Source organism: Rhinoraja longicauda, chromosome 2, assembly GCF_053455715.1.
Source record: "Rhinoraja longicauda isolate Sanriku21f chromosome 2, sRhiLon1.1, whole genome shotgun sequence".
In the NCBI taxonomy this organism is placed as follows: Eukaryota; Metazoa; Chordata; class Chondrichthyes; order Rajiformes; family Arhynchobatidae; genus Rhinoraja; species Rhinoraja longicauda.
The window spans coordinates 70,989,439-71,105,838 of record NC_135954.1 but is presented as its reverse complement, the minus strand read 5'-3'; the positions used below and the strand labels follow the sequence as shown (position 1 = coordinate 71,105,838).

Here is a 116,400-nt window from a genome sequence, read left to right as displayed (position 1 = left end):
CAACGTCCCAGTGATTGTACTAAAGACCTGCACTCGAAAACTATCTATGCCTTTGCCAGGTTATTCCAATGCAGATACATCATTGGTAAATCCACAACAGTCCAGATACATCTTGTTCACAAATAGCAGTGCAAATCCAATCCAGCTATCAATCAGTCTTCTCTCAATAATCAGCAAATGATGCCAAGTATCATCAACAATGCTATCAAGAGGTACTTGCTCACTAAAACCTGCTCTCTTGTGCTTTGGGTTTTGTAGAGACTACACTGCTCCAAACTTTACAGTCTTGGTTCAAATATAGTTCTGAGGACACCAAATGAGGTCCTCCTGACATCAAGGTAGCATTTGACTGTGTGTGGTATCAAGAAGCTGTGGTTAAATCGAAGTCAAAGGAAAAAGTACGGCAGTTATACCTGATACAAAGGAAGATGGTTGTGGTTCTTGGAGATTTATCATCCAAGCCCCAGAACATCAATTAAAGCAACAGTGAACTAGGCTCATCCTTGCCTCAATGACCATGAAACATAAGAGCAGGATTAAGCCTTTTGACCCATTGAGTCTGCTCCACCATTTGATCATGACAGATCTAATTTTACCTCTCAGCCTCATTCTTCTGCCTTCTCCCAATAACCTTTGCCACCCTCACTAAAATACCCAATGACTTGGCCTCCACTGCTATCTGGCAATGAATTCCACAGATTCACCACCTTTTAGCTAAAGAAATTCCTCCTCATCTCCATTCTAAAGAATCGTCATTTTATTCGGAGGCTGTAACTTCTGATCCTAGTCTCACCCGCTTCCAGAAATATCCTCTCTCCATCCACTCTATTTAAGCCTTTCATTATTCGGTAGATTTCAATGAGATTCCCTCACGTCCTGCTAAACTCCAGCGAGTACAGGCCCAGAGCTGTGAAATGCTCCTCAAATGTTAACCCAATCATCCTTGGGATCATTCTCGTAAATCTCGTCAGGATGTTCTCTAATGCCAGCACATCCTCAGATATGGGGCCCAAAATTGCTTACAATATTCCAAATGTGGCCTGACCAGAGCCTTTTCAAGCTTCGGTATTTTATTCTAGTCTTCTTAAAATAAATGCTAACATTACATTTGCCTTCCTTACCCACTCAGTGTGCACATATTTTGCCATCTGATGGTACTAAATCCCATGCTGAATTAAATGGCCACCTTCCATCATAAAGTCAGAAATTGGATATTTGGCATTGATGGCACAATGTTGAAATACATTCACAACTTCTCAGCTAGTGAAGCAGTTTGCCCTACAAGATAATGTTCATGCCACAAAAGTGCCAAGCAATGGCTCTCTCCCACAATAAAAAGCCTACGTGTCATCACTTAATAGACCATCACCAAAGCCCCCACAATCAACACACAATAATTATTAGCCAGAAACTCAAGAGGAGAAACCACATGAATATAGTAGCAACAAAGAGCAGCCCCATAGTTAGGCTTGTGGTGAGTGAGTCTCACACTGATGGCTCAAAGCCTTTCCATCACCGACAAGTCAGGATCATGATGGAATACTCTCCATTTGAGTTCAATATCATCTATGAGAAAGCAGCCTTCTTGAATAGTGCTCCATTTACCGCACTAAACATTTATTCCCACTACCATTGAGACACAGTGGCTGCAGTGTCCTATATTCAATAGGCACCATTTTTCCTTAGCAACTGCCTCCTAAACCATCAAATGTAGGAAGGAACTACAGCTGGAGTAACTCAGCGGAACAGGCAGCATCTCTGGAGGGAAAAAAATGGGTGATGTTTTGGGACAAGACCCTTCAATGTGAAGAAGGGTCTTGACCCAAAACGTCACCCATTCCTTCTTTCCAGAGATGCTGCCTGTTGCGCTGAGTTACTCCACTTTTTGTGTCTATCCTAAACCATCAACCTTTTCCCACCAAGAAGGACAAGGTGTGAGGTACATGGGGATAATCACCGCTTCCAAAATGTGTCCAGCCCTGATGGCGTACCTGGCCGCATTCTTAAACCTATGCTTACCAACTGGCTGGAGTTTTTTTGCAGACAACTTCAACCCCCTCAGCACGAAGGCCCAAGGTTCCCACCTGCTTTAAAGATATCCATTATACCTGTGTCCAAGAGAAGCAAGGTGATATGCCTCAATGATTACCGTGTGCTGGCACTATCATCAGTGGTAATAAAGTACTTTGAGAAATTGATTACAGTGCATATTAACTCCTGCCTTTAACAGATCAATAGAGGAAGTAATCTACTCTCTACAGTGAACCCATTTTGACAAAACGAAAATCTCAGACTGTTGTTCATCAACCACAGCTTGGCTTTCCACACCATCATCCTCTTTAAACATTATCAAACCCCAAAAAATGGCCTCACTGCTCATCCCATGAAAATGGATCTTCAACTTCCTCAACAGCAGATCCCAATCAGTATGATTTAGCACTTCCTCCTCAATAATCATCAACACCTCAGTCACACCTCAAAGCTGCATGCTCTACCCTCTCTATCCCAAGACTGTGTCAAGACACATCTCCAATGCTACCTTTAAATTCAGGGGTGATATCACCTTTGTTGAGTAATAATGAGTCAGTGCACAGGAGGGAGATTTACAATCTGATTGAATGGTGCCAGAACAACCACCTTGCTCTCAAAGTTAGCAAGATCAAGGAGCTGATTTTTCCTGGGCAAGCTAGATGCAGGAAAAATGTTCCCAATGTTGGGGGAGTCCAGAACCAGGGGCCACAGTCTAAGAAGAAAGGGGAATCCATTTAAAACTGAGAAAAAAAACACTTTTTCACCCAGAGAGTTGTGAATTTGTGGAATTCTCTGCCACAGAAGGCAGTAGAGGCCAATTCACTGGATGAATTTAAAAGAGAGTTAGATAGAGCTCTAGGGGCTAGCAGAATCAAGGGACATGGGGAGAAGGCAGGCATGGGTAACTGATTGTTGATGATCAGGCATGATCACAATGAATGGCGGTGCTGGCTCGAAGGGCCAAATGGCCTCCTCCTGCACCTATTTTCTATGTTTCTATGATTATTAACTTCAGGAAGGGAAAGCCAGGGATCTTTGAACCCGTCTTCATTGACAGGACTGTGGTAGAGAGAGCTAATGGTTTCAAATTCCTAGGTGTTCATATATCTGAAGATTTGTCCTGGGCCCGGCACATTGATGCAATCACAGAGGAAGCTCATCAATACCTCTACTACTATAGAAGATTAAGGATGTTCAGTACGTCATAAGGTCATAATTATGCCATTCAGCCCATCAAGTCTACTCTGCCATTCAATCATGATTGATCTATCTCTCCCTCCTAACCCCATTCTCCTGCCTTCTCCCCATAACTCCTGACACCTGTACTAATCATGTCGATGAATACTCTATCAAACCTCTACAGGTTGTGGCATCGGGAATGACACCGGGTTCGGCAGTGACCACACCGATACTCGCAGTAGGGTGAACTTACACGATTTATTTTATTTACAGTGGTAAAAAAGTCCAGGATCACATAGGGCCGCTGTCCCTCACCATCAAAGTGCATGTGCAATGCCACTGGCGATCTCATGTTATCCCAGCAGCTCAGTCCTGGTCTTCGAAAGAGGAGGCATGATGATCTCCGGCTTCACCCTGCCGTTCACCCTTGTCTCAAGAGGCGCTGGTGGACTCAGGTTTATCCTGCCGATTTCAGGTTTATTCTGTCAGCTGACTTTGGGCTTGAAGAGGCAGCACTGGCAGTCTCACTCTGGGTTATCCTGGTGGCTCTGTCTTTGTCTCTGTGTGTGGGCAAAGTCCCTTGTTGTCTGTGGGCAGGAAGAGACACTGGCATCTCAGACTTGCCCCAGCCACTCAGTTTTAGTCCCAGTAGTTCAGTCTTGACCACTGGGCGGCGCTGGTGATCTCAGGTTTGTCCCAGTGGCTCAGTCTTCTTCGAACCTGCAATAGGGGAACTCAGCTAGCAGGGAGTTTTCTCCCTTGCTCTCTCTCTTTCTTCTTCCTTCTTTGTCTCTTTCTTCCTTCTTCTTTCTTCGTCTCTTCTGATTCTTCTGTCACCTTCCCCCCTCCAGCTAGAATGCATGGGTTTTGTAGGGATTAGACTGACAAGGATGAGGTGGTCAAACCAGTCTCAGCTAATTGGACACGGCTGTTACCCGTGATGCTGGGGATTGGCCTCACCTGGCCTGTCAGCCAGTGATAGGGATCAGAGTGGTATCCGAGGGAGAGGCCGCTATCACAAGATGTACAGTAGAGAGTATACTCACTGATTGCATCACAGCCTAGTTTGGTAACTCGAATGTCAGAGAACAAAGGAGGCTGCAGAAAGTGGTAAACATAGCCTAGCCCATCATGAGTACTAACCTACCCACCATTGAAGGGACCTACCGGAGGTGCTGCTCTAAAAGACAGCTAATATCCTTAGAGGCCCACACCACCCTGTTCTCACTCTCATCTCACAGGAACCTGAGAACTGTGACCTTCAGATTCAAGAACAACTTCTTCCCAACAACCAGGCTCGAGAGTTGAGAGAGTTAAGAGTCAAGCGTATTTTATTGTCGTTTGTCCCAGACAGAACAATGAAATTCTTACTTGCAGCAGCACAACAGATTATGTAAACATAGTATTCCTGGTACTCTGTAAACAATATAATAAACAAAACAAAAAAAGTCCAGTGTATATATATTTAATATATGTGTAATATACGCGTATGATATTCATATATAATATATGTGTGCATACATGTATTGTATATAAATATGTGTGTATTTATATATATATACAGTATATATATAGACATACACATAAAACAAAGCAAACAAACAATAATAGAGACAACACCAATGCCCCGATGTCTTGCAGTTCAGAGTTTGTTTGGAGACTGTAGTGTTTAATAGCCTGATGGTCGTAGGGAGGAAGCAGTTCCTGCACCTGGATGTTATTTTTTTTTGAGGCTCCTACATCTTTTTCTCAAAGGCAGGAGCAAAATGAGTGTGCGGCCAGGGTAGTAGACAACCCAACATGAACCACAACCCTACCGCAAGAACCATGATCTACTATGGACTTTGTTTTTTGGTTGCACCACGGACATTGGTTTTGTACTATTATGATCTGGTTGCTTGGTATTACTGATTATTAATTTATTGTATGACTTTTGATATATTTATTTGTGTATTAGTGCCTTCATGAGGCTATAAATCTGCAGCAAGTAAAAATGTCACTGTTCTCTTAGCAGTGCATATGACAGATCACCACTCTTGACTTTGCTAGTTGCACACCATCCTGATATGGATATAAATTACCAGTCCTTCATCATTGCTGGATCTTAATCCTGGAACTCCCGACCCAACAGCATTGTGGAAATCCTGTCGCCATAAGGGTTGAAACAGATGAAGGCAGCATCACTTGAGCGATTGGCAATAAACACTGGGCCTGCCAGCAACACCCTGATCAGAAAAATGAACAAATCTTTGAACAGTCCAGTGAAAAATCTCCACTTCTCCGGTCTGGTAATTTGTTCCAGTCTGTTCATCATGGATAGCAGAGCTTTCAGTCACCAAGGCATAAAGTACGGCACTTCTTCACTAAACTTTGCTGATGTTCTATCTCCCTTTGCTCCTTTAAAATATTCCTTAAAATCTATCCTTTGACAAAGCTTCTAATCACATAACCTATTATCTTCCCCTGTGTGTTGTAATCAATCTTGTTAATGTTCTTCTGAAATTCCTTCAACCATTGTTTTATATTAAACAATGAAGGTGGTTATCAAAAATGACAACAGGCGATCAGCCGTGCAAGTAGGCTGAGGAATGGCGAATGGAGTTTAATGCAAGTAGGTGTAAGGTGTTGTATTTTGGGAAGTCAAAGCAGGGCAGGACTTCACAATGAATGATAGGGCCCGAAGGAGTGTTGTAGAGAAGAGGGATCTAGGAGTACAGGCACACAGTTTCCCATAAGTGGCATCACAGTCAGATAGATCAGTAAAGAAGGCTTTCGGTACACTTGGCTTCATCAGTCAGGCTATTGATTATAGAAGTAGAAACAAAGAATTGCAGATGCTGGTTTATACCAAAGGTAGACAAAAAATGCGGAGTAACTCAGCAGGTCAGGCAGCATCTTTGGAGAAGAAGGATGGGTGACGTTTTGGGTCGGGATCCTTCTTCAGACTGAAAGCAGGGTGATTGGGGGGTTGAAGAGCTGGAAGAGGTGAGAAAAGACCAGGACCAATCAGGGCCGGCCACAAATGACCTCAGACAGGGCCGTGCCTGTAAGTTCATTGGTGGCAAGGAAAGGTGTGATCACACGAGGGGCACATTGTGGAGAACTGGAACTGGTTGAACGACTAGGATGGATGAAAATGGCAAGGGGAGAGGCAAGGGAGTGTAGGAAGGTTATTAAAAATTAGAGAATTGTTGTTCATACCGCTGGGTTGTAAGCTACCCATGCAATATTTGAGGTGCTGTTCCTCCAATTTGCGTGTGGCAATCCTGTAGGCTTAGATGGACCAAGTATAAGTGCTCAGCGAAAAGGTTGCCGAGTCTACGCCTGGTCTCGCCGATGTACAGGAGCCTACATCGGGAACACAGGATCCACTAGATGAGGTTAGAGGAGGTACATGTGAGGGTGGTAGGTATACGGAATTAGCTGCCAGAGGAGGTAGTTGAGGCAGGTACAATAACAACATTTAAAAGTGACTTTGACAGGTAGATGGATAGGAAAGGCTTAGAGGGATACTAGACCAAGTGGACCTGTTGGGCCCAAACCTTTCTTGCATTGGTGCAGCACCTTCTCCTCCCCCCCCCTCCCCTCTCTCTCCCCTCCCCCCACCCTCTACACCCCCCTCCACTCCCCCCTCCCCTCCCTCCCTCCACCCCCTCCCACTCCCCTTCCCCTCCCCCCTCAACCCCCCTTATCCTCCTTCCTCCCTCCAACCCCCTCCCTCCCTAGGAGATAGATTTAAACTTTAAAATGTGAATCATTAAAAAAATATAACACCAATTTCAATGAAACTTCTTCCATTTGCACCAAAGGGACGACGGTGAGTAAGGTGGGCCTAAAATTGTCATGCTATCGTGTACCGTTTTGGCTGTAGTTCAAGAACAAACAAACAAACAAACGAGTTTTAGTATATAGATGGGCCAAATGCGGGCAAATGAGACTGGTGTAGATGGGGCATCTTGGTCAGCATGGACATGTCGGGCTGAAGGACTTATTTCCGTACTATATCACTCTATGACGCTACCACAATTTAATGCATGGCACACTGCAGTATTTTGTGCTTTGTTACTGAAATAATGAAAATCATGAAATGAGCACTTATTTGTTGTGATTTTCTTTGACTGTGGTAGTGTGATGTGACAAAGCCCTGTTGAGCAAATCAGATGCACAATAATATTCTGGTAAGGCGAATAGATACACGCTTGGCAACTCACTGGATAATGTTACACAGATGCTGCAGCACCCTGAAGAACGTAATACTGTTGGAGCTAAAACTTTTGGCATTTTGCCTGTCACAAAGCCACTGGAGATGTGAAACATCTTTAACCTTCTTAAAGAAGCTGTCAGAGACACCCAAGGCATTCTTGGTAGGCACAGTCAGCGATGGAAAAGTGCTCTAATCGTCATGACCTATGTGTACATTGGGAGTCTTGTACCTGATTCTCCACTGCCTGATTCTCCAGACCCTCACCCCTTGTTGCAGAACTTTCTTCTTTATGAGAACTTAGAAGGGGTTGATCATGGCAAAGGTTTCTCCTCATCCAGTGTTGAACAGTGTGTGTGTTGGAGCGGGTCAAATTACAAGACAATTGATTTTATTGCTAAAGTCAAGGTATTCAAAACAAAGTTTAATCAAGTGAAATTGCCTCAAACTAAACCCTATATGTCCGGTAAGTGTAAGTCACTCAACTGCATTTGTCTACTTATCTGAAAGTGCTTGGGGGTGACATAGAAACCCAACATTAATCCTGCAATCTATGGCAGATGCATGGAGTGTTCAGTCTGTTCTGAGTGATAAATTTACACTTAAGTAACACCTCCGTGTGAAATCTAAGCTTTCACACTAACACTCGTGATAACATTTCCAAAAGTAATCACAGGTGAAATTTGATGTTTTTTTTAAATGCAAATTTTATTTTTAATAATTTAAGCTCCAGGTTGACTCAGTGGCACAAATATTCTAAAAATAGTGAATTATTTTGAAGTATTTGCATTTGCTCTGGTCATTAATACTGACAATTTGATGATTAATTGACATGCAAGCTGCTTTATTTTGTTTTCTCAAGTTAGGCTTCTAACTTTAATATGTACAGCTATGCCACTGCATACTAAGTGTGAGAAAGCACCAGTATGGCTTGCGCTGTCCTGGCAAATTGCACATTAAAACTGTAAAAAATCAGATCTGCAAAACAACCTTTTAACATGCAGTAGCTTTCTGCAAAATGTAAAAGGGGTAAGCAATGACACTGTAAATGTTTTCAAAATGACCACTACTTTAATTACAGAATATAAACATGCAGAATTCTATATTTTTTAAATTAGATCCTGGCAGAAAATGATTCAATTCAGTTTGCTTACTTTTGCATACTGAGTCACTGCTCTTCAGTAATTCATTTTATGCAAATCACTGAGACATTTCTGAAAATGTGATGAGCAATATTATTAATGGAAGGCTGCTTCTTGCAAAATTTTGGGAAAGACTTTCCTCTCCACTGTGTGTAACAATGCAGTCGAGCGTGTTAACTGTCTGATTTAGGAGTGCCTCATTTTCACCGCATTCAATTGCAAGGGATGAAAAACAAGTAAGCGATCTTTAAGTTCTGATGAGCGACCTCAGATCTGAAACAATATCTCTGCAGGTTCTGCCTGACCTGAGTATTTCCACCATTTTCTGTTTTAATTACAGATTTGTAGCATCTGTAGAGTTTTTTTTTCAAACAATATTATCTATCAGATTATCACTTTGAAAACAGTAATCTGTCTTGGTGTTGATCTGCTGCACCCATCACATTAAAATACTTTATGGACAGGCTTGACCAAGAGACCAACACTATGTATTTGGCCAAATATGGTTTCATTTCATTTCAGTTACAATTCAGTAAAAATAATGCTTTTAATTTTGCTGTTTTCCGTAGAGTTGTTAATTTTTCTTTGGATGATGAAGATGAATGACATTGTGCAGACAGAATTGGTCAGTTGAAAGGAAAGCTGTACAATATTTTCCACACATAGACAATCACGTCAAATGGACAGATTTAAAATTAGTTAATATTTTGGGTAAAAATAATACCTCAGTAAAATAATCGAAATTTAATTCTGCAATCCCATGCCAATCACAGACATGATACGAAGGACTGGACCCCACACAGGAGCTGGCAACTAGAAACATAGAAAAATAGGTGCAGGAGTAGGCTATTTGGCCCTTCGAGCGAGCACCGCCATTTAATATGATCATGGCTGATCATCTAAAATTATTACCCTGTTCCTGCTTATTCCCCATATCCCTTGATTCCTTTAGCCCTAAGAGCTAAATCTATCTCTCTCTTGAAAACATCCAGTGAATTGGCCCCCACTGCCTTCTGTGGCAGAGAATTCCACAGATTCACAACTCTCTGGGTGAAAAAGTTTTTCCTCATCTCAGCCCTAAATGGCCTACCCCTTATTCTTAAACTGTGACCTTTGGTTCTGGACTCCCCCAACATGGGGAACATTTTTTCTGCATCTAGCCTGTCCAATCCCTGAAGAATTTTATATGTATCTATAAGGTCCCCTCCCATCCTTCTAAATTCCAGTGAATACAAGCCCAGTCGACCCATTCTTTCATCATATGTCAGTCCAGCTATCCTGGGAATTAACCTGGCGAACCTACGCTGCACTCCCTCAACAGCAATAATGTCCTTCCTCAAATTAGGAGACCAAAATTGCACACAATACTCCAGGTGCGGTCTCACCAGGGCCCTGTACAACTGCAGTTGTACACCAGTTGTACAGGGCCCTCACCAATGAAAACCAACATGCAAAAAGCTTACCTGCTTGCTTACTTTCAGTGATTGATGTACAAGCACACCCCAGGTCTCGTTGCACCTCCCCTTTTCCTAATCTGACACCATTCAGAAAATAATCTGCGTTCATGTTCTTGCCACCAAAGTGGATAATTTCACATTTATCCTCATTATACTGCATCTGTCATGCATCTGCCCACTCACCCAACCTATCCAAGTCACCCTGCAGTAGGGTTGCCAAATTTCTCACTCCCAAATAAGGGACAAACGGTGATGTCAATGCCCCGCACCCCAAGTGACCTCACCTAGCCAGCAGCCACATGCTCCCGCTCCACCAATGGCGGCCCCCCGGGCCAGGAGGGGGGTTACGCAACCTTCATTAGGCGGCGCCCGGGCCTTCGGGCCTACACTGTCCGGTTCTACAGCGACCCTCGGGCCTACACTGTCCGGGCCTACAGCGGCCCCCGGGCCTACAGTGTCCGGGTCTACAGTGCCCCCGGGCCTAATACGGGACAAGGGCAGTCCCATATGGGACAAACCAATTTAGCCCAATATACGGGATGTCGTGGCTAATACGGGACAGTTGGCAACCCTACCCTGCAGCCTCATAGCATCCTCCTCGCAGCACACCCTGCCACCCAGCTTTGTGTCATTCGCAAACTTGGAGATGGTACATTTAATTCCCTCGACTAAATTGTTAATATACTTTGTAAATAACTGGGGTCCACGCACTGAGCCCTGCGGCACCCCACTAGTCACTGCCTGCTATTCTGAAAAGGACGCGTTAATTCCTACTCTTTGCTTCCTGTCTGCCAACCAGTTCTCTATCCATGTTCATAGAGGGAAAGCAAGGGCTATTTGAAGTTAGAGAAGTCAACATTCAAACCGCTGGGGTGTAATTACCCAAGCGAATTATGTGGCGCTGTTCCTCCAATTTGCGCTGGGCCTCACTCTGACAATGGAGGTGCCCCAGGATAGAAAGGTAGGTTTGGGAATGGGAGGGGAAGTTAAAGTGCTGAGCAACCGGGGCATCAGGTAGGTTAAGGTGGACTGAGCAGAGGTGTTCAGCGAAATGATCGCTGAACCTGCGCTTGATCTCGTGGCTATACAGGATATGCAAGATATATATTCCTCCTTCCCTCCGACAAACTAACTTCAAATAGCCCTTGTTTTCCCTCTCTCTCCATCCCCTCCCACGTCCCAGTTCTCCCACCAGTCTTACTGTCTCTGACTACATTCTATCTCTGTCCAGCAATGCCACCCCACCTCCTCTTCCTTTCTGTCTATCCATCCTGAATACTGAATACCCCTGCATGTTTAGCTCCCAGCCTTGGTCACCCTGGAGCCATGTCTCTGTAATTCCAACTATATCACATTACTTAACTACTGAAGAACTACTGGCAGGTAACATTAAGGATAAATCCAAGAGATTTTATAAATACATAAAGTGAAAAAGGGTGACCAGGGAGAGAATAGGACCCCTAAAAAATCAAAGCGGTCAACTGTGTATAGAGCCGCAGGAGAAGGGCCTGGTCCTCAATGAGTAATCTTCAATCATTCTTGAAAGATCACCACCAATGCCTCCACAATCTGTAAAGCCACCTTTTTCAGAACCCTGGGTTCCGGTCCATCTGGTTCAGGTGACTTATCCACCTACAAACCTTTCAGCTTCCCAAGCACCTTCTCCTTAGTAATAGCAACTCTACTAACTTCTGTCCCCTGAATTTCAGGCACGTTGCTGGTGTCTTCCGCTATGAAAACTGACGCAAAAACCTATTCAATTCTTCCGCCATTTCTTTATTCCCCATTATCACTTCTCCAGTGTCACTTTCCAACAGTTCAATGTCTGCTGTTGCCTCTCTCTTACTCCTTATATATTCTTTCTGTTTTGGCTGATATCATCCAAGACTTCACCCACCTGGAATTTAATTGGTGGCTCAGGTTTATACCAATGATACAATATGACCGTAGGCACAGGAGCAGAATTAAGCCATTTGGCCCATCGAGTCTGCTCCGACATTCGATCATGACTGATCTATTTTTCCCTCTCATCCCCAGTCTTCTACCCTCTCCTCATGACCTTTGTTCCTCTTACTAATCAAGAACCTATCAATCACCGTTTTAAAAATACCCAATGATGGCTTCCACAGCTGTCTGTGGCAATTAATTCTACACGTTCACCCCCCTCTGGCTAAAGAAATTCCTTCTCATCTCCATTCTAAATGTATGTAATTTTATTCTTTATCAAAGTAAAGAAATGTTGATTTAATGTGGAAACATTTATTATTGATGCAGCTCATTTGCCATTGCTGTTTGTGTGGAAAATACACTTACTCATTCCTTCAATTTTTCAGAAATGCCTTAAATTAACACTTCATATTTCAGAACCAATACATTGAATATAAAGATTGATGAATAATACATGTAGTTTCAAAATGAAAATTAGATTGAGTCAGGTTATATGTTTTTTGCTGTGTGGGAGGGCTCTTTTTTCACACCAATACATTGTTTAATCAAAATAATCAGTTGAAGTTTTAAGTATTGAAAGTTCTTGAAGGACTAGAAATTAGACAATTCCCCTGATTTTCCCCCTTCTCATTCATTCACTTGTAAAGTACCTTGAGATGTTTCATTAGATGAAAGGACCCTTTTCTGTGTAGGGTGCTGATATACTGAGATGAATAACAGAGCGTATGTTATGGAAGCTACGCTACCTAAATTCCAATTACTAATTGTTCAGTACATGAATACTATGCAGAAATTGCCCAACATGGCGATCAACATATTTTATTTAATCATCTGATCTGTAACATTCTAAAACTAAGCTTATCACATATTAGAAAAATAATAATAGATAAGAAACTGTGGTTATGAGACTAAGATCTCATCTGCTAATTTAGAACACCATTTGTGCATTCTAATAGTTTACCGGTATGAACTGAGACCAACAATAAGCTCTGCTTTGCATTTGCTAAGGAAATCAAAATAATTCATTTTCTGAAGTGTGTGAGGACACTTCTGTGATATTTCCAGTTTAGCTTATTTTTGCTGCTAGCAAATATACTGACATCAATCAAACAGCCAATACACAATTACATCCATATTGTGATAAACAATAATCACTGTGCTGTTTGGTACACAGAACCAAACATCCTCGTGAATGGTCAGTGGCTTTCAATAGTGGAGAAGTTCTCATACCGTAGCACCATTCTCTCAGACCAGCATCGCAAAAGCCAGCTCTGCTTTTGGAAGACTGGGAAGTGTGGGAACAAAGTGGAATCAGCCGAAAGACCACGTTGAAGGGGTGTCATACTGTTGTTATACCTACTTACTCTCGAGACATGGACAATGGTAGAACATTGCAAGGCAGCTTAGCTGCTCCCATGTGACATGTTTGTGGAAAATTAAATTCACATTAAGTGGAAAGACAGGATTCCAAACACACAGATTCTGTTCCAGATAAAATTCCCAGCATTTACACATTGTAGAAATAATTGTAGATCACATGGGAGCAGAACATGTCAAAAGAATGTCTGATGAAAGAATGCCAAAGCTGCTACTTCATGGAGACCTGACTGAGAGCACACAAGCACACAGGGGGCATATAACGGGATTCACAGACCTCTCAGAACATCTCTGAAGAGGTTCAACATTGACACAAGCTATTGGGAACACAAGCACGGGGTCGTCCTGTTTGATGTACCCACATAAAACGTGGTGCATTTTCATACGAGGAAGCTGGAATGGGGAATGCAGAGAGGAAAGGAGAATTATGAAAAACGAGAACACTGATGTTACTGCAATCCTACACCTCTTTCACACGTGTGAAAGGAGCTTTGGAGGCCAGATTGGTCTAATCAGTCACCTCCATTACATCACAACTCTATAAACAAAATTTCATGATCTTACTCGGGAACCAAACGACAAACAACAATATGTTGGCTAAAAATTAACAGGAACATGGTTACATGTTTTACATCATTAAAGTTGAAAGTATTTAAAGTAAACACCCTGACAAATTTTGTCATCACGATCATTAAATATTTTCTTGTTGATACCTCCTATGTCTCCTTTCCTTTATCTAAGCAGGCCAATATTGGCAATGAATATAATTTAAATAATCAGAAACAGAGTTTTACTAAATGCTGATCTACAGATCAGATCAGCATCTAATTAATTATAATGTGTTAAGCAAATATAAGAGAACACATCAACCTATAAATATTAAAATCAGTTTTATAAAATAAATGAGCACATTGTAACTTTTTTGGCCATGAGCATGTTTTCAGGATAAATGTGTTCAGCAGCACACTCCCTGTTTGTACACACCAGAGAGTAGTGAAAGGAAGTGTGTAGCATGGGCAAAATGGTTGAAGAGATTTCATCAGGAGAGTGAACAATGGCCCCCATATTTCTCGCAGTTCTCACCAAGCAGAATGTGGCAGGAGTCCAGATCTAAACCATTCATTCAACCACAAGCTTTTTGTCACCGGCCTCAGAATCCTCCACAATCTCCACCAGATATTGGGCTCTCTCTCATCTGCCATCACATAACTCCAATTTCCAGAGTCTACAGGGCGATGAACCAAAACGTCACCTATCCATGTTCTCCAGAGTAGCTGCCTGATCTGCTAAGTTACTCCAGAACTTTGTGTCCTTTTTTGTAAAACAGCATCTGTAGTTCCTTGTGTCCGAAGTCCAGGCTTTAATTTAACCTACTTGGGTCCAAAATTATTTTAGTGAAGCAATAGTCTTCAGTGATATTTGAAGCATACACCGATCAGCCAAAACATTATGACCACCTGCCTAATATGCTGTTGGTCCTCTGTGTGCCGCCAAAACAGTACCGACCCGCCGAGGAATGGATCCTACAAGACCCCTGAAGGTGTCCTGTGGTATCTGGCACCAAAACATTGGCAGCAAATCCTTCAAGTCCTGTAAGTTGCGCGGTGGAGCTGCCTTGGATCGGACTTGTCGATCCAGCACATCCCACAGATGCTCAATTGGATTGCCAGGGCAACACCGTGAACACTTCATCATGTTCCTCAAACCATTCCCAAACAATGTGTGCAGTGTGGCAGGGCGCATTATCCTGCTGAAAGAGGCCACTGCCATCAGGGAATACCATTGCCATGAAGGGGTGTACCTGGTTTGCAACGATGTTTAGGTAGGTGATACATGTCAAATTGACATCCACATGAATGGCCAGACCCAGGGTTTCCCAGCAGAACATTGCCCAGAGCATCACACTCCCTCGACCGGCTTGTCGTCTTCCCACAGTCGGTTCAGACCTTCATTGCCCTCGCGCATCTATGAGCCTTGGGTGCCCAACGCCTTGTCGCCGGTTTGTGGTTTGTCCCTCCTTGGACTGCTGTCGGTAGGTACTCACCACTGCTGACCGGGAGCACCCCACAAACCTTGCTGTTTCAGAGATGCTCTGACCCAGCCATCTGGCCATAACAATTTGGCCCTTGTCAAAGTCGCTGAGGTCTTTATTCCTGCCCCTTTCTCCTGCATCCGACACATCAAATTCAAGAACTGACTGTTCACTTGCTGCCTAATATATCCCACCCCTTGACAGGTGCCATTGTAACAAGATAACCAATGTTATTCACTTCACCTGTCAGTGGTCATAATGTTTTGGCTGATCGGTGTATATTCTCAAACATGAACTACCCAGGCTTTGTAGAAACTGTCAGTTAGATCTTTATATCCCTTCCATGATTATTCTACCTGCCTTCTTGGATTTTTGGCATTCTGCTACTCTAAATCCCTCTCCCTTTCTCCGTTCATCTATTTCCTCGGGTCTTATGAATCACATATAGTTTATCACTTTTTTGATTCCTGCATTTTCAAATAGTTTTTCCCTGTGCTGCTTATCATAGTTCCCATTGATAGTTCTCTCAGTACAACAGTGCTCGCTCAGTACAGCCTCATTCTGGTATAATGCAGAACGTCAACACCATTTGCTGCAACAAACCAGATTTTGTTATTTTTTCCTTTGTTCACGTCCCTTTTAATTGTCCACTTCTGGAGTTTAATCATTAACCTTTCGCGTGTATTTCAAAGTGCCTGTCTCTTTTAAAGCAAGGCTCCTGTTTTCCTTGAATAACCCCAATGAGTACCTATCCTGAGCCTTTCTGAAACTTGTCTGTCAGCTAGGTCACTCTTACTTTCCCCTCAAAATTATCCTGGCTGTCTTTTCATTTCAGTGCCATTATTAGTAGTGGTCTGGTGCTCAATAGTAGTCACGTTATCCTGTTCATTAATGCCTCTATAATCTTCATGATTAATCAGAGTATTTCTTGTTTACTATCCAGCAACTTAGAAGCTGAAGTACCACCTATTGTGTCTTTAACATGCTTTTGTACTGAACAACTTACTATCAATTGTTCAGTGCAAAAGCTTGTTCAGTACAAAAGCGTCTACCTTCAATTTAAACTAGTATCTGCAGTTATTTTCCTACACAACTTACTATCAATGGTCATTTCAGCTTTTGATGAAAGCTACTGAATCTCTTTTCAGTTTTGTCTTCATTTACATTTTAAAATTATTTCATTTCTCACAAAACAAACTTGCATATGCCTTCATTCAAAAAGACAGATTACATAAAAAGTTGGAGCTTATAAGTGGCAATTGTTATTCATTATTTGCACTTATGAGTTCCAGCCTTTATATTATCCAGGCACCAGTTCACAAACATCTCCAACTAATCAGACTCTGACCATCTCCTCTTGATGATCAATAGTATCGCCATCAGTGAGTCCCCTCCATCATAAAGCACCTTAACCAGAAACTTAACAGGGCCAATCTTGTGAATTACTGGCTACAACACCATAGCAAGGAATTGAACAATGATTGTCCTCCTGCATTCCCAAAGCTCCTGTTACCCATGAATAACTCCAATGGTTACCTATCTTGAGACTTTCTGAAATTTGTCTGTCAGATAGGTCACTCTTTGTTCCCTTTCCAACAAAAGTCAAGACAGCTGTAGCTCCAACTTCATTCATAAAGCTCTATAGTCCAGCACTAGGTGATTGGTTTGATTAGTGGTTTAGTTCACCATTGCAAACATTGACTGCAGGCTCTGTATATTATCCACAAGGTACACTGCGCACACTAAGGCTTAATCAAACCAAAAGCTTTAGCTGCTTTCAATAACAAGGCAGCATGTGCATTGGAATGTTACCACCTTTAAGTTCCTGCCATGTGACAAATCTTGATTTGACAACACATTACAACTCCTTTGCTGCTTGGTAAGTCAGATCTTAGAATTTCCTGCCTGATGGGATTGTTGGGTTTAATTCATTGACAAGATAGATTGCAGCAGTTCAAAGTGGGTGGACAAAGGGATGGACAACATAGTCTATCCCGCAAATAAATTAATGTAAAAGTTTAAGTTGATAATACACAATCCATTGTACAATTTTATGGATAAGTTAAGCAAACAGAAGCAAACAGTATCATAGATGCAGCTGTTTGCAGAGGCTTTGAAACTGCTCCACCTTAAATGTTGAAATTTAAAACCGAACAACCCAGGACAAAAAAGAATGAAGTAGTTTCCTCACCTTTTCCATTATGGAAGTGGCTTGTACTTGACAAATCAGAAAGTAGCACAGTCTGTACTTTAACAGTTTTGTGCCTGAATAATTTGTTGATCAGCAATTATTAAACATTATTATGTTTAATAATTCTACCAGTTCAACATTCCACCCATCATTTCAACCCACTGCTTCTGTGCTTCTTGAATTTTTTATGCAGATATTGATAACAGCTGTCATCTTTAGTTTGAACCTTCCATGGCTCTCGTCCTAGTGTTACTAATTGATTGAAAATAATTTGTGAATTATGGTTCACAATTTTATAAATCTCTATGCAAGATTGAAAAGTTGGTATTTTCTGTTTTTTCTTGTAATAATTTTTTTGTTGCTCAGGACAGGGTTTAGGATTCCCCTGTGTGTTTTCCAACATGTGAATGTCGTTCTGTGTCTTAATGATTTTAACAGTACTCGAGATGCAGCTTGCCTGAAAAGAACTATATGATCATAACTTTCTCGCAGTTTCATTCTAGGGCTGTGGCTACATTTATTTCTGCATTTCAAACTAGTCTCTTTGGAATTCATTGTAAGAATTTTAACACAATCAGCAGAGTATGTGAGTTACTTACATTTCGTTCCATTAGCCAATGCAACCTGACATGATTTAATAAATACACCAACAGATCTCCATTCATTTAGTCTGAGTCCTTTTCCTTGAGGCTGATGAAGGGGCTTGACCCAAAACATCACCTATTCCTTTTCTAACAAGATGCTGCTGAATTACTCCAGCATTTTGTGTCCATCTCTATTCCTTTAGTCCTGCTATCTTTCTCTCTCTAAAAATTGTACGTTGGATGTTTCTTTTGGAAGTTTGCACAATTCTGATTTTAATCACACCACTGACGAATGCAGAGGCCTTAAGGAATTCTTTGTCCAAACCTTTCTCTCTCTCCTTCAAAATGTTTTCTCAAACACACCTTTCATCTGTCGTAACATCTAATAATATGGGAGTCAAATTTTGTTTGATAATGTTCTGAAGCAATTTCAAATGTTTTATTGTATTAGAGGTACTATATTAATTCCTGTTGTTGTGAGAATTTACCCTTTCTCTAGAAAGTTCAGTTTACTTTTGGATTGGTAAAAAAGATGAGATGGTGCTCAAGAAAATGTTCTTTCCCTCTGGGTCCACACATAAAAAATGTAGCTCAGCGCAGGAATAAGGGAAAGTGCATGGTAATTATGCATCACAAGTTCCTGCTGGATTGGAGGCCTGAATTGGAAACTCACTCCATTTGATTTAATCCACAGAAGAATAGGTATCTGTTCTAATCTGTAGTACTGTCAATATTATTTTACATGCAAGAATAATTTTAGATTTTCACATCAAATAACTATGTGAGTAGGAAAATTATTATCCATGAATTATGATGGATGCTTGGTCTTTAGGGAAATGTGATGGTCTTTCTGAATGTGTATTTATGAAAGAGGGTTACTGTGTAAATGTTTTCAAAAGATTTTCCAGAAAAATGCTGGCTTGTTAACTATTGAGTTCTCAATGATAGAGACAATTTACAAAACAAATTCATTTCTTTATAATCTAATGTTCAAGGTAGTGAACAGTCTACAATCTATTTGATCTATTTTTTTAGTGTGAAAATGGGTCAGGGTAGAATGGGGGCCTGATGATCATCATGGACTCAGAAAGGGATTGTTTCAAAGGTTCAAAGGTCAGTTTATTGTCACATGTACCAATCAAGCTGCCCTAGCAGCTGCGGCTTACCTGCGGTCTGTTTGTCTTTGCGTTTTGTTGGGGGTTTTTTGTCTTAAGTGTAAATGTGATGTCGTGTTTATGTGTTTGTGTACTATGTGTGGGTGTGGGGGGGAGGGGGGGAACTGTAAAATTGTAAATTTGTCCCTTCCGAACGGAGACCCGACCTTTGTGTTCTGGGTCGGGTCTCCGTTCCTGCTGCGGCCTACCATCGGCCCAACTCCTGGAGCTGGCGGCCTCCAGGGCTCCGGTTCACAGAGCCCGCGGACCAGACTCACCATCAGCGGAGCCGGCCGTCCTCGGAGGCTGCGGGAGCGGCTGCGACTCGCCTTAGGCTCGGGCCGCGTGGATGCCGACATCGGGAGCTCCGGCAGCGGCAGCGTGTTCGCCCGCCCCGGATCGCGGGGCCTGGGTCGGCCCGTCGCAGACATTCAACCGTCTGGCGCGGCCTGAAATAGGCCGCGGGATTTTTCTCTGCTGGGCGGGGGCTTCAATGTCGGGAGCCACGACCGCCCCGACGTGCAGCAACAACGGCAGCGACAGCGTGTTCGCCCGCCCCGGATCTCGGGGCTTGGGTCGGCCCGCTGCGGACCTTCCACCGTCCGGCGCGGCCTGCAACCACAACAACCTGACCGTGGGAGAAGACGGCAGGGGAAGGGAAAAGACATTGTGGCCTTCCATCACAGTGAGGAGGGGACTGGAGGAGACTCACTGTGATGGATGTTTCTTTTTTTTTTTTTTTTGTGTGTGTTGGTTGGGGTTGTGTAATTTGCCTATTTTCATGCTTTTATTGTGTAATTTGCCTATTTTAATGCTTTTATTGTTGGACTGTGGGTGACTGAATTTCGTCCAAAAAACTTGTTTTTTGGATGACAAATAAAGATATCTTGAATCTTGAATCTTAAGGTACAGTGAAACTCGAATTACCGTACAGCTATACTAAAAAAAGCAACAAGACACACGACATAAAAGTCAACATAAAAACCCACCACTGCAGATTCCCCACTGTGATGGAAGGCAATAAAGTCTAACTTCTTCATCTTTATTCTCCCCCAGTCGGGGCAGTCGAACCATCCACAGTTGGGGCGATTGAAGATCCCGCAGCCGGCAATCGAAGCTCCAGCATCGGAGTGGTCGTATCCCCCACATCGGGGCGATTGGAGCTCCCGCGTCGGGGTGGTCGAAGCTCCTGTGGCTTGGAGCTCCCGAAGTCGATCTCGAAAGGACCGTGAGCTCCATGATGTTAAAGTTCACACGCTCCCGCGGTTAGAGCTCCGAGGTCGATCCCTGGCAAAGGGATAGCGAGCTCCCCGATGTTAAAGTCCGTAGGCTCCCGTGGTTGAAGCTCCTCAAAGTTGGTCCCCAGCAGAGGCCGCCAACTCTTCGATGTTAGGCCGCAGTGCGGACAGAGATACGATACGGAATAAAATCGCATCTCCGTCGAGGTAAGAGATTTTTAAAGAGTTTCCCCCAACCCCTCCCTCCCCCCACATAAAACAACCTAAAGAACACTAAAGTGTACATTTAACACATACTAAAAATACAACAAAGAAGGAAGGAACGAGACACTGTTGGCGACGCAGCCATTGCTAGCGCCACCCAGTGGAATCCGTGCTCTATCTCTCCATGACTCTATAGTAATCAAAGTGCACAATTTTAAGTAGAATATTTATTCAGAGAAAGGGTGTCTGTCAATATTTCGGGTCTAGTTATGTGAGGGAAGAGGATTGTTAGTATAAAGCAGCATAAAGGGGGATGTGGATAGGGGGTGGGGAGTGGTTTGGTAATGGGATAGAGAAGCTGCTAGGTGATAGATGGAACCATTTCCCTATTTCATAGGGAAATGAAAAGGTATAGAGACAGAAGAAAACCAAGTGGATAGGTGAGTGTGTTTGGAAGGAGAGCACCAGTCCTGATATAGGGTCTCGATCCAAAATGTTGAGTTGCACCTCTTGCCTCCATAGATGCTGCTTGACCCACTGAGTTCTTCCAAAATTGTTTACTGTTCCAGATTCCAGCATTTACAGTCTCATTAGTCTTCATACCATTGCTCTATGTTGAATTTTTATGTTTCTGAAATACATTTGGTTCGAGTACAGAGCCTAATGAGATTCTGAATCAGATGTATTCAATTAGTTAGAAGAGCAAAGTAGGTGGGAGTAAGGAAGCTTGGAATATGAGAGAAATTGAGACTTTGGTCAGGAAAAAAAGGAGGCATAGTAAAGGTATAGTAAACTGGGATCAAGTATCCCTGGAGGCGTTTCGGAACTGGATGGACAGGGGATGATTAGGGATAGTCAGCACATTTTTTTGTACGTGGGAGGTCGTGTCTCATGAATCTGATTGTTTTTTGAAAATGTGACCAAAAAGACTGATGAGGGCAGAGCTGTACACGGATACATGGATTTCAGCAAGGCATTTGACAAGGTTCTGCATAGTAGGCTGCTCTAGAAGGTTAGATCGCATGGGATCCAAGGAGAAATAGCTGAATGGATAGAAAATTGGCTTCATGAAAGGAAGCAGAGGGTGATGGTGGATGGTTGTTTTTCAGACTGGAGGCCTGTGACTAATGATGTACCTAAGGGTTCAGTGCTGGTCATCTATACACATGATTTGGACGAGAACGCAGAGGACATGATTAGGAAGTTTGCAAATGACCCAAAAGTAGATGACATCATAGATAGTGAAGAAGGCTGTCAATAATTGCAGCAGGATCTTGATCGGTTGGGCAGGTGGGCTGAGGAATGGTTGATGGAGTTTAATAGAGAAGTGCGAGAGGTATTACATTTGGGGAATCAGGGCAGGACCGTCATAGTGAATGGCAGGGTACTTGGGAATGTTGCAGAGGGATCTGGGAGTGCAGGTACACAGTTCCTAGAAAGTAGTTTCACAGGTAGATAGGGTGGTAAGAAATCTTTCAGCACATTGGGCTTCATCAGTCACAGAACTGAGTATAGAAATTGGGAGGTTATGTTACAGTTATACAATACATTGGTGAGGCCACATTTGGAGCCTTGTGTTCAGTTTTGGTCACCCAGTTACAGGAAAGATGTTGTTAAATTGGAAAGAGTTCAGAGACTTACGAGGATGTTACCAGGACTCGAGGGCTTGAGCTGTGGGGAGAGGTTTAGCAGGCTAGGACTTTATTCCTTGGAGCGCAGGAGGATGAGGGGGTCATCTTATAGAGGTATAGAAAATTATGAGGGGATTCGATTGGATAAAAGACTGTACATTTACCCTGAGTAGGGGAATTGAAAACCAGAAAACATAGGTGTAAGGTGAGAGCAGGATGATTTAATAGGAACATGAGGGACACCTTTTTTACATAAAGGGTGATGTGTGTGTGGAACAAGTTGCCAGAGGAGGTAGTTGAAGCAAGTACCATCACAACTAAGATATTTGGTCAGGCACATGGATAGGATAGGTTGAGAGGGATATGGGCCAAATGCAGGCAGGTAGGACTCGTGTTAATGAGGCCTGTTGGTCGGCGTGGGCAAGTTGGGCTGAAGGGCCTATTTCCACACTGTATGTCTCCATCACTCTAAATGTTGTGATAGGTTCCAGGGAACAACACAAAATAACTATCACAAAGCCTGTCAAAAATGTGTTCAATGAGGAGCAAGATTCCATTTGAGATTATTATTTATTGTTAGTAAATCACAGAACAACCAATAACGTAAAGTCAAAGAAATGCATTTCAGACAACCATGCAACATTATATTGAACCAACTTCCTGACTTGTACTTGTTCACACCAATAGAATGGAATAAAATGTGACTTTTTTGAATGCTGTATTTACTTCTGTATTTAATGGCAAGGACCATAAAACAAGTATTTGTTTACGGTCCCACAAAGGACCATAAAACAAGTATTTGATTACATGACAACAACTACTCCTGGTGACTGGATAACGTAAGTAATATCCCTCTAACTCTGATGGTCTATATTTCAAATAAAATAATTAAACTATAGCAGTACGTTGGAACAGCTGTTTCATCAACCTGATAGATCCCTGTGATGAAAACAAGATAACAACAATTGTTCTACTAACTTGTTTCGGTAGTATTGAATTTTGGACGATCAGCAAAACTCATATGTGGCTAATTCCTTACAGAATGTTTTATATACTCATCCCTACAAAGGCAGGAATGGATGAAATGGGAATAAGATCTTCAAAGGAGAATGCTTTCGAATATTACTTCTTTCCCTCAACATAACTCTGGACCATCTCAAAAGTTTCCTTCCAGTCCTAGTCTGAAGAAGAGCCTCGGTCCAAAACATCACCTATCCCTTTACCCCGGAGATGATGTCGGTTCCACGAGTTACTCCAGCTTTTTGTGTCTGTTTTCCTTCTAGTCATCTTGATTAAGATATTTATGGATTTTAATCTGTTTCATTAATTTCTACTGAATTGCAGCAAGTAATTAGCAGAATTTTTGCATTACTACTAATTCATTTGACTGATTTAAAATACTTTCTGCTCCTCATCTAGCAAACCAGCTATTAACTTTGTATAAATATGCACTAAAACAGTAACTTCCTATTTGAGTGAGCGTTCAGTGTCACTGATGTTGGCTGATATTTGTATATTTTAATGCTTACCCTTTCGGAACCACTGCAATATATTTAGAACTAGATGGTTTTCCCAGCAGGTGTTGCTGTAGATGGCAGTTACACTGCAGGCACTGTGCGAGTGTGGTTTCTCTCCTAATACACACCAAGTCTGCTAAGGTCGCACATTTCCACAATACTTAATAAATATGTAAGGACCTGAAAACCTTTCCAGGTCACATTTGTACAAGATCCAAATGTTACAATACATGACACCCAAGTGCAATGTTATAGCATTGGTTTTACATAAGTTATAACAATCAAAGGCCTTCCTTTCTTTGCAGACTAACTCATTGCACAGTTAGCTGAAGAAGGCAGAGGATCCAGAAGCAGTGGGAAAGGAAAATGGTTTGCACCTGCAGTCATGATATGGAATTATGCGTTAAGGATAAGAGGAATATTTGTAAATGGGAACAGGAACTTGGACAAACTCTGAGGTTTCCAAGATTTTGATGGACTGGCAAGCTGGGATCCTAAAGTAATGGAGGTGATGGAACACACTAAGGGCAGACCTGCCAGCACTGACATTGGGCTAAATAGGTTTTTCCCTTTTAACTAATGCTGATGTCTCAGTTAATCCTTGGGATCCTTCCCTGATGCTGGGCATGGTTATATTCCTGTCTAATTGAGGTCAAGTGTATGTGGTGGTGGTGGAAAGTGTAAAACACATGTGTGATCTGGACACCACATCGTCCCATTATTACCTGTGTAATAAGCCATTACACAGACCCCCATTGTCTCAGAACCAGCTTTATTGAACAGTCCTAAGGTAAGAAGAAGGTAACCATGATTTCAAAACAGCATGATACTGAAACACCACACTTGATCTCACTCCAAGGCCTGAATCTATCACTATCCCCTGCTTCTTTGGAAGTTTTTGGTCTTCACTCAGCTTGGCCCTGACATTATCAGACGATAAATCCCATGCCAACTTGGGAATAAATAAACTTCCTCTTTGCAGCTCAAACTTCATTTGAGCTTCATTTGTGCTTACCAATAAATATTTATACAAAGTTTATATACAATAGTATTGATGAAAGTGACATTTGCCTAGCAGTTACAAAATCATGGTCATTAAATCTCACTAGAAAGTACAGCCCAGTTTGGATCCCTCCCAGGTTACAAGAGTTCCAGTCCTGAGAACTGCTTGTAACCCACGCAGTTTGCAACTCAGAAACGGCATTTAGACACCATATTTAAATAAAACCATGGGTCAAACAAGTGCAAAGTGCAGTTAAACCAGGGTACTTAATTCATCCATTCAGATATTGCTGTGAACCGAGTTCCCACAAGGCAGAAGATGCTTGCAACCCTGTAATAGCCGGTAAATCTAACCCTTCGATCTTCCATATGCTTGTTTGTACATTCGGGATCTACATAATTGGTGCTCATAACCTGGGGAAGAGGAGTATTGAACAACATCATGGTCAAGACTGGGAAAAAAAGTAGATTTTTTCTTTGACAAGGACAGCCTATTTAGAACTAAGGATGACACAAACTACATTTTTGTTTATAAAGTGTATTATGGGATATATGGTTTTTGATTCCGATTTGCTAAAAGCTTAAGTCATCATGTCTGAAATAGAAGCTGAACATCTACATTGCATGGTTTATGATCCAATTCAGTGCAACTCCCATACAAAATTGTCTTGAACCAAAATGAAAAAATATTACGAATGGTGTGCCCTTGGATTTCTTTTTCTCCCTCCAAAAACATAAATGATTTGTAATTATATGGAAAGAATGAAAGGTGAAATAAAGATTTCACAACTGGCTGGGGAAAATTGAATATCTGGGGTGTTTTATTATCAACAATTTTAAGAGGCATAAATGGCACGAAATCAAAAGAACAAACATTGAAACATTGCTGGTACTAGTAAATACAGCCCATTCCTCTTCTTTTCTGCATTGTCAAATTAATTTAAAAATAAAATAATGGCTCAAGGAAAGATTTAATCAGATAACTATATTTACAGGCAAAACCAATGTCAATTACACAAAATATATAAGGAAGCAAAATGGGAGTAATTCCTCCCCAGTGAATAACATCATGCATTAAAAATATTGAATCATTTATTTAACCAATATATAACAATACATATACAACTGTGTCTCACAATAAAACACAAATGTCAAGTTATGTTCTAATAGTGATCTGAAGGGGTTATCCATTGCATTTGACAGTTAAATAAATATTTTGGATCATAATTGAAATTTAATTTTATTTCAGTTTCATTTTATATTCTACTAATGATTGAAAATGGAAATAATCATTATTTAATAATAGCAAGTTGATGCTTCGTACTGCAAATCATTGCAATACAGCAACTTAAATAAGCAAAAATGGTGACTGCAATATATACCAAGTTACCATTAAAATTCTCACCAAATTGAACTGGAAGAGCATTTTAATATTAAACTTAGAACACTTTTCATTGATAGTTTACAATCATACTTTAATTAATGGTATGTGGAAATTCAGCCTGGTCAGAGATGTCTACAATTTGAATGCAAGTCCATTACTCTGTTTTCTTAAATAGGGATTTTCACAACTGCAGAAACAGAATGATCTTTAAATGCTTTAATTTTAGTTCATTGTATTTCAATTGGTCTGCCTTGTTAACCTTACATAAAATTCAATTGGATTCAGGTTGGCATCTGCAATGTTTTCTCTTCAATGAGATACTAAATGCAACTGAAGACAGATTCATGGGAAAATCCCTTTTCCAAATGGGTATTTATCCTCACTTTGATGTGTCTGGTAGGTTAGACAGGCTAGTTAATTCAGAGAAAGTTCAAGGTATCATAATCAACTAATACTAGAATGCTCTTTCATTCCCACTCCACTAAACAAAGAACAGGTAAAACAAAACAAAAAACCCCATTAATCAACTCATTTTGGGGTTTTCTTATCACACAAAGAATATCAGCAGGAAACAGAAACAAATTGCAGTTTTAAGATGGTTGTGAATCAATTCAATTTATGCCTTTCATCAGGCTCTGCAGATCAAACAACATAAAATTAGAGGAGGAAATTACTAGGTGACAGATGAAAAGATTCAAGGATATTCTCGAGACTTATTGGAAAAAAAAAGCAACATCCCAAGTGACTCTTGAGAATCCATGACCATTTAGTGGTGAATAAACACTTGGAGGTACTGTTACACTCTGTTGATGTATTAGTAGCACAAAGAAGCACGGCATAGATCATGGAAGAAATCTACCACCTCCCAATCCACCCACCTATACACCTGACCTCCTCCCCCCACCTCCACTGCAACAGCCACAGGTCCAACATTGTGACTCTTCAGTATCTCAGAATCCAAAGAACTGCCCTGGAAACAAATCATTCTCTTCTCAAGGGATATCATTTAGAGAGAAGGAATTATTCTGGTTAATCTAACAGATTACACAACAGTTTTTCAATGTTTATGTATAAAACAAAAATAGACTAATATACAACCTTCAGAGAAAACTAAATGTTTAATTTTATTTCCAAAGCAACTATTGGTAATGTTTTTGGCGAGATTGGCACCGAGGTTAGGAGAGGCTTCTTCTAAAAATAGTATTTACAAAAAATATGGAGGCACTTTAAGAAGAATTCAAAAATAAACAGGAGTGAAATTAGTGCAAAAATGTCGAGTAAAATGTGTTTCATCGTGGAATAAAATCTACTTTTCTAAAGAGTATGCAGGTTTCATTTAAATGCCTTCCAACAGAGTTTAGCAAATAAGATCTGCAGATTTGAATTTATCACATAATATACATTTTCCTTTGAACTTTATTAAAGCCAAGTTGGAGAATGTCAGCAGCATTTCCCATACTCACAGATGTGTCTTAATGAAATTAAAGGTTCAGGATATAAACACTTATTTCTATACCATTTTTGTTCAATATACAGATGGATTATTAGCTGAAAAAAGAAAAATCACTGTATAGTATTTCTGAAGCTTGGTGCATTCTGAAAAGATTATCAGCTACTGTCAAATTGTTTACTTTCTGAATTCAGAAATAAAATTTAAAAAGCATCAGCAAAATCTGTCACCATCTAATCCAATTATTTTAAGTCAGTATTTTAAAAATACTTTACAAATAGAATTTCCTATTGCTCACAAATTATATAGCTCAGCTTCGGAACAAAAATGGATCACGAATATTCACAACAGATATTTTCATAGCTGAAGAGCCAGGCGTATTTCCAGTTTTCCAGAATGCTGCATTACTGGGATTGCCCAATGGTGGGTGAGGAAAAACCCATGAGTTATCATCAATTGAGCCCTTTCTACAAAAAACTTTTTCTTCCAAAGCAGCACTGCCAACAGGAGTGGGCCTTGAGTTCGCCCATGGTACAAGGAACTCTTCTTGGTCACAAAAAGGTGCTGTATCCTGATGAAAATGGTGAGTTGTGGCAAATTTTGAATTTTTCGCATCGGCCTTCTTTGATGACGGATGCAGTGCCTGATACATTGCCCCCGAAGAATTCAGCTCCAGTTTTCCATAGTCAAGTGACAAATCATCTAGGTTTTGAACTGAGTAGATAGAAAACAGAAACACATTAATTACAAAGCAATTTTAATCAGTCGATTTTGATTTAATTCCCACCCACAAGCCTTTTGAAAATTTTAATTTGACGGAAGAGATAAGCAAATTTTCTGCGTGCAGCTGTATGAAAGAAAACATATTATTAAATATCAGACATATACATCAGACATATACAATGTATAATTGAAATAAACTTCAGCTTAGTGGGATATAGTAATGTCCCTTTAAATCAAATTCCATATATAACTGTGACAAAAATGTTCAAACAAGTTAAATATTGTCAAAGATGGTTTTTTTTGAGAATTTGATGGTGAAAAAAACACCTAAATCAAGTCTTTTTCATTCCTCTTGCATAAAAGGACCCCTGCCGTGCTCATCTTCAGCAGCATAGATGAGTTGGGCCAAAAAGCCAGTTTCCATGCTGTGTGACTATATGAAAGCAGATACAGTGCCCTCCATAATATTTGGGACAAAGACCCATCATTTTCTTTCCCCCTCTGTACTCCACAATTTGAGATTTGTAATAGAAAAAAAATCACATGTGGTTAAAGTGCACATTGTCAGCTTTAATAAAGGCCATTTTTATACATTTTGGTTTCACCATGTAGAAATTACAGCAGTGTTTATACATAGTCTCCCCATTTCAGGGCACCATAATGTTTGGGACACAGCAATGTCATGTAAATGAAAGTAGTCATGTTTAGTATTTTGTTGCATATCCTTTGTTGCAGACTGCTTGAAGTCTGCGAATCATGGACATTACCAGTTGCTGGGTGTCTTCTCTGACTCTGCCAGGCCTGTATTGCAGCCATCTTTAGCTTATGCTTGTTTTGGGGGCTAGTCCCCTTCAGTTTTCTCTTCAGCATATAAAAGGCATGCTCAATTGGGTTCAGATCGGGTGATTGACTCGGCCACTCAAGAATTGACCATTTTTTAGCTTTGAAAAACCCCTTTGTTGCTTTAGCAGTATGTTTGGGATAATTGTATTGCTGTAGAATGAACTGCCGGCCAATGAATTTTGAGGCATTTGTTTGAACTTGAGCAGATAGGACACTTCAGAATTCATTATGCTACTACCATCAGCAGTTGTATGATCAATGAAGATAAGTAAGCCAGGACCTTCAGCAGCCTTACATGCCCAAGCCATAACATCCTCCACCGTTTTTCACAGATGAGGTGGTATGCTTTGGATCTTGGGCAGTTCCTCCTCTCCTCCATACTTTGCTCTTGCCATCACTCTGATATGTTCATCTTCGTCTCATCTGTCCACAAGACCTTTTTCCAGAACTGTGGTTGCTCTTTTAAGTACTTCTTGGCAAACTGTAACCTGGCCATCCTATTTTTGCGGCTAACCAGTGGTTTGCATCTTGCAATGTAGCCTCTGTACTTCTGTTCATGAAATCTTTTGCGGACAGTGGTCATTAACAAATCTACACCTGACTCCTGAAGAGTGTTTCTGATCTGTCAGACAGGTGTTTGGGGATTTTTCTTTATTATAGAGAGAATTCTTCTGTCATCAGCTGTGGAGGTCTTCATTGGCCTGCCAGTCCCTTTGCTATTAGTAAGCTCACCAATGCTCTCTTTGTTCTCAATGATGTTCCAAACAGTTGATTATGGTAAGCCTTAGATTTGGCTGAGGTCTCTAACAATTTTATTCTTGTTTCTCAGTCTCATAATGGGTTCTTTGACTTTCATTGGCACAACTTTGGTCCTCATGTTGATGAACAGCAATAAAAGTTTCCAAAGGTGATGGAAAGACTGGAGGAAAGACTAGGTGCTGAGAGCTCTCTTATATCTGCATTAAGGAGGCATTTAAACACACCTGAGCCATTACAAACACCTGTGAAGCCATGTGTCCCAAACATTATGGTGCCCAGAAATGGGGGGCTATGTATAAACACAGCTGTAATTTCTACATGGTGAAACCAAAATGTGTAAAAATACCCTTTAATAAAATCTGACAATGTGCACTTTAACAGCATGTGATTTTTTTCCTATTACAAATCTCACATTGTGGAGTACAGAGGCAAAAAAAAAATGATGGGTCTTTGTCCCAAACATTATGGAGGGCACCGTATCTCAGAGGGTTGTAGGATTTTTAAAACAGTGACATTGACAGAGGTGCCAGAGGGCAAAAAGGAAGTTGTTTGGGAAAGGACAGTATAGTTTTGGATAAACCGAAACTTATGTAGGATGGAAGCTGGAGAACTGGCCAGTGGAATTTTAGAATGTTAAATGCTTAAGTACAAAAGCATACACGGAGGCAGGGTTTATTTCAGAGGTGGAAGCAGATGATGCAATGGGTAGCCAATAATGATATTTTGCCAAAACAAAATGAAGACTACAGATGTCCAAACTACCAAGCAAGAAGATTGATTTTTGTTAACCAGGCCGAAAGATGTAAGTCAGGATTAACAGAATAAAGATAATGGTTATATTGGTCAGAATGAGTCTTGTATAAGCAGTAGCAATAGACAAGGTGCCCGATGAAAGGCTCGATGAGTTTTGCTGAAGGCTTATCCAGCCAAAATACTAAATCTGTTTCTCTTTCCATAGATGCTCCCTGACCTGTTGAATATTTAGTGTTTCCTTTTTAATGGTTTAATTCTAACTGGAAAAAATGGGGTTTCACAATCCGAGGATAGGGGACGGTAAAAACAGGATAAAACTTCCCAATGAATGAAGCAGTATGTGAAAGGCAAGCAGTGCACTGTTCTAACAAGCACTTTAAACTTCATGGCACATAATCATCGTAAGTTGTACAAAGCAGCTATGAAACACCTCTTCGCCTAGGATTTTGCATCCTCCATCATGGAGCCACAAGGTGCCAACAGAGGATCTTTACATCTTTACCATCAGTCCAAGTCAAAAGGGACTCAAGTTGTGCAGTGAAGATGATCCAAAAGAGCAGGGTGCCTTGAGGGATTGGAATGGAATTTTAAGTCCATCTCCTCTTACTTTCAAAAGGCAGAAAAGCTGAAACTGAATCAATGAAATGCAAATAAAATTTACAGTGAAATCGTGTGCCGTGGTGATGAGGATAGCGCTCTCCTGCAGTCCTGAACTTTGTCACTGTAAATAAAACATATCACGAGTGTTCACCCCACTGCACGTGTTGGTGTGGTTTCACTGCCGAACATGATGGGATCCTTGACGACATATCCTCTAAACCTATCCTATCCATGAACCTGTTGTGATGGTACCTGCCTCTACTACCTCCTCCGGTCTCATTCCATATACCTACCACCCTTTGCATTAAAAAAAAGTTATCCCTCAGGTTCATATTAAATCTTTCTGTCCTCACCTTAAACCTGTGTCCTCTGGTTCTTGATCCCCCTACTCTGGGTAAGACTGTGCATTTACCCTAACTATTCCACTTATGATCTTGTACACTTCTTTAAAATCACCCCTCATCCTCTTGCGCTCCAAGAAATAAAGTCTTAGTCTGCTCAACCTCTCCCTGTAGCTCAGGCCCTGGAGTCCTGACAACACCCTTGTAAATTTTCTCTGCATCCTTTCCAGCTTAACAATATCTTTCCAATAACAGGGTGTCAAAAACTGAACACAATACTAAAAATGTGGCCTCACCAATGTCATATACAACTGTAACATGACCTTCCAACTTCAATGCTCAATACTCTGTCTGATAAAGGCCAATGTGCCAAAAGCTTTCTTGTCCACCCAATCTACCTGTGACACTACTTTGAAAGTGCTATTTACTTGCACCCTGACATCACTCTGCTCTACTGCACTGGCCTGTTCCCTGCCATTCACTTGTTAGACTTCCAAAATGCAATACGTCACGTCTCTGAATTAAACTCCATCAACCATTCCTCAGCCTACCTGCCCAATTGTTCAAGATCTGCTGCAATTTTTGACGACCATCTTCACTAACTACAATACCACCTACATCTGTGTCATCAGCAAAGTTACTAATCATGCCTTGTACGTTCTCATCCATATAATTTATATAGATGACAACCAGCAATGGGTCCAGCACTGAACTCTGAGGCACACCACTGGTCACCGTTCCCTTTTGAAAACCCTGATTAATGCTGTTTCCAACTCTTTTAAAAGTATTATTCCAGATTAAAACGATTTTTTGTGTAAAACTGTTTTACCTAACATCTGCTCTGTGCCTTCGCCCAACATTTTAACTGTCCCATTTTTGAATCATTCACAAGGGAGAAGAACTTTGATAAAACTGATGCTCATTGACATCAGTTTTATCAGGCTACTGCACTCCATACTTGGTTAATGTTTCTGTAATTTCAAGGGGCAATCACTCTCATTTATCCGCTGAAGTCAGTTGTTTAATGCGGGACTGTCATATGTTGAAAGACTGGAGCGACTAGGTTTGTATACACTGGAATTTATAGACAATAGACAATAGACAATAGGTGCAGGAGTAGGCCATTCAGCCCTTCGAGCCAGCACCGCCATTCAATGCGATCATGGCTGATCACTCTCAATCAGTACCCCGTTCCTGCCTTCTCCCCATACCCCCTCACTCCGCTATCCTTAAGAGCTCTATCCAGCTCACTCTTGAAAGCATCCAACGAACTGGCCTCCACTGCCTTCTGAGGCAGAGAATTCCACACCTTCACCACTCTCTGACTGAAAAAGTTCTTCCTCATCTCTGTTCTAAATGGCCTACCCCTTATTCTTAAACTGTGGCCCCTTGTTCTGGACTCCCCCAACATTGGGAACATGTTTTCTGCCTCTAATGTGTCCAATCCCCTAATTATCTTATATGTTTCAATAAGATCCCCCCTCATCCTTCTAAATTCCAGTGTATACAAGCCCAATCGCTCCAGCCTTTCAACATACGACAGTCCCGCCATTCCGGGAATTAACCTAGTGAACCTACGCTGCACGCCCTCCATAGCAAGAATATCCTTCCTCAAATTTGGAGACCAAAACTGCACACAGTACTCCAGGTGCGGTCTCACCAGGGCCCGGTACAACTGTAGAAGGACCTCTTTGCTCCTATACTCAACTCCTCTTGTTACGAAGGCCAACATTCCATTGGCTTTCTTCACTGCCTGCTGTACCTGCATGCTTCCTTTCATTGACTGATGCACTAGGACACCCAGATCTCGTTGAACTCCCCCTCCTCCTAACTTGACACCATTCAGATAATAATCTGCCTTTCTATTCTTACTTCCAAAGTGAATAACCTCACACTTATCTACATTAAACTGCATCTGCCATGTATTCGCCCACTCACACAACCTGTCCAAGTCACCCTGCAGCCTTATTGCATCTTCCTCACAATTCACACTACCCCCCAACTTAGTATCATCTGCAAATTTGCTAATGGTACTTTTAATCCCTTCGTCTAAGTCATTAATGTATATCGTAAATAGCTGGGGTCCCAGCACCGAACCTTGCGGTACCCCACTGGTCACTGCCTGCCATTCCGAAAGGGACCCATTTATCCCCACTCTTTGCTTTCTGTCTGTCAACCAATTTTCTATCCATGTCAGTACCCTACCCCAATACCATGTGCCCTAATTTTGCCCACTAATCTCCTATGTGGGACCTTGTCGAAGGCTTTCTGAAAGTCGAGGTACACCACATCCACTGACTCTCCCTTGTCAATTTTCCTAGTTACATCCTCAAAAAATTCCAGTAGATTTGTCAAGCATGATTTCCCCTTCGTAAATCCATGCTGACTCGGAATGATCCCGTTACTGCTATCCAAATGCTCAGCAATTTCGTCTTTTATAATTGACTCCAGCATCTTCCCCACCACTGATGTCAGACTAACTGGTCTATAATTACCCGTTTTCTCTCTCCCTCCTTTCTTAAAAAGTGGGATAACATTTGCTATCCTCCAATCCACAGGAACTGATCCTGAATCTATAGAACATTGAAAAATGATCTCCAATGCTTCCACTATTTCTAGCCCTGGGGATTTATCAGCCTTCAGTCCCATCAGTCTACCCAAAACCATTTCCTGCCTAATGTGGATTTCCTTCAGTTCCTCCATCACCCTAGGTTCTCTGGCCCCTAGAACATTTGGGAGATTGTGTGTATCTTCCTCAGTGAAGACAGATCCAAAGTAACGGTTTAACTCGTCTGCCATTTCTTTGTTCCCCATAATAAATTCCCCTGCTTCTGTCTTCAAGGGACCCACATTTGCCTTGACTATTTTTTTCCTCTTCACGTACCTAAAAAAACTTTTGCTATCCTCCTTTATATTATTGGCTAGTTTACCCTCGTACCTCATCTTTCCTCCCCGTATTGCCTTTTTAGTTAACTTTTGTTGCTCTTTAAAAGAGTCCCAATCCTCTGTCTTCCCACTCTTCTTTGCTATGTTATACTTCCTCTCCTTAATTTTTATGCTGTCCCTGACTTCCCTTGTCAGCCACAGGTGTCTCTTACTCCCCTTAGAGTCTTTCCACCTCTTTGGAATAAATTGATCCTGCAACCTCTGCATTATTCCCAGGAATACCTGCCATTGCTGTTCTACCGTCTTCCCTGCTAGGGCCTCCTTCCAGTCAATTTTGGCCAGCTCCTGCCTCTGTAATCCCCTTTGCTATAGAAGGATGAGAGGGGATCTTGTCGAAACGTACAAGATTATTAAGGGGTTGGATACGTTAGAGACAGGAAACATGTTCCCAATGTTGGGGGAGTCCAGAACCAGGGGCCACAGTTTAAGAATGAGGGGTAGGCCATTTAGAACAGAGATGAGGAAAAACTTTTTTTAGTCAGAGAGTTATGAATCTGTGGAATTCTCTGCCTCAGAGGGCAGTGGAGGCCAATTCTCTGAATACATTCAAGAGAGAGCTAGATAGAGCTCTTAAGGATAGCGGAGTCAGGGGGTATGGGGAGAAAGCAGGAACGGGGTACTGATTGAGAATGATCAGCCATGATCACATTGAATGGCGGTGCTGGCTCGAAGGGCCGAATGGCCTACTCCTGCACCTATTGTCGATGTCTTGGCTGAAAATGGGAAAACTGTTTTAAGACATTGTTCCAGGTATGTTGGGTATGTAGTGTGTAAGCTAGCAAATCTGAACCATTATTGATTAAAACAGGCATGAATGTGACAGATTTCTTAACTTTATTTCAAATGGCAAATGATTAGTCTCATGCCAAGTATCCCATGGGAGGGCTGTGTCTCTTCTGTTCGACAAGAAACTGCAGATGTTGATTTAAAAATTGGGAGACTCAACAATAACTGCTCAATATAGTCATATTCCTTCTCAACTCTTCAAAAATCAAAGTAGACAATGCCTGTGTGCAGCAAGAGCAAGACAACATTCAAGCATGAATGGAGAAGTGGCACAAATGTTACTTGTTACTTAATTGCTAGGCACACTAGACTCTTCAATAAGGGAGAGTCTAACCACCTACTCTTACTAATCAATGATACTGAGTTTCCCTCTACTTTCCCTCTACTAACAATCTTGACTTTACCATTGGCCAGAATCATAACTGGATAAGCCACATAGATTCTGTAGCAGCACGAATAGGCAATAAACTTGATATCCTGATGCCAGTAACTGAGTTTAGTTTATTGTCACATGTACCAAGGTACAGTGAAAAGTTTTTGTTCCGTGCTAACCAGTAAGCGGAAAGACAATACATGATTACAATCGAGTCATCCACAGTGTACAGATTACATTATAAAAGGAATAACAGGAATAACATTTAGTGCAATATAAAGCTAGTAAAGTCTGATCAAAAATAGTCTGAGGGTCTCCAATGAGGTATAGTAGTTCAGGTCTGCTCTCTACCTGTTGGTAGGATGAGTCAATTGCTTGATAACAGCTGGGAACAAACTGTCTCTGAATCGAGAGGTGTGTGTTTTCACACTTCTCTATCTTTTGCCCGATGGGAGAGGAGAGAAGAGGGAGTGGCCAGGGCCCAACTCGTCCTAGGATTCTGCTGCTGGCCTAGCCGAGGCAGCGCGAGGTGTAAATGGAGTCAAGGAAAGGGAGGTTTGTTTGTGTGATGGTCTGGACCGCGTCCACGATTCTCTGCAATTATTTTGGTCTTGGATGGAGCTGTTCCCAACCAAGCTGTGATGTATCCTGATAAAATGCTTTCTATGGCGCATCTGCACAGGTAGGTGAGAGTTGTTGGGGACATGCCGAACTTCCTAAGCCTTCCAAGGAAGAAGAGTCATTGGTATGCTTTCCTGGCCATCGCTTCAATGTGGGTGGTTCAGGAGAAGTCGTTGGTGATATTTACTCCTAGGAATTTGAAGCTCTCTACCATCTCTACTTCGGCACAGTTAATGCAAACCGGGGTATGTGTACCGATTCGCTTTCTGAAGTCGTGTTAGGGAAATAGCTGCAGATGCTGGTACAAATCGAAGGTATCGCAAAATGCTGGAGTAACTCAGCGGGTCAGGCAGCATCTCTGGAGAGAAGGAATGGGTAACGTTTCGGGTCGAGACCCTTCCTCAGACTGATGTCGGGGGGGGGGGGGGGGGGGACAAAGAAAGGATATAGCTGGAGACAGGAAGACAGTGGGAGAACTGTGAAGGGGAAGGGGAAGAGAGGGACAGAGGAGCTATCCAAAGTTAGAGAAGTCAATGTTCATACCGCTGGGCTGTAAGATTTTAGATTTAGATTTAGAGATACAGCGTGGAAACAGGCCCTTCGGCCCACCGAGTCCGCGCCGCCCAGCGATCCCCGCACATTAACACTATCCTACACACACTAGGGACAAATTTTACATTTCACCCAGTCAATTAACCTACATACTTGTACGTCTTTGGAGTGTGGGAGGAAACCGAAGATCTCGGAGAAAACCCACGCAGGTCACGGGGAGAACGTACAAACTCTGTACAGACGGCGCCCGTAGTCGGAATCGAACCTGAGTCTCAGGCACTGCATTCGCTGTAAGGCAGCAGCTCTACCACTGCGCCACCGTGGCGCCCAAGCGAAATATGAGGTGCTGTTCCTCCAATTTGCAGTGGGCCTCACTATGACACTGGAGGAGGCCCATGACAAAGGTCAGGCTGGGAGTGGGATGGGGAGTTGAAGTGCTCAGCCACTGGGAGATCAGGTTGGTTAAGGCCGACTGAGTGAAGGTGTTGAGAGAAACGATCGCCGAGCCTGCGTTTGGTCTCACCGATGTAGAGAAATTGACATCTGGAACAGCGGATACAATAGATGAGGTTGGAGGAGGTGCAGGTGAACCTCTGCCTCACCTGGAAAGACTGTTTGGGTCCTTGGATGGAGTTGAGAGGGGAGGTAAAGGGACAGGTGTTGCATCTCCTGCGGTTGCAGGGGAAAGTGCCTGGGGAGGGGGTGGTTTGGGTAGGAAGGGACGAGTGGACCAGGGAGTTACGGAGGGAACGGTCTCTGCGGAAAGCAGAAAGGGGAGGAGATGGGAAGATGTGGCCAGTAGTGGGATCCCGCTGGAGGTGACGGAAATGTTGGAGGATAATTTGTTGTATACGGTGGCTGATGGGGTGGAATCAGAATTCAGATCTGTTGTTCTGGAAGTTGAGTATCCAGTTGCAGAGACGAGCACTGACTCCGGGTCCCGCAAATTTGGTAATGAGCTTGGATGGAATAATGGTGTTAAAGGCAGAGCTGTAGTCTTTGAATAGGAGTCTGACTTGGGTGTCTTTCTTATCCAGCTATCCAAGGTGAAAGTGTAGAACCTATCATCATCCGTTGTGGCGCTAGGCGAACTGCAGTCGGTAAGGCTGCTTGGTAGAATGGATACGAGTTCCATTACTAGCTTCTCAAAGCCTCCTGATAATCAATGGCTACCTCCACAGCATCTCCTAATCATGACCTCACTTTTACCAAGGAAAAGAGCTGTAGGTCCACCTCAAAATCATACACCATCCTGACATCTCTAATATTTGTAAATACTTATTTTCCAACGTTTTAGTGGGAGTAACTTTATGAGAAGAGCAATTAAGGATAGGCTGTAAATGTAGACCTCTGTATTAGCAATAATGCACTGACCAATCAAGAGGAGATGCTATTAAATGCCCTATTTAACCTTGTTGTTTGCTTCCTTCCCATTTCCAAAACATTCACACTGCATTTAGGGCCTCTGCCTCCTCCACATACCAGAATGATGATGTTAAAATAAGTAGTTTCACCTTCTCATAATGAGCAAATCGCGTCAGAGCACCATGTCCGTTGTAAGCAGTGGGATGGTTACACCTTTATTGTTTTCCACAAGAACATTGTGCATTTGATCAAGAATGATCATTCTACACAGATTCATCACAATGAAATTAAAGTTTAAGGTTAAACTGATAGTAAATATATAAACATGGCTGGTATTCCTTTCAGTTGAAGGTTGTGAAACCAAGGACAACATTTATTGCCCATCTCTAATGTAAAGATAATGGTAAACCACTGCAGTTTACGATGCAAAAGGCACTTCCATTATTTTGATCCATCAATGTGTAGGAATAGTAATATATTTCTATGCAGAGAATAATACGGAGAACTTGCTAACATTTATTTGCTGCTCTTATACATCTAACTGTTTGTTTGCTTGGGAGGTGCTGAAGAGATAGCCCAATCTCTATTAAGGGTTAGAGTGCAGCAGGAACTTGAGAAGCGATCTTTTTGAGATGTTTAAATGATTTCAGGATTCAATTGAATAAATACAGAGAAATTGCTTTCTCCAGTGGGCAGCACAATGGCAGAGTTGCTGCTTTACAGCACCAGAGACCTGGGCTCAACCCTGACTGTGCGTGCTGTCTGTACAGAATTTGTACGTTCTCCCTGTGACCATGTGTGTTTTCTCTGGATTTTCCACATTCCAAAGACGTGCAGGTTCATAGGCTTCTGTAAAATGTCCCTATTGTGTAGGATAGAACTAGTGCGTGGGTGACTGCAGGTTGGCACAGACTTGGTGGACTATAATGCCAGTTTCTACACTGTGTCTCTAAATAGAAATAAATTAAATTAAAAACAAGGGGATATTTCCTTAAAATTAGAACCAGTTCATTTTGGAATGAAAGCAGCCCATTTTGCACAAAAACTGCATAGGAAATCTGGAATTCACTTTCGTACAAGGCTGTGGATTTTCAGCAAATTAAACACTTTGAAATCAAGTTCCTCGTTGGTCAAGAGCATCAAGGAATATGAAGCACAAGCAAGCTGGAATGAGATATTAACAGCAATAACCTAATAGAATGATAAAGAAATCTTGCAAGACTGAATTGCCATACATTTGTTCCAAGATAATACAAAACTAAAAAAGCAGAGTCTTGAAGAAATACATCATATAAATATTAAATCCATTTTGATATCTTAAGTAATATTGTTCAAATATTTTACATTTAAAATTATTTCTCATGCAAGAAAAAGTATAACAATAAACATTTTAATTAAATGAATTGTTCCTTTGTGAAGACAAAAGAATCTTGAAGTAAAATGTAAAAAATTAACAAATGACTCCAGGAGAATATATTTTCTCAAAAATTAACTGATTTAAATAAAAGCACAATGGTTCTCACCTATTTTACGACTAAAGATAAAATGCATTAATGTTCATATGACCAATTCTGCTGTGGCAAGAAGCCTATGTTAGTAAATTTGCAGAAATAAAATTAAAATTATGATTCAGCTCCAATGTAAAGCAATTTCTGGCTTTCTTTAGGATCAATTTTTAAACATTAAAGCAATTAGTTTTGCATTCACTTTCAATTTGAGGATTTATTTTATTTTCCTTTAAATTAAAAGATTGAACATCAAAGATGCTACAAAATGGTTTAGGTTGCACATCAGCTTTGTTTGCCACAAGTAGTTTGTTGTGTAGTGCAGTAGCTATGGAGGATGAGGCAGAAGGGGAACAAAACAAAGAGAACATTTGTTGTGCATGAGCAACACCTTTATGTGTGAAGCTTATCAGTAAAAGACAGCTAGACCAAATCTATTTGAAGGGCAGACAGTAACTTACATATTCAGACTTAACAGCTTATCATGAGATGTTGACGGGAAAGTATTTGATAGCAGCTCTTTTATTGGCATGGATAAAGTCAGTGGTTAAAGGTAGACCATTTCCCCTCCACGCACACTACTTACCATTGTTTGTTGAGCCGTGTGTGGCTAACAGTTTTCGCAGAAGCTCAGTTTGCGTTTTTGTCACCAAATGTAAATTAGACATTTCTCTCTTCAGATCCTGGTATGGCTTTTGCAAATCAACTTCTCTAAAATGTTAAAAAAAACATACATTGGTAAAACTAAACAACAAAACCATACATCATAACTATAAAATGAAATTGTTGTTATGATAAGCATCTGGAAAAAAGTCTCAGGAACAGTACTTCCTAATTTTTTTGAGAAATAACTGAACTAGAAGAATTTTTGAAAAGAAATTATTGCTTGTCAAAAGTATAGTCTAGTTTTTAATCCTGATAAAAGAAAAGGTTTTGCAGATATGCTCTTCACGGCTCAAATGTTTACATCATAATACACTCAACAATAGAGAAACAACGAATACATATTTAAGTCCTGCGACTCTTTCTCTTGCTCAAGGCAATAAAACCCAATATTTAACAATGATTTACAGTGACCATCCATTTTCTGTTACAATGCAAATTTAAGTACCTTGGAATCAATTGTGAAACATGAATAAATATGTAAAGTGAAGATAGAAAATTAAAGGTAGTCAGTTACTGAATCAAATCATAGCAGTAATTAGATACAGCTTTGAGAATAGTTTGAATTCCAGTTTTTAATGAATATGGATAATTCTACATTTATATTGTGCCTGTTTCAATGTAGTCACAAACCACCATCAACTTCTCATTGTTTATCATCATATAACTATGCAGACTCAGAAAAATTACTAAATTACATTGGGGGTCCTTTTGCATTTTTCCAATGCCTTAAATCCAGATCCCCCCTAGATTACAAAAGTTCAATCTATGGACATCCATAGCATCTGGGGGCTAGGTCAAGCCAAGCAGATTTGCTTCCTGCACTGGTTCACTCACTGGTCAGTTACTTGTTGTGATCCATTCCCACACTGGTTTTTTTATTTTAAAAAAAGGTTATGAATAGTTCTCTGCAACAGAACAGTTTCGTAAGATGGGGATTGCCTGTCACATGAATTGATCATGGCACGACACATAAATTAGCTTCTTAAATTACAATTTGTTTTTCTCTAACAGATTTAAATGTGCTATAATGTTGTAAACCACTCCATTATTCCATGCCTCAGTAGAGCAGCAAGAAGCTACCAGGAGATTCAAGGTTCACTACTGCAACTACAGAAACTCTAGTAAATATTTTTTTTTAAAGATACGCCGGAAATCTGAAATAAAAATTGAAAATGCTCGCAATTCTGAGTGAAGCAGGCTTCATCCATGGAAAGGTAAATAAAGTTAGAGTTTAAGTCGAAAAGCTTCTGTCATACTCTTGCAAACAAACCAGAGTTGTGATTCAAATTACTTTGTGAAATCCTCAATATTCAGGCAAAAAATCTTCTATCTGAAATGTTAACTCTATTTCTTTTTCCACAGATGGTGTCTGGATTGCTAAGTGTTTCCACTTCCACAAAGTGTGTACGGGTAAATAAATGGCCAAGTGGCTGACTTTTTGTGTCTTGTTTTAAGAGCAGTTTTCCTTTTACCAGGTTTGCAAATAAGGTTTTCACAAATGAGATTATAACATTCAAAAATGTAAGAAATTTGACTTTGCCTCCTACTGCTGATACAGTTTACCAAGGTTATTTCAAAGCTGCCAAAGCATTAGATGTGGGTGCATTATGCAAGATGCACTGTTCTAACCTTTAGAATTGTTGAGAATGCAAGAAACTCCAAACTAATTCTTAGATCTTCTCTTTGACAGCAAGTCATGTAGGAGAATCTGAAAATTTCAAAAACAGCATGGTGGCATGGTGGGAGAGCAGTAGAGTTGCTGCCTTACAGCACCAGAGACCCGGGTTCAATCCTGATTACGGGTGCTTGTCCGTACGGAGTTTGTACATTCGCCCCATGACCTGCATGGGTTTTCTCCGGTTTCCTCCCACTACTCCAAAAACGTACAGGTTTGGTATAATTGTAAATATAAAATTGTCCTTAGTTTTGTAGGATAGTCTGAATGTGTGGAATCGCTGGTCGGCGCGGACTCGTTGGGCCTGTTTCTGCGCTCTCTCTCTCCCTCACCAAATTAAACAGGACATCAAGACTACTGCCACTATATGGAAAATATATACACTTCTTGAGAATCATTGGAATTGCATTCAGGCAAGTATAAATGTGGAATATTCCATCATGCTCCTGACTTGAGTCTTACAGATGATGGAAACGTTTGAAGTGTGCCATTGAAGGGAAAAGGCATGCAGTAAGGCTCTCTTGTTGGAGATGGTCATCTTTTGCATACAAATACTTTGAACTGATAACAGAAAGGATGCATTTTCAATCTTGTGACGGTAAAAATGCATCTTCTTAACCTGGTATATTAATTGTGATCATAAAGTTGGAGGGTCAAACCTGAAAACACTTTTCCTTTTTGTAACTTATTCAAAACTATCAACAACTAAAAAACAGCAGAGTATTTTCAGCCTCTGTTAATTATTGTGATATACAAATATTATGAAAATTATAGCACAGAAGCCATTTGGCAAATTGCACTACCAATGCTGTAGTTTTCCAATTTTCAACAGCGACACAAGACTTTTGCATGCATGTCTCCAGTCGACCACAGCTTAGTTCAGCAACACACAGACTTGTGATTACGTACAAATCTATTCATAACCCAGTTAAAAGATTATAGTTAAATATTTATAAAAATAGGAAATAATTTGTGGAAATGCACATATTATTAAATGTTTCAAATGAAAAAAATATCAATGGAAGAGAAATTACAAATCTAAATGGGGGGTCAATTAAAATGTTTCAATCTCCAAGATATTTAAATGAGAAATATAATGGTAGAAACAGTAACGGAAGAGAAGCATGCCAAGGTTTTTAAAGAAAATGTAGGATACAAGACAATGTTGATGATGCAAATTCTATTATTTACATATGCTGAGCAATGCTGCTAAAAAAATGAAACAAGGCTGATGAACTCAAAATAATCAAACATTTAATACTCTTGTAATTCAAATGGCACAGCTAGAAGTTGAAGTAAATTTTAGTTTGATTGAAAGGAGATATAACATAACATAACATAACAACATAACAAAACTTTATTGTCACTCGGCACAACACCGAACGAAATTTCAGCAGTCACAGCAAAAAAAGAAAAGAACACAGGACACACGACCCCAACACAAACATCCATCACAGTGACTCCAAACACCCCCTCACTGTGATGGAGGCAACAAAACTTCCCCTCTCCTCCCCCCGCACCCACGGACAGACAGCTCGACCCCTACCGAGGCAAACGACACGCACAGCCCCCGCAAGGGGATGGAAGGCCCCCCGGCCGAGCCGCCCCGGGCACTTCAAATATTAGGCACTGTTCTATAAAACAGTCTAAAAGCAGCAAGAGGCAAATAGGTTTACCAAAGGTGTACCTGAATGCAATATGCTACGACATAATTTGATCTGTCTTTACTCTTTAATTCTTAAAGATATTATTTCACTGAATGGAAAAGTAATAAAATTATATATTTTCAATGTTGAAATTTTCAATAGCTGCGACCTAACATCACGGAGCTGGAGGTCTTGCCTGGGACTGACCTCGAGTCCCCGCGGGGGCGTGGACTTATCATCTGAGCCTGCGATCCCTTGCCTGGGATCGACGCTCCAATGCAGCCTGCGGACTTTAACATCAGGAGCTCGCAGTCTCGGGTTGAGACCGGTCGGGAACTCCAAAAGCTGCACGAGGTTCGACTGGTCCCGACCTGGGATAGATCGCCAGCGCGGGGGAGCTGAGATCCCCCCAATGAAAGAGCTTGATCGCCCCGACGAGGAAGGCTCGCCGCCGGCTACGGGATTAAGATCATCCAGTCAACGGAAGGTTAGAGCCCCCAACCACTGGAGGACAAAGAAGGGAGAGATTGAACTGTTTTTTCCACCTTCTATCACAGTGAGGAATGGAGTCACTGTGGTGGATGTTCATGTTAAAATGTATTTTGTGTGTCCTGTTGCTTTTTACTGTTATGACTGTATGGCAAATGAAGTTCCTCGTATGTTGCAAAACATACTTGGCTAATAAAGTTTTATTGTGATTGTGATATTAGGCACTGTTCTATAAAACAGTCTAAAAGCAGCAAGAGGCAAATAGGTTTTCCAAAGGTGTACCTGAATGCAATATGCCATGACATAATTTGATCTGTCTTTACTCTTTAATTCTTAAAAATATTATTTCACTAAATGGAAAAGTAATAAAATTAGATATTTTCAATGTTTGAGCTCCTTCTAGAGGTAAAACCTATAATTTCCTATTATTTTAAAAAAGTGCATTCATATAAATTGCTTTACAAAAATCCCACTCAGTGCAAAACACAACAGAAAATAGACTACTTCAGAAGTATATTCATTACTGTTAAAAAAAGCACCCAATTTGAACACTACTCATTCCCAAGTAGAGCAAAATGATAATGAATGAGTAATCTGTTCTAATATTAAATGGCATTCAGTAGAGCATTAACATTAATTGCCGAGCTCATCAAAATAGCAGGCATGTGAGTGAGGTCAAAAAAAGAGGAAAAGAGCCGAGCGCTTGCGTGAGGCGTATAGAAGTTAAAAAATGTAAACATTTTTGAAAATCTACACACAAAATTACCAGTTTCAAGCCTCTTTAAGTGCATTTCAAAATAAAAATGGACATTACAAAATAATGTGAATATGTCACTGTATACTAATAACATTGAAGTGAATATGCACATTAATTGTTAATCAGCCCAAAAAGGTGGTAATTGGCTTTTCTGCTGTGTTTTATATTTTAACCCCGTCTTAATTAATTTAGTTATATAATCTTGCACTTAAATTTAATATTTACTCATTACAGTTCCACCACTGATTTTCTGGCACTCTTGGTTTCAGAGCTTTGCTGGTTTATCCAGCCGGCCAAGGATGTTGGCTATGGGAATAGATTTGCTGGCTCCAGCTGGGCTGGAGTTCCAGAGCCCCGACCACAGGTTGCAAATTCAACCCACCGATCGGCTGTAGAAGTTCCAATGAGGTCGAGATTGGCTGCCTTGCCCAGCCTAGGTGCCACATTTTTGGGGAGACTTCCAGGGCGCGGGGGATTTCTCACAGAATCCCTAGCGTAGCGATCCCTCATGGAACCCTAGTGTTCATTACAAGTCTATACATCGTTTATTTTCTTTTTTTCCCCCGATCAGATTTCTCTGTTGGTAAACGCAATTTTTGCAAAGTGAAAAACGCGGAATTCATGCAAAAAGCGCGGAAAATGGATTTTTAAAACGGGCAAATCCGCGGAAAATTCATGCCTAAAATAGTGCAATGAGATCTTTCACAGCCTAATGAGAGCGCACAAGGGTTTCATTTTAAAGTCCTCTTCAGAAGAGGGAGCATATAAATTACTAATGATATCGTTTCTTCACACAAATTCAGAATTGGCAAAGTCAAAATGTTTTTGACAGTTAATGCTATTAATCACCAATTAATGCTACAAATAAGTTTACCAGAATCCAGTCACAAATCCATCCTATTTTTTGAAAATTGGATATTAATGAACAAGTTGTATTACTAAGATTTGCTTATTCAAAAAAATTACAGGTTATCAAGTGCAATTCAATTCCAATGATGTCAACTTGAAATCAGGACTGGAACTCGGGTTTCAGAGATACCAGACCAACAATTTAACCACTACACAGCCGCGATATTTAATAATATTCAAATTATCTACATACATATATAAAAATGAGGTCTGAACGACACTGAAAGAGTATCAATGATAAGACTTTCCAGAATGTCAGAAGTGCATCTTCAAAATGCAAAAAAAAAAGATTAATTCCATTTTGTTTTCAAGATCTGTGTGTGACTGACGAGGACTTACCGACCATCCGATCCTCCTTAGGAAGGTGGTCAGAAGCAAGGTTCTTGAACTATTGCTTTCATCTGGTGAAGGTACATCCAGTATTGTTGGAGGGGGGGGAATTTCAGAATTTAGACAGTGACAATAAAAGACCAGCAACATATTTCCAAGTCAAGAGGAAGTACAACTTACAACTTACAAAGTACAACTTCCTCTTCACCTGCTGCCCTTATCCTACCTAGTGGTAGACATCAAGCATGCGTGATGTACGTCTGGAGTAAACTGGAAAGTAACTATAGCACATTTTGTAGATGGTACACCATGCAGTCACTGTGTGCAGGTTGTGGTGGAAATGAATAGTTAAGTTGGTTGATGAAGTAACAATCAAGCAGGGTATTTAGTCTCAGATGATGTCAAGCTCCAGATAGTTGTTGGATCTGCATTCATCTGGACACCTGAAGAGTTCTTGACTTGTGCCTTTGAGAGTGTGGAAAGGCTCTAGAATATCACGAATGAGCCTCTCGCCACACAGAATGTGGAGTTGAATAAGTTAATAGGAACCTAAGGAGTAACTTTTTCACACAAAGGGTGGTGGGTGTATGGAACACGCTGCCAGATGAGGTAGTTGAGGCTGGGACTATCCCAACGTTTAAGAAACAGTTAGATAGGTACATGGATAGGACAGGTTTGGAGGGATATGGACCAAACACAGGCAGCTGGGACTAGTGTAGCTGGGACGGTTGGCTGGTGTGGGCAAGTTGGGCCGAAGGGCCTGTTTCCACATTGTATCACTCTATGACTCCAAGACTCTACCCAACTTCTGACCTGCTGTTGGAGTAATGCTATTTATGTGACTGGTCCAATTGAGTTTCTGGCCAGAATACGGATGGTCAAGGGAACCTCAAATGTTAAGGGTAGATAGTTAAATTCCCTCTTGTTGGAGATGTTCACCACCTGGTACATTCATGTCATGGATGACACTTCTACTTAACAGCCCATGTCTGAATTTAGTCATCTTTTTTACTTTTTGATCTTTCTTCTTTCAAATTGCCAATAATCATTATAAATAATTGTTGCAGTGCCTGTACACAGTCAATAAGCTAGATACACAATTAACCTGTGCTCATTGCTTTTGATGGAGGCAGAATGCAAACCTAGTGCTGGTTTGCAAAATTGCTGCAATTTGGCCCAATGTAGAGAAGTATTAATTGGCAATATGCTCTTCAGAGGGTCAATGCAATGTGTAACTAGGACCAGAAAAATCTTGCCTGTACTACTTTGTCACCCTAAACTTCAAAGGGGAGTGCATTGTTGCTAAGAACTGTGGTGAGAATTTAATCAAAAGTAATCAAAACTCTGATTCTTTCAGCAATAGTACAACATGGAAGCAAACAGTCTCCAATGGAAGCAGTCTCCAATGTTATGCAATAATGCATTGAAAACAATGGCAGAAGAGGTGGAGAGGACCAGAGATGTGGTATACCTACAAGGACCTAAGAAGATCTCTGGATGAACACTGCAAAAACAGCAGGAGAACACAACTGTGATGTAAATCCTTGGCACATAATAAAAATATGCGAATCCATCCTCAAAAGCCATATCCCACTAATTGATTGATTCACCACATTCCCATCAATCACCTACCAATAATCGTTATCAACCAGCCTTTTTAGATTTGCGTACACCCACTTAACAGTTTTGCAAGCCTCACACCCACACACTCTCATGACAGACACATTCTCCCACACATGTTGCACAATATCACCGACACACACCTCTTTCTCAGAGGTCGAGATGGAACATAATCAGAGGTGAAATCAATAAGGGATAGACATGGCTCCAAATTTTGTTTATATGGAGGAGACATTGCTCCCATTAATAGAGCAACCACCACTGATCTGATGGCTAAAAAACAGGGACAAAATAATAACTGAAGAAAGTCTTTATGCCTAATCCTTCTCACATCCCACCTCCCCCTCAACCATACACTCCCAACCTACAAGATGCAGATGGTGCAAGCAAACACCTAATACTAGCGTATTATACTAGCGTCCCTCCACCACTTCCTTCTTACACCATTTTTGTGGTTTACTCTTTTAGATAGCAAGGAACTCCAACCCAGTCAAATGATAACAGAAGAGCAAGAAAAGTAGTGATGAAGCAACATGGTCAGTCATTTAATTTAATGCTCACGCCCACCAGGTCAGATACAGGTAACATATGTAATTTAAAGGTCAACTTAACAGTGAGATCTGTAGTGGTGAGCCACAAATAAATTGCAGTCAGGACAGGTGCAGCACTACTTACTGCCTGTTTCCCAGAGAATAAGGTTGCTCATGAGTTCTGCTCCAGTGAACTGAGATGATCAAGATAATGCAATTGATAGAAAGCAGATGTGTACATGCAATGAATACTTGGTCCATGATCTACAGGAGTCATTGTGTCAAAAAGGCAGCCAACATCATTAGAGACCCACACTACCTTGGCCGCACTTATTTCACTCCTGCAATTGGGAAGAAGGTTGAGGAGCCTGAAAATTGTAACGCCCAGATTCAGGACAACAATCACGCTACTGAATGTTACAATCTCCAAACAAAGCTGTGAGAATTTCATTGTTCCATTGTGGGACATATGACAATAAAATACTCTTGACTTTTGGCACATTGACAAGCTTGCCAGGTTGTCTTGAATAGTATACAAAACTATTGGAAGAACTCAGTGGGTCAGGCAGCATTTGCGGAGGGAAATTCTCTTGCAAAATCTAGGATCAAGGAATCATTTACACCTTCAAAATGTCTTTTAAATCTGAGCCTATTCTTTCCAAAGTAAAATTAATGGCCAACTTTATAAGCACATTTGGATACCCAAGTAGGTAGTAGCTGGTGGGTGATATCTCAGCTCCCATTTCAGAGCAAGCAAATGCCATCAAATGTCTGAGTGCTACAGTTATAAGTCAAGTTTCTATCGGGCATGCTCAATGTCCATGCCCAGAGTGCATTTACACAAATTCAGACTACATTTATCATGAGTCTGCTGTTCTGCTAAGGGGCTTGGAGTGTCGTGTCAATCACCCTAACTGACAGGAATTGATTAGGTTTCCTTGGATGCTGCTCCTGGGAGAGTGACATTAGTTTCAGGAACACTAATCAATTGCCTCCTTGAAGGATGATAACATGCATTTTCTCAACCCATCTCTCGGTCATTGATCTTTCCATCGCATTTTATCCAAACAGTCCAGAGGACCATTAATCAGATCAACCCAAAGCAACCCAAAGCTTGACCATCTAGCTCAGAGCTCCCATGGGCATTAACCAAGATCATCTGCAGTCTCCTCCACAGAACACCAGCAGCCACACTGTAGCCATTTGCTTCTGGAAATACTTAATACAGAACTAAAATAAACAAATTCTATAATATTTACAAATTATGTAATAGGTAAAAATAAATGTGGATTCTGACGAAGGTGTATTGACCTTAAGCATAAACTTGCTTTCACTCTCCAGAGTGGAGTCCTAAACCACTGAATATTCCCAGCACTTATTTATTATTTCAGATTTTCAGCCACCTGATTTTTTTTTTGACTGTCAGTAGGGACTGTTGATTAATGGAGAATTTAAGGGCAGTGGTTTGAATAAATTATTCACGGAATATCCAGCTAGATAGGAATTGCACAAGTTGTTACCTTGTGCTCAGCTGGCTGCTCCTACAAAGCTAGTGCCAAGGGCTACTCCTTCAAAGTAATGGTGTCACAACATCCAGTAGACCATCATGAATCCCAACACCCACTCAGCATGTACAGGTCCACCACCGATTTTCTGGCAACTTATGCCGGCACCTCCTTTAATCCAGACAAAATCACAAGAGCACACTTGAAATTCCCCTAGAAAATGTGGTGCCTACGCCAGGTAAGACGGCCGATCTCAACCTCATCGGGACTTCCACGCCAGATGGCGGGTCAAATTTGTCCCGTGGCCAAGGCCCTAGAACTTCGGTCCAGCCAGAGTCCACAGATCCATTCTCATAGTTGACCTGCAGTAAATTGGTGGGTCGAATTTGCCCCGTGGCTGGGGCTCTGAAGGGGGGGTTAAGGGGGTAAGGGGAAGGGAGGGAGTGAGGGAGGGGAGGGTGCTAGACCAATGCAGGAGAGTTTGGGGGGATAAGGGTGGATGGAGTGGGTGAGGGGGGGAGGGGAGGAGGATAAGGGGGGTTGAGGGGGTGGAGTGGGGGAGGAGGGTGCTGGACCAATGCAGGAGAGGTTTGGGCCCAACAGGTTCACTTGGTCGTATGCAATAAAATTCGCTCTTACAGAATTTCTGTGGGGCAAATATTTACCAAAGAAACACAAAAAGCAAAATAATTAATTTCATCCATTTTTACATTTTCAATTCTCATTTCTTGATGCACGAGATGATAATGTGGTATTATTAGTCCATTTTGCTGTCTACCAATTTTCTTTTTATGTTGTTATTAATGTTATTTACCCTCAAGGACCAGCAAGTTTAAGTGCATGTTGTAAATTTAATTAACCACTGCATTTGATCTGAGTTATATCAACAAATTATCATATCTTTATTTAATGTGTGTGTTAAAATTTATCTCAATTCAAACAGAAGGCTGGAAGGTGATCAATCAGCATCTGCAGTTGCTCATGGCTCCAAAAGCAGCTGTGGACACAAAAAGCTGGAGTAACTCAGCAGGACAGGCAGCATCTCTGGAGAGAAGGAATGGGTGATGTTTCAGGTCGAGACCCTTCTTCAGACTGGTTAGGGATAAGGAAAACGAGAGATATAGGCGATGATATAGAGATAAAGATATGCAAAAAAGTAATAACGATAAAGGAAACAGGCCATTGTTAGCTATTTGTTGGGTGTAAAAAGAAACTTGTGCGATTTGGGTGGGGGAGGGATCGAGAGAGAGGGAATTTGGGGGTTACTTGCAGTTAGAGAAATCAAAATCATACCACTGGGCTGTAAGCTGCTCAAGCGAAACATGAGATGCTGTTCCTCTGCTGGCCACTTAAGATCAAGGAGTTTGTGGACTAGTGCCAACGGAACCACCTCCGGATCAACGCGGGGAAAACCAGGGAGATGGTGGTAGATTTCGGCAGGCGCAGCCAGGTCCCCCCGACAGCAGTGAACATCCAGGGAATGGACATCGAGAGGATGGATTCTTATGTACCTGGGTGTCTACATCAACAATAAACTGGACTGGACTGAAAACACCGATGCGCTATACAGAAAGGGCCAGAGCAGACTTTATCTGCTAAGGAGACTCAGGTCCTTTGGAGTGCAGGGGGCACTCCTAAGGACCTTCTACGACACGATGGATGCATCGGCCATTTTCTATGGAGTGGTCTGCTGGAGCAGCAGCATCTCAGCAGCGGAAGGGAAGAGACTCGACAAGCTGGTCAGGAAGGCCAGCTCTGTCCTGGGTTGCCCCCTCGACTCAGTGCAGGTGGTGGGAGAGAGGTGGATGATGGCAAAGCTAACATCACTGCTGGACAACGACTCCCACCCCATGCAGGACACTGTCACTGCACTGAGTAGCTCCTTCATTGACAGACCCTTTCACCCCGTGCGTGAAGGAGAGATATAGGGGGTCCTTCCTTCCCGCTGCTGTGAGACTGCACAACCAGCACTGTTCCCAGCAGACGAGTCAACAATAACAGCTAAGAACACACAGAAAATTGATGACAATTTATGTATCTTTTATTTATAATGAATGATCTCTTGCTCTCTTGCTATCCACATTGTTGCGGTAACACTGTAAATTTCTCCGGTGTGGGACGAATAAAGGAATTATTATTATTTGTTTCAGAAGCTAATGAAGCAATCTCTTAAGTAGCCATGCCCTGCCATAAACCAGCATCTGCAATACACTTGGAGATGCATTCCTCAGAGATGTTTTTATCTCAAGTTTGTTAACGAATCCTTAAAAAGGTTAGCATGTTATTCCCAATTCCATAGGTTTTTATACTGTTTAATAATCTTTCGTACACCACTTCATTGAAGACTTCATGAAAGACCAATACAGTGTTAAACATGATTTCCCTTTCATAAATCCGTATCAAATCTGTCTATCCTATTATTGTCCCCCGAAACCACTCCAGCAATTTTTCTTCAATTGATATTCAGGCTAACTGGTTTATTATTGTATGTTCTCGCTTAGAAAGAGGTTATATTTGCTATCTTCAAATTCATAGTCATAGAGTGATACAGTGTGAAAACAGGCCCTTCAGCCAAAATTTCCCACACCGGCCAACGTGCCCCAGCTACACTAGTCCCGCCTGCCCGCGTTTGGTCCTTATCCCTCCAAACCTATCCTATCCATGTACCTGCCTGTTTCTTAAATGTTGGGATTGTCCCTGCCTCAACTACCTCATCTGCAGCTTGCTCCATACACCCACCACCCTTTGTGTGAAAAAGTTACCCCTCAGATTCCTATTAAATCTTTTCCCCTTCACCTTATGTCTGGTCCTCAATTCACCTGCTCTGATTCACCTCTTAATTGTTAACTGTATGTTTGTGTTGTCATTTGTGAGCAGAGCACCAAGGCACATTCCTTGTATATGCATACTTGGCCAATAAACTTATTAATTCATTCTCTGGCCAAGAGACTCTGTACATTTACCCGATCTATTCCTCTCATGATTTTATACACCTCAATTCGATCACCCCTTAATCCTCCTGCACTCCAAGGAATAGTCCCAGCCTATTCAACTTCTCCCTATAGCTCAGACTCTCTAGTCCTGGCAACATTCTTGTAAATTTTCTCTGTACCCTCTCCAGCTAGACAACATCCTTCCTATAACATGGTGCCCAGCTCTGTACACAATATTCTAAATGCGGCCTCACCTACGTCTAAGACAACTGCAACATGACCTCCCAACTTCTATACGCAATACTCTGACTGATTAAAGCCAATGTGCCAAACGCCTTTTAGACCACCCTATCTACCCGCGACTCCACCTTCAAGGAACCATGCACATACACTACTAGATCCTACTGCTTTACAACACTCCCCAGAACCCTACCATTCACTGTGTAGGTCCTGCCCATGTTAGACTTCCCAAATGTAACACCGCACATTTCTCTGTATTAAATTCCATCAACCATTCCTCAGCCCCAACTGATCAATCGATCAAGATCCTGCTGCAATTTTTCACAACCATCTTCACTATCCGCAAAACCACCCACTTTTGTATCATCTGCAAACTTACTAATCTTGCCGTGTATGTTCTCATCCAAATCATTGATATAGATGACAAACAGTAACGGGCCCAGCACCGAACCCGGAAGCACACCAACAGTCACAGGAGGCACACCACCAGTCACAGGTAGTTTTGCATGTACTTTTTGGGAACCTGTGTGACTTTTGAAGATGACAACAAGTGCATCCAGTGGCATCTTTCAAAGCTTTAGATCCAGGTCATAAGGCCCAGGGGATTTAACAAATCCCAATGTTTTCTCCACTACTATATTTGTAATTAATGTTTTCTTTCAGCTCTTTATTTTCTCCACACCCATTGTTGGCTACTATTTCAAGGAGATTTTCAGTTAAGATGGACACAAAATATTTGTCAGATCCTTACTTCCTCATATAGCTTGCACTACGTCATTTTATCAGGAACCCATATTAATTTTAATTAAGATTTTCTTTTTTAAATTTCTAGATGAGCTTTTTTTTAATGAATTTACCAGATTTCTCCCATAGTCTATTTTGATTCTCATCAATTTGTTGGTGCTCCTTGCTGCATTGTGATTCATTCCAAATCCTCAAGCTTCCTGCTCTCGAACAATATTTTAACACATTTCAAAGGTAGACACAAAATGCTGGAGTAACTCAATGGGACAGGCAGCATCTTGGAGAGAAGGAATGGGCGACGTTTCGGGTTGAGACCCTTCTTCGGACTGATGTCAGGGGAGTGGGCGGGACAGGTAGAATGTAGTCGGAGAAGTAAAAGGCCTGTCCCACTTAGGTGATTTTAAGGCGACTGCCGGCGACTAGGCTGTCGCCGACAGTTCGCCGGGGTGTCGCGGGCATGATCGTGAGGAGTCTTCAAAGAATCGTAGTGGATCTCGGCACATCGCTGAGAAATCAACCGCTATGAAATTTCTCGGCGACAGCTGGCTTGTCGCCAGGTATCGTTGCTTATTGCGGACACTGTCGCATGCTGTCCCCAGGTTTGCTAGGTTCTCTTAGATGCATTTAGAAGCACGTAATATACCATAAAATACTTGTGTTTAACCAATTTATTTACCGTCAGGACATTTGACAGGTAGATTGGAGGCGACAGTTTGACGGTCAGGTAAGTGTGGGAATTTTCGCGATGTTTATGACCATCAGCGATTACATTTAAAGTAAGCTCCAAACCCAGATATGCAACCCAGAAACCAGATATGCATCTCCCGTACATTTTCAAAGAATGCCCACACTCCGCACAAAAATCCATTTAAGCACTTTTAAAATTAAATTTCTTAATACTGCTATTAGTAAACTGGAAGTCAATCCAGTTTATGCCTTATTACCGTGAAGCTTAGTTTTCAAGTAACCCGGGCAAGATGTTATATTTTAAAACTCAAATTAGGACGCCGGAGAAGCATTGATAAGCGGGGGAATTTCGCAATGTTTCCGAAGACAGTGTAATCTCGACCTGACTCAGCATTGTCGTGGTCATTGTCGAGGGTAAAAGAAAATCTCGGCGATCTGCTACGACTTTGACAGTCGCCTAAAAAATTGCCTAAGTGGGACAGGCCCTTAAGACTGCTGGGAGAACTGGGAAGGGGGAGGGGATGGAGAGAGAGGGAAAGCAAGGCCTATTTGAAGTTTTCCTTTGATCTCATATGATCATTAATTTATCTGGTTAGCCATGGCTGAACCACTTTTCTTGTATTTTGTGGTTACTGCGTATTAATCAATTTATATACCCAACCATTGATGATTTACTTCCATGGCTTTTAATAGTAATTAGGAATAGGCACAACAGCGCATAGAAAATAATTTCCATTTCCTCTCTGATCAATTAGCTGCAATTCATATTTTCTTACTGTCAACCCTTCCACCTCCAATAACAGATTCTCTTAAGCAATCCCTAATAATTTTGAGTACTACATTAAATCTTCCCTTAAAAGCATCTTTGTTCATGGTCCTGGCGAACAGCATGGTCAGGAGTGTTCCCGGCAAGCAGGGCCAAGCCTTCTAATAGGCCCGGCGCACCCACCACGTATGTCGCACCCGCCCGGTAGGCCCAGCTCGCACGCCGTGAACGGAGATGGGACCTGCGCCGCAAGAGCGAGGAGGGACCCGCGATGCACTGTCGAGGAGTGAGGCAGGCCATCGGAAGCTTCCAGCAATCGCCGCGGAGCCGTCCAAGAGAGGACCTGACGACGGGCATTCGAGTGAGTGCCAGAAGTCGGATGGGCCCATGGTGGGTGAAAGAGGTCGGTCGAGGATGTGCCGCTGAGAGAACAAAGTGGGACCCGGCGTGGGGGAGCCACCAAGAACAAAGAGGGACCATTGGGGACTATCCTGAATACTTTTGTAACTTTGTTGGCGCCCTATACTTGGAGGCTCTTTGCTTACTTTGTGCATAGTACGCAAAACAAAGAATTTCACTGTGATATCATCATATCATATATATACAGCCGGAAACAGGCCTTTTCGGCCCTCCAAGTCCGTGCCGCCCAGTGATCCCCGTACATTAACACTATCCTACACCCACTAGGGACAATTTTTTTTACATTTTACCCAGCCAATTAACCTACATACCTGTACGTCTTTGGAGTGTGGGAGGAAACCGAAGATCTCAGAGTAAACCCACGCAGGTCACGGGGAGAACGTACAAACTCCTTACAGTGCAGCACCCGTAGTCAGGATCGAACCTGAGTCTCACTGTAAGGAGTTTGTATTCGCTGCATTCGCTGTAAAGCTGCATTCGCTGTAAAGCAGCAACTCTACCGCTGCGCTACCGTGCCGCCCATGATATGTCACATGTGGTAATAAATTATCAATCACCTCAATTTCTTCCGCACATAATTGATGCATCTCATTTCCAGATCATTCTGGTAAATCTTTCTGTCCTCAATCCAAAGTGTATACTATAACAGATTATGCATCACAAAGTGATAGACAACATGCCAAATCAGATGTTCTTGTGTATCAATGACTAAAAAACATTTTATTAATAAATTTAGAGCAACTGTAACATCAGCAGCTCTCAGTTGGCCAAGTCCTTAGAAGCAAAATGAATGAAAGGCATGACTATTAGACTTGAGGGAGGAAAATTAAAACAATTGTCGAGGTGCTAAATCGGGTTGCAGTCAATATAAATATGAGGTAAAAACCAGTGATGAAATACCAATGTATTATTAGCCGAGAAGTGATGAAAAAAACTCCTCACCAAATACTAACTGGTAGAAAAGACTGGAGTGGGAGATGTAAAAGTGCCAAACAGCAGAGGAGACACTCGTCAAGATGGATCGTATCTTTAGCTGCATGCTATATCCGACTCTCAAATGCGCACCACTGAAGTTGGGCATCTGAAATAGTCTAACCCAATGTTAGAGCTTTTTACCTCAATGAGTGAATTTACTGATGAAAATACTAAGGGGAAACCTGCATTTCTGTGCTACTGAACCACACATGGTGTGCATCAATACTGCAACTTTACTTTGAACAAGGTTACTCAGATCTAAAATAGAATACAAAAAACAAATTAGGTATAATCTCACAGAGAATGTGAAAGCAAATTAAATGGATGTGTTATTTGAAGCACTACTTGATGTCCCAACAACACTACTATTGAAACTGATAAAATTAATCAGTAAAAGACTGAATATCACACCGATGAGAGCATATTATCACCTTCCATAAAACCCAATCTTCACCATTATTTTTTTTTAAATCAACAATTAGCATTTCTTATAATCCTCAGAATAGGAGCAGTCATCTAAATAAATCTGAATCTTAATGGTTACAATTTGTTCTCAACAGTGGGAGGTGTTGTGGACTCTGCTGGATACTATTATATGTTCCCCTCCAATACGTGTCTCTTGCACATTCCCACACACTTCCAGCAAAAGAGATGTAAATGTATGCCTGACTTGCTTGCTGGTTCTACCAATGCGAGTCAAGCAAGTGTAGTAGGTGTGGATGGGAAATTATCTTCCCATGGTTGGGAACAGAGTTTGTAATCATGTTAACAGCCATAGTATGGGGTTGACAATCTTGGTGCGAACTGTTAAAAGGAACAAAATTTGGTTCTACACAAGGAAATTCTTCATTGGGTACATTACTGTTTGTCAGTGAGCACACACACACACACTAACCACTGCTTCAGCATACCTCTCTGTTTCTTCATCTTTCAGGATCTCTCTTTTAGGCATGCATGATTCCAGTCTGGAGACCTGCAATCAAAAACACAAGGATTCACTGTGCTATTTTACAAGGTCACAATTTTTAAAAAGTAAATACACATTTTACTCCTTGGACAAACACCCAGGATCACAAAAGATATGTGATCCTATCATTTAATATCTTTTTATAATCTTTCGAACATATCATTTGTTATGCAATGATTTGAAATTACCTTCTCACAAACACATTTTTTGGATTATTTCTGGAGTACTGGTTCAAACACTTACATCAAATGACTGAGTGCTGTACTTCAGTAGGTTAAAGAAAAATACTGTCCATATAAATAATCTACCCCACCATCAGCACACAAAAGGTCCTAATAGAGAAAGCCATTCAGGCCTCCTGATCAGGTAACGATACACACACAGCTGGTTTCCTTCATGCCAGTAACTTCCAACTCTCATTGATATTCTGAAATTGCCATTGATCAAACATTGCATTCACCCACAAGCAAACATGTTTTTTTCATGTACATGTAAGCAAGTTACAAGACATATGGCCACCATGACTGATTCCATGCTTCATATATTTGTCTGTCATAGATTTGTACATACTATAAACCTCTCTTAAGGCATCTGCAATGCTGACCACGTGCATCTGTTGTGAAAATAGCTGCAAAATACATAGTCCAAAACAGTATTCCAGATGTCCAGTGCTTATTAATGGATAGAAAATTAAATGATGCTTACTGTACTATTAGATCAAATGGGATAAAGTATCCTCATCCATATCCTACATAGCCAAATCTTTACGCAGATACAATTCACCCAAATCATGAATTTCTCTTGAGGAAGAAAGCTTGATTCCTCTATTCTTTCAATCCCTCTTGGAATACTAGTCTCAGTGGGATCACTTTCATTCTAAATTCTAGGAATACAGATCAAATGCTCTAATAATTATTCATGTGAGAATCCCTCATTCCAGGAATTAATTTAATTCAATCATAACTATTTGCATCGACAAAATGTCTGCAGTTTCAACACCCCAAACCTTTACAATAATTGCAACATGACATTTCCCCTTCCTATTTGCTTTCATTCTAATCTTCTTGCAGCTATCATATAGCAAATGATAAACACCACTCCATTGTAGGTTGCATCTGATAACTAAATGCCCCACTTCAACAAGTTGGGATAAAGACCGTCATATTGGGTGAAAAGAGTCAATGATCTTGATGAAGTGGTTGTGAAAGTGATGTTAAAGTGAATGTGGGAATAAAGGGTCACAATATTTTGCCTGAAATGTCTGGTTCTGCTTCGGATTGATCTTATGGGACATTTGAACTGGAAGATCCTTCATCAGGGGAAGAGAGAAAATAAGTTTTTTCTCTCGGCTCTGTGGCACAGCGGTAGAGTTGCTGCCTTACAGCCGGAGACACGGGTTCGATCCCGACTACGGGTGCTCACTGTAAGGAGTTTGTACGTTCTTCCCGTGACCGCGTGGGTTTTCTGAGATATTTGGCTTCCTCCCACACTCCAAAAAAATAGGTTTGCAGGTTAATTGGCCTGGTATAAATGTAAATAGTCCCGAGTGTGTAGGATAGTGTTCGTGTGCGGGGATTGCTGGTTGGTGCGGACTCGGTGGGTTGAAGGACCCATTTCAGCTGTATCTCTAAACTAAACTAAAGCTAATTTTAATTTGTTATGTATGTGGAGAGATGAAAAGGGTAAATAGAGTATCTCTGAATTGGTGTGGCAAATTAAATGCAGAGCTGAAGGAAAGGCCCACATATTGGGGGCTAATGGGGAGAGAGAAACAGCCAATGTTAGGAATGGAGGATCCAACACAGAACCTGCCATTTCTGATACAGAGAAAATGAAGTTGTAGAATTTGATAGAATTCAAATGACTGAAATATGCCCAACCAGAGGATGAATGGAATGTCTCGCATTGGGCCTCATTATAACAATGTATGAAAAACCCATTCTCCTGGCCATGAAATGTTGGGGCCCATGCAAGTTTTCATTGCTACCTGGCTTTGATTTGCAGAAAGTAAGAGAGGCTGTTTAATGTGAGGAGAAGTTTAGCCAAGTGGAAGGTGACCAGTTAGTTATTTGTTCGCAGAACAAACTGAGGACCTCCGCACCACGCTGGTTGAAGATAGAAGTGTGGACAGACTATATGGTTATGGTAAAAATTGCCTAGTTGGGTCAAGGGAATTAGAAACTGTCAAAGTGGCATGCAGGTCATGTTTTTAAGTGGGAAAGGATCATGGAAGGGGAGAAAGGATGAGTCAATGTAGGAAGAAACAAACAGTGGGACAAGAGCAGGCAGAAATAAGTAGATTTTGCGAGGTGGTTCTGTTCATAGATCTTTAGGAAGAGGTAGAAGTGGGTTGTGCGGGGTTGGGGGACTATGAAGCTGGAGGCGTTAAAGGGAGGATTTCTAGAGGAAATTAGGTCTGTGACCTTTTTTTAAAATATCAAAGACAATGAGTTTGAGGGAAGGAAAGGGAAGGGATCCCAACTCAAGGTCATGAATACAAATTTACAACATCCTTCAGTATAAATTGTAGAACTATGATTAAATGATTTCTCACTCTCTGCCGCTTCCTAAAAATTAAGTAAGTAATCTCTAAACTAATCACCACTTGGTTATGTGTGCCATAACCTAGAAAAAGTTCCATTTATATGACTTTGGGGGAAAGAGGGATTTAAAAAAGGGTACAATTACTTCTGATTTGTGCACAACAATATCATGAACACATTTGATAAAGATAGAAAATTATTAAGTATGAATTCATGAGCAAGATTCCGAAAACTGGTTTCTCAAAAAGTTATACCCCTCGCAGACAGTACAAAAAAAAGACATTTACCTAATCAACCACACTTCATCCACATTGCAGCTCACAAGATTTACACCTACACAATCATTTATCATACAAAGTACCCAGTACCTACATAATTATCAATGTACATCGCCCACTTGAAATTTGCCTTTCACAAATGTGTGGTTTCATACTATCTACCTTCAAAGCCCACATTTGGCAATCATAAAATTAAAATTATAGATGATTCCAAACTAAATTACTTAAGGGAATCCAAAAGTTAAGACTACAAAAATAGATAAATAACTGCATCTAACATAGTATCCAATTATCTGTTGTAATTTAATAGCAGTAAGTGTAATCTTTAAATAGAATGCAACTTTTACAATAGGAGATGCTTATGGTAAATTCATAATTTGCTTAATCTTCAGCCTATTTTATACTTTCTTATACGCCAGTTTCTGTATTTCATTTTCCTTTCAGCCACTGACATTTCAGTATAACCTTTCTAGCGAAGTCTTCTATTTCAATTGTCTGCTCTTGGAAGTGCAATAAGGCTAATGTAAGACCTCCAGCCTTTAGCACAGTTGGACTAGAAAGTGTTTAGAAGGGGTAGTTTGAGAAGTGAAGTGCTCCCTTTGCTATTTACATGAGATTTCTGTGCACTCCTTACACACAGGCTTGAGTTTTTCAGCAACGTTCTGAATGCTCCCTCTCCAATTTTAGTGATCAGGGAGGGGCCATGGACTATCAGGACCTGGTAATGTTGTTGCATTTTGTAAAGGCAGTCTGAAACGTTTCTTCGGTCCAATTGGTAATCTGTTGCTGCAGCGGCACGGTGGCGCAGCGGTAGAGTTGCTGCCTTACAGCGAAATGCAGCGCCGGAGACTCAGGTTCGATCCTGACTACAGGCGCCGTCTGTACGGGGTTTGTGCGTTCTCCCCGTGACCTGCGTGGGTTTTCTCCGAGATCTTCGTTTTCCTCCCACACTCCAAAGACGTACAGGTATGTAGGTTAATTGACTGGGTAAATGTAAAAATTGTCCCTAGTGTGTGTAGGATAGTGTTAATGTGCGGGGATCACTGGGCGGTGCAGACTTGGTGGGCCGAAAGGGCCTGTTTACGCGCTGTATCTCTAAATCTAAAAATCTAAATCTAAAAAAAACAGGGCTGTTTCGAGTGCCTGGTATCAGGAATATGAACGACACAATCTTCCCTGCAGAGGAGATATTCATAAGGGAATTGAGCACGAGGGAGAAGTGAGGAGTCAGCAATTGGCAAGGGGATCTGTGCTCTCTTTCCCACCCATGTAAGCTTGTCTACTCACACAACTTGAGAAACACACCCACACATTTGAGCATTAACGTTAATGCAGCAGAGCCTGGTCTCTAGCCCTTGAACACTTAAGCCTGTATTGTGGTTGGTGTACATTGGCAAAGTATCCCAGATTGGGAACTCCACAATGCTTCAATGGATAAACAGTTCTACAGGCATTTAAAGGCCAAAGTCTAATTGCAAACCAATGACCAGAGGAATAGGCTTTTGAACAGCTTTTTACTTTTAAACAGAAAAATGCAGGAATCAACAGGATTCTGATCGAGAGAGAAAAGGCCAAACAGAATGATCATGTGGGAGCATGAGATCTGGCCATCTGAAGCTCACAAATTCCCATCCTGCATGGCAGGGCAATATAATTATCAGGGCAGGTTTTAAAGAAAATAAAAATGTGATTGTCAAAAAGGAATTATAAGATTTCAGCCACATAGGGGTACTCCAGGCACATTCAAAACCCAACTGAAAGCAAAGAAATAAACTGTACAATGGAAACAAGTATTTACATTGCAAGGGAAATTCTAACCAGTTTGTAATCTAAGATGGTTGCCAGCTCACAGTAAATGAACTATTGCAATAAAGCATAACCAGTTGGCATGGACCTTGGTTTTTGTACTACTTGCGTCATTCTAGATAATGATCTTAAGCCTGACCATTGTACCAATGCTACCAAGTGACTCAGCTGCTCACACAAATTTCAATTCTGATTCATTAACTATTGCAAAATCCAGCAATGATTATTTTCTGACCGGGCCGGTGTACTCTTAAACTCAATTCCTTTTCCTTGATATTCTAAGGCTAGCCTTTAGTGTTTAACTATACTGTAAAACAAATTACAGTAATTCCTATACTTCTCAAACCTCTGTTCAATTATAATAAGCTGGCCCATCATGTTGCGGCAATCTGGGCAGCCACATTGTCTTAAAATGTTAACAGTTACTGTGATAGCATTTGTTCATTGTTTAGTGATATGCAACACAATTGTTATTCATCACCAGAGCATGAAGAATTTAAAAGGATATCAACCCAAAAAAGTTGGAGAGATTTATCATTTGTTTTAAGGAAGATTTAAAATCTACAATAAATCTTTTTTTTTTTAAATACTATATTGTTTAAGGCTAAAGTGATGGCAAAATTCAATCATTAGGTAAAGAAGAGCATAATTTGTACTAATCCTGATCCAGAGTTGCCTCAATTTACACAAAATAGCCACTTCAAATATTTTACTGCAAATTAGGGGGTCAGTGATATTTAAATTATATTTGAATATTTTTTAATTCACACTCCAGATGGTGAGATTATGCAAGAACACATCCAATAAAAGCACAAATTACTCCAGAAAATCCTAGCTTTTCAGAGATAATGTGTGAAAAATCTAGTTAATCCTAGTGGATAAAAAAATGCCACTGAAACTGACCAGGTATGTTAACTGTTTCTCCACAAATACTGCCCGATCTGCTTGATATTTCTAGCTCCTTGTTTGAGGAACTGACATTTGTTTTTTGATCAATGGTATTCAAATGTTTAGAAAATGAAGTTTAAATTTTCATTGCATTATATTTATTGTTGGCAATGGAAACCATCACAAAAAGGATCTCAAGTTGTGACCAACAGTTTAAAATACTGAAAGAATATGTGTGCTATTATTTCACAAAGGATTAGATCACCATCTAGTGGAAAGATATATAATAACATCTTGCATTCGTACAAAAAAAACTGGTATAAAACAAAAAACTTGAAATCAATTAGTCTGGACCCTGCACAGCAAAGATCACAAAACGTTCAACGATTTCTGTCATGTTAATACTATAATACTGACAGCAATCGTGGTCATTTCTGTGCCCCAGGTTCAATTGGGGAAATTGATAATTTGCTTACATACAATTTGCCATGAGCAAGTAGACAAGGTAAAGTTGGATACATCTAGGAGTTCAACGTGGGTGCAGAAATTTGGGCTCATTTCTCAGAATGATACGAACTTACCACAAAATTCTGCACCCGATCTTAATTGGTGCAAGTGTTACTTACCTATTGGTATTCATGAAAGCCAAGAAAGGGTCGTTTTTTTGACAAATTAAAAGAACTCAAACGGGTTAAGCAATATCTATGGAGAGGGGGGGCATAAACAAAAAAGGAGACACACGATGAATGGAGGAACTCCATCAACTATGGCAGAGTGAAATCTCCCCTTCTGGAAGGAGGAGCTTTAGAAGGAATTATCTTGAGAACTGATATGGCAAAAACAAAGGGCAACAATGGCACACTCGTACACTCTCTCCTCTTAGTCAGATGTCTCCTCTCCCACAATACTCATCATAATGCCATCGGAATAGCTGCACAAAATTGTTCCACCAACGTCTAAAGGAGAACCTGTTGATGTATTATACTTGGATTTTAAGAAAACGTTTGAAAAGTTTATTGTACAAAAATTAAAGTTTTGGGGAAAATGCATTAGCATGAACAAAAAAAAAAAAGCGATGAACATCGAGAAAATAGAGAATTGCAATATGTTTTTATTTGCTGGTGACAGGAAATTTGAGTGGGATACCACAGGTATCAATGCTTGGATCCAGTTACTCAATGATTTGGATAAGAGAACCAAATGTAATATCTGCAACAAAACTAAGCAAAATGGGATTATAAATTGTGGAGCCTATCCCTAAACAACCCATCTTTCAAAATGCATGTAATCTTATCCCTCAGAATCCCTGCAGAACCCATCCATTACCTCACCAGTACAGATGTCATTCCAAGACCCCTCAACTTTATATCTTTCTCCAAGGTACAACCAGAGGAAAAACCTTGCCCATCTCCTGCGGCTCAAAACATGGATATCGACTTTTGGTCTTCGAAAGACCCTATTCTCTCCCTTATTATTCTTTCCCCCCCATAATATACTCATAAACTTGACTTGGATTCTCCTTAATCTTATCCAAGTCCCCTTTTTTTCCTTCTTAAATATATTCTTGCTTCCCCTCAACTTCTCCAGGGATTCACTTGATCCCAGCAGCCAAATGAGTAGATTTATTTTCCAGAGAATGGTGAAGCTGTTTCCATGTTGAGTAATTTAACTTTTCTGATCTGCTTTTGTTTTATCCATATTTCCTTTATTCAATATAATCATGTTACAGATATTATTGCACTGTTATTTTGGTAAATTTACTTGCGCTGTCCTTCTTAAGATTGCATAACATCCTAATTTTCTACTGTTCTGAAGAAGAGTAATACACATCTTAATGTTTCTGCTGTCTTATATGCAATTGCCAAAAACATCGATCATTTTCTATACTGTCATACATAGAGTAACAAAAGTCATAAAATTAAAGATTTGTCTCGACAGTAAATACTGTTTGGTACCATACCATTTCAAATTGTGTCTATCAAAAATCATACAAGAATGAAACTTAAAAACCAAATAAGACCCAAACTTTCAACTTACCTTCAGTTTATAATTTTGTAGCTCTTCTCTAAGGAAATTGCATTCTTGGTTAAGAATCTCCAGTTCTTGTTTCAAAGTATGCACTTTCAGTTCATTACTTGATTTCTCTAAATCCCAGGAATTATTGGCTCTGTTCAGATGATCCATCACTACAAAATAAAGAATAACTAAAAACAATGACTTTTCCACAAAGCATTTATCTAAGATGTAGGTAATGCCTCTTAATAACATTTTTCTTTTGTTTTTAAAGAGATTAATTTCTGTGCACATGATAAAGTTCGATTAAAAGGTACGCAAGGTACGATCGACCCGCTCGCAAGCCCCTCATCGCCCTGCGTGGCCTGGCCGCGGCACTTTCCATCCCCCGGTGGGGGCTCAGGACCTTCATCGGCCTGCTCGGCTCGGCTCGGCCCTCGGACTTTCCATCGCCCGGTGGGGGCTTCAAAAGTTGGGAGCCTCGATCGCCTCGTGGCGCCACGGGAGAAGAATGAGGAGGAGATAATGACTTTTCTTTGCCTTCCATCACAGTGAGGGTGTGCCTGGAGCAATCACTGTGATGGCTGTTTGTGTTAAAATTGTATCTGTGTCTCCTGTGCTTTTTGCTGTCTACTGCCGGACCCTGACGAGAGAGGACGCTGGCGCTGTTTGTTTGCCGCTTCTTCGTCAGGATAGTTTGTCTGTTTGTATTTATGTTATGACTGTTTTTGTAAAGCACTTTGAGCACCTGGTAAAGCGCTATATAAAATAAATGCTTATTATTATTATTATATTAATCACAGTAAAAAATAACCCATTCATTATCTCCTTTATTAATTTTTAGAAGAGAATTAAATATGTATTATTCCAAAAAATCAATAGTGATCTCGCGTCCGGTTGGAAGGAAGCTAGAATAACAGAGCTCATCTTTTACAATAAAGTGTTAATTAAATAAAATATAGAATATGTTAATGAATCTTGAGCGATACCAAGAAATATACACTCGCCACATATAACAGGATGTAAACCTATTTGGGGTGGGGGGGGAGTACGGGTGGGGGCGGAGGGGAGGGGGGTGCTAGATCAATGCAGGAGAGGCTTTGGGTTCACGGCTCACTCTGGCTGCAGCGCTGGCAGCATGGGACCGAGGTGAGTGGCACCCTCTCCCCTTCCCTGTCCCCCCTCGCCTGCCCCCCCCCCCCCCAAGGGACACTCCCCGCCCAGCAATGGGCTTAGTCAGTTGGAGAGGGTTGCCGGGCCCGCAGGATCGTCAGTTGGGGGAGGGTTGACCCAGGAGAGGAGATATTATAACAGCATTCAAAACTGGACAGGTTAATGAATAGGAAAGGTTTAGAGGGATGTGGGCCAAATGTAGGCAGGTGGGTCTAGTGTAGATGGGGCATCTTGGTAAGCATGGGTAAGGTTGGTCGATGGGCCTATTTTTGTGTTGTATGACATGACCCTTCACAATTACCAGAGCCAAGGTCAAATAATACAAGTCATAACTCAAAGATTACATCTGCGATCTTCTTAGTGACAGTTAGGGTAAACACAATATAGAATATTCATTGCTAATTTATAATCTTATTCTCCTAGACTGGTAAGACTGCGCTTTTTGCAACAAACGCAATGATGTTTTTAGATTTTATAATATCCTAGAAAAATGCACCTTGATTGGTTTCAACTTCACTTCGTAACTGAAGAATTTCTACTTCTTTAGCCTGTAGCGTTTCATTCAGAATTCGGGCAGAATCCATCTGATCCTTGACCTTTATAAAACACAATTTTCTTTTTTAGACTCAGTGATAATAAGTACATCTACAAGATTGTCACATTATTAAATTATATTCCCCACTCAAAAAGATTTTACAGCCAATGTTGGTTGCTGGCTAGTTGTGAAGATAAACATCACAAACAGGAAGTAATAGAAAAGAACATATAATCAGAAGATGACATAAATTATATCAACACAATTTCATAAAGATCTCCTTCCATTTGTCATCATAGGAGAGCCTGCAAGACTCCATGTTACTCTTTCCTGACAAGATTCCAAGGACATAGTAAAAGGTCACGAACACAACAAATTCAAAATTACCAGCTGCAGTCGTACATTTAAATCAAATTTAAAATTTACATTAAATTAACTATACCAAGAAATAATGATATTCTCTTGATATTTCCTTTAAACATGCCTTTCTACATTATTTTTAACTGTAACACAATACCAAAACACATTATAGATACTACCATTCTTTCCAATTTCTGTCTCATCTTGTCTCTTTCAATGCAGACTTCCCGATAAGCCTGGTAAGCTTTATTCACATCCCCCTGTTCGAAAAAACTTTTCTCGTTGTCCATAGATGCATTACGAAGCTGGATGCAGGGAGCAAAAAAAGTATTTTTTTAAGCAGCAGTTCACATGAATCATCCATCCTCTATTCATATTCCAAGACAAGTCCGAAATTAGGTATTAAATTACCATTACAAAACAAAGTGTTCAACTGAAAAAATGCTGTTTGCATCTTTCAAACAGAGTACACGTACATTGATTCCATTTAGCTGCAGTGCTTCCAGAGTATTCCCTGCCATGGCAATTCAAGTACTTGTCCTGGTGCTTTTTAAATGTTGTGAGGGTATCTTCCTCCCCCAGTCTAGATCTCCTCTAAACCTCCCTCTTCTCACCTTTAAGCTTTGCCTCATCCAAGACATCCCTAGCTTGGGGAAAAGGATTTTTACCATCCACCCTCTCTATCCTCCATATCATTTTATATATCTTTAGCAGGTCACCACTCAGGCTCCTCCCCAGGGAAAACAAACCCAGCCGATCTAGATCCCAAAACTAAAATGCTCCAATCCAGGCAACATCCCAGTAAATCGCCTCTGCACAATCATATTCTTGCTATAATGTGGCGACCAGAAATAACCAAAATACTTCAGGTTTGGCCAAATCAATCTTTTACAAAATATAACAAAGTTCCATCCCTTATATATTATACTCTGGCTAATGAAAGCAAGCACCCATATACCTTAATCACTGCAATATTTGTGTGCTGCCACATTCAGGAATGAATGTACACCAAGTTCCTTGCTTTTATCATTACTCCCTCGAGACCTATCATTCACTGTGTACATCGTACCATTGTTCGCACTCTGAAAATGCATCACCTCACACTTGCCAGGATTAAATTTAATTTGTGATTGTTCTGCGCAAATTGCCAGCTATCTATAATATGCTGCAGCTTTAAACAAACTTACTTGCTGTTCAACACAACCAATTTTCCTATTATTTGCCAACTGGAATGCAGACAAGATCATCTCTGACCCCTCTCACCCTGGCCACAAAATCTTTGAAGCACTTCCCACTGGAAGGTGACTCCGGACTGTCAAAGCAGCCACAGCCAGACATAAAAAACAGCTTTTTACCAAGAGTAGTAGTTCTACTCAATAACCAAAGTCTGTAATCTCTTTTTTGCTCTGGTTTATTTTCACCCACGTTTAGACCGTAATGTTGTATCCTTATTGTTTTGATGTGTTTATGCTTTATTCTTAATTGTTAACTGTATGATTGTGTTGTCATTTGTGAGCGGAGCACCAAGGCACATTCCTTGTATATGCACATACTTGGCCAATAAAGTCGTTCATTCATTCATTCATTCATTCAGAGAAGATTTACAAGGATGTTGCCAGAAATTGAGGGCCTGAGGTATAGGGAGAGGTTAAGCAAGCTAGGACTTTATTCCTTGGAGAGCAAGAAGCTGAGGGGTGATTTTATTGAACTACTAGACCAAGTGGACCTGTTGGGCCCAAACCTCACCTGCATTGGTGCAGCACCCTCTCCCCCCCCCCCCCCCCCTTCTCCCCCCCTCTTACCCAAGATCCATCAAGAGGGCTGTCCTGGTAGACCAATTGTTTCTGCCTGCTCTTGTTCCACTGAACACATCTTCAAGTACCTCAAAGATAGACACAAAATGCTGGAGTAACTTCGCGGGACAGGCAGCATCTCTGGAGAGAAGGAATTGGTGACATTTCGGGTCGAGACCCTTCTTCAAACCAGCACCTGCAGTTCTTTCCTACACATTCAAGTACCTCAACTCTCTCTTGTCCTTCCTTTGACTAGTCCATTCCCACCTAAATCCAAAACACCTCACACACTCTCCACCACTTTAACAATTTCCAATTCTTTGGCCCCCTCCACCTTATCTTCACCATGGACATCCAGTTGCTTTACACTTCCATTCCCAAACAGGAAGACATCAAGGACTTCAATTTCTTCCTGGAATAGAGAATTAACAAGTTCCCTCAACTAAGAATATCTTCTGTACAAGAAGGAACTGCAGATGCCGGTTTACATCGAAGATAAACACAAAATGCTGGAGTAACTCAGCGGCACAGGCAGCTTCTCTGGAAAAAACGAATAGGTGACATTTCGGGTTGAGTCCCTTCATCAGTCTGATGAAGGGTCTTGACCTTAAACGTCACCTATTCCTTTTTTCCAGAGATGCTTTCTGACCCACTGAGTCTAACCATCTTCTGCCTGACAAACCTTGCTCTCACCCTCATGCACTTCCTCCAACCTTGTCTATTGCGTGTGCTGCTCTCAATGTGGCCGCCTCGACATCAGCAATACCAAGCATGCCACAGTGCCCAAACACTTGCACTGTGTCTGCCATGGCTAGATGGATTTCCCAATTCAAGACATGTTCTCATTCCCATACAGACCTGTCTGTCTTCGTTGCAGGTGCAAACTTTAATAATAGAAAATCATATTCTGCTTGGGTAGCCTACAAAAGAATGAACATTGAATTCTCCAACTCCAGGTAACCAATTCCCCCCCCCCCCCCCGCCCACTCTCTCTCCAACTGATCTAACTAGGTCCTCACACGCACACCTTTCTATCTACTCTTCCTCATACCCCTCTATCTCACAGTTGCTTTCTCCTTATCCTAATGCTAATCACCCACTCCGACACTGTTGGTGTCCCTCTTTCGTCCCCCTCTCCCCGTTTCCATTTATCTACTATCTTTCCCTCTGGTTCTGCATTTTACTCACCTTTCTTTCTTATCAGATTCTATCATCTGCAACCCTTTCTCTTCCCCACATATCACCAATTAATTGCAACAATCTCCACCCTTCTCTCCCCTACCCGACTCATCTGCCAATCAAACCCTCCTTACATAGATCCACCCATCATTGCCAGTTCTTTCCCTTACCTCTTTCTACCACCTATCTTGCCTTCAATCCAGTCTTGAAGAAGGATTCTGTTCCGAAACATTGTCTATCTATTTCCCTCCATAGATGCTGCCTTACAGAGTTCCTCCAGCCTTGTTTTTTGCTCAAACGTTTTAGTTTGGGTAATTATGAGTGGATGATAAATAAGGATCTCGCCAGTACCACTCACAATACATAATAGAGTGATAGAATGATACAGTGTGGAAACAGGCCCTTCAGCCCAACTTGCCCACACCAGCCAACATGTCCCAGCTACACTAGTCCCACCTGCCTGCCCTTGGTCCATATCCCTCCAAACCTGTCCTGGCCACGTACCTGTCTAACTGTTTCTTAAATGATGGGATAGTCCCAGCCTCAACGACCTCATCTAGCAGCTTGTTCCATACACCCACCACCCTTTGTGTGAAAAAGTTACCCCTCAGATTCCTATTAAATCTTTTCCCCTTCATCTTGAACCTATGTCCTCTGCTCCTCGATTCCCCTACACTGGGCAAGAGACTCTGTGCATCTACCCAATCTATTCCTCTCAGGATTTTATACACCTCTGTAAGATCACCCTTTCTCCTCCTGTGCTCCAAGGAATAGAGACCCAGCCTACTCAACCTTTCCCAATAGCTCAGACCCTCTGCTCCTGGCAACATCCTCGTGAATCTTCTCTGAACCCTTTCAACCGTGACAATATTTTTCCTATAACATTGTGCCCGGAACTGAACACAATATTCTAAATGCAGTCTCACCAACCTCTTATACATCTGCAACATGACCTCCCAACTTCTATACTTAGTACTCTGACTGATGAATGCCAATGTGCCAAAAGCCATTTTGACCACTTTACCTACCTGCGACTCGACCGTCAAGGAACCATACACCTGTACTCCTAGGTCTCTCTGGATCACTGCTTTACAACACTCCCCAGAGGCCTACCATTCACTGTGTAGGTCCTGCCCTTGTTAGAAGTCCTAAAATTCAATACCTCACACTTCTCGGTATTAAATTCCATCAACCATTCCTCAGCCCACCTGACCAATCCATCCGGATCCTGCTGCAATCTTTCGCAACCATCTTCACTATCTGCAAAACCACCCACTTTTGTATCATCAGCAAACGTGCTAATCTTGCCCTGTATGTTCTCATCCAAATCGTTGATGTAGATGACAAACAGTAACGGGCCCAGCATCAAACCCTGAGACACACCACTAGTCACAGGCTTTTAGACCGAGAAGCAACGTTTCCACCATCACCCTCTGCATCCTTCCATGGAGCCTATAAAAAAACACCATCCTAGAAAGTTTCCAGTCAGGTTTCAGAGCCCACCACAGCACAGAGTCTGCCTTGTTGAAGGTACACAACGACCTGCTTCTCGCCATCGACACCGGCAACTGTGCAATCCTGCTCCTTCTCGACCTCAGCGCAGCGTTCGATACAGTGGACCACACCATCCTTATTGACCGTCTCCGGTACGCGGTTGGCATTGATGGCACTGCCCTGAGCTGGTTCGCTTCGTACCTCAAAGATAGGAGTTTCGCCATCAACATAGGCAGTTATTCCTCTGCTCCAGCTAGCCTCTCCTGCGGAGTTCCACAAGGCTCCATCCTAGGCCCCATTCTCTTCTCTCTATACATGCTCCCCCTTGGCCAAATCATTCAAAGGCACGGCATTTCTTTCCACTGCTATGCCGATGACACTCAGCTTTACCTCCCCCTGAAACCCAACAACCAGTCAAATTTAAACAGCCTCTTACACTGCCTTGAGGACATAAAATGTTGGATGGCACAGAACTTCCTCCAATTAAATGAGAGCAAGTCTGAGGTCATCCTATTCGGCCCCCCTGACTTCATCAAGTCGATAACAGGCAGTCTTGGCAGTCTATCCTGCTTAGTCAAACCGCATGTCAAAAACCTCGGCATGATATTTGACTCTGCATTAAAATTTGATAAGCAAGTCAACGCTGTGGTAAAAGCCAGCTTCTTCCAACTTCGAACCATAGCTAAAATCAAACCTTTCCTCCAATTCGATGACACAGAAAAAATCATTCACGCTTTCATTTCCTCCCGCCTAGACTACTGCAACTCCCTATACACTGGGATCAGCCAATCTTCCCTGTCCCGCCTGCAACTGGTCCAAAACGCCGCAGCGAGACTCCTGACGGGTACCCGTAAAAGGGACCACATCACCCCGATTCTGGCCTCTCTCCACTGGCTCCCTGTACGGTACAGAATCAACTTCAAGCTCCTCCTATTCACGTATAAAGCCCTAAATGGACATTCCCCTCCCTACATCAAAAATCTTCTAACCCACCTCCAGGTCCCTCAGGTCGGCCGACTTGGGGCTACTCACTATCCCGCGGTCTAGGCTTAAGCTCAGGGGTGACCGCGCTTTTGCGGTTGCAGCTCCTAGACTGTGTAACAACATCCCTTTCCCCATCAGAACTGCACCCTCCATCGACTCCTTTAAGTCCCGGCTCAAAACCTATTTCTACTCCCTAGCGTTTGAGGCTCATTGAGGAGGCGCTGTGAACTGTTTGCGTGCTACTGTATGTTTCTTTTTTTTTTAAATTAATACCTAATCAGATGTACAGCACTTTGGTCAACGTGGGTTGTTTTTAAATGTGCTATACAAATAAAATTGACTTGACTTGACTTGACTATTTGCTATCCATTCAGCTATCTCTCCTGGATCCCATGCGATCTAACCTTCCAGAGCAGCCAACCATGTGGAACCTTATTGAATGCCTTACTGAAATCCATGTATACAACATCTACAGCTCATCGACCTTTTTGGCCACGTCTTCAAAAAAATCAGATTTGTGAGACACGACCTCCCACGTACAAAATCATGTTGACTATCCCTAATCAGCCCTTGCTCGTCCAAATGCCTGTATAACCTATCCCTCAGAATACTCTCTAGTAACTTTCCAACTACAGATGTTAAGCTCACCAGCCTATAGTTTCCAACATTTTCCCTACAGCCCTTCTTGAAAAGAGGCACAACAATTGCCACCCCCCAGTCTTCTCGCACCTCTCCTGTATTTAAGGATGACTCATAAATTTCAACCAAGGGTGGAGGGAGGGGGGAGAGGAGAGGGTGCTGCACCAATGCAGGAGAGGTTTGGGCTAGTATCTGATTTAAAAGTATTTACTGCATTTATTTTGTCTCCAGTATTCATTTCTCTTCTAGACAAGCATGACATTGGACATTTCCCGATCTCTACATCAGAGAATTCACTCCAACATAAAGTGAAGTAGTATTTTGGAAAGAATAACAGGGAATTAATTTTCTGCCTGTAGTTTCAAGGTGTCCTTAAACTATATTTTGCCTAAAGATGCTAAATAGAGGCGGAGACAGTGAGGTTTGGTAGAAGGTGGAGGTCAGAAACAGCAAAGTTCCAGATGGGGATGGAGAAACAGGAGGTGAAGGTGAGGGACTGTGCGTTTTTTCAGGGGAGACCAAGTGGGTGAACAATGAGAGGAAAAGAAAGGTGGTTGGGAGACAAAGAGCTAGGAGACATGGTTGGGACAAAGAGGCAAATTGTCAATATTATTGCATATTAATATTTTGCTAATTTCAAAACGAATAAACTCGACAATTCAACACAAAATAATTTACCCTTTCCTCCAGAATACGAGCTTTTTTCTTCAACAAAGAATTTTCACTCTCCGTTTGCTTTAATCGTTTTTTGATATCTTCGTAGGCTGTGACAAGTGCAAAGTGGGAACCAACAGATTCATCACCTGAAGAACCTGCAACAGGACTAAACCTGAAAGCTGTTGCTTCAGGGCTTGCTTCCTCATGATTCAAAATAGAAATATCATCTTCTGCACATGCTGCGTCCATGCTCACGTCTTCACACAGCTCACCAATGACGACAGAAGTCACAGCTCTCTTCCACTGACCAGTACAGGCTGACTGTCAATCAAAATAAAACAAATTTATTGAAGGTGGTACCTCCTCACAATAAAAAGCTTTGTATGTTAGTAAATATTATTTCAAGGTGATCAAAAGTAACCAAAATAAACCCCAATTCTCAGTCACATACACAGTTTAAAAAAAGGGAAGCATTTCATGATCACAATTATTGGCGGTGCTGGCTCAAAGGGCCAAATGGCCTCCTCCTGCACCTATTTTCTATGTTTCTATTTAGATAATTTTTATCTCCTTTATAATTTGATGCAAAATATTTGCTCTGGTGCACAGAGTTGTTATTGTTAACATATATCCACATTCAATTATACATTTTATTGCCTATTCTATATATGTTTAAACTAGTATGGAGCTTTGAGCAGCTCCACCATTTAGGATGTAGCAAAGAACATTGGAGATATTAGCACAGAAGTCTAGTCAGCCCTTAGATAGACACAGAATGCTGGAGTAACTCACAGGCAGCATCTCTGGATAGAAGGAATGGGTGACATTTCGGGTCGAGACCCTTCTTCAGACTGAAAGTCAGGGGAGAGGGAGACACAGAGATAAGGAAGTGTAAGGTGTGAGAACAAGACATCAGAGGGAATGGAGATCAAGGAAAATGTAGAATAGATCATTGTTAGCCAGGAGAATGTGACAACAAAGTAAACAGATAAAATGTAATTGGGGGTCAGTCAGACTGGTCGGAGAACCGGGAAGGGGGAGGGATGGAGAAAGAGGGAAAGCAAGGGTATTACTTGAAGTTAGAGAAGTCAATATTCATACCACTGGGGGCTAAGCTGCCCAAACGAAATATGAGGTCCTCCAATTTGCCCAGAGCCTCACTCTGACAATGGAGGAAGCCCAGGACAGAAAGGTCAACGTGGGAATGGGAGTGGGAGTTAAAGTGTTTAGCAACCGGGAGATCAGGTAGGTTTAGGCAGACTGAGCAGAGGTGTTCAGCAAAACGATCACCGAGCCTGCGCTTGGTATCACCTATATATAGTCCACACCTGGGACAGCAGACACTGTAGATGAAGTTGGAGGAGGTGCAAGTGAACCTTGTAAGAAGTTGTAAGGACGACAATTCACTAACTTCACATAAAGTTCTTTATTAGCCAAAAGCAGTGGAGCCCGCAGATAATGAGTATCACGTTCTCATGCACCTCGATTGTTCTACCATCTTATCAATAAAGCCACGTCCACGCATGTGCCAAGCACATACCACAGGATGTCAGTCTGAAGACCCGGTCTGGATCAGGAATATGGTGATTGATCTATATCCTTCTTCTTTAGCACATGCCTCATAAAATAAGGCAAACATGCATGCAAGCAATATAGGGAAGCTTAGAAAAAATAGAATATACTGCTTAACAATCTAACAACTATGGCTAAGCAAAGCAAGCAAAACAACGCAAACCAAAGCAATATCCGCACCAACAGCCGTGTATAAAAACATTGTCATTAGTCCTTGTATCTGGGATTCGGCTTGCAGACCCTTCCTGCCCGAGTTTTGTAGGGCCCTTCAGTGGTACCTCTCACCGGTGATGCCACCACCAGCACAAGCTTCACAGGCAATTTCCTCACAGTGCTTTCTCTAAGAGTACCGGCTTAACAGGTGACTTTTCCATGGGTGGTTTCTCCACCGGCAGTAACCTCACCGGTGGTTCTTCCACAGGTGTAGACACGGGCACCTGATTCCAAAATTGTTCACGGTCCACTGTCATGTGTTTGTCATTTAGAAGGGCCTGTCCATCTTCTGTCCACCTCATGTGGATACCCAGAGGGATCGTACGGGATTCGCTGTGATGGTACCGGTTCCTCCACTGGTAAGAGGTATCTACGATTTTGTCTGTAGAGGCTGCCTTTGACTGAACAAGATAGGACCTGGGTTCCTGGCATTTCTCTTTGACCGTGCCCATACGATCGTAGCCTTTCTGGGTTTGGAGCCTGACAGTCAGCCCTTCCTGCACAGGTTGGAGGGGACGACTTGAACGATCATAGCACGCCTTCTGTGACAGCCTTTTGTGGAGTAGCTGAGTCTGGACCACCTGTGGCTGGAGCATGCGTGGCTCTAACAGTTGCTTCGAGACAGGAAGGGCAGCACGTGTCTGCCTGGACATTAGTCTCTGAGCAGGAGAGCCAAGAGTCGCGTCACGCGATATGTTTCGGAGATTGAGGAGATCTAGGAATGTGTCCGACCGGGCTCAGTGGGAGTTTCCATTACCTGTTTGACGCTGCGGACAGCTCGTTGTGCCAGCCCATTCGATTGTGGATACTCCAGACTGCTGGTGACATGAGTGAAGTCCCATTGCACAGCAAAATCCTTGAAGAGCTAGCTCGTGAATTGCCCAGCAGTGTCAGATAAGAGAATATGTGGTGCCCCATGGACCGAGAAATGCCTCTTGGGCTTCAGAATCACCGCAGCAGAAGTAGAAGTGCGAAGTAGATCGATTTCAAACCAGCCGGAGTACGGGTCCACAAGCACATGGTACTGTTGATTGTGCCAATCAAAGATGTTGGTCGCCACCAGGGACCAAGGCAATTCAGGGACTGGATGCAGCAGAAGAGGTTCTCTCTGCTGATGCGGCTTGGTATTGTTGAACATGGGGCAAGATTGTATCCTCTGGAGAATGTTATCTGTCATTGCAGGCCAGAAAAAAGTGGCCCCTGCTCTCCTAACTGTGGCTTCAGTCCCGGGATGGCCTCTGTGGATGGGGTCGATGTACTCCCATTGGAGCGAGTCTGGGATCACTGCTTTGTGACATTTCTTGACGACCCCGTCATCAATGGTTAGTTCATCTCTAACGGGAATAAGGGCTGAATAGAGAGCGGAAGCATGTGCTGCTTGCTGGGCCATCCACATTTAATGATAGAGGTGAGTGTCTGCAAGGTGGTGTCCTTAGCCGTGTGTGTCACCAGTTCCTCCATGTGTGACGATTGAATGAGGTTGACCACCATGACGTTGAAAGTGTCCTTCTCAGGCACGAGCTGGGCCGTGGATTTACCGGGAGCCCGAGACAAAGTGACGGCCAGGTACATATGCATTCCGCCTTTGTAAACAAGTGTAATGTCGTACTTCTGGAGCCTCAACATCATCCTTTGCAGTCGTGCTGGAGCCGCATGAATGGGCTCATTTAGGATGGTTACCTGAGGCCGGTGATCCGTTTCGATGGTCACTGGCCGAAGATGCAGCCATTGAATCTGGCGCATGCAAAGACCACTGCCAGCAACTCCTTTTCGATCTGTGCGTATCTAGTGCCAGTGTCCGTCATTGTCCTGGAAGCGTACGCGACAGGCTTTCCTTCCTGCAGGCATGCTGCGCCGAGGCCGTATTGAGAGGCGTCACAAGTGAGCATGACAGGCTTACTTATGTCGAGATAGGACAGCATATCGGCTTCAGCCCGAAGCGGTTTGTCATAATGAGCCGCTGCGATGAAGACATCAAACTGTTCCTCAACAATGCGCCAGCGTTCGCCGATATGGCTGTCGAACACGAGAGGATCTGGCTTCCGAAATGCATCAGCCATAGTAGCAAACAGACTCTCCGACCTCTCTCGTGAAGAAAAGAGAGAAAAGAAAACTCACAGATTTCCAGCTAATGTTGTTCCGGAAGGCCACTCCCGACACCAGGTAAGAAGTTGTAATGATGGCAAGTCACTAACTTCACATAAAGTTCTTTATTAGCCAAAAGCAGTGGAGCCCGCAGATAATGAGTACCACGTTCTCAAGCACCTCGACTGTTCTACCATCTTATCAATAAAGCCACGTCCACGCATGTGCCAAGCACATACCACAGGATGTCAGTCTGAAGACCCGGCCTGGATCAGGAATATAATGACTGATCTACAAACCTCTGCCATGGCTGAAAAGACTGCCAGGGACCTCTGCCTCACCTGAAAAGACTGTCCTATCTTCAAAGTAAACCAGCATCTTCAGTTCTTTCCAACACATTTAGTCAGACCTTGATACAGACTGAATTTTTCTAATCCAATGTTCATGCATTCTTCCCCTTCACATTTATCTCAAGTGCCATCAGATTGGTGTCAACTTGTAATGAACTGATGGACAACCTATCACCTACTACACGGTTAAGTTTCTGCAGTGATGCAGCAGTGACTTCTTTGACACTAATCTTCCATGTTATGGACTTTAATCGCCTTTCTGTTTTCTATCACTTTACCAAACACAATCAACTTGCTACTGAATTCGACTGTACCACATGTCCAAAGCACATCAAGTTTCTGCTAAACCATAATAGTATGAAGGGAATATGCAGGCATTATTAGGCCCATGAACATACAATTGATTCTTGCTGCCTACATACGCAATTTCTCTCTACATAACCTATTTCTCTCTACTCTGAGCTGAGGGCTACTGTGAAGTGGCAAAGTGGAAATGCAACCCGCATCAAATGAATCGTGATCATGTTGAATGGTAGGTATGGTTGAAGTGTTGAGAGGTCTAACTCAGCTTAAGTTTTCTTATGAAATCCAGATTTACTGCCACGTACACTTACTCTTAATTCTACTTCATTCAGTTACTGTACGGTTTTTTTGCACTACATAGAATGTTTATGTTAATTTCTTCCAATCGAAAAGCAGACAAGCAAACTTTACGAATTCCAATCACAGGCAATTAACTTTAGGGTGTGTCTATAGCAGGGGAAGATTGTAGTTCTTCAGGGTCAAAGTTAGGCTGCACTCCTTGACAACAGTTTTCTATTTTTCGGTGTTATCGTTTTGTAAAAGTAACTACACAAGCATGAGTGAGTAGTTGACTAAAGTTGATTGGAAGGGGACCCTAGCAGAATTGACGATGGAGCAGCAGCGGCAGGAGTTTCTGGGAGTAATTTGACAGGTACAGGATCTTTTCATCCCATGACATTAAAGTGGGTGATATTGTAGAAAGTGTAGATGGTTGTCAAAAATTGCAACAGGATCTTGATCGGTTGGGCACGTGGGTTGAGAAATTGTTGATGGGAGTTTAATACAACAAAGTGTGTGGTGTTCCATTCTGGGAAGTCTAGGACTGGGACCTACACCCGTGAACGACAGAGCTCTGGGGAGTGTGGTAGACCAGAGGGATCTAGGAGTGCAGGTACATAGTTCCTTGAAAGTGGCGTCACAGGTAGAAAGAGGGGGTCAATAAGGCTTTCATCAGTCAGAGCATTGAGTATAGAAGTCGGGAGATCATTTTACAGCTGTATAAGACATTGGTGAGGCCACATTTATAGTATTGTGTTCAGTTTTGGTCACCCTGTTACAGGAAAGATTGTATAAGAAGATAACTGCAGATGCTGGTACAAATCGAAGGTATTTATTCACAAAATGTTGGAGTAACTCAGTAGGTCAGGCAGCATCTTGGGAGAGAAAGAATGGGTGACGTTTCGGGTCGAGACCATTCTTCAGACTGATGTCAGGGGGGCGGGACAAAGGAAGGATATAGGTGGAGACAGGAAGATAGAGGGAGATCTGGGAAGGAGGAGGGGACGGGAGGGACAGAGGAACTATCTAAAGTTGGAGAAGTCGATGTTCATACCACTGGGCTGCAAACTGCCCAGGCAAAATATGAGGTGCTGTTCCTCCAATTTCCGGTGGGCCTCACTATGGCACTGGAGGACGCCCATGACAGAAAGGTCAGACTGGGAATGGGAGGGGGAGTTGAAGTGCTCGGCAACCGGGAGATCAGTTTGGTTAATGCGGACCTAGCGCAGGTGTTCAGCGAAGCGATCGCCGAGCCTGCGCTTGGTTTCGCCGATGTAAATAAGTTGACATCTAGAGCAGCGGATGCAATAGATGAGGTTGGAGGAGGTGCAGGTGAACCTTTGTCTCACCTGGAAAGACTGTTTGGGTCCTTGGATGGAGTTGAGAGGGGAGGTAAAGGGACAGGTGTTGCATCTCGTGCGGTTGCAGAGGAAAGTGCCCGGGGTTGGGGTGGTTTGGGTAGGAAGGGACGAGTGGACCACGGAGTTACGGAGGGAATGGTCTCTGCGGAACGCAGAGAGGGGAGGGGATGGGAAGATATGGCCAGTGGTGGGGTCCCGTTGTAGGTGACGGAAATGTTGGTGGATGATTTGTTGGATCCGCTGGCTGGTGGGGTGGAAAGTGAGAACGAGGGGGATTCTGTCCTTGTTGCGAGTGGGGCGGGATGTAGAAGAGTCCCTAGTGAGAGCCTCATCTATAATGGAGGAGGGGAAGCCCCGTTTCCTGAAGAACGAGGACATCTCTGAAGCCCTAGTGTGAAACACCTCATCCCGGGCGCAGATGCGGCGTAGACGGAGGAATTGGGAGTAGGGGATAGACTTTTTGCAGGGGACCGGGTGGGAAGAAGTGTAGTCCAGATAGGTGTGCGAGTCAGTGGGTTTATAGTAAATGTCCGTCACTAGCCTGTCTCCTGTGATGGAGATGGTGAGGTCCAGATTGTGTTAAGCTGGAAAGGATCCAGAGAAGATTTACTGGGTTGTTGCTAGGACTTGAGCTATAGAGCAGGCTAGGACTTTATTCCTTGGAGCACAGGAAGATGATGATCTTATAAAGGTGTATAAATAGATAGGGTAAATGCACAGAGTTTTTAGCCAGAGTAGGGGGATCAAGAACCCGAGGACACAGGTTTAATGTGAGGTGAGAAAGATTTAATAGGAATCTGTGGGTCAGCTATTTTATACAAAGGGTGGTGGGTATGTGGAACGAGGTGACTGAGGAGGTGGTCGCTGGTACAACCACATTTAAATGATATTTGTACAGGTACATGGATAGGATAAGTTTAGAGGGATATAAACCAAACACAGGCAAGTGAGACAAGTGTAGGTGGAGCATGTTGGTCTGCGTGGGCAAGTTGGGCCGAAGAGCTTGTTCCCACGCTGTATGACTATGGCAAAGAGAAAGAAGCATACTGAGGGGAGAATGAGTTAACCGTGACTGCCAAAGGAAGACAAAGACAGCATAAAAGCAAAAGAGGCATATAACCTAGCAAAGATTAGTGGAAAGCCAGAGTGTTGGGAAGCTTTTAAAAACCACCAAAAGTAACTAAAAATGCAATAATGGGAGAAAAGATGAAATATGAAGGTAGGCAAGCCAAAAATAGAAAATATATCAAAAGGTTTTTCAGATACATAAAGAATAAAAGAGAGGCAAGAGTGGACATTGAACCGCTGGAAAATAACACTGCAGAATTAGTAATGGGGAACAAAGAAATGGCTCATGAACTGAATAAGTTTTTTGTGTCAGTCCTTCAAAGTGAGGCCGTGGAAGACACCAACAATGTGCCAGAAATTCATGAGAGTCAGGGGACAGATGTGAGTGCAGTCGCTATTACTAAGGAGAAAGTATTTGGAAAGCTGATTCTGAACGAGATGGCTGTTGAGATTGTGCAGGCATAGATAATGATCTTTCAAGAATGGTTCCAAAGGACTGGAAAATCACAAATGTAACTCCATTGTTTAAGGAGAGAGAGAGATGCAAAAAAGGAAATCATAAGCTGGTTAGTCCAACTACTGTGGTTTGGTAACATTTTAGAGTCCTTTATTAAGGATGATATTTCAAGGTACGTGGAAGCACATGATGAAAACAGCCAAAGTCAGCATGGTTTTGTTATAGAAAGATCTTGCGTGACAAATCTATTGGAGTTTGAAGAGGTAACAAGTAGGATTGATGAAGGAGATTCAGAAGATGTTGCTTACATGTATTTTCAGAATGCTTTGATAAGGTGCCACACATGAGGCTGCTAAGCAAGATAGGAGCCCATGGTATTAGAAGCAAGGTACTAGTATGGACAGAAGATTGACTAATTCTGAGGCTGTGCACAAACAAAAAGTGCAAATTAAGGGGGCCTTTTCTGGTTGGCTGTCGGAATTGGGTCTGCCACTTATCATATTACAGGTTAATGATCTGGATGATGGAAATGATGGCATTGTGTCCAGGTTTGTGAATGATACGAAGACAGGTGGAGCGGCAGGTAGCGTTGAGGAACCATGAATCTGCAGAAGGACTTGGACAGGTTGGAAGAGTAAGTAAAATGGCAAATGGATACAGAGTCATGCACTTTGGTAGAAAGAAAAAAAGGCACAGACCACTTTCTAAAATGGGAGAGGATACAGAAATCAGAGGTGCAAAGGGACTTTGGAGTGCTGGTGCAGAAGACACAAAAGGTTAATTTGCAGGTTGAGTCAGTAGTAAGAAGACAAAAGCAATGCTAAAATTAGTTTCAAGGGGACTAGAATATAAAAGCAAGGATGAGGCTCTATGAGGCACTGGAGAGGCCACATTTGAAATAATGTGAGCAGTTTTGGGCCCCATATCCGAGGAAGGATTTAGCCGCTGGAGAGAATCCAGAGGAGGATTACGAGAATTATCCCAGGATGATTGGGTTTAATGTTTGAGGCACATTTGAAAGCTCTGGGCCTGTACTCACTGGAGTTTAGAAGGACGAGGGGGGATCTCATTGAAAACTACTGGATAATGGAAGGCCTAAATAGAATGGACATGGGAAGTATCACAAAATGCTGGAGTAACTCAGCAGGTCAGGCAGCATCTCTGGAGAGAAGAAATGGGTGATGTTTCGGGTTGAGACCCTTCTTCAGACTGACGTCAGGGCGGACTGAGCGAAGGTGTTGAGCGAAACGATCGCCGAGCCTGCGTTTGGTCTCGCCGATATAGAGAAGTTGACATCTGGAACTCTTCTCTACATCGGCGAGACCAAACGCAGGTTCGGCAATCATTTCGCTCAACACCTTCGCTCAGTCCGCCTTAACTAACCTGATCTCCCGGTGGCCGAGCACTTCAACTCCCCCTCTGACTTTTCTGTTATGGGCCTCCTCCAGTGTCATAGTGAGGCCCACCGCACATTGGAGGAACAGCACCTCATATTTCGCTTGGGCAGCTTACAGCCCAGTGGTATGAACATTGACTTCTCTAACTTTAGATAGTTCCTCTGTCCCTCTCTTCCCCTTCCCAGTTCTCCCTCTGTCTTCACCCATATCCTTTCTTTGTCCCACCCCCCCCCTGACATCAGTCTGAAGAAGGGTCTCGACCCAAAACGTCACCCATTCCTTCCCTCCAGAGATGCTACCTGACCTGCTGAGTTACTCCAGCATTTTGTGATACCTTCGATTTGTACCAGCATCTGCAGTTATTTTTCTACATGGACATGGGAAGGATGTTTCCATTAATGGGACAGTCTAGGACCAGAGGGCACAGCCTCGGAATAAGAGAACATATCTTCAAAATGGAAATGTGGAGGAATTTATTTAGCCAGAGAATGGTGAGTCTGTGGAATGTGTTGCTACAGACACCTATGGAGGCCAACATTGGGTATCTTGATGGCAGAAATGGATAGGTTCTTGATAAGGAAGGGTGTCAAAGGTTATGGAGAAAAGGTAGAAGGTAAGTTGACAGGCAAAGATAGATCAGCCAAGATTGAATGATGGAGTAGCTCAATGGGCTGAATGGTCTAATTCTGGTCTTATGGTCCTAATGTCTTATGGTCTAAAGACATCTTGGACAGGTACATGGATAGGAAAGGTCCAAATACTGGCAAATGAGACTAGCTTGTTCAGCATGGATGGGTTGGGCCAAAGGGCCAGTTTCCATGTTGAATGACTCTATAACAATAAAAGAGCAGAAACATTACTCTTTTTTTCTCTGGCCACATGCTACGTGATCTGCTCACTACTCTGCCTTTTGTTTATAATGCCCAAAGAAGTATTACAAACTGTTTCCCTACGCAATTCTAAACGGAAGTTCGATAGTTACTTAAAGACAAGGAAGATGAGTTACTGATAAAATGTAGGGATGCACAAGTCAACTCTTCCAAAGTAGAGGCACGATGGGTTGATTGAATGACGTCACTCAAAGCCAATCTATTTTCTAACCTACGATGTCATGAACAAGGGTGATTTTTATCTCCCAGGCTGGCCGAGTTGGAGACAAGATTGACACGTACAATTTACAAAGATGTCCAATGAACCAGCCTCTGATCACCCCTCCCACCGGGTACTTTCCGGTGCCCAACAGCCAGGCACCACAGACTCCAAGACACCCGTCAGGGACCAGAGTGCTGGCCTGGGGACGTATCCGGGCAAGTCTCATCCGAGGCACGGACGGACGGACGGACGGACGGTCGGACACAGAAGACAGACAGACACAAAACGCATCTCATCTGGACGGAAGGAAGGAAGGAAGGAACGGGTGGTGGCGAGACCCCCCTTCAGATCTCTCGCCCGGGTTTCGCCGATGTCACTCTCACTTACCGGTTTAATTCGAAGACCTCCCCCCGCCGCCGCCGCCGGCAGCAGCCCGACTCTCAGCGCCTACTTGCCAATGCCGACTCTGGGCACATCCCACACACTGTCCTCCATTTGCGAATCAGCCTCTCGTTCCCCTTCCACCTCCCAGCTCGCACCACGTGACCGCCGGAGCAATGACGCCGGCGAGTGACGCCATGTCGCCGGAGCATTGACGCCATGACGTCGGCGAGTGACGCCATGACGTCGGCGAGTGACGCCATGACGTCGGCGAGTGACGCCATGACGCCGGCGAGTGACGCCATGACGCTTTCACGAGAGAGCTAGATAGAGCTCTTAAAGATAGCGGAGTCAAGTCAAGTCAATTTTATTTGTGCAGCACATTTAAAAACAACCCACGTTGACCAAAGTGCTGTACATCAGTTCAGGTGCTAAGAAACGAACATACAATGGCACACAAACATAACAGCACATACATAAACAGTTCACAGCGCCCCCTCAATGGGCCTCAAACGCCAGGGAGTAGAAATAGGTTTTGAGCCTGGACTTCAAGGAGTCGATGGAGGGGGCAGTTCTGATGGGGAGAGGGATGCTGTTCCACAGTCTAGGAGCTGCAACCGCAAAAGTGCGGTCACCCCTGAGCTTAAGCCTAGTCCGCGGGATAGTGAGTAGCCCCAAGTCGGCCGACCTGAGGGACCTGGAGATAGAGTGGTGGGTTAGAAGATTTTTGATATGGGGGGGGGGGGGGGGGGGCAAGCCCGTTTAGGGCTTTGTATGTGAGTCAGGGGGTTTGGGGAGAAGGCAGGAACGGGGTACTGATTGTGAATGATCAGCCATGATCACATTGAATGGCGGTGCTGGCCCGAAGGGCCAAATGGCCTACTCCTGACCTATTGTCTATTGACACGTCTGAAGAAGGGTCTCGACCCGAAACGTCACCCACTCTCTCCATTGATGATGCCTGACCCGCTGAGTTACTCCAGCATTTTGTGTCTATCTTTGGTGAATGAATGAATGAATGAATGGATAAGTTTATTGGCCAAGTACGTGCATGTGAGATGCAAATGTGAGTGCTCACAATCACGATGCTTGAGACAATCTACAGAAACAAGTATAGTTTATTTGCAAGTCTGCAGAGTTGGGTGTCTCCCCTGTCGAGACACCGAGGTCGGGAAAATCCCTTCTTTTTATTCACTTCATTTTACAATTGTTACACCTTTAATTCCTCCCCTTCGGGCTCCTTCCAATCGGAGCACTGAGGTGCACAATCTTCCGTCACCGCCCCTGTTGCCTTCCACATCATACAGTAATATTCATTTATTTCATTAGGCAAGCGCAGTACAGAGTAGTTCATGCCCTCCCTCTCCCCTAGTTCTCTGATTATTTTGGCCTTCCTCCCAGTTCTCTGATTATCTTCTAACACTTGTCCTTGGACTGTCACCATTTGTTCTTGCGGGGTTTTTTTTCTCTAGCCGAGCACGGTCTGGTCAGTTATTTCTCAGGATCCCTTTTTTTTAGTCGAGCATGGTCGAGTCAGCTATTTCTCAGGATCCTTAGTCTAAATCAATTATCCCTTTTTACCCCTCTCTCACATGCATATGCAAGGAATGTGCCTTGGTGCTCTGCTCTTTAAGGAGTCCTTGCTTTCCCTTTCTCTCCATCCTCTCCCCTTCGCAGTTCTCCCACCAGTCTTACTGTCACTGACTACATGCAATCTCCGTACTGCCCACTCCCCTGACATCAGTCTGAAGAAGGGTCTTGACCCGAAACGTCACCCATTCCTTGTCTCCACAGATGCTGCCTGACCCGCTGAGTTACTCCAGCACTCTGTGAAACGTCACCTATGCATGTTCTCCACAGATGCTGCCTGACCCGCTGAGTTACTCCAGCACTCTGTGAAACGTCATCTATTCATGTTCTCCACAGATGCTGCCTGACCCGCTGAGTTACTCCAGCACTCTGTAGAACGTCACCTATGCATGTTCTCCACAGATGCTGTCTGACTCGCTGAGCTGGTCCAGCATTTTATGTCTACCTTCGATTTAAATCAGCATCTGCAATTTTCTTTCCTCTCCCTTTTATGCACAGGAACTGGCAATTACCTGTCATATCTCAATCCTAACGAGCTTCAATCAAGCCGTTTACCACATTAACCTTTTGCCCACCAGTGGCCAGTCAATGTTTGTTGCACACATCACAATGTCCACCTGGGGGCAGTAGTTGTCTGGGGACAATAATTGCCCTCTGTTGACTCATTGCTGTTTGCACAAAGTGGCTGCTCGCATCTCCTTATGTCAGAGAAGACCAGAAGACACAAGAGCAGAATTAGGCCATTCCGCCCATCGTGTCTACTCCGCCATTCACTCATGGCTGATCTATCTCTCCCTCCTAACCCCATTCTCCTGCCTTCTCCCCATAACCCCTGACACCTGCTCTGATCACGAATCTATCTATCTCTGTCTTAAATATATCCACTGACTTGTGGCCTCCTCCCCCGTCTGTGGCAAAGAATTCCACAGATTCACCACCCTCTGGCTAAGGAAATCCCTCCTCATCTCCTTCCGAAAGGAACGTCCTTTTTTCTGAGACTGTGCCCTCTGGTCCAAGACTCTCCCACTAATGGAAACATCCTTTTAGATTTTGCTTGGAAATACAGTGTAGACACAGGCCCTTCCCCACCGAGTCCGTGCCAGCACACACCAACACTGTCCCACACACACTGGGAACAATTTACAATCTTTACCGAAGCCAATTAACCTACAAAACCGCACGTCTTTGGAGTGTGGGAGGAAACCAGAGAATTTGACGAAAACCTACGCAGGTCACTAGGAGAGCGTAAAAACTCCGTACAGACAGCACCCGTGGTAAGGATGGAACCTGGGTCTCTGGCGCTGTGAGGCAGCAACTCTACTGCTGCACCACCATGCCGACACATTTTTTGTTTAGTTACTTTTCTGTCCATAATTTCAGTTATTCTACACCAGCTTGTTGGTTCACAAATTGTTCACATTAAGAATGTCAACTTGAGGGGTAACATTTCCACACAGAGGGTGGTGGGTGTATGGAGCGAGCTGCCAGAGGAGGTAGTTGAGGCAGGGACTATCGCAATGTTTAAGAAACATTTGGATAGGGACAAGGATAGGACAGGTTTAGAGTCAAGAGTGTGTCATTGTCACACACTGATCAGCCAAACCCCGATGACCTAATAAGCCAAAACTTGATGCCCACCTGCCTAATATGCTGCTGGTCCTCCGTGTGCAGCTCCATACGCAGCAGGGTGCGATGCAATGTGTATTGTGGCACATTCCTCCCGTGACCACCATTAAAATGTTCTGTGACATGTGCCACAGTAGACCTTCTGTTGGTTTGGACCATACGGGATAGCCTTCGTTGCCCTCGCGCATCGATGAGCCTTGAGTGCCAACACTTTGTCACCGGTTTGTGGTTTGTCCCTCCTCGGACCACTGTCGGTAGGTATTCACCACTGCTGACCGGGAGCACCCCACAAGCCTTGCCGTTTCAGAGATGCTCTGACCAGGTCATCTGGCCATAACAATTTGGCCCTTGTCAAAGTTGTTCAGGTCTTTACTCCTGCCCATTGCTCCTGCATCCAGCACATCAACTTCAAGAACTGACTGACTGTTCACTTGCTGCACAATATATCCCACCCTTTGACAGGTGCCATTTTTACAAGATAATCAATGTTATTCACTTCGCCTGTCAGTGGTCATAATGTTTTGGCTGATCGGTGTCCGGCCCATGTCCCTCCAAACCTGTCCTATCCATGTACCTGTCCAAGTGTCTCTTAAATGTTGTGATCGTCCCTACCTCAACTACCACCTCTGGCATCTCGTTCTATACACCCTCTGCCCTCTGTGTGGAAAAGTTACCCCTCAGATTTAATAGGTACCTGAGGGGCAACTTCCACACAGAGGGTGGTGGGTGTAAGAAACAAGCTGACAGAGGAGGTAGGTGAGGCAGGGACTATCACAACACTTGGACAGGTACATGGATAGGACAGGTTTGGAGGGATGTGGGCAGGTGGGACTTGTGGAGATGGGGCATGTTGGCTGACGTGGGAACATTGGGCCGAGAGGCTTGTTTCCGCATTGTATCACTCTATGACGGGCCTGTTTTGTGCTCTATCACTATATGACTCTATGAACCTCCAAGACTATACTGCCATGTGTCTGGTCACTCATTGTTAATAAAAATAACTTTACAAAGAAACATAGAAAATAGGTGCAGGAGGAGGCCATTTGGCCCTTTGAGCCAGCACCACCATTCATTGTGATCATGGCTGATCATCCACAATCAGTAACCCGTACCTGCCTTCTCCCCATATTCCTTGATTCCGCCAGCCCCTAGAGCTCTATTTAACTCTCTTTCAAATTCATCCAGTGAATTGGCCTCCACTGCCTTCTGTGGCAGAGAATTCCACAAATTCACAATGCTGTGAGGGGAAATGTTTCTTCTCACCTCAGTTTTAAATGGCCTCCCCATTATTCTTAGACTGTGTGGCCCCTGGTTCTGCACTCCCCCAACATCGGGAACATTTTTCCTGCATCTAGCTTGTCCAGTCCATTTATAATTTTATACCTCTCTATAAGATCCCCTCCCATCCTTCTAAACTCCAGTGAATACAAGCCTAATCTTTCCTCATATGACCATTGTCAAAGTTGTTCAGGTCTTTACCATCCCGGGGATTAACCTGGTGAACCTACGCTGCACTGCCTCAATAGCAAGGATGTCCTTCCTCAAATTAGGAGAACAAAACTGCACACAATACTCCAGATGTGGTCTCACCAGGGCCCTGTTCAACTGCAGAAGGACCTCCTTGCTCCTAAACTCAAATCCTCTCGTTATGATGGGCAACATGCCATTAGCTTTGTTCACTGCCTGCTGTACCTATGTGTTTACTTTCAGTAAGCGTGCAGGTACAACAGGCAGTGAAGAAAGCTAATGGCATGTTACCTTTCCCGTTAATCTAATTATTTCATGCTGACTAAAGATGCAACAAAAACATCCTCTCCATTCTGTCATGGCCATCTGATCCTGCAAAGATCTGGCAGCATAATTACCTGCTCCCTTCTTAGAAAATGTCTCCTGACCCGCTTGTGAGAACATTACGTTCCGTTGCGCTGTAAATGCATCTTATTTCCCTCTCCTGTTTAACGTGACAAGTTCTCCACATTCACTCTGTCCAGGCCTTTGGTCAACACAAAAAGCTGGAGTAACTCAGCGGGTCAGGCAGCATCTGTGGAGAACATGGCTAGGTGACGTTTCACAGAGTGCTGGAGTAACTCAACGGGTCAGGCAGCATCTGTGGAGAATATGGATAGGTGACGTTTCACAGAGTGCTGGAGTAACTCAACGGGTCAGGCAGCATCTGTGGAGAATATGGATAGGTGACGTTTCACAGAGTGCTGGAGTTACTCAGCGGGTCAGACAGCATCTGTGGAGAACATGGATAGGTGACGTTTCACAGAGTGCTGCAGTAACTCAGCGGGCCAGGCAGCATTACTGGAGAACCTGGACAGGTGGTATTTTGGGTAAGAAACCTTCTTTATTCCATCCCAAAAATCCCTTATTTCTCCAGTGATGCTGCCTGACTCAATGAGTTACTCCAGCACCTCGTGTCTATCTTTGGTATAAACCAGCATCTACAAGTCTTTGTTTCTACATTTAACTGCACCCAGATTCAATTTCAGTTGTATCAAGGTCAGGGTATCATCTCTTTAGTAAAGATGCATCCTTTGATTCTGACACTGTGCCCTCTGGTCCAAGACTCTCCCACGAGTGGAAACATCCTTTTAGTTCTGAGATTAAGCAGAGACAGCACAATTCCAGTTGCACCAGAAAAAAAATCATTATTTAAAAACCCTGCTCACTTCAAATGACACAATTGAAAGGAAAAGTCAGAGAGCCTGTTTCCACTATGTCAAAACTAATTTCTTTTTAAAATTCAAGGTTCTTTCAATTCAGGGCGCTGGAATCTTGAACAAAAACAACAGTGCTGGAGGAACTTTCTGGGTCAAGCTGCATCTCTGGAGCAAATGGATAGATGTGTCCAGTTGGAGTGGGGGAACGCTGGGAAAGTGAGGTGGGGTGAGGCAAAGCTTAGCAAGTGATGGGTGGTTAAGGTGGGGGGGGTGATTGTGAAGTAAGTGACAAAGGCTAGAGATGAAAAGGTGAGAATGTGTCAGAAGGAGAGGAGGCGTGATTAGTAAAGCTTGGGGAGGTATACGGGTGTAATGGGGCAGGGTGGGGATGAAGGGGGTAAAAGGGAAATTTGGGACTCTGAGAGGGAGATGAGCATACTGATGGAAACTCCCCTCTTACCCTGCACCCCCACCTTAATGTACACTTCCCCATCACCTCAGTCACTGCTCCTCACCCTCTGTACACTCATCTCTCATTCCCTGAGTCCTATATTTTCCTCCTTCCCCTTGCACCCATATCCATCCCTCTGGCTTTACATTTCAATGCTCTCATCTCCTTATCTGACAACCTTTGTCTCCTATTCACCTCTAGCCTTTGTCACTTACTCCATCCATCTGCCAATCACCCTCTCGCCTGTATCCACCTATCACTCGCCAGGCTTTGTCCTGCTCCCATCTCTCTCCCCACTTTCTCTGTCCTTGTCCAAATTCTTGATTAGAGTGGGTGACAGGGGTTGTGGGGAGAAGGCAGGAGAATGGGGTTAGGAGGGAGAGATAGATCAGCCATGATTGAATGGCGGAGTAGACACGATAGGCGGAATGGCCTAATTCTGCTCTGGTGTCTTCTGGAGATTTTGGGATAGAACAGAAGAAGGGTTCTTACTCAAAATATCACCCTTCCTTTTCCTCCAGAGATGCTGCCTGACCCACTACGTTACTCCAGCACTCTGAAACGTCACCTTCCCATGTTAGAAACATAGAAACATAGAAAATAGGTGCAGGAGTAGGCCATTCGGCCCTTTGAGCCTGCACCGCCATTCTATATGATCATGGCTGATCATCCAGCTCAGTAACCTGTACCTGCCTTCTCTCCATACCCCCTGATCCCTTTAGCAAAAAGGGCCACATCTAACTCCCTCTTAAATATAGCCAATGAACTGGCCTCAACTACCTTCTGTGGCAGAGAATTCCACAGACTCACCACTCTCTGTGTGAAGAAATGTTTTCTCATCTCGGTTCTAAAAGACTTCCCCCTTATCCTTAAGCTGTGACCCCTGGTTCTGGACTCCCCCAACATCGGGAACAATCTTCCCGCATCTAGCCTCTCCAACCCCTTAAGAATTTTATATGTTTCTATAAGATCCCCCCTCAGTCTTCTAAATTCCAGCGAGTACAAGCCTAGTCTATCCAGTCTTTCTTCATATGAAAGTCCCGCCATCCTAGGGATCAATCTAGTGAACCTTCTCTGTACTCCCTCTAAGGCAAGAACGTCTTTCCTCAGATTAGGAGACCAAAACTGCACACAATACTCCAGGTGCGGTCTCACCAAGGCCCTGTACAACTGCAGTAGAACCTCCCTGCTCCTAAACTTAAATCCTCTTGCTATGAATGCCAACATACCATTCGCTTTCTTCACTGCCTGCTGCACCTGCACGCTTGCTTTCAATGACTGGTGCACCATGACACCCAGGTCACGTTGCATCTCCCCTTCTCCTAATCGTTCACCATTCAGGTAATACTCTGCTTTCCTGTTCTTGCCGCCAAAGTGGATAACCTCACATTTATCCACATTATATTGCATCTGCCATGCATTTGTCCACTCGCTTAATCTATCCAAGTCACTCTGCAGCCTCCTAACATCCTCCTCGCAGCTAACACTGCCACCCAGTTTCGTGTCATCCGCAAACTTAGAGATGTTGCATTCAATTCCCTCGTCCAAATCATTAATATACACTGTAAATAACTGGGGTCCCAGCACTGAGCCTTGCGGTACCCCACTAGTCACCGCCTGCCATTCCGAAAAGGACCCGTTTATTCCTACTCTTTGCTTCCTGTCCGCCAACCAATTTTCTATCCACCTCAACACTGAACCCTCAATACCGTGTGCTTTAAGTTTGTACACCAATCTCCTATGTGGGACCTTGTCGAAGGCCTTCTGAAAGTCCAGATATAACACATCGACTGGTTCTCCCTTATCCACTCTACTAGTTACATCCTCGAAAAATTCTATAGGATTCGTCAGACATGATTTGCCTTTTGTAAATCCATGCTGACTTTGTCCGATGATTTCACCACTTTCCAAATGTGATGCTATCACATCTTTAATAACTGACTCTAGCATTTTCCCCACTACCGATGTTAGGCTAACTGGTCTATAATTCCCCGTTTTCTCTCTCCCTCCCTTTTTAAAAAGTGGGGTTACATTAGCTACCCTCCAGTCCTCAGGAACTACTCCAGAATCTAAGGAGTTTTGAAAAATTATCACTAATGCATCCACTATTTCTGAGGCTACTTCCTTAAGCACTCTGGGATGCAGCCTATCTGGCCCTGGGGATTTATCTGCCTTTAATCCATTTAATTTACCTAACACCACTTCCCGACTAACCTGGATTTCCCTCAGTTCCTCCATCTCATTAGACCCCCGGTCTCCCGCTATTTCCGGCAGACGGTTTATGTCTTCCTTAGTGAAGACAGAACCAAAGTATTTGTTCAATTGGTCTGCCATCTCCTTGTTCCCTATGATCAATTCACCTGTTTCCGACTGCAAGGGACCTACATTTGTCTTAACTAATCTTTTTCTCTTCACATATCTATAAAAGCTTTTGCAGTCAGTTTTTATGTTCCTTGCCAGTTTTCCCTCATAATCTATTTTCCCTTTCCTAATTAAGCCCTTTGTCCTCCTCTGCTGGACTCTGAATTTCTCCCAGTCCTCTGGTATGCTACTTTTTCTGGCTAATCTGTATGCTTCATCTTTTGTTTTAATACTATCCTTGATTTCCCTTGTTAGCCACGGATGCACTACCTTTCCTGGTTTGTTCTTTTGCCAAACTGGGATGAACACTTGTTGTAGTTCATCCATGCGACCTTTAAATGCCTTCCATTGCATGTCCACCGTCAACCCTTTCAGCATCAATTGCCAGTCTATCTTGGACAATTCACGCCTCATATCCTCAAAGTTACCTTTCTTTAAGTTCAGAACACTTGTTTCTGTATTGATTTTGTCACTCTCCATCCTAATGAAGAACTCCACCATATTATGATCACTCTTGCCCAAGGGGCCTCGCACAACAAGACTGCTAACTAACCCTTCCTCATTACTCAAAACCCAGTCTAGAATGGCCTGCTCTCTCGTTGGTTCCTCGACATGTTGGCTGATGCTCGGAGTGACCGCAGGTTGGTGCGGGCCAAAGGGCCTGTTTCTGCGTTGTCCCTCAGTCTAAATTCTCTCCCTGTAGGTTCAATCAGCAGCAGCAGTAGCAGCAGTCAGCAGCAGTCGCAGCAGTAGCAGCAGTAGCAGCAGTCAGCAGCAGCAGTAGCAGCAGTCAGCAGCAGTCAGCAGCAGTCAGCAGCAGCAGCAGTCAGCAGCAGCAGCAGTCAGCAGCAGTCAGCAGCAGCAGCAGTCAGCAGCAGTCAGCAGCAGTCAGCAGCAATCAGCAGCAGTCAGCAGCAATCAGCAGCAGTCAGCAGCAATCAGCAGCAGCAGCATCAAGCTGTGTTGCTTGGGAAGTATTGTGTGGGGATAGTAAGGAGTAAGACCTGTGTGATCTCCCGGACAAGTTTCGATCGCCTAGCTTGGCGTCGGAGAGGAATTTCCCGGATTTTTTTTCCCAAATTGGCCTGGGTTTTTAATCCGGTTTCTCGCCTCTCCCAGGAGATCACTCAGTTCTTTTGGGTGGGCGGTTGGAGCGGGTGGAGCAGCGGCCGGGCAGTAGGTTTAGAAACCGAGCACGGGGCTTTGTTTGGGGAGTATGAGTGCCAGGGCAGTTTATTGTTCTGGGTGTCGGATGTGGGGAATCTGGGAGTCTGATAGTCTTCCAGACATCCACATCTGCGCCAGGTGTGACGAGATGGGGCTCCTAAGGGATCGTATTAGGAACCTGGAGCGGCAGATTGATGACCTCCGTCTGGTCAGGGAGAGTGAGGAGGTTATAGAGAGGAGTTACAGAGAGGTGGTCACTCCAAGACCACGGGAGGTAGACAAGTGGGTCACGGTTAGGGGGGGGGGCAAGGAGCAGAGGCAGGGACTAGAGAGTACCCCAGTGGATGTACCCCTTGGAAATAAGTACTCCTGTTTAAGTACTGTTGGGGGGAACAGCCTACCTGGGGGCAGCGACGGTGCCCGGGCCTCTGGCACGGAGTCCGGCCCTGTTGCTCAGAAGGGTAGGGAAAGGAAGAGGAGAGCGATAGTAATAGGGGACTCTATAGTGAGGGGGTCAGATAGGCGATTCTGTGGACGCAGTCGGGAGACCCGGATGGTGGTTTGCCTCCCTGGTGCCGGTGTCCGGGATTTGTCTGAGTGTGTCCAGGATATCCTGAAAGGGGAGGGAGAGGAGCCAGAGGTCGTGGTACACATAGGTACCAACAATATAGGTAGGATAAGGGAAGAGGTCCTGAAAGGAGAATTTAGGGGGCTAGGAAGAAAGTTTAAAAAAAGGACTTCCAAAGCAATAATCTCAGGCTTACTGCCTGTGCCACGCGATAGTGAGAATAGGAATGGAGTGAGGTGGAGGATAAATACGTGGCTGAGGAACTGGTGCAGGGAGCAGGGATTCAAGTTTCTGGATCATTGGGACCTCTTCTGGGGAAGTATGACCTGTACAAAAAGGATGGGTTGCATCTGAACCTGAGAGGAACCAATTATCCTGGCGGGGAGATTTGCTAAGGTAATTGCGGAGACTTTAAACTAGTACGGTTGGGGGGAGGGACTCAAACACAGATAGCTAATAGGTAGTGTGTGAGGCAGGAGGCAGAAAAGGGAAACACTCAGACCCAATATGTAGGAGAGAAAGAAGTGAAAAGAAATAAACTGAGAATAAGAAATGATGGGTCCCTTAAATGTGTATATTTTAATGCTAGGAGCATTGTAAGAAAGGTGGATGAGCTTAGAGCCTGGATTGACATCTGGAAGTATGATGTTGTGGCGATCAGTGAAACATGGTTGCAGGAGGGTTGCGATTGGCAATTAAATATTCCAGGATTTCATTGTTTCAGATGTGATAGAATCGGAGGGGCAAGAGGTGGGGGTGTTGCATTGCTTGTCAGGGAGGATATCACAGCAGTGCTTTGGCAGGACAGACTAGAAGGCCCGGTTAGGGAGGCTGTTTAGGTGGAACTCAGAAATGAGAAAGGTTTAGCAACACTTATAGGGGTGTATTATAGACCGCCAAATAGGGAACGAGAATTGGAAGAGCAAATATGTAAGGAGATAGCAGATATTAGTAGTAAGCACAGAGTAGTGATTGTGGGTGATTTCAATTTTCCGTACATAGACTGGGAATCACATTCTGTTAAAGGACTGGATGATTTGGAGTTTGTAAAATGTGTGCAGGATAGTTTTTTGCAGCAATACGTAGAGGTACCTACCAGAGAAGGGGCAATGTTGGACCTCCTGTTGGGAAATGAGACGGGTCAGGTGACGGAGGTATGTGTTGAGGAGCACTTTGGGTCTAGTGATCACAATGCCATTAGTTTCAATATAATTATGGAGAAGGTCAAATCTGGACCAAGGGTTGAGATTTTGGATTGGAGAAAGGCTAATTTTGAGGAGATGAGAAAGGATTTAAAAGGAGTGAAATTGAACTTTTTGTTTTATGAAAAGGATATAATAGAGAAATGGAGGATATTTAAAGGTGAAATTTTGAGAGTACAGTCTTTGTGTCCCTGTTCGGTGGAAAGGAAAGAATAATAATTTGAAAGAGCCGTGGTTTTCCAGGGAAATTGGACATGGTTCGGAAAAAGAGGGAGATATACAATAAATATAAGCGGCAGGGAGTAAATGAGGTTCTTGAGGAATATAAAGAATGTAAAAGGAATCTTAAGAAGGAAATTAGAAAAGCGAAAAAAAGATATGAGGCTGCTTTGGCAAGTAATGTAAAAGTAAACCCCAAGGGGTTCTACAGATATGTCAATAGCAAAAGGATAGCGAGGGATAAAATTTGTCCATTAGAGAGTCAGAGTGGACAGCTATGTGCTGAGCCGGAAGAAATGGGGGAGATATTAAACAATTTCTTTTCTTCGGTATTCACCGAGGAGAAGGATATTGAATTATGTGAGGTAAGCGAAATAAGTAGAGTAGTGATGGAAATTATGAGGATTAAAGAAGAGGAGGTACGGACACTTTTGAAAAATAGAAAAGTGAATAAGTCTCCAGGTCCTGATAGGATATTCCCTAGGACATTGAGGGAAGTTAGTGCAGAAATAGCAGGGGCTATGACGGAAATATTTCAAACGTCATTAGAAACGGGGATGGTGCCGGAAGATTGGCGCATTGCGCATGTTGTGCCTTTGTTTAAAAAAGGTTCTAAAAGTAAACCTAGCAATTATAGACCTGTTAGTTTGACGTCTGTGGTGGGAAAATTAATGGAAAAGATACTTAGGGACAATATATATAATTATTTGGATAAACAAGGCCTGATTAGAAACAGTCAACATGGATTTGTGCCTGGAAGGTCATGTTTGACTAATCTTCTTGAATTTTTTGAAGAGGTTACCAGGGAAATTGATAAGGGCAAGGCTGTGGATGTTGTCTATATGGACTTCAGTAAGGCATTTGACAAGGTTCCACATGGAAGGTTGATTAAGAAGGTTAAATCGTTGGGTATTAATAGTGAGATTGCAAGATGGATTCAACAATGGCTGAATGGGAGATACCAGAGGGTAATGGTTGACAATTGTATGTCAGGTTGGAGGCCAGTGTCTAGTGGAGTACCCCAAGGATCTGTGTTGGGTCCACTGTTGTTTGTCATTTACATTAATGATCTGGATGATGGTGTGGCAAATTGGATTAGTAAATATGCAGATGATACTAAGATAGGTGGTGTAGTTAATAATGAAGTAGAGTTTCAAAGTCTACAGAGAGACTTGGGCCTTTTGGAAGGGTGGGCTGAAAGATGGCAGATGGAGTTTAATGCTGATAAGTGTGAGGTGCTGCATTTTGGTAGGACAAATCAAAATAGGACGTACAGGGTAAATGGTAGGGAATTGAGGAATGCAGTGGAACAGAGGGATCTGGGAATAACTGTGCATTGTTCCCTGAAGGTGGAATCTCATGTGGATAGGGTGGTGAAGAAGGCGTTTGGTATGCTTGCCTTTATAAATCAGAGCATCGAATATAGAAGTTGGGATGTAATGTTAAAATTGTACAGGGCATTGGTGAGGCCGAATCTGGAGTATGGTGTGCAGTTCTGGTCGCCAAATTATAGGAAGGATGTCGACAAAATGGAGAGGGTACAGAGGAGATTTACTAGAATGTTGCCTGGGTTTCAGCACTTAAGCTACAGAGAGAGGTTGAACAGGTTGGGTCTTTATTCTTTGGAGCGTAGAAGGTTGAGGGGGGACTTGATAGAGGTTTTTAAAATGTTAAGAGGGACGGACAGAGTTGACGTGGGTAGGCTTTTCCCTTTGAGAGTGGGGAAGATTCCAACAAGGGGACATAGCTTCAGAATTGAGGGACAAAAGTTTAGGGGTAACATGAGGGGTAACTTCTTTACTCAGAGGGTGGTGGCTGTATGGAATGGGCTTCCGGTGGAAGTGGTGGAGGCAGGCTCGATTTTATTATTTAAGAGTAAATTGGATAGGTATATGGATAAGAGGAGATTAGAGGGTTATGGTCTGAGAGCAGGTAGATGAGACTAGGTCAGAGAGAGTGGTCGGCGTGGACTGGTAGGGCCGAACGGGCCTGTTTCCGTGCTGTAGTTGTTATATGGTTATATGGTTATATGGCAAACAGAGATGCTGCCTGACCTGAGCTACTCCAGCACTTTGCGTCTATCTGTTTCTACAATGTTTTATCAGTGCTAATTGTAAATGATTGAAGCACAATGTGGAACAAGGAGGTGGAACAGATGCAGGGATAATGTAAAATATTGTGCTGAAGGGACCCGAGGGGCATTTTTACTGTCAACCCAGTGATTTGGAGCAATTTGTCTGCTGTGGATTGGAGTAATGATGTATAAAATTCCCCAAAGAGCTGATCCTATCTCTATCTCCAATGCTTGGAGCCCATGGGAAAGGGTGCAGACAAGATTTGAAGATATTGCCAGGAATTGTTGTTGCCAAATCAAACCAGGACTTTATCCACATATAAGATGGACCTGCAGTGCAGAGGATCACCACACGGTGGGAGTGTTGACCACAAATTGGAGTGACCTGTTTATTAATTCACTGTGCATTGTGAGCGCTGTCTACAAATTAGATATTACTGTGCTCTTTACTGCAAAATGGTTCTTTATTGCTCCGTGACCCGTTTCCTTTCCCCATAATGCACCCATTGCCCAGATGTGAAGTTTGTAAAAGCCCTGAAACCAGGGAAGATTTGGGATGAAAATCAAGGAAATGCAATAGACAATAGGTGCAGGAGTAGGCCATTCAGCCCCTCGAGCCAGCACCGCCATTCAATGCGATCATGGCTGATCACTCTCAATCAGTACCCCGTTCCTGCCTTCTCCCCATACCCCCTCACTCCGCTATCCTTAAGAGCTCTATCCAGCTCTCTCTTGAAAGCATCCAACGAACTGGCCTCCACTGCCTTCTGAGGCAGAGAATTCCACACCTTCACCACTCTCTGACTGAAAAAGTTCTTCCTCATCTCCGTTCTAAATGGCCTACCCCTTATTCTTAAACTGTAGCCCCTTGTTCTGGACTCCTCCAACATTGGGAACATGTTTCCTGCCTCTAATGTGTCCAATCCCCTAATTATCTTATATGTTTCAATAAGATCCCCCCTCATCCTTCTAAATTCCAGTGTATACAAGCCCAATCGCTCCAGCCTTTCAACATACGACAGTCCCGCCATTCCGGGAATTAACCTAGTGAACCTACGCTGCACGCCCTCCATAGCAAGAATATCCTTCCTCAAATTTGGAGACCAAAACTGCACACAGTACTCCAGGTGCGGTCTCACCAGGGCCCGGTACAACTGTAGAAGGTGCTGATTTAGAGAAAAAAAAGCCAGAAATTGCTGGAGCACCTCAGCGGGTCAGGTAGTTTCTGTGGAGAACATGGATAGGTGATGTTTCACAGAGCGCTGGAGTAACTCAGCGGGTCTGGTAGCATCTGTGGAGAACATGGATAGGTGACGTTTCACAGAGTGCTGGAGTAACTCAGCGGGTCAGGTAGCGTCTGTGGAGAACATGGCTAGGTGACGTTTCAAAGAGTGCTGGAGTAACTCAACGGGTCAGGCAGCATCTGTGGGGAACATGGATAGGTGACGTTTCACAGAGTGCTGGAGTAACTCAGTGGATCAGGCAGCATCTGTGGAAAACATGTATAGGTGACGTTTCACAGAGTGCTGGAGTAACAGCGGGTCAGGCAGCATCACTGGAGAATCTAGAAAGGTGATATTTTGGGTAAAAAACCTTCTTTATTCCATCCCAAAAATCTCTTGTTTCTCCAGTGATACTGCCTGACTCAATGAGTTACTCCAGCACCTTGTGTCTATCTTTGGTATAAACCAGTATCTACAAGTCTTTGTTTCTACATTTAACTGCACCCAGATTCAATTTCAGTTGTATCAAGGTCAGGGTATCATCTCTTTAGTAAAGATGCATCCTTTGATTCTGACACTGTGCCCTCTGGTCCAAGACTCTCCCACAAGTGGAAACATCCTTTTAGTTCTGAGATACAGCAGTGACAGCACAATTCCAGTTGCACCAGAAAAAAAACCCATATTTAAAAACCCTGCTCACTTCAAATGACACAATTGAAAGGAAAAGTCAGCACAATTAATCAAAGAAGCAAACACATTTCAGGAGAAAGCAATAATGTTCTCACCTACCTCCTGCCTTGGACCAGTGGGCACAGTGTCAGAATCAAAGGATGTATGTTTACTAAAGAGATGATACCCTGACAATACAACGGAAACTGAATGGAGGGTGCTAGACCAATTCAGGAGAGTTTGGGGGCATCAATAAGGCACTCAATACAACATTACAGTCTAAACATGTGGGTGAAAATATACCAGAGCAAAAAAGAAACTACAGACTTTGGTTATTGAATAGAACTATCACTCGTGGAAAAAAGCTGTTTTTATGTCTGGCTGTGGCTGTTTGACAGTCCGGAGTCGCCTTCCAGAGGGAAGTGCTTCAAAGAGTTTGTAGCCAGGGTGAGAGGGGTCAGAGATGATCTTGCCCGCTGGCTTCCTGGCCCTTGCTGTTTACAGCTCATCAATGGGGGGAAGGTTGCACCCAACAACCTTCTCAGCTGTGCGAACGATCCGTTGCAGCCTCCGGATGTCGTGCTTGGTGGCTGACCCAAACCAGACCATGATGGAGAAGGTGAGGACGGACTCAATGATAGCAGTATAGAATTGGAGCATCATTGCCTGTGGCAGATTGGTGGAAAGCGGCATCTGCAGTTCCATCTTTCACAACTGATTTGTGTTTTATGCACTGTTTCATTTCTCTCGGTTCCCTCACCCCTGACTCTCAGTCTGAGGAAAGGTCTCGACCCGAAACCTACTGATGTTGTAGATGTTGAGGTATTTTCACTAGTTGGATAAACATTTGAAAAAAACAAGGATTTGAGGGGTATACGGAATTGGGACAGAAAATGAACTGAGGCTAGCATACATCAGCCATGATCATATTGAATGCCAGGTCAGGTTTCAAGGGCTAAGTGGCCATTTTTTGGTGTTCGTATGTTCTTGTGAAGAGTGGGATAGGAACAGAGTGTGGTTGTAGGATTGGGAAAACAAACAATTGAACAGAATATAGCATGCTAGCTTTACTGTATTCAAACTGTTTAATGTAAACAAGTTGTCTACTTTATTATTAATAATGTAAAATATTTGTAAAGGAGATAATAATAAACATTCGTCACACTTCCATGAAGTCCTGAATTGAGAATGTCATTTTTGATCATTGAGCCAATATGAACATTGAGCGGCCTTTATAGAAGAGTCATATAGATGTACAGCATAGAAACAAGTTCTTAAACCCACTGGGTCCATGGTGACCTTCATGCCTTTCTATACTAATCCCACTTGTCTGCATTAATTGCATATTTCTCTATGTCCTGCTTATTCAAGTACCTGTGAGGATGCTTGGTAAAGGTTAATACTGCTCCTGACTCCATCACTTACCTCTGGCATCCCGTTCCAGACACCAACTAGTCTTTATGTGAAAAATGGACCCCTCAAATTTCCTTTTACTTCTTCCCTCGCACCTTAAACCTATGCTCTCTAATTTTAGACACCCCTACCACGGAAAAGAGACTCTAGCTATCTACTCCATCTATGCCTTTCATAATTTCATATACATTTAGCATGTCACCTGTCAGTCTCCGGCACTTCAGGGAAAACAGAACTAATTTACCCAATCTCCCCTGATAATCTGACCCTCCAATCCAGGTAATATCCTTGTAAATTTAATCTGCACTCTCTCTATCTTAATCACATCGTTCACATTTCACTGTTTATGTCCTGCCCTGGTTTAGCTTTCCACAATGCATCACTTTGCACGTCCAAGTTGCATTTCATCTGCCATTTCCTTTTCCACTTTCTCAGTTGATCTATATCCTGTTGTAACCTTTGACAACCTTCTTCACTGTCCACTATACCACATTTCAAAGCACTGGAAAAATACCATCGCTGCTTCCTGTGCAGATTCCTCCAAAAACATTGGAATGACAAGCGAACCAACATTGGCATTCCCTACCCAAGTTAAATATCACCTGCCCTACCAAGTTAAATATCACCTGCCCTGGTCCCAAGTTACATTGAACTGGCAATGTTGAACAAGCCACATACTTCATGTGCCTAATGCTAGACTCAAGAATAGACGTACTACTCTAAGAAGACATTACCAGTAAGATCGAGGAAAGGATTTCAGGATGCACTGAACACATAACAAAAGGCTCCCATTGATTCCTGGTATATTCTGGCCTTTGACCACACAAGTGGAGAAAGAGCATTTAGGATGTCATTGTTAACCTCATGCTTCAGGAACTCAAAGAAGAATTGCAAAGTAACAGAAGGAATGGACCACTTCACAAACTACCCATCTGCCCCCATTATCAGCCACCTCCATCTGTATAAAAATCTGCAGTTCACAAGTGGCCTCACAATCCACAAAATCCCCAATCCTGAGAGGCTCTGTGCAAAGAAGGTATTAAATACCAGGAAGGTAGAAAGATTTGAATCATTCTTTGAAATTTTGCAAAATGCTAAATACAATTTTCATGTACACAGTAAATACCATAAATAATGTATATATTAAACATCTATAAAAATTATATTTTTTAATGTTCAAGTGATTTTAGATTAGGTTCATTTTGGTGCAACCATAGCTAAGATTTTCAGTGTGGTTTACAACAGAACTAGACATAGAAACATAGAAAATAGGTGCAGGAGTAGGCCATTCGGCCCTTTGTGCCAGCACTGCCATTCAATGTGATCATGGCTGATCATCCAAAATCAGTGCCATGTTCCTGCTTTTTCCCCATATCCTTTGATTCCGGTTAGGCCTATGAGCTATATCTAACTCTCTCTTGAAAACATCCAATGACAGGGACATCTGTGGCAGGGACAGGTATTGCATCTCCTGCGGTTGCAGGGGAAAGTACCCGGGGAGAGGGTGTTTGGGTGGGAAGAGACGAGTTGACCAGGGAATTTCGGAGGGAACAGTCTCTGCTGAAAGCAGAAAGGGGTGGAGATGGGAAGATGTGGCCAGTAGTGGGATCCCGTTGCAGGTGGCGAAAATGTTGGAGGATTATATAAAAGAGAATATTGTTTATGAAATAAATGTTGTTCATATCTCTATAAATCAAAGTAAAGTATAATCATTTCAGAATCAGAAGAACCTTTATTGTCATCCAAAAAAACAAGTCTTTTGGATGAAATTCTGTTACCCACAGTCCAATAATAAGAACAATAAAAATAAAGCAATATCACACACAATCACAAACCAACACAAAACAAAAAAAAAGAAACATCCATCACAGTGAGTCTCCTCCAGTCAACTGTGATTGAAGGCCAGAATGTCTTTTCTCTTCCCCTGCCGTCTTCTCCCACGGTCAGGCTGTTTGAAGTTGCCACGTCGGGGCGGTCATGGCTCCCGACATTGGAGCCCCCGCCGGGCGGAGAAAATCCTGCAGCCTATTCCAGGCCATGCTTGACGGTGAAAGGTCTGCAGCGCGCCGACCCAAGCCCCACGATTCGGGGCGGGCGAAGACGCTGCCGCTGCCGGAGCTCCCGATGTCGGCCCTCACCCAGGGGCCTACAAGCTTCCGATATCCATGCGGCCCGCGGACGAAGCCTCCGAAGGCGAGTCGCAGCCGCACTCGTAGCGCCATCACAGCCTCCAAAGGCAGCCAGCTCCGCAGGTGGTGAGTACAGTTCGCGGGCTCTGTGAACCAGAGCCCCAGGTGGTCCCAGCTGGAGGCCGCCAGCTCCAGGTGTTTGGCTGATGGTAGGCCGTAGCGTGAACGGAGACACGACCCAGAAAAAAAGGTCGGGTCTCTGTTCGGAAGAGACAATTTTTACAGGTCACCCCCCCCACACATAGTACACAACCACATAAAACACTACATCACATCTAAACACTGCAATTACGACAAAAAACTACAAAAAACACAAAAGACAAACGGACTGCAAGTGAGCCGCAGCTGCTGCGCAGCACCGCCACTTCCTGGGCTTCACAGTTCCTTATTAATGTACAGGAACCAAATCAAAAAGACCATTAAATGCTTCAATGTGCTGCAGAAACTCACATGGTTGAATATAGCCAGTGATTTAACAATACAGCAAAACAATTCTGCACAAACATAAAAATCAAATTGAATTGTTTGGGGAAATATGTTTATTCACTGGCTGGAAAACGATGTAAATATGCTACTTCAAAGTAAGAAGTTTACATATGACTGCATCTTATGAGACTCATGGGCTCCATCAAGCAGAAGAAACAGTTCTTAATCTTTGAATTCTCGCAATGCCTTAGAACATTGCATAAATGGCTAAAGCTGTGATAGTAATTAATCACTTAAATTACTTTATTCTTATTTTTGATTAACTCCAAGCTGATAAATATGGGGATGGGAAGAATTACCTGGACACTGAGTTTCTGAAGGCAGTCACATCCATTAGATGAACGGCTTCCAATTTGGTCAGGTGGAGGGTGTGACTGAATGAGGCAGCTAACAGGATCCAAGACGTAGTGTTAGAGGAGCCTCAGCTTGAGCTTATCCAGCAGGTCTGAGATTCTTGCTCCATGTGCAGATGACTGTGGGGCTGTAGGAAGGAGCAGCAAACCAACCGTGGTACCGTGAATCAGGGAACCTTTCAAAAGTGGAGAGAGTAGGGACACATAGAAAGTAGGTGCAGGAAGAGGCCATTTGGCCCTTTGAGACAGCACCGCCATTCATTGTGATCACGTATGATCATCCACAATCAGTAACCCATGCCTGCCTTCTCCCCATATCCCTTGATTCCGCTAGCCCCGAGAGCTCTATCTAACTCTCTTTTAAATTCATCCAGTGAATGGCCTCTGCTGCCTTCTGTGGCAGAGAATTCCACAAATTCACAACTCACAAGGTGAAAAAGTTTTTCCTCATTTCAGTTTTAAATGGCCTCCCCTTTATTCTTAGACTGCGGCCCCTGGTTCTGGACCCCCCCCCCCCCCCAACATTGGGAACATTTTTCCTGTATCTAGCTTGTCCAGTCCTTTTATAATTTTATTTGTTTCTATAAGATCCCCTCTCATCCTTCTAAATTCCAGTGAATACAAGCCCAGTCTTTCCACATATGACAGTCCCGCCATCCCGGGAATTAATCTCGTGAACCTACGCTGCACTGCTTAAATAGCAAGGATGTCCTTCCACAAATTGGGAGACCAAAACTGCACACAATGCTCCAGATGTGGTCTCACCAGGGCCCTGTACAACTGCAAAAGGACCTCTTTACTCCTATACTCAAATCCTCTTGTTATGAAGGCTTTCTTCACTGCCTGCTCTACCTGCATGTTTACTTTCAGTGACTGATGTACAAGGACACCCAGGTCTCGTTGCACTTCCGTTTTTCCTAATTTGACACCATTGAGATAATAATCTGCCTCCTTGTTCTTGCCGCCAAAATGGATAACCTCACATTTATCTACATTATACTGCATCTGCCATGCATCCACCCACTCACACAACCTGTCCAAGTCACCCTGCAACCTCCTAGCATCCTCTTCGCAGTTCACACTGCCACCCAGCTTTGTGTCATCTGCAAATTTGCTGGTGTTACGTTTAATTCCATCATCTAAATCATTAATATATATTGTAAATATATCCAACACCGAGCCTTGCGGCACTCCTCGCCACTGCCTGCCATTCTGACAGGGACCCGTTTATTCCTACTCTTTTGTTTCCTGACTGCCAACCAATTCTCTATCCATGTCAATACCCTACCCCCAATACCATGTGCTCTAATTGTACCCACTAATCTCCTGTATGGGACCTTATCGAAGGCTTTCTGAAAGTCCAGATACACTACATCTACTGGCTCACCTTCATCCATTTTAATTGTCACATCCTCAAAAAATTCCAGAAGATTAGTCAAGCAGGATTTCCCCTTCATAAATCCATGCTGACTTAGACCAATCCTTTTACTGCTATCCAAAGTAGTTGGTATTGGGGCTAGTATGGTCAAGGGAATAGACACAATTCTCTGTCGCGGGTATCGAGAATCCCGAAGGCTGTATTGCTTGCCAGTGCTTGATTTCAGGTCATCTCGTCTGACTTGCAGAGGAATTTGGAGTGGGAGGGGAAAGATCCAGTTAGCGTGGCCCATGTGGCATAATCAATGACATAGGTAGAACAAGGAAAGAGGTTCTGCTGAGAGAATTTGGCCAGCCAGCTTGACCCATCTATATTTACGTCCTGTCATTTATATGGATGGTCATAATCATGATCTCAATGGATGGGTGATTATGTTCAAAGGACTAAAAGACCTACCCCTGCTCCTATTTCTATGTTAAATTTATATATTTTTATATGCAATTCAAATGATTAATTTTGACACATGTTTGAAAATAAGAATATTGTTTATGAAATAAATGTTTCGGGGTGGTCTTATAGAAGTATTCAAAATCAGGAGAGGAATAGATCTGAGTTCCTCCAGTACTTTGTTTTTCACAGGATTCCAGCATCTGCAGCCTTGCTTGTTCAAAAGGAGGATCCAAGCCCTGGCTTTGTGTATCAGCAAGAGAACAAATGGCTGCTGCAAACCCAAGTCTGATCACATCATCTCTTGATGGATGTTGTACTGTGCAAATTGTGAGTACACGAACCTTGAGATTTAATATGCAAATAAAGCACTAAAAGATATCTTTCACTGGCTCTCTAATGCAGGCAAAGAATTGAATTAGCACAGCAAAGTGGAACAACTTGGATTACATCAAAGGTATCACAAAATGCTGGAGTAACTCAGCAAGTCAGGCAGCATCTTGGAGAGAAGGAATGGGTGACGTTTTGGGTCGAGACCCTTCTTCAGACTGATGTCAGGGGGGCCAGGACAAAGAAAGGATATAGGTGGAGACAGGAAGACAGTGGGAGAACTGGGAAGGGGGAGGGGAAGAGAGGGAAAGAGGAACTATCTAAAGTTAGAGAAGTCAATGTTCATACCATTGGGCTGTAAGCTGCCCAAGCAAAATATGAGGTGCTGTTCCTCCAATTTACAGTGGGCCACACTATGACATTGGAGGAGGCCCATGACAGAAAGGTCAGACTGGGAGTGGGAGGGGGAGTTGAAGTACTCAGCCACCAGGAGATCAGGTTGGTTAAGGCAAATTGAGCGAAGGTGTTGAGTGAAATGATCGCCAGGCCTGCGTTTGGTCTCGCCGATGTAGAGAAGTTGACATCTGGAACAGCGGATACAATAGGTGAGGTTGAAGGAGATGCAGGTGAACCTCTGTCTCACCTGGAAAGACTGTTTGGGTCCTTGGATGGAATCAAGGCGGGAGGTAAAGGGGCAGGTGTTGCATCTCCTGCGGTTGCAGGGGAAAGTGCCTGGGGAGGGGGTGGTTTGGGTAGGAAGGGACGAGTGGACCAGGGAGTTACAGAGGGAACGGTCTCTGTGGAACGCAGAAAGGGGAGGGGATGAAAAGATGTGGCCAGTAGTGGGATACCGTTGCAGGTGACGGAAATGTTGGAGGATAATGTATTGGATGCGCTGGCTGATGAGGTGGAAGGTGAGGACAAGGGAAATTCTGTCCTTGTTACAAATGGGGGGAGGGGGAACAAGAGTGGAGCTGCAGGATATAGAGGAGGCCCTAGTGAGAGCCTCATCTATAATGGAAGAGGGGAAGCCCCGTTTCCTAAAGAATGAGGACATCTCTGATGCCCTAGTGTGAAACACCTCATCATGGGCGCAGATGCGGCGTAGACAGAGGAATTGGGAGTAGGGGATAGACCTTTTGCAGGAGACAGGTTGGGAAGAAGTGTAGTCTAGATAGCTGTGGGAGTCAGTGGGTGTGTAGTAGATGTCAGTCACTAGTCTGTCTCCTGTGATGGAGATGGTGAGATCCAGAAATGGTAGGGAGATGTCAGAGATAGTCCAGGTATATTTAAGAGCAGGATGGAAGTTAGTGGTGAAATGTATGAAGTCAGTGAGTTCTGCATGGGTACAAGAGGTAGCACCAATGCAGTCGTCAATGAGGAGGAGGTAGAGTTCAGGGATGGGGCCAGTGTATGTCTGGAACAGGGATTGTTCGATGAACCCGACAAGGAGACAGGCATAGCCAGGGCCCATGCGAGTGCCCATAGCTGCGCCACGGGTTTGGAGGAAGTGGGAGGAGTCAAAGGAGAAGTTGTTTTGGGTAAGAATCAGCTCTGCTAGGTGGAGGAGAGTGTTAGTAGATGGAGCTTGGCTGGTTCTACGGTCGTGGAAGAAACGGAGGGCTTCAAGACTATCCTTGTGGGGAATGGAGGTGTAGAGTGACTGGACATCCATGGTAAAGGTGAGGGAATGGGGGCCTGGAAACCGGAAGTTATTGAGGAGACGGAGAGCATGTGAGGTGTCTTGGACATAGGTGGGGAGGGATTGCTCCAGCATTTTGTGATACCTTTGATTTGTACCAGCATCTGCAGTTATTTTCCTACTGGATTACATCAATATTACTCAGATTCACTGTTGGTCTGCAGATTGATGAGCATGTATGACCAGTTCATACTGGCCTTTAGGGAAAGAGTCAATCGTAGCATAAGATTTGGCAATGGCTTCAACTGACTCTTTGTCCCCTTCACCATCAGATCTGATTATCTGAAGACTCTGGATATAACAAAAACTATTGGAATGCATTGAAAGTTGTATTTGTAAATGTGTACATGTACCCTATCTAATCCTCCAATGATCTTATACACCTCCATAAGATCACCCCTCATCCTCTTGCTCTTAAAGGAATAAACTCCTGGCCTGCTCAACATCTCCCTATAGCACAGGCCTTTGTCTTGGCAACACCTTCATAAATCTTTGCATGCTTTCTAGCTTATCAAGATCTTTCCCATAACAGGGTGACCAAAACTGAACACAATACTCTAAATTTGGCCTCAACAATGTCTTCTACAACTGTAACCTGACCTCCCAATTTCTATAGGAAAATAACTGCAGATGCTGGTACAAATCGAAGGTATCACAAAATGCTGGAGTAACTCAGCGGGTCAGGCAGAATCATAGGAGAGAAGGAATGGGTGACGTTTCGGGTCGAGGCCCTTCTTCCCAATTTCTATACTCAGTACTCTGACCAACGCAGGCCAATGTATCAAAAGCATCCTGCCATTGGACACAAAGGGACAGGATCCTTGCTTTCTCCTCTCAACATTATCAATGATGAAATGCTTGGGAATTAAACAATATGCTGCTGTATGTTGATATCATATAATTATTGTTATCACATGCTTATGTGCTTCACACAGTGAATGAAGACAATGCAACACCTTGTTGCATGTAACTAAATATTTTATGAATTAATTTTTGGCAAAAGAATTATGCTCCAACCTGGATTTCTGCTGAGTCTAGTTGTGGGGTAAGAGTTGAGATGACCTGATATCTGACTTCCAACTTGTTCCGCACACAAAAACATAGACAAAGCAGTTTGGAATGAACTAACGCATGCACTACAACAAACGACTGAGCAACATGATTCAGCTCACTGCATCCAAGAGAAAGTTAAGTATAGCATAATCATCATAATCACTATTCATTGTTCCTATTCCAAAATAGTGTTCAACTTGAAAACTGTGGGAATCAGTTTCTTTTCACACTCTACTAGTTATACAAGGCTTACAATGGAAATTGTATATTTTAAAGTATTTTCCCTCGTGTTTTTAATGCTAATAGTGCCTTATGTCCAATAATATTAATTTCATGGCTATTAATGTTAATATGTTCCTCTCCTTTTGATTGCTGCAAGTGTCGGGAATATTTTCTAAAATATGTTAAAACGAGGATGAAAAAAAGAAAAAGACAATTGATAGATGATAGGTATATATTGTAACTTCCTGCAATGTACTGCACAGTTAACATTGATGTGCAAAGTTCATGGATGATTTACTGAAGAATCAAAGAAAGATTTGTCGATTAAAAACAAAGTAAAATAGCTAAATTTCTCCTTTTTCAAAGATAAATACATTAATATATCAGGTAGAGAATACTCTGAAGAAAAAGAGGCTTGTGAATTCTTAAACAAAAGATCTTCTCTGTTGTTGCTGCAAGTTGTTTAATATACTTTCCTTCCAGCCAAGACAGCACTTCATAGAATCACATTCAAAAAATTATACCATGGATGGGTGGAACTGCATCTTCAAAGTGGAATGATTGATAATATGGAGAACCAAACAAGGTTTACTGCATAAATAGCCTATCACACCCCAAGTCACTATCCAGCAGTCAGTATTTATTTTTCATAGATTGTGAACTCTAGAAAATGGAATTAACTGTGACTGATTGATCTGTTTGTAAAATTTAATCCAATTATGCAAGAATGTACAATATTGTGCAATGAGGTAACTCTTACACTGTAGCTAAATGGGAAGAAATGTAACTGTTTGGTGAATCATACATTGTCCATGTGGTGAAGAAATTATATATTTTAAATGCTGTAAAGTTTTGACTGTTATATGGATGGGTTCAAATATCCCTTGATTCCTTTAGCTCTAAGAGCTAAATCTAACTCTCTCTTGAAAAGCTGTTCTGGAGTGCTTTCATGTTTTTGCATCTTTTGCCCATTAGGAGAGGGAAGAAGAGGAAATTGATGTGAGTGGTCCTTGATTATGTTGGTTGCTTTCCTAAGGCAATGTAAAGTGTAGTTGGAGTTGATGGGGGTTAGGGTGGTTTGTGTGACGGTTGGGGTTGCATCTAAAACGTTCCGCAATAACTTGCAGTCTCGGGCAGAGCAGTTGCCAAACCAAAATGCAATGAATTCTGATGAGATGCTTTCTGCCATGTATCTGTAGAAGTTGGTAAGAACCATTGGAGACATGCCAAATGTCCTTTCTCTTCAAAGGAAGTAGAGGAGTTGGTTGCATTCTTAGCCACAGAATCAAGGTAAAATAACAGTTTGCAATATAAGTATAACACTTATAAGGGTGTCAGGGGTGTCAGGGTGTTAGGGGTTATGGGAAAAATGTAGGAGAATGAGGTTAAGAGAGAGATAGATCAGCCATGATTAAATGACGGAGCAGACAAGATGGGCCGAATGGCCCAATTCTGTTCCTATCACATGACCTTCTAACCTTATTTATTTGTATGGTGTTGTTTACTGTTTTTTGAAAGGAAAGACAATCTGATTCTTATCATAACATGTTTCCCAATGTTTCTAGCGTTAGCTGAAGACCACCTACCATGAAACAATAACAGTTTAAATCAGTGGATGATTCAAGATCAGGGAACACAGTTCACCAGTTTGAAGAAGGGTCTCAACCCGAAACATCACCCATTCCTTCTCTCCAGAGATGCTGCCTGTCCCGCTGAGTTACTCCAGCTTTTTGGGTCAAACAACATTTTGAGGGGATGGTCAAAAGATGGGAATGGGCAGTGGGTGAAATGTGAGATTTCTTTACACATTATGTACTCTATGTCATTGCTTACATGACTAGTGCAATCAGAATCAATTAGGCCCCACTGAAGGGAAATGACTGTGTGCTTGAAGGAAAATAATTTGCAGGGCTATGGGGGATGGGACTGAATAGATGGTTTTATAAGAACCCGGTATGGATTTGATGGGCCAAATAGCCTCCTGTGTTCAATGATTCTTGTGATAAAACAATTTGTTCCTCTGATTTAATTTTTATAATTCCAATTTGCATTTATTTTTTTAGCAAAGATACATCTTCTTATCATTGAACAACTTTAAAAAAAATATGCTGCTTCAGATGTTACATTTTGTTTCTACTACTTGGCTCTCTGAACATCCTTTTAACATACCTTTTCAATTTATTGCATTCATCCTTTTCTTCCTCCAGACAAGATATAGTCATAAAGTCATACGGCATGGAAACAGGCGCTTCGGCTCAACTTGCCCATGCTGACCAAGATGCCCCATCTATACTAGTCCCACCTACTGTGAATACTGTTTGTCCTCCATTATTCTAATAACTGTGATCATCTCACAGATCATTGAGTGTTATGCTGCATACACCACATAACAATAATGAAGAACATCCATTTTATCCTCGACATACCTGCTCCCCATAGCAATCTCCCTAGCTATGTCTATAGTTTCAAATAATTTCAAGCTGAACCAACAAGTTCCTACAATGTCCCCATCTGGTCAAGCAAACCTTACTTTATGTAACATTGTGCACATTCTGCTCAAAATGCCTTATCAATAGTATGAAACAAATGCAGCAATTAGCAAATGACTTCAAATAATTTATTTCTGATAGCAGTGAATAAGGGATAGTGTTGCCTGGGATCAAAAACAACTCCTTTCCAGAAACTTTTTCATAGTTCAGCACATTATGGCCATTTTGTTTCTACGTAAAAGCAATCTGTCCAATTTCATTGCCCTTTAAATAGTTTTAATTTCATTCAGGCATGTAGAGTGTATGGTCAAAAGATGCCAACTCTGGCACAGTGGCATGACTTTTGTATTCTGTTCAGACTAGATTACATGCTGACATCCATAATGGTACTTAAATCCCAAAGCTGCAAATTCAGAAGCAAATTAATAGCATGTTGGAAGTGCTGCATTCTGCAAAGATGATATCAGGTTGCCTGATATGATATATATATAAAAATTCATAAAGGGTGACCTTGAATCAAAAAAGAAGAAAAAATTATTTAAAAAGATTTACGGTACAAATCTGCTCAGATTGTATGTCAGATTAAAAAAAAATAATAGTCTTTGGATGTTGCAAATGGCAAATAATTCTCTTGTGTACTTTCTCATTCACAATGGGAGAGTTGTTTTACTATTAATACAATGAAGTGAATCAAGTATTGTGAACGATAGCTTGTGGATAGATACAAAATGCTGGAATAACTCAGCGGGATAGGCAGCATCTCTGGAGAGGAGGATTGGGCAACGTTTCGGGTCAGGACCCTTCATCAGACTTGACCCGAAACATCACCCATTCCTTCTCTCCAGAGATGCTGCCTGTCCCGCTGAGTTACTCCAGCATTTTATGTCTACCTTCAATTTAAACCAGCATCTGCAGTTCTTTCTACACATTTTGATAGCTTGTGGATGATCCTTTTTTGGGAACATCATCCAGAGGCACAAAAAGGTTTATTTCAGTAATTAGAAAAAACAATATTTTCCCATGTTTCAAAGTCAGATTTCAGTCAATGTTAATAGTTTATCTGTTCATTTTCCTCAAAATTTGCTTAACTCATATCTAAAGGAGGGAATATAACTAATCAATTGTTCAGTATTTAAGATGGGGTTTCTGGTCTAGATACTCCAGTGTCATAATTTTGACACATAAAATGAATGGATTTAGATCAGTATTAAAGTTACAGAGATGGGGTGGGATTATCTCCAGCACCTTCCATTGCCATTATAAAATTGGTCTAGTTAGAAATGAGAAATGTTGCTAATATTTTTGACATTCGATGTGGCTGATAAATAGACAATAGACAATAGATGCAGGAATAGGCCATTCGGCTCTTCGAGCCAGCACCACTATTCAATGTGATCATGGCTGATCATTCTCAATCAGTACCCCGTTCCTGCCTTCTCCCCATACCCCTTGACTCCGCTATCCTTAAGAGCTCTATCTAGCTCTCGAATGCATTCAGAGAATTGGCCTCCACTGCGTTCTGAGGCAGAGAATTCCACAGATTTACAACTCACTGACTGAAAAGGTTTTTCCTCATCTCCGTTCTAAATGGCCCACCCCTTATTCTTAAACTGTGGCCCCTGGTTCTGGTCTCCCCCAACATTCAGAACATGTTTCCTGCCTCTAACGTGTCCAACCCCTTAATAATCTTTTATGTTTCGATAAGATCCCCTCTCATCTTCTAAATTCCAGTGTATACAAGCCTAGTCACTCCAGTCTTTCAACATATGACAGTCCCGCCATTCCGGGAATTAACCCATATGCCCTCAATAGCAAGAATATCCTTCCCCAAATTTGAAGAACAAAACTGCACACAGTACTCCAGGTGCGTTCTCACTAGGGCCCTGTACAACTGCAGAAGGACCTCTTTGCTCCTATACTCAACTCCTCTTGTTATGAAGGCCAACATTCCATTGGCCTTCTTCACTGCCTGCTGTATCTGCATGCTTCCTTTCAGTGACTGATGCACTAGGACACACAGATCTCGTTGTACGTCCCTTTTTCCTAACTTGACACCATTCAGATAATAATCTGCCTTCCTATTCTTACCACCAAAGTGGATAACCTCACACTTATCCACATTAAACTGCATCTGCCATGCATCCGCCCCCTCACACAACCTGTCCAAGTCACCCTGCAACCTCATAGCATCTTCCTCACAGTTCACACTACCACCCAGCTTTGTATCATCTGCAAACTTGCTAATGGTACTCTTAATCCCTGCATCCAAGTCATTGATGTATATTGTAAATAGCTGCGGTCCCAGCACCGAACCTTGCGGTACCCCACTAATCACTGCCTAACATTCTGAAACGGACCCATTTATCCCCACTCTTTGCTTTCTGTCTGCCAACCAATTTTCTATTCATGTCAGTACCCTACCCCCAATACCATGTGCTCTAATTTTGCCCACTAATCTCCTTTGTGGGACCTTGTCGAAGGCTTTCTGAAAGTCGAGATATACCACATCCACTGACTCTCCCCTGTCAATTTTCCTAGTTACATCCTCAAAAAATTCCAGAAGATTAGTCAAGCATGATTTCCCCTTCGTAAATCCATGCTGACTCGGAACGATCCTAAATAGGAAAAAGTAAATCACCAAAATTGTAAGTATAGCTGTACGTTATAAATTACAGAAGTATAGTATCCTCTATTAGTGGCATTGTTATTGCCTGAGACATGGATTTAATGTCAATTGGATTAAGATAACTGTGTAACCAATTTGTGATTTAAAAGCCTAATATGTTTAGTTTAATGTATATTGCTACTAGACAGTGTATTTTAAAGCAAATTGTAGAGAATATTATAATCAACTGTCTGATGTGTCAACAGGGAAAACACTAATGAGCTGCACTTGTCACAGTGACTGAGCGAAGCTGCAAAAACAGATCGATCAATGTTATGTGGTGTGGAACCTTGTTTATTTGTACACTCAAGAAAGTTGGAGGATGTGTATTTTTTAACTAGTGTAATTGAAAATATATTATTATGTGTACGTTACCATTTTATAAAAGAAAGTTATTTTTCAAAAGCAGTTTGCCGGTAAGGAGAAATATTATATCAATTTCATCAATAAAATTTGTCACTGATTATAGTGGGATTACAGGAGTTGAACAGAAAACCAAAGATATTTAAAATTTTTAAATATTAAAAGACACCCAGCGTTTGACAGCACTGTACCTGTACTCACTGGTGTTTAGGGGAATGAGGGGGGGGGGGACCTCATTAAAACATACCGAATAGTGAAAGGCTTGGATAGAGTGGATGTGGAGAGGATGTTTCCACTAGTGGGAGAGTCTAGGACGAGAGGTCATTACCTCAGAATTATAGAACGTTTCGTTAGGAAGGAGATGAAGAGGAATTTCTTTAGTCAGAGGGTGGTAAATCTGTGGAATTCTTTGTCACAGAAGGCTGTGGAGGCTGTCAATGGATATTTTTAAGGCAGAGAGATATTCTTGATTAGAATGGGTGTCGGGGATTATGGGGAGAAGGCAGGAGAATGGGGTTAGGAGGGGGACATAGATCAGCCAAGATTGAATGGCAGAATAGACTTGATGGGCCGAATGGTCTAATTCTGCTCCTATCATTTTTGACCTTATTTGTATGACTTTTTGTATAATGTATCCGGGTAAGGTAACGCTTTTGAAATACATGCACTGTTAATTAATTGCCAGTGATATTGCTGTGGCCAATGGCTGATTCCTGCCTAAAAGCAGTAGTGACCTGATGGTCAGACACAGGAAGCCCCACCAAATTGTCATTTTCAGTTACAATGCAACAAACAGTAATATTCTACTTACATTTGAACCAAAAAGCAATGCTGTAGGAGGGAGCAG

General features: G+C 42.6%; 1 protein-coding gene across 1 annotated transcript; it reads right to left on the bottom strand.

Moving 5' to 3' along the window:
- Positions 1-25,686: 25,686 nt before the first annotated feature.
- Positions 25,687-84,821, bottom strand: azi2 (5-azacytidine induced 2). The gene is made up of 8 exons (XM_078420767.1): positions 84,654-84,821; positions 74,111-74,410; positions 67,523-67,648; positions 66,945-67,044; positions 65,300-65,448; positions 57,692-57,753; positions 40,475-40,599; positions 25,687-28,435 (listed from the first exon to the last, which is right to left on the bottom strand). The coding sequence occupies exons 2-8, from the start codon at positions 74,336-74,338 to the stop codon at positions 28,032-28,034; spliced, it is 1,194 nt and encodes a 397-aa protein (XP_078276893.1). The 5' UTR covers positions 74,339-74,410; positions 84,654-84,821; the 3' UTR covers positions 25,687-28,031.
- Positions 84,822-116,400: the final 31,579 nt, after the last annotated feature.

Coding starts and splice junctions, on each gene's coding strand:
- azi2 (XM_078420767.1), bottom strand. CDS start 74,338: ATGGACGCAGCATGTGCAGAAGATGATATTTCTATTTTGAATCATGAG. Junction 67,649..74,110: donor CTCGTATTCTGGAGGAAAGG/GTAAATTATTTT, acceptor CCCTGCATCCAG/CTTCGTAATGCATCTATGGA. Junction 65,449..66,944: donor TGAAGTTGAAACCAATCAAG/GTGCATTTTTCT, acceptor TTTATTTTGTAG/TGATGGATCATCTGAACAGA.